Consider the following 144,179-nt stretch of genomic DNA (forward strand, 5'->3'; position numbering starts at 1 on the left):
AATGCAAAATAAAAACATGGTTCAGGTACGGATCTCCATGCTTTTGACAGAACAGGTACAGCGTCTCCTTTCGGTGCACTCCTATCGCCCCAATCAACTTTACGGTGACCGTAGATCTGCGATTAGTGACGCAGTTATTTTACGGTGGAAGACGAGCGTCCTTTTTAATAAACTACTGTTCTTATATTATTTTATGATACAGGAACCGTATAATCTGTTTTACGAAAATCACACACCGATATATATTGAAGTCACAACAACGATTAATGTTTTTCTTTTACGTTAGGAAAACGATTTGCCAAGTTCATAGCAAAATAATTACACGTCTAATTACAGATTTTATTTTCAATGTAATACGCAGAGAGACATGAGTCACATGAGTCACATGACATGAGTATTATCTATTATTAATATTTTTTCCAGAATGTGGTTCTTAATGGCATTGTTTAATTCTCATCTTTTCTCTATTATATGGTAACAAGACTCCCATTTAGCGTCAGAGTTTTTCGTTTGATTGACAAGGCCCATCCGGAAGATTACGCCTTCGTTCCTTGGTGGAAGTGACGTAGAGCTGTCAACATGTAAGATGGCGGCTCATCACAGGCAGAATGCTGCTGGGCGGAGAAAAGTGCAGGTAAAATCTGTTTTTTCATCGGATCTCAGTATGTGGAGTGAAGCGTACAGGTTTAATTTAGTACAGTGACCCTGGGTAAGGATGTGTAGAACATGCGAAACGAGATGAAAAGACGTTAGTATGAACAGTTGCATTGATGTGGCTGGAATAGGGCAGGTGGTGTTCACTTAGAGGATGAGTGTACTGTAGCTGCAACATTTAGAAACTGTACTGCATTGCAATGCTCGACTAATGGGGTTCAGCTTTATATTGAGCGTATGAGCCAGAAGGATCGCCAATCACCGCATAATCGATAAATCATTCAGGTCTCGTTTAAATCTGTGAGAAAAGGTAGATTGTGAAAGGCCCGGGTTCTTGGCGGTTCTATGCAACTAGCTGTTAATTCAATGGTTCTCACAGTACTAGTCGTTGAATCCGTGTTTAGATGTACAGTATTAATCGCGGAACACAGATCTGTTAAGATTTGTTGAATAGCGAAATATGATTTATATGATAACGAACTTTTTTTTTCTTTACATTTTTTGATGACCTTAACCTATTTAGATTAGGACAGTAATTTCGATCCAGGTGACACCAATTGAGTTATTCCCAAATGGTAAATTTGTTACATATCGTGGTATGTTTCGTTAAAATACCTGTCTCTGTAGGTGATCCGTGATGCGTATTTATACGTGTATGTGCAGTTATGAATATGAAAACAGTGTATATTATATTATACAGGTATTCACAGAAGGGTGGCATTAATTGAAGATGACGGTTTTAGGTTAATATTTCCCTGTCTTGTTCTAATTGAATGCTTCATTAGTTAAGCGTCGTTACTTCATTAGTACTGAAACCCTAATTGATGTATTTGTTTGATGTTTGAGTGTAAATTATTATCAGTCAATGTAAAGACACAAATGGGAAAGACAGGCACTCGTCTAAGATTAAATATTCTTAGCACTGTATAAACCCATTGGTTAAATTCCACCTTGAACCATTAAATCTAGATGACATGAATTCTGAAAGATGATTGCTTGCATAGAGCTGAGTTTTGAGTTTTTAGAAAGTCAACTAATTTCAGTGTTCAAAACAAGGTTTCTCTGGGACTAGGATTGGGAATTACTGTTTTTAGATCAGTATGTCCTGCTGTATGATCCAAATGTACTTCGTTATTTCAGATTCCATAATGGAAACGCATGTTTCTAGAGGCAGCATACTCCCCTGACTTTATCTCTTCAGAAACATTACTCACTACTAGTGTCTTTTGTGATACTGTAATTGATTTGCTTGAGTTTGACTTGATTGATGCAGGAGTCTATGTACAGATACTTAACAGTGACTGTAAAATATTTTTGTACTCATGTTAAGAAACACAATGTGAAACCGTAGTAAATACAAAAAAGTTGGTCTTTTAGTGATTTAGTGTCTGGTACACATTTCATTATTAAATTGTCCTTTAGTTTTAATGAAACCAAGACATTAACAGATTTTTTTTTCTTGATTTTGGACATGGACTTGATTTAAATGACAATCGTAAGACTGATTAAATTGCTTACTGTGGTAAAACGTAGCAATTCTCTTGCTTTAAAGTATTCAGATGTACTGTACATTTGTATGTGTTATACTCTACAAGTAAAGCTGCAATAGTCCAAATGTATCTTTTGTATATTAAAATGAGAGCATTAAAAGAAATGCACCAATCTATACATGTGTGTTTTTAGAAAACTGTGCTTTCTGTGTTCTTGACTGGTCGGATCAATCTCCTGACCTCAATGCACTGGAATGATTGTAGTTTAAATTCAAGAAAGCAGTTCACAAATATATACCAAAGGACGTAAAGGACCAAGAGCAATGCTGCCTGGGGGAATGGCCAAAATTCCATACCTGGAGGAAGTGCCAGAACCCTCATGGCACAATACTAGGAGACCTATCTTTACAATCCATGCAGAGGGAGGATATATGAAAGATTTTTTGGTTTCTGAATTAATGTGACTGGTGTGTTTTCTGGTCGTCTGATCAATTTGACTTTGCTTTGTGCAATGCTATCAACACTGCAATGTAACATTTTTAGGATTTTTTTAAGTCAGACACATTATTCATTCCATAAATCTTTTTGTTCTGTGTTCTATCTCTTATTTGATTAGGTGAAAGAATAAAGCTGGAGGCCTCTGTAAATTGTTGCGATTGCAAACGCCTAATAAGAGACTGTTTATAGCACTTCTCACCATATCAATACATTTTATCTCTTGAAGCCCTACATTGCGTGTGCTGACCACTAAGCCATTAACTCATTTTTTTCCACGGCCAGGACATGTTGCGGTTTTACCATTTGTGAACTCTACACCTTCTTTACAAAACCCCAGTAATAACTGGAAGAAATCTGAAAGAGAAGGCGATGAGGCTGGTTTCTGCGATACGTAATGTATCCCAGGATGTTGGAACCTGAACGTCCTTATCTGTCCAGATAAAGATATTATTAGTTACGCTTCCACAGTACACACATGTACAGGTATCTGCCAAAATAAAGGAAACGTGAGTAAATGGGGGATAGAAAGTACAGGTGCTTTCACAGAGGTGTGGTCCCCGAGTTAATTAAGCAGTTAACATCCCAGCATGATTAGGTTAAGGGGAAAAAATGCTGGGAAGGCCCCACGGCCCATTGTTTTGGCTATCATGGCTTAAAGAAGAGGTGTCAGTGATTTTGAGAGAGGGGTGGTTGTTGGGGCACATTCGGCAGGAGCTTCAGTGATAGAGACTGCTCAACATGCTGAACGCAAGGCGACACAGACCAGCAGCTCTGAATCAGTTGACTGCAAATGTCAGTTTCAGGCATGAGCAGGCAGTTTCATCAAGTACAGTTCACTTTTGCGAGTAAAGTGCTACAAAGTACGCAGGCAGTGGTCTACTGATCAGCGGAAAAATGTCATATGGTTAAATGAGTCATCCTTCATCCTGTTGTCAACAAATGGACAAGTACATGGCACTAATTTTGGAATGCACAGAGTGTGAGTCATGCAAACACTTCCACACCAGAAGAAGGCTAGAGGCTCGAGTGATTGTTTCCCAGTTTCTGGCAGTTCTGTTAGAGAGTGGGGTGGTTTCCTGGCATGGTTTAGGTACTCTGAAGCCCTTAGAGGTCAAAGTAAATGCAAATAAATACAAGGCCATTGTGAGTGATCACTTTCATCCTATGGAAATCCTATCCTCATCTTCCAGGATGTCAATGCCCCTATCCACAAGTGGAGAAGTACATGGCACTTATGTATATGCCCCACAGGGCTCGAGTGGTCAGTGCACTGTAAACTGAATGGCTGTCCCAGTCACCGGGTCTCACCTCAGTTTAATACTTTCGGGAGATTCTGGAGTTTCACCACCATCAACCAACATCAAATGATGCAATTTCTCTTGGAAGAATGGTGTTGCTGTTGGGTTCCAGACACATGTAGAATCTATGCCAAGGCACATTAAAGCTGTACTGGCGGCTCATTGTGGACTCGTGCTCTATTAAGACACTTCATGTTGGTGTTTCCTTTATTTTGAGTTACCGGTGTTTATCAGCACAGTGCTCTGGGGAGCTGATAATAGTTGCACATGTAGGCTGCAAGACAGCCAATTAGGTACACACACACACTGCTTGTTTATATAAGGTCTTTTTATTCTTTGAGTAGAGTGAAATTGTTATCCACCCGTCCGTTTTCTATCCAATTCATCCAATTCAGGGTCACGAGGGAGCTGGAGCCTATCCTGGCAAGCAACGTGCACAGGACAAGGTACACCCTGGATGGGACACCAGTCCATCGCAGGGCAGACAGAGACAAACACACTCACACACCAGTATGTCTTTGGACTGTGGGCGGAAACCAACGTACCCGGCCAAAACTCACGTCAACACGGGGAGAACATACAAACTCTACACAGATAGCACCTCAGGAATTGAACCGCGGGCCCCATTGTTGTGAGGAACCAATGCTAGCCACTGTGCCACTCCATTGTTATTCACTTTTTCTCCCTGTTCATTTATGGGAAATGGCCTTTATCACAATCAAGTTGTGCGTACTGTACAACAACTTTTTGTCTCTAACTGAAGATCCCGTCCCACGTAAGGTTTAATTTTCTTGTTTACAACATTGGCAACAGCTTTTCTTAGAAAGCAGGTAAAACTGGTCAATAAGCGCAAAATGTTTTCATCAGAAAAACAGAAGAGATGGGCCGTTGTTTGGTAGCAAGTGTGTATCATAACAGAAACTGGAGAATCATTTGACAAGGTGTACTAACAGTTGTTTCGGGTGTTTTATATTCATTTTTGCTCAGTATTTCAATTTGTAGGGGTATTTTTTCTTGAAAGAAATATCAGCACCCATTAATAAATGTGCACTACACTTCATTGGATGTCTCTGCCTCAGACCATTATGGAGAAATGGGCTTCACTGCACAGGGCCTCTCTCCCCAAACTGATTAAGAGCTACAATGTCACAGACAGTTTGACTGGGAAGAAGTAATGGAAATGTAATTAAAACCTTTTAGAGCAAAGTAATAGTGTGAATGGACCCTGGAGCTCTGTTTTAAGAGTTTGGAAAAGAGCATGTGAATTTATTATTAAATTGGCTCACAGATGCATGCACAGCGCTCTCCAAAAATTATGAGACAGCAAAGTCAACACTAATATTTTTGCCTTAGGGTCCAGCAATTTGTAATTGACAACATGCCATTAAAATGAAGAGAATATATGTTTTATATTTAGATAACCACACACACATTTGATCTTATTAGAACAAAAGAATACTGTGTGTTTAACCCAGTGAATTCAGAGTAAATATCAGTATTTAGTTTCATATCATATCAAGGCAATAACGACATTTTATCAGTGAGACATTAAGCACACCAAACTCAGTGCAGTCATTTGAGATGCGTTGCCGTAGCCACTTTTGTGCTTATGTGTATCCCTTCAATTTGTTCTTCAGCCTGTGAACTGTACGCTCCAGTGGCCGGTCTAAGGTTTTCGATGGTTTTTCCTGATGTTCTCTTTGGTTGCGTTGGTGATATGTTTTAGGTCATCATCATGTTGCATGCTGAAGATTTAATACTTATTGATTCATCTTCTACACTAGCGTTAAAAATCCTATCTGTAAACGTCAGAATTAATTTTGTTGCTGTTATCAATGGCTGTATTTACATCAGTACAGGTGAGTCTGCTGTTTCCAGAGGCAGCCATGTATGACGTTACCTCTGCCACAGAGGAGGTGGTGTTCCTTGGTGTTGGGGAATCTGAAGTTCCTTTCTTTAACCTTTTCATGAGTACATTCAACTTTGTTTCATAACTTTGCTGGCTCATCAAGCAGCGATTCGTACAGCTTCTTGGGTGTCAGCAGTTTTGTGGTGACACCAGTTAGAAGCATGCCACTCTTCCAGTCAACAGTAACTCTCCTGTAAATTGTTGTGTAGCTTGTAGCTCAGTTAGCGTGTTCTTCTTGATCTCCCTTTTTAGGTATGTGAGTCATTGCTGAGAGTCATGACACAAATAACTGATGCTTCCGTATTGAAAGTATATATAAGAAACAAATTGGCAGCTCTATACAAAAAGGAAATGTAGGGATGAAACTTTTATTGGAAGGAGAGAGATCTTAAGATGCTTTGTGGGCCTCATATTATGCAAGTAACATTAAGTGGTTCTCAGTAGTGTTGGACGAAATATATTTGTTCTCCTTTTATATAGAACTTATTTTTAATGTATCTTTGTATTAATAGTACTACTGTATGTGATAATTAAGGATTGTTCTGTGCTAATCTAAACCTTTGTGTCTGATGTCTATTATGCTTTTCATAATAATAAATAAAGCACAATAAAATGACTGTTAATAGTACTTTGTGATGAGGTTCTGGAATATTTATGTACATAAGGTATTTTACAAGAATGGAAATTGTGAACATGAGGTCATATGCATTTGAGATGATGTTTTCAAATTGTATGCACCTGTCCTCATGAATATTAGACTTGCTTATCACACCTGTGCGAGTATTATTCAGTCATTCAGTTATTCAGTCAAATTTTCGGATTCATGATCTTCTGCACCATTGAATCAAGCAGATGAGCTTGACTGAGTTGTAAGGATAGTGATTTGTAGAGACGGTATTAGCATGAACTGTATTAATGATATAGCTTCTGCTGTTAATCCTGATTGGACAAATATATATGCGTTGATGAGGTGGATTTTGATGGTCACAGTTGTGACGGTAGGGAAATGAAGACGGACATAGTGAACAAACTCTTCCAAATTAGTTACCACCCAAAAAGATGTAGGTACCATTTCATCCAGGTGTATTTAAAAACAAAGTTGTAAGTAATAAGAAAGCAACAGGTTGATATACTGTACTGCTCCTTGCCACCTTCTTCAAGGCAGCAGTCTAAGCACCTTGTAGACTTATCTCCACAGATCACAGAAACTAAAGAAGGCAGAGCATTACACTAGGTTTGTGGTGTAAGTGAGCCAGTATGTGGCAGTCTTTCCTCTGGACACTTTTTCCTATACCAGTATGAATAGTATGGTGACCAGGGACACTGAGCAGTAGGAGATACCATTGTTTAGAATGGTTCCTTTTAAAACATGTTCTAATTTTTATTCTTAATTCACTCACTGTAATTTCCCTCTTAATTCTGCTGGTGAAGTAATTTCTTAATTGGAGTTCTACCGATGATGAGGCATGTTGATATAGACGATAGTCAACACATAGACGTGAAAGAATGATTGTTCAGATTGATAATACTTTTTCTTATTAAGTCCTTATGGCTTTTTGGCAGGTTTCCTATGTAATAAGAGATGAGGTGGAGAAATACAATCGCAATGGGGTAAATGCTCTACAGTTGGACCCGGCTCTGAATCGGCTATTCACGGCAGGAAGGGACTCCATCATTAGGATATGGAGTGTCAACCAGCACAAAGTAAGTGGTCATTCATTGAAAAAATATTGAGGAGAAGCCATAGCCTTTGGATTTTGAAAATAATGTAAAGTGGGCCTTAATTACCCCCTTTTAAGTAAAGTCTGTCTTGTCTCTTATTGTTATTGCCATTTCCATGTGTGTAGCAGTACTACAGTTAAATAAGAAGTTGACTTATGAATACAGAATTATGTAAACTGTATTTTGAGTATCTTATGTTTTGTAATTCCTAGAAGCCAAATGCAGATTCTTATTTACTGGGCAACTTCGTTATCCTTGCTTTGATAAGGAAAATGTGGTTTAACCTGGATGACACAGATTATTACAGGTGTAATCTATGTCATCTAATCATCTCATCTTAAAAGAAATTCAAGGATCCTTTTACTGGTGTGTTAATGTAAAATGTGTCCTAACACATTTTTCTTGTTTAAATTGCAGCAAGATCCCTACATAGCATCCATGGAGCATCATACAGATTGGGTGAATGACATTGTGTTGTGTTGCAATGGAAAAACCTGTGAGTATTTTATTCACTGTTGAATATTTTAAATTGTGCTATTTTTTCCTCATATCAATTTATTTCCATCAATTTGTATATCATTGAATTATAAACTGAGGTTAATCAAAGCATGAATTCCTCTTACAAATTTATCTAGTTAAATACTAAGATAAACATAAGAAATGAGCAATAATGTTTTTATTATTTTAGTAATATCAGCTTCTTCGGACACCACAGTGAAAGTCTGGAATGCACATAAAGGCTTTTGCATGTCTACGTTGCGGACTCACAAGGTAAAGTAAACATAACTCGCATTTGAAATAAAGAATTGTTGAGACAGCTCATTTGTTGTGGTCACAGTGAAGAACAAGGCTATCGCCTAAATGTGAAGAACACTGCTGTAACAGGCTCGAGAAAAAATGATTACACAAGCATGTGCCAGAAACAAATAGCACAAAAGTGCTCTTTATTGCTCACAAAGAAAGGAAAAAAAGAAAACTTTCTTTCTGCGGCTTTTCTCCAAACAAGCTGCTGCACTTTATCTCATTAGTTCAGGTGGGTAGCTGCGTCAGCATGTGTAGGCTGCAAAGGAACAAGTAATAGGTTTATTCCATGCTGAAAAGAGAAGAAAGAAAACGCAATGTTTTGGCCGTGGAGCCTTCTTCAGGTGTGAGGAACCTGAAGAAGGCTCCATGGCCGAAACGTTGTATTTTCTTTCTTCTCTTTTCAGCATGGAATAAACCTATTACTTGCTCCTTTATCTCATTAGTCTTACAGCACTCAAGCTTGTTGGGGCTTCTCCTGCAGTCATCATGTTCAAGCTATCAAGGCTCCCACTAGTGTGCCTTTTGATTCCAGCTCTATCCTCATACCTATTAAGGAGAGCCCTAAGTTTTTATAGGGATGACTAGTTGCTGCTGCAGGCAGCAGCTGTGCTTTCCCAGGCGAGCAGAAGCTTACTTGTAAGAAGCATATAGATACATTTTGCAAACCGTTATCAGTTGAGCCAGATCTGTTCCTGTTACTTCCATCTGCCATTTGGAAGTGATCTTTGCAGTTGCAAATTCAATTTCATGATGCTTATAATAAACTTTGTTTTTTTAATTTAAGCAGATATATTGCTATACATTGTGTCTTTAGAATACATTATAAAAAAAGAAATGTCTACCTCAGATATAGATGTGCATTTCCACAGCATCTGGTTTGAAATATACTCAGACAGTTCTTGATGTATAATTCTCAGAAATGCATTTTTCAACATGGCTGAATGCTTATATTCTGCATTGTGTAACTCCGTACTGTTCACAGAACAGTACATTAAAATATATGCTTGTAATATAATGCTTGTACATTAAAATATATGCTTGTATCATTTATCAGAAAATTACTTAATTCTTAATGGTTTTGCTAGATGGGCCAAATGGCCTTCTGTCGTTTGCAAACTTTCTTTTGTTCTTGTATAGTTTTTATATTATTTCCTTGTGTAGGACTACGTAAAAGCTTTAGCATATGCAAAAGACAAGGAATTGGTGGCATCTGCAGGACTGGATAGACAGATTTTCCTTTGGGATGTAAATACATTAACAGCACTGACTGCCTCAAACAACACAGTTACAAGTAAGTATGCCATAAGAAACGTACTGTATGTTCTGCAAACTTTAGTATGTTGTAGAAAAGTGTGGCAGTAGTTGATAAGAAACAACTACTTCAGTTTTTAAACCTTTTGAATACTTAGCACAGTATCTGATTCTAATTCTGATTTTGTTTAAGTTACATGAAATTAAAATTCAGTTACAGATAAGTGAGATATTGTTATTTTCAATATACCCTAGCTTTTACAGCATTGCAAAGGTTGCATGATCTCCTTTGCAAAATCACAGACTATAGATATGGGTTAATTTTATCTCCATTTTAAAATCCTTTTCTTATGTGGTATTATGTATTTTTACCTAGTGGTTGGTGGTACAGTAAGTGCTGCTGTCTTATACAGTAGCTCTTAGATCCATTCTGAGGAACCTTCTGTGTACAGTTTGCATGTTCCTTTCATGTCTGTGTGGGTATTCTTCAGGTGCTAGGTTACATTGTTCCTATACTGGAACAGGTAACGGGTTTATTCCAAGCTGAAAAGAAATTAAACCCAACGTTTCGGCTGTGGAGCCTTCTTCAGGTGTGAGAAAGACAGGGAAGACTGCAAAGATTAAATAGCATAGGATAACAAAATCTAGAAAAGTGGAGGAGAGGGGAGAGGCCACTCAGGAAGTGCAAAGTGGAGAGGGGTGGAGAAAGGTGTGAAGTCAAAACCTGCATGAGAATAGAGAAGATTACTCGAAAATAAGTCGGTCATTGAGCGAAGGGGGAAGGTGTGAACCTAGTTTCAGGATGAGTTGCGTTTCTGTTGTTTTCCTGCTATGGGAGTTGAGAAACCCTTCTTTAAGAACAGAGACAGAGAGATCAGTGTGATCATGGCCATCTGAGGTGAAATGAGAAACTATGGGCTTGGAGAAATCTTTAATTTTCACAGCCCTAACATGTTCTCTGAAGTGGTCTCCTAGTCTCTAATGTCCCTCCTTGTCCCTGTATTGTACTGTATGTGTGTGTATCCTGTGATGGACAGGTGTCCCATCTAGTGTCTGGTCTTGCCTTATACCCTACACTGTGATAGGCTCCACATTGTCATAACTCTCAGCAGGAATAGGTGGCTTTGTTTTGCATTGTTTTAAAATTAATCAGTGGATACTGCAGTTTTCTTTGGAATATATTGATTGGAAAAACTCAGAAGGCATATTAACAGTATCATTCAATCCCGTTTTTCACTGTCAGTGCCTTGCTTATCAGTCTTCAAAAGCTTCAGTGTCAGAAAATAATTGTATTGTTCCTCTTTTCTGTTCTGAAACAGCTTCCTCCTTGAGTGGGAACAAGGACTCAATCTACAGTCTTGCCATGAATCAGATGGGAACAGTAATTGTTTCTGGGTCCACTGAAAAGGTTTATTTTGTTGTTTTTTTTGCCCACTAGAGTACAAAATTAATTGGTCCACATCTGCAATACTGACTTCAAAGTTTGCCATAGAGAAATGAAATGGGGCCTGTCTCTGATGGTGAAACACTGCAATCACAATGAGCTTTAACTGTAACATTAAACTGGCTGACTTGGAACCCATGTATATGTCTTCAAACTCAACTTTATGTAATAAAAATGAATGTTCTTCCTCAGCTGTATTTTAAAGATTTATTTCTTTATCCTGTTAGGCTATCGGAATAGAGGGTATAATAACATTTATAAATTTATATAGAAAGGAAAGTCACCAGACATTACATTTGTATTTTTACAGTGTGTGACTTAAGTAACTCTGTATTTGCTAGAAAGTCTCACAAAGTCACAGAAAAGGTGGCATTCCCACTTTTCTGTGTTTCATAGTAAATTCAAGTAATTCCCTTTTCTCTTTTTCTTGTTGCCAGATTGGTTCATTAGATAAGCTGGAATGTGTTTAGTCTTGATTTAGAGTTTGATAAACTATGCATGCTTAGATCTGATGCCTTTTTCGTAAAAGGAAGATGATGCCTAGCACTGCTAGATGTCTTACTCTGTACAGTATGTTTGTCTTGGCTTGTTTAGTATTTTCTGAAAACGTGTTTGTTTTGACAGTTGTGAATGAATTGAATTAAATGATCAAATGTCACCTTAGGTATGCACTGTGTGCAATTCATTGTTCAGAAAATATTTGGAGAGATCATTTAGCATCTTGTATTGTGTTCATCTGTCTGCTGTTTACTTTATTCTCTAATAGGTGCTGAGAGTCTGGGACCCTCGGACCTGTGCGAAACTAATGAAACTGAAAGGACACACAGACAATGTGAAATCATTACTATTAAACAGAGATGGAACACAGGTAACAAAGAAACTACATCTACATGTACAGTCACATCTATTATTCTAGAATACTATGTTTTCAAGTGGTTTGGTGGTTGGTGAAGAAACTTGGTCATCTAAGGTTTTGGCAGCCTCATTAATAAAGGTTAATAAAATGTTTGTGTTAATAATAGACTAGGTTCTTTTAAATAAATGTGATTTAATGAAGTCTTTATCTGCCTGTGTTTTGTAGCACAATGTGTATTATTTATTCTGATTTGAAGAGGAAGAAATGAAAATAAATTAAACCGCTTAGGTCATGTGGCTTGTCAGAGGTCATGCAAATCCTGAAACATAGGTAATTTTACAAATTGCCACGCTTGAAACATAAATATCACTTTATCATTTGAGTTGAAGGACAACATCAGTAAAGACATGGTTTTGTTCTCAAGTCACATTGTAGATTAAGATGCTGAAAATTATCACCTGATGGAACATTTAAACCTGTTTGATGTTTTAAGGAAATTTCTGAAATGGTTCACTGTGCTGCAAGAGGTGCTTTCTTTCATATGAGCCATTAAGCCAAGTTTCTGACTGTTAAAGATTCCCAGGCACACTTTGCAAGAGTAAGGGTCATTAACCCCTGAGACCTGGCTGAATTCTGCTTTGTGCTAACACAATCTGGTTTACATAAATGTCCTTCGTCATCCAATCAGTGAAATTATTTCTCACTTCTCCTGCTTCTCACATTTAGCTCCTGGTGCTAAATGTGTGCCATGCATCAGAAAGATGGCTGCTGCATTGCAGTGATGGATTGAAATGCATCCCATCCTATTTGCAGGACTCTTTATGATCCTTGTGGCTAAATCTGCAAGGAAATAATTCCGTTTTATTAATATTGTACATTAATGGTTTTCACAAAATCGTTGTGCTTTTCTAAGAACTCCAAATAAGAAGTAGAAAGAATAAATTTTACAGATATCATCACAACCACTCGTGATACGCAGTTGATAACATTGTTTCTGAAAAGCACACAAGTTTCTGCAAAAGATGTGAAGGTATGGCTCCATATGAGCAAGTGACAGTTTCTGAATCAATAACTTTATCAAAAAACACAATTCCTGCACTGAAATGACAGTGAATGAGCCTCTATATATTTTTGGACTAGCAGTAGGCATTGATTGAAAATTGAATTTCTCTCTGGAACAGTGTTTATCTGGCAGCTCTGATGGGACAATCCGCCTGTGGTCCTTGGGTCAGCAGAGGTGTATAGCCACGTACCGAGTACATGATGAAGGAGTCTGGGCTCTCCAGGTTAATGAAGCCTTCACCCACGTTTACTCCGGGGGACGGGACAGAAAAATCTACTGTACAGACCTCCGGAGTCCCGACATCAGGGTTCTCATCTGTGAGGAAAAAGCCCCAGTTCTGAAGGTGAGGAGTGCTACCTTCGTTTAAACTGTGAGCCATATCAGGCTATGCAGTCCTGAAGAAATGGGTTATAGTTTTTTTTGGAAAGTTATGTAGAACAAATGTGTTTAACAAGTCTCTCCAGCACATCACTTAAAGTATTGCACTAAATGCAGCACAGTCATACATACACACTGTATTTAGTTTTATTTTGTTTCCCCTCATTGCAAATGTTGCAGTCCAACATTATAAAAATGTATGAGAAGAAAACACCAGCCCCCATAGTTCACAACAGTAACAGAATGTGCAGAGTCTTTTCTTGATTATTTATTCCTTTAATTGTGTTTAGATGGAACTGGACAGATCAGCAGATCCTCCTCCAGCTATCTGGGTGTCCACCACTAAATCCTCAGTGAACAAATGGGTATGTACAGCAAGTAAAGAATGATTTATTCTGGGTGTGAAAAGCAAAATTACCACCTGCCTACATGGTTTAGAGATCTGAAGATTGCAGTGGCATTTATGGAAGTCTTAGCTTATCGTCACTTTCCTTACTGTCCTGCATGTCAATTAATTTAGAAATGTTTTCAGTAATCTGGAGAATTATTTTAAATAAAATGTATCTAAAGATTTTTTATTTTATTACTTAGCTCTAGCTACATTCAGGAGCAGAGCAGAAATGCCGTATGTAATTTTATTAACAAAAGATCTTGCATCTGGTAGGAATGTAAAATGACTTGCAGAACCTGGTTGTGCAATATTCCTGATTCCTAACCTTTTTGTCGATGCCTAATGGGATAATGGGTTTAATGATGAAAAATATAGCCCCATTACTTAAATATGATTCTGTTTTGTGTCATAAATTTGTATCATAATGGAATTTCATTTCCTCGGTGTTGGTTTACTTTATTTTTATTGCAGTCCCTAAAGGGTATCCACAATTTCAGAGCATCTGGTGATTATGACAATGACTGTAGCACTCCCTTGACACCTCTTTGCACACAACCAGAACAGGTCATCAAAGGTAAAGGCTTTTAATTAGTTGTGAAAAAGAAATATGTTGTACAGTATGTGCACCTCATTTATTCTCAAGTGGTGTCAAACAACAACAACATTAAAAAAGTATTGCTTAAGCCTTTGGAAGAGGCACCTGAGCATTGATTTTCATATTTTTAGGGACATGCAGTGATGGATGCACTTGGCAGTATTATCCCAGCAGCTGTTTTTTTTGCCTAATTAGCTATGCGGTAGCAGACAGTTCATTTCTAGGAACTCCCTTTGAATTCCCATTGGATTCAATCAATGGGAAGCCTGATTATGGCAAAGCCCTCTTAAGGTAGCATCTCTGGCTTTCACATCAATGACTTAAGCTGATTGCATAAAAAGTCATGCTTTTATCATTTCATTTTAGTTTGAATACTTAAGATTATGCTAGTACAGTTGTTCTGAAATAGGTCTTGTTGTTTCTTTCTGCATAAACTGTGGTATAATCATAGTCAGATAGAAAAGAGATTGGAGGTGGGAGCTGTGCCAGTATGTGAGCTGCAAAATTATAGTTAATTTCATGCAGAAAAGAAAAGGAAGAGTTTTCAATTAATATCACTTGTTCCTCTTGCATGCACATCACGTCCGTGTATTACCTTCATTTTAGACTTAAATTAAAAGCTTTGATTTTATTTATTTTTTGTTTTATTGAACACAATTTCAGAGTGGTCTCTCCTTGTTATGATCAATGATAAAATTAAGAATTGTATGTTACAAGTTAGGAAGCAATCAAGAAATTTCTAAATCCATTAATGTAGCAGTCAGTTTATTACAATAGAAAACATTGCTGTATAAGATGTTTTAGAAGCAGGGCTACAACTCATACTTATGGAAGCTAAATATGGATGCTAACCTTGAGCATACTTGTGGGAATTCAAAACAATAAACTCATTACAAAACAAGCCAAAAATAACAAAATCCTAAAAGCATTTGCCTTTCAAGTTCCTTTCATTATGAACATAATTATGGTGTATTGTGATGCTTAGATCCATTTTTGTACCAGTAAAGGGGTAAAAAGTAAATGAACACACTAGAAATGCTTTCATAATCAGGCGATATGCAGTATGCTTTCACATTAATTAACTCTAAAAATGCTAGAAATAAGGGTTAAGATTTGTTCTGCAATATTCTTTTAATTCCTTGCTTGTATGATACCCCAAAACAAGTTTTATTTTGTCCTCTAGGGGGAGCTAGCATAATTCAGTGCCACATACTGAATGATAAGAGACACATACTTACCAAAGACACAAACAACAATGTGGCTTACTGGGATGTACTGAAGGTGAGTAGTGTACCTTCATCGTATTTGAATATAGGATTTCTAAAGCACTTTTTGACTAATTGCTATTTTGCACTTTTTTTCCCAGGCATGTAAAGTGGAAGACCTCGGGAAGGTAGAATTTGATGAAGAAATCAAAAAGAGATTCAAGATGGTATACGTGCCAAACTGGTTCTCTGTAGATTTGAAAACTGGGGTAAGATTGGTAAACGTAGTTTTGTTAAAGTAGGAGGTCCCCTAACTTACTATACTCTAAATTAGGCATTCAGTACAGTGGAGATACTTTGTTGTTCCACCAACTTAATACTGGATAACATATCACTTAGCATACAGTACAGTGCCCTGCAAAAGTATCTTTACCCATTCTTTAATGTCACATCTTGTGACACAATCAGAAAATGATGCATACCACTGTTTTTTTAATCTTGGTAATTCAAAAAAAAAAGCTCAATGTTCTAACTGAAGACTAAGGTTAAGATAGGTTACAGTAAATGATAACAAAGACTAAAGAGAAAAACTGAAATGTGTTGATTGCAGAAGTATTTAGACCTATGAATTCAGTGCTGGGTTAAAGAACCTTTGGCAGCAATTATAGCAGCAAGTCTTTTTGCTTCAGGTCTCTTTCAGGGTGCTTGGGGATCTTATAGACCACAGTGTTCATGTCTTTCCACATCAGATCGAATGAATTTACGAGAGCACTTTGGCTGGGCTACTCAAGGACACTCACTTTCTTAATCTCAAGCCAGTCCGGTGTAACTTTGACTTTGTGCTTTTGTTCATTGTCCTGCAGAAAAGTGTATTTTTGTCACATTTGCCAGTACCAATCTGTGTTCCTGTGTCTTGACAAGATTCCCAGTCCCAACTGATGAGATACAGAACTGTGATAAAATGCTGACACCATCATGCATTACAGTGGGAAGGTGCTGACTAAGTGATGCACTATGGTGGATTTGCTTCAGACCCTTTGCATTTAAGCCAAAATTTCAGTTTTCTCTTGCCTGATCACAAAACATTAAGTCATGTTTGCAGCATCACTTAGAAACCATGAAGGTTTTCAGATGTTTTTCTTTCAGTTCCATTCAAGCCCCCCATTGTGCAGTGATCTGAATATTTTTAACCCAAGGACATCTTCTTCCGTTCCAATTTAGTCATTGCCCATCTGAATAATATAGGACAGCCTGACCTAGGTAGTGTTTGGGTATATTGCAGTATTTAATGATCAACCTCACCATTTTCAGAGATGATAATGGGCTTTGAAGGGTTTTTATACCCTTCTTCCTTTTCTATGCCTTCAAACTTTGACTCTGGGTTGTTTTTGAAGATGTTACTTTCGCGAAAATATTTTTTTGCACCTAAGTAAATTTAGGCATGCCACAGCAAAGGGCTTGAATACTTATGCAATCATGTCTTTTCCATTTTCTTCAATATTATCAATGTGTGTTTTGTTTTTTTGTTTGCTTTGAATGTGCAGTACTGGATGTGGATATAACAAATATCAATTGTTACTTCCAAGTGTTATGACTGCGAACTGTAAAGGAACAAGTAGTGACAATTATGCAAGAGTCTGAAAAACATTTTGCAAGGCACCTTATATTGCAGTTTAAGATAAAGAAACTGGTGTAGTTGTTTTTAACACAATGGTGAAGATATCTGTTTTAGATTCAAATCATTTTTAGTATGTGTTTGAGACTGCATTGTTCATATTACGATAGGGAAGTCCCAGAGTTGTGTTTTGGGTTCTGTGAAATTGCTGGAAGTCTATGTCCTGCCTTGTTTTCTTTGTACATAGAGTGAGTGGTGTGTGAGTGAGTGCTGAATTGCTATTGCATTGCATAGTAAAAGGGGGTTGTACTGAGTGTGTGCTGCAGACATGTCCCTTAATTAGCAGAAATGTACAGCATAATGGATTTCATGAGTCAGATAAAAATGATGCTGTACGTAATAGAAATATCAGTTCTCAAAATAGTTTTTTCTTTATTCTCCAATATTTTGGACTTTATTTTTGGAGGGATTTTACTTAATTAAAGAAGAAACAGTGCTTATTGAAACTCCACAAGATTGTGATTTTATTGATTCGCCCCCCCCCCCCCCCCCAGATGTTGACAATCACTTTGGATGAGAGTGACTGTTTTGCTGCCTGGGTCTCTGCCAAGGATGCTGGATTCAGTAGTCCCGATGGATCTGACCCAAAACGTAAGTGGAGCTGTAAAGTACATCTTTGTAGCATTATGTTCTATATCGTAAAGTGAATGAATGTAACTGTTAAGAAATTAACTAGACAGACTGATCAATTAATATTCTAATTTGCTGCAGCCAGCACATGTGAAATTACGGTACATATCTGAAACTATTCCGTGCATAATGAAAGGCATCACTCCAAGGAAATTTGGATTGGTGATGAAGTAAAAATAAAACCTGATATGCCTGGCCAGCTCTTGGTCAAGGAATAGAGCAGTGTTTATTGGGTACAGCATCTACTGAATGTAAAAGAGAAGTGTGTTTCATCTTTCATCTTGCTAGCATTTGGGCATATTAAATGTTAATATATTACTATGTAAACAGGTTTTGATTCAGACAGGTACTGAGGTGCCATATTCAAGTCAACATGAGCACATGGAAGGTTTGCTGATAACTAGTGTAACATCTTGTGTCCTGATGCACGAAGTGAGGGTCTGTTTATAAGGCTTTTGCTGTTGAAAAAACACGTGCTCCTTCTCTCCTTTTGTTCAGCATCTCTCCTTACTGGGCTAGGATTGGCTCAAAGACTAAGACATGTTCGTCAGAAGAAGTTAAAAGAGTTGCATGAGCATCAGTTGACTCAAAGAAAAATTAAACTTATCATTTAGGAATCTTTAATGCACACTACTTGTTTCTCATCACTAATATCATTTGTTCCTTTCCATGCAAACATCACGCCAAAACATTGTTTTGTACTACAAAATCTAGATTTCTCAAATTGAACCTTTAAAAAATGTATAAGATTGCCAAAGAATTGTTTCTGTATAGAAAATAAAAAATAATGAAAGGATTAAACAATTTAGAATAATAATAATAAATTGCTTACACTTATATAGCGTTTTTCTGGACACTCCACTCAAAGCGCTTTACAGGTAATGGGGACTCCCCTCCACCACCACCAATGCGCAGCATCCACCTGGATGATGCGACGGCAGCCATAGTGCGCCAGAACGCTCACCACACACCAGCTATCAGTGGGGAGGAGAGCAGAGTAATGAAGCCAATTTATAGAGGGGAATTGTTAGGAGGCCGTGATTGATAAAGGCCGATGGGAAATTTGGTCAGGATGCCAGGGTACACCCCTACTCTTTTCGAGAAACACCCTGGGATTTTTAATGACCACAGTCAGGACCTCGGTTTTTACGTCTCATCCGAAGGACGGCGCCTGTTTACAGTATAGTGTCCCCGTCACTACACTAGGGCATTAGGACCCACATGAGCCACAGGGTGAGCACCCCCTGCTGGCCCCACTAACACCTCTTCCAGCAGCAACCTTACTTTTTTCCAAGGAGGTCTACCATCCAGGTACTGACCAGGCTCACACCTGCTTAGCTTCTGTGGGTGGGTTGCCAGTTGTGAGTTGCAGGGTGATATGGCTGCCGGCCATAATGTAACTGAAACTTTAGTAAATTGTATAAATTATGAGGATCAATCTTTCACTGACTGACACTTCATGAAGTTGGTGCTCTGATGTGCTCATTGCAGAAATAGTATGGACAAAATATTTTTCGGCACGCCACGAGCAAAAGAATGGTCTCTTCTGAGAGAAGGCTATTTGGCCCATTGCTAGTTTGTACATAGTATATCTAAGGATCTCATCCAGCCATTTATTGAAAGAAGTCAGGGTACCAGTTTCAACAACATCACTGTGTAGCTAGGTCCATACTGCCACAACTGTTTGTTCAAGGACTGCCTTGTTCTTGGTTATTAATGCACTACCTTGTAGTTTTTACTTGTGTTTCAGGAATTATTTTCCATACATATTAACAGGAGGTTTGACCGAAGAATATATTGCTTGTTTTATTACCTCTGCTTTGAATTCCAAATGAAATTATATCCATTGTGAATGCATTGAAAGCCCTGTAAAGTTAATTTTCCTTTTTGTTGCCAGTAAATCTCGGTGGACTGCTTCTTCAAGCTTTGTTGGAGTACTGGCCAAGAACGCACATCAACCCAATGGATGAAGAGGAAAATGAAATTAACCATGGTAGGTATTTTGTGCTTGTGTAGCCTTCTATAGGTAGATCCTATGCTATGCGTGAAGTTCATCTTTGTTTTTGTTTCTTTCTTTCATGATTATTACATTTATTTTCTTTTGTTGTTGCCTTTTTATATCTATATTTAATTCTTTTTTGAAAACCTTGTAGGTTATTGTACAATCATTAACATATGCCAAGTATTATTAGTATGACATAAAGTAAACCCAGTGTTCATGTAGGAAAACATAAAAAACAGAGAAGATGGCTGAAAAAGCCAACTTAACAATCCCAGTTGTTTGTTTTAAATGTTAATTGTGAATTATTTTCCAGTTCTCATTTTTATGTAATACTCTACTGGATTCAGACATTGTCCTGTGTGTAATTTCCTTTCTTTTCTAGTTAACGGGGAACAGGAAAACAGGATACAGAAAGGAAATGGGTATTTTCAGGTTCCACCACACACTCCAGTCATTTTTGGGGAAGCAGGAGGAAGGACTCTCTTCAGGTAAGTGTCCTGGTAGTTCCACTTTCATTTTGGATTCTTTATCAGTGCTGCTAATAGTATCAGACATGCAGTATTCATAAAGTACTACTAGCATTTGTTAAATACTGTTGGTTGTAATTACTGTATATTTGAGGTTTAATTATAAACATTTTTATTATCCCTTTGAAAGATTTTGCAGCATCAAAGAAACAATTCAAACATGTCATTTCCTTTTAAAGATGTCAAATGTGTTTCTCTAGCCTACAGTGATTGCCCGCAAACAGAGCTCTTTGTCATCTCTGTTATTTTCATTACAGGTTACTGTGTCGAGATTCAGGTGGTGAAACAGAGTCCATGCTGCTAAATGAGACTGTTCCACAATGGGTTATTGATATCACTGTGGATGTACGTAGAGCTGTACTCAATCTGTACATTAGATTCCTGAGAGGGATGGACTTTTTTCCATAAATGAGTTACTAGCGTGCTCACAAAAGTACCACTCTTGTTAATTTGAAGTGATGGAAAGTATTTGTAAACAAAACAAAAGAAAGCCAAGTTGGTTGCATTTCTTGAACAACAGAGTGAAAGTTTGACAATCTCAGTTACTGTTATAACATCACTTAAGGCAGCTGTTAACATGAATCAGAGCACATACAAAAATGAACAAGTGTCATTTCACAGTGATGCTCATGTGGCAGGATTAGCTTTAGCTGGTGGTAAAAACAATGTGCGTAGCAGATGGTAGAATGCTAGCTAGTGGCCCATTGCTTACAACTAGCATTTTTTTTCTATTTTGCAGAAAAATATGCCTAAATTCAACAAAATCCCATTCTACCTCCAGCCTCACTCCTCTTCTGGTGCAAAGACTCTAAAGAAGTAAGTTTACTCATTTGTGATTGCATTACACCAAGACAGATGTTTACATCTTGTCATACACAAATTAAACTTGAATTATAAGCCATATCAGATTGTAGGATGGAGTTCCTACACATTGCCAAGAGAGGTGTAATAAGCTAACCAAACTGAGAACTGATTATCTTGTAAAGTACTGCAGTAGGATAGGTGACTTCTTTTGAAATTGGTAGCATAAAATTATCAATATTTAAGCATTTCAAATTCCATCCATATTTCCCTTTTGTTCATTTGTCCATAACTGGGTACTGTGAAGCAAATGAATTGTTTATGTGTTGTATAAACTGGGAAGAATGAGTCAGAAAAGGGCAGTATGGTGGCACAGTGAGTAGCATTGCTGCCTTGCATTGCTGGGGTCCTGGATTCATTTCTGGACCTGGGGTACTATCTGTATGGAGTTTAGTTCACGTGGGTTTTCTCCCCCAGTCCAGAGACATAGGGGTATGTTAACTGGCTTCTGGTAAAAATGGCCTTGGTGTGTATGTATGCCCCATGATTGATAGATGTCCCATCCAAATTGGCCTTGGTGTGTATGTATGCCCCATGATTCACAGATGTCCCATCCAGGGTATAACCCACCTTGTGCCCGTTGCTTGCTGGGACAGGCTTCGGCTTCTCTCATGAATTGGATAAAGCGGTAAGAAAATGGATAGATGGATGAGTTAGAAGAAGAGCATCATTTGTTATGCCAATGCTTTTTTTTTTAGGGATCGACTCTCTGCCAGTGACATGCTGCAGGTGAGAAAAGTCATGGAGCACGTGTACGAGAAGATTATAAACCTAGACAATGAGTCGCAGACCACCAGCTCCTCCAACAATGAGAAGCCAGGAGAGCAGGAGAAAGAGGAAGATATAGCTGTGCTGGCAGAGGAGAAGATTGAACTGCTCTGTCAGGATCAGGTGTGCCATCCTAAATACTTATCAGAGCAGCTCTTGTCTTAGAAAAACTTAACTGGAACTCTTGTCAGAAATTGGTGTGTGTCTCATCTCTAGTTAAGGATAACTGCCATTAGGATAACTGTACTTATTTCCCACCTTAATGGGGGAAAAAGTAAAACTTTTTATAATGATTTTTCTGATCACCTACATGTTGTTTTTTTAATTTTATGTATGTCTATTTTTATTATTCTTATTGAGTTCCACAAAATATAAAGAATTCTGGTCAAGGTTCACAAAAGCACTATGACCAAGCGTGGTTCACGTTTCTTTGTGTCATATAGTGTGGGAACATGTTCCCATGTTGTTGAATCCGATTCCCTGTTTTCATTTAAGAAACTGCTGATGGATATTCTTGCATTAACTGCTAAACAGGATAGATGGCATTCTCTGGTTTTTTAACATTTCTTCCGTTATAAAATAACTACCTGAGCACTGATTGTTAACTAGATTCTTGATTAGAATACAACTCTAAAGAGCTAAATGGCAAAAGTAGCTTATAATGGTCATTTTGATAACATTTTTAATTTTATATTTCCTCTATGTAAATAATGACATGAAAAAATGTATAAATTGAGACTAAATAATGAATATTTTTTACTACAGGTTTTGGATCCAAATATGGACCTGCGAACAGTAAAGCATTTTATCTGGAAGAGTGGTGGTGACCTCACCCTCCATTACAGACAGAAATCTACGTGAACCAAAGGCATGGGAGTCTGAAAATCTGCCAGCCACCGCCAGACTGTACTTTTAATCACTGTACCAATCTCAAGAGTAGTACTGTAGAAGCCCCACTCGACCCTGTGTTAGATACTGTCTTTCAGTGATCAGGCCACACGACAATTTCTAATTATTGCAAGAAGCTGTTTCATAATGTAATATAGATAAACTATAGAATATACAATGAATCACTGTTGTCTGAATTACTTTGTCCATGAGAAAGAACACAATATGGTATGGGGTACATTATGCCGTGTACAGTGAATGGATTAAAAAAATAATTCCCAGGACATTATTATTACTACTTTTTATTTTTATTTTCTTTGCTTTCTAGTTGTACTTTTGGTTTGTACATATTTTGAGGGGGCATGCCCATTTTGGAACACACCACGTTGGTTGTTTGTGCACATCAGTGTTCTCTTTGTGATGTGTTGGGTAAATTGCACGCTTTTTGTGTTTTTTTTTCAGTACATTCCAGGAACATGCTTTGTTTCCAACATCGTTACCACCCTTTTGTCTTTCCATACTAGTGAGAAGTCCAAATGAAGAATGTGGACATGCAAGCTACAGTATGAAACAATCATAAACGTTCAATCAAGTGTGAGTTAGTAAGGGTAATGACCTGACCTGGCATGTTTCATTTCATGGGCTTTTGATGCCTCATCGTTCTTCCTCGTAATAAATGCATCAGAACAAATCCTTTGATTCTGCGAATATACAGCACTAAGATACATAAATACGTAGGGGTTTTAAGCATAAGCATCAATTTATACGTCAATCGGAATCCCATGGATTTAATTTCACCTCAATGTTTCATGCATAGAAGTTCCATTTTCTCTTATGCATATTCTAGGTGGGCTGCACTGCCTTTCATTAGTAGAGGGTATCTGTTTTTTTCCTTTTCTGTAAATTATGTGTATTTTAAAACTTATTTTATAGGTAAAGTGAAATACATGATTCCCTTTATTTTTAGGAAGCCAGTTTGGACTTGTTTTTATGTAGCAATTCTTTTCTGAATTCAGTAGATTTTCTCCTAAAAAAAACAGAAGTAAAGCTACAGCGCTATCTTTATAGCCTTGTGGAGAACACCGTGTCAATGTCCATACAGTAGGATTTCTCATGTAGGAATAATACAGGGATGATGTCCTTGTTGTTACCCATGCCTGCCTGCAAAATATCAACTTAGCCGTTGATACATACAGAAAAACTAAGGGTTTGCAACAAATGTTATTTTGAAGAAAGTTGAGTATTTTCCAAATGAGACAGTGAAGCTCAGTCCAATTTTTTTATATAGTACAATTTAAGCTGTGCTCCACGAATTTGACTTTTATTGGTGGTAATTTCACTGCACAGTGTAACAGATTATAGAAAATATATTTCAGCATAAAAAGGATCATATTTTCATTTTGGCCAGTCCAAAAATAAAATTGAAAACAGATCTCTTAAGTATAGTTGTTGTACAAGCTGTATATGAAGTTAAAATCTATGGGGAATGTGTAAAGCTGCCATATTCATGACCCCTGTATTATTTATGCTCCCCGTGTTGATTGTAACTATGTATGTAGTATATTTTGGTTTAATATCTGCTAAATAAATTGACCAATATAAAATTCCAGGTTTGGATCATTTTGTAATATTTATACACCCCTCCCCTTTCCACTGCAGAAGAAAATTAGTTGTACATTGTCAGCTGATGTCTGTCAATTGTGCTGAAGTCATGTTATAACTAAACAGTAGTTTGCAAATTAGTTGTTAAAATGTCTGTGGATTACTGTATTACTCATATAATTACAGGCAACCAAGTCTGTCTGCCATTTTATACATAATAAGCACGCTGGGTGGTTGTTTGCTTAACCTCTTACTGCTTAAGCCCTCCAGCCCTCCAGAGGCCAGTTCTGGGTCTGGGTCAGGTCTTGAATTCAAGGTAATTATGGCATGAACCACACTTGTGTCAAAGCTCTTGCTTTCAATATATGTGGTGTCCCTCATTTACCCGTGTTCAGGTGTCTGTGAAGCAGAAGTCTCTTTATTTCATATGCATATGGAAGTCCGGCTTGCAACCACAAATAAGTAGCTGAAGATTGTCCTTTATACCTTAAAACAAACCAGTTACTATGACACATTCTAAACAAGTGATAAGACAGCAACACTTGACAAATTATATATAAGTTGCAGACTAGACAACAGTTCTTTTCACGTTCTGGGCGTACAGCCAGCAGCTTTACCAAATACAGTACATGCCCTTTATCTTACTGACCAAGGACAGGCAGCATCTTTATATATTTGGGTGGAAAGCCAACTTCAAGCCACTAGTCTGCATAGTTTGCAAAAATACAAAAACAAGAAATGATATTATCTCACTTCCCAGGTGTCTCTCTTATTTCTTTACCCAGTTATTCTAATCTTTTGTCTGCACCGTTGTTACTGATAATATTTCTGTATGATGTTTAGAATGTGAGGAGCCGAGTCTATATCTTATTTCCATTCTAAAAGGTTCAGTTCATGCAATTTGTTGGATTAATTAAAGAGGGAAGTGTGATATCTCTCTTTATAACAAATTGTGTTAGGCTTCCTTTTGAGGGAGGAATTTTAGTGATAAATGAAGAACTACATTTAATGAAGTCATTAAATGGTAAACAGTTCCGTTAATAGTCTACACAGAGTCCTTATATAGGTACCTCATTCTCAAACCTGAAAATTCAGGGAAATTTTCTCAGTATTACATAGGCCCCTCAAGAACTAAACTTCAGTCTTATCTGGAGGCCAGACGCCAAACCAGTTCTCCAGGACATAAAATCCAGGTCCTTTCACCTTTGAAAATGTAGGGAAGTTTTAAACTTTTGGATTCCCACATCTGCCCATCAGGAGCCTGTTCAGGAGAGAGAGACAGATGGAACAGTTGTAGCCAATCAGAGAGAGGGGAAGCACAGTGGAGCCCAAGATGGAGTCCATCCAGAAGTGAGTTCTGGAAAGTGGAGCAACATTGAGAACTCTAGAACTAGAACTCTAGCTCAGCTCATTTCAGTTTATTAGCAAATCACTTCAGATTCTTCAGGCACATATACTTATCGTATAGTACATTTTTAAAAATAACTACTTGTAAAGGTATTTTGGCACACAATTGAAGGAAATTGAACATAACAGGTGTATCATATTTTCTACCCCGTCTTCTGAGTGCCAGAGAATACAGTGCCCGGTTTGCTGTTGAACGTGATTCGTGTGTAGGAATGTTTACATTCAATTTCATCCCATTGTTTTGCATTTAGTCAGGAACAGATTTTAACACACACCTATTTCTTATAAGGACTCTACTAGCATTCATTTAAAGAAACCATGTGAATATATGCCAAGTATATTTCTATGATAATATAATTTATTTATCCAAATGATACAATAGCAATTCAATATATTATTTTTAATGTTTTCCCAGAACTGAAATTCCACTAACAGAGCAGAAGAATCCTACTTAGCAGTGTTGTATACCAACAGAGAACTGACATCCGCAAAGAAACTCTTTCAGTTCTTTTCAATTCTCTATCAATGCAAAATACCAAGTGAAGACGTTCATATAACAGCAATATTTAAACTGTCCATAACTGCTTCACCTTATTTCTCTAGTGGGACTTAAATGAGTCACACAATGTAGTGTTTGTTTGCTTTTCTTTTACTCATATCCTGTTTGGATTAATATTGCTCAGACTGCTCACATTTTAACAGGCCCCACCTGTGTGATTTCTGTTTATCTTTTCTGTACGATGTGTTGTGGTGAAGTTCCTTCTGTGTGTGATTTTCACAGAAGGGAAATGCATGTAAATTTGCCAGGGACCTCCTGCTGCCTTCTGGGGGAAGATAATGTGCCTTGAGAGCAGTCTGTGTGACCGACAATCCAAGTCTTCAGTCAGCCAAGCATTTAACAGAAATGCTGCAACTTGGAAATGCAAAAAGCCAAAGATGTTTTAAATTTGTTTTCCTGAGTGTATGTTATAGTACACATTCTGAGGGCATTCTGATCTTGCCATCCACTCCTTCATAAAAAGTTTTGTGGAATGCATTGTAATACTAGAATTTACCCTATTCTTATACCTGTATTTATCCACCTATGTTTAGAAGACCTTAAAGTGTCCGTTTTGGAGCATTAGAATACCTTTTAATGTGCCTTTATTCAGAAACAATTTGGAGAAAACTAATTTTGATTTTGCCAGTAAGACCACACTTTTATAGTTTGTTTATAGTTATAGTTTGTAGTTTATAGTTTATAGTTTGGTGGTGGTGGAGGGGAGTCCCCATTACCTGTAAAGCGCTTTGAGTGGAGTGTCCAGAAAAAGCGCTATATAAGTGTAAGCAATTATTATTATTATTATTATTATTATTATTATTATTATTATTTATAAAAATCTTCATGGCCCATATTAATATTAAGACAGTGAAAATATTCTAGTTAAATCTTAAATATTGTTAAAGTTGCAGACACTAATTAAATGCCTGACCATTTTGTCATTGCAATGAAACATTTTCTATTACAATTACTTTCTATGAACTGATCTCCATATTTCTTCATTAGGAGAGAGCTCAGGAAGTCCATCTGAACCACTTCACCAATGCGATCTCAGATGTAAGTGTCAGTTCCGACGTCGGTGTGATCATTAAGGCAGATGTGAGGTTTTCCTGCTACGTGCAATCATCTTGAAAAGACTCAGGCTTCACTGAGACTGAATTTCCTTTTTTAATGATCATCAGATGAGTACCTGAGGTATACAGTATTGAGACAACAGCCTATCATTAATAAAAGCAGAGATTGTCAGATATTTTTAATTGGGTTTACACAGTTTGAACTTTTTTTTTTAAAAGTTATTTTGATTCTGATAATAAAGAGCAGATAGTATAAGCAGCATTTCAAAAATAGGAAAGAAGGAAAAAATATTCAACTGTGATTGATCATGCTATATCCATATAAAACAATGTGTTGAACTTGTGTTAATTTTTTCCACACTTAGAAATGTAATTAGCTTTGTTTCAAATTGACATGAAGAGCTTAGCAAAGAAATTTTTGGTTTGTTTGACTTGTTTTGTTGACTAGCATTCTCTAGTCGTCCTCAGATCTGGTCCCAAATAATCTTACAGGAAGACTATTTGGGACCAGATCTGAGGATGACTAGAAAATGTTAATTTCTTTGTGGTTGTGGTCTGTTTGTTTGCTTGTGCGGGAGTAGCTGTGAACTGACTGTGTTTTTTAATGTGTGTTTTTTAGTGTTTTATTGTGTATTGAAGGCTTCCCCGAGTCACAGGCCATGTCACTGGGATGCAGTTGGAGACCTTATCACATCTTTACATAAAGTCTCTTCTCATCTGCATGCTTTCAAAGCTCAGACATCCTAAACTGTCAAAAGTCAGTCCTTGTCAAGAGGAAAGATTGTAGAAGCCTTTTTTTCCAAGTTCTGGAATGTGAAAGGTGTGAATCTTTAAAGATTTGAAATTTAAATAACATCTCTGCTTGTTCCTATCACTTCAAAGTGTGAGATGTCCAATTTTATGGCACAGATGCCAAAGGATATGTGCTGTCTGTTGGGCTTTTTTATTTCTTACACAATAAACATCTTACTAGTTACCAACCCTTTTGGGGATAGTATACAGTATGTTTATTTCTCAGGTGAGGTTCACATTTTGTTAGTTTAACACTTATTTCAGAAGCACAAATTGTAGGAAAACATTTCATTCCAGGTATTTGTTCATTTAGGCATTTATTTTTTAAGAACTTGGGAGCAATAAAAGTGAAAAGACACTTAATCCTTCACTTTACAGATATGTTCTGGTGACTCACCTAGCCAAACAGGTTCATCAAGAATCTTTCTGCTTGCTAATCCAAGCTGGTTTGAAGTATTTATCTTTAGAGAGAACAGCCCTTCTACAGAGGACATACAGCAGTATGCACAGGGTAAGACAATATGGTTCAGTAAAGCACCAGAGTTCAAATTAAATTGGGATTCATACAAGGAGATTATAAAATATCTGAGCAGTGAAAATGAATACCATATGACTGCAAGGATCTAGAGCTGCCCATAAAGGCAATTAATTAAAAATTAACTATTAATAACAAGATATACAAATAGTTTAAGATGTCACTACGATACGATTTCACTTAGTACCAAATTTAATATTTTTTTGTTTGGATGCAATACTCAAATAGCACAAGGTGTACAACAGTATTCGAAGACTTTCAAAGTATTCATCATCATTATCATCACAGAAATGTAAACATTTTCTCACCACACAAAAAAAGACACCTTGTGTGACATACTGTAAGAGATACCTGCAGAACATACACACAAATCTGCAGCGTGTCCTACAGATGCTGTTCATGGTTTTCTAGTTCCAATTTCCCTTCACATTTTGGAGAGGAACATTTGCTCAATGACTTGCTGATGTACAGTAGATGTTTTATTTGCCTTTTAGTTCGAATTCTGAAACACAGGCAAACCTAAAATAGTTTCCACTTCAAATTGCCTTGAAAAACAACTGTCTGGGATTTTTGTCACCCCATGAGACTGTTTGTGTGCACTGATGGTAAAACAAAAGTCTGGCAAAAATTACAATGTGTTATTTCTCCCTCAGACCAAAGCTCAAATTGCCTGCCTGTTGGCATATTAAAATATGTGGTATCTTGGAAAACTGAATTTAAATAAATTGAAAAAAAACCAACAACAGTGACAGAAAATGAAACCGGTTATTTTGAAAAGGTTTCCCCCCCGATGTGCAAAACTCTAGCATTAAGTCAATTATTATTGCTAAACACAAACACAACTATGACTTAAATCACATTTATGCCATTACCAGTTTTTCCACACAAAATGAATAAATCAATAAATAAAACAAGACATTTACTTCGTATTAGGATTCCTTAATTTACCTTGTTTTACCGAAATGGTCTAAATCTTATCTGTTCAAATAAAAAACAACAGGATCTACTGGAAAAGGGAATAATTAGTTTGTAATGCAGTACCCCTTTTTAGACTTCATGGGCTGAGCAACATCAGATCAAAGAGGGATGATTCCTTTGCTGGTGCTCTTGATAACATACAAATCAGACTCAGAGCCAATCTTGGTAAAAACAAAATCACTGATCTAGTGGGAGGATTTCAAAACAAGCTAACTCGCAGTATAGTATGTTTTCATAGATACAAAGCCTCTGTTGGTCGTTTGGAAATGTGATTCATTATTTCACTGAATGATTGGCACAAGTAGTTTTAAGTGCTTTAGTTCAATATTCTTTACAAGTAGCTGACACATAATCAACCTAGATGTTTTATTCAAAAAGTGTTGCTGCAATATGTATATTAAGTTTTACATATGAAAGCCTTTAAATCTCAGTACAGTCTGTCATTCATATAAGATAGTGTCCCACTGTCCAAATACTGTGTGCACTAGCAAATATAACATGAAAAAAAACTAGTTCCTGATTTCTTTTGAAATGGTGTTTCTCAGCTTTGCAACAAAAGGTCCTGTTACCCAGAGTGTAAGAATATTTACTGTAACACACAGTAAGGTAGGATCAGCTGAGAGAAAATTGAGCTGGAGAGGAGTGAACAGATAACATATCAGCTAGATACTGAGGAGCCATAACATGTAGAGTGTGTTTTAACAAATTTATTTTAAAATGTAAACAATAAGTATAAAACTTTATTTCTGTGCAATTCCATGCGTATGTTTTATCATATTAAAACAGTGTTCAACCTAGTGATTTCAAGTGACCACAAGCATTAGTACACATTCATTTTAAATTTCAGAATGTAAAACATAGTATTAACAGAATCGCTATCAAGCATTGAGTTAGAACAACACAGTTGCGTAGAGGAACAAGGTTCTGGCTTTTGTTTGGTCAAACGAGTTTAAGGGTGAAAACTTCAAATACAGCGGAAACTGAATTATTGGAGCACTAAGATACACTGTCAAATCCTTTTAACAATTCTTTACTTACAGTATATCAAGTTAGTCTGACTTTGATTATTGATGTCTATTGTGCAACACTATGTACTACAATAATCAAAAAGGGATTAGATATAAAGACAAAATGCAACAGTTGTAATGTTTTTATTTTGATTTTATAAATATACATTATCAAAGTTCCAGTGCTTATTTTTGTTTTGGCTTCAAAAGCTGTAAAAGAAACTATACCCATCATCCAACATTACCTTTTGCATTTTGCTTTGAATCCACATTCAGTGTTACTAAGATATCATTGCTTGACTTTTAAAGACAACCCCACATTCTTTTTTCTAAAATGTGTTCATTCTTTTGTCTAACAGTAACAATATGAAAAAAAGTTCCAGAAAAGATTAATCATAATTCAAATTAGAATAAAACCAAAATATACACCAAATAATCGAATTATACAAAAGAAATATATCAATTAGTTTCTGGGAAAGTATTGTAAAGTGTATTGTTGAGAAGGCTACAAGTCCAACTGATTACATTGCATAGTGCATAAAAACAGTTTTAATATAATTTCCCAAATTAATACACAAAGAATGTCCAATAATATGTAATTTACCAATACTTGCCCAGGCTCAAGGAACTTCATCTGATATTTGTGTAATCTGACATAATTTTATGTAAACAATGTAAAATAGTTACCATTTAAAACATACCAGGAAACGATGAAACAGTTTGTGTCTTATGAAAACACTGTTGATATACTCTTAATATTAGATATGACACATATATATTACTTTCAATATAATAGCAAAGCATTTTAGCTTTATTTCAAGCTAATTTATTTAATATCACTAAAGTAAATAAAATACCAGGTCGAATTCTTGTCTTATGGTTTAGTTCACCACAAAATACACTTGAATAAAAACATTTCTCCTACGGTCCACTCAAAAACACACTTCCCATTTGTGCATACCAAAAACCACAGACCAAAAATTGTTTCATTTTATCTGCCTGTTTGCAATGAGACCTGCGTTCTTTAGACTTGAATTCATTAAAACAATTTCTCCACTTTTTTGGGGAACCATTCCATAAAGTAAAGCATATATTTGGGGTTTGGGGATCAAGAAATATCACTAACAGTGATAAATGCATAAAGCAACAGCAACTGTACATCAATACCACTTTAAGCTGTGACTGGCTTTAAAGTTGCCTTTAAGGGTAGCAGATGGTTAAAGAGCTGGTACAGAAAAAGACAATTTCCTTGTGTCAAATATGGCTAATTTCATTTAGCTTTTCTCCTTAAACACAGAAGATACAATTTAAAAACCTGCTTTCAAACAGAATTGTTTTTGAAAACATTATTTTATCATTCATTGTTCTACTGTATGTACAAATCACTATATTTACATACATATCACTTTTAAAAGGTGGCAGTAAAAATTAATTGCAGTGGTCATAAGGTAGGTAGGTTAGGTCCCCTTTTCAGGCCATAAAGGCACATGGGGAATGGGGGGCAAGGGCCACCATTTTTTTGACCACCCAACACTGGAGGTGGAGGTGATGTGGGTAGCATCACGCTCCGGCAGGCCTATTACCCCCGGAAGGATTAACCTCCCTACTCTTACTCATTTGGAAAACAGGATGACAGGACCTGGGAGCCATCTGGAAGGAATAAGAGCAAACTCCATCACTTGCCCCTACCTGGGATTGAACCCGGGACCTTAAGGTCAGGAGCTAGACGCCCTTGCCGTCTGAGCTACCACAGCTCGCAGCAATCATAATGTGAACAAAATATGGTCATTCTGAACTATTACACTTTAGATTTTGAATGCAAATCTGCAATATTAACTTGTCATAGGTGTTTTTAACTGAACTATTCAAAATGGTAAGGAGTTTTGAAACTCGGCCTAAGAAGACGAAAATGAAGTAAACATGAAGTAAAAATACGTTAGCTTGGTTGTCTTATGCATATTCTTGCCTCACCACTTCCTATTTCTCACATACAAAAATTATCAGTAAAGAGTCCTATCAATCATCATTTTGTAGTGAAAAGAAACATCCTTATAATAAAAGAAACACAGTCTTATAATAAATTAGAGTTTTCCTTGTAGAAAGTTATGCTCATCTGTGTGCAAAACAAGATTTTAAAACAAAGATAAATATAAATATTTGACTTCCGTGCAAGATTGAAGTAACAGCAATGTTTTGGTGTATTAATTTACTGCACTTTAAAAAGTATTTTGTGAAGGATTTCATGTTATCAAAAAGTAAAAACAATGATTAATTCAGTTTGATCTTGACAAAAAAAAAGATGTAATCCCCAGATTTTACCAATTTAAAAAGAAAAGGAAAGTTTAGCATTAGAGAAAGAGGTTAGCCTACAAAACCACTCCATCGTTCAAACGAGATGACCCTATAAAGCACTCTGTGCTTGGAAATAACTTTAAAAAAATCTCCCCCTGAAGTTCCAATCCTAAAAGAAAAGGATAGAAAATGCAAATACAGAATGTTTCGGCATTAAAACTTCACTTATTATCAGAGAGCCTTATTCCAGGTAAGAGTCATGACAACCCAGAGCCCACTCCAGAAGCAGAAGGCGGGACAACTCCCTGGACAGGACATGAGTTTATCACAGGGCATGAGCACAAGCACACATGGACAATTTAGAGACACCAATTACTGTAGCCTGTCAGAATCTTTGGAAGGTGGGAAGAAACTGCTGCTCCTACCAAACAAGCACATGAACATGGGAAGAACATGCAAGCCTTCCACGGAAGTATCCAATGTGGAATCAAACGATTATTCCACTTGCTCCGAATTAAACCTTGCACTCAATGTCAGTAGGTCTCTTATTAGTGTTAAGAGTTTGGCTAGTGCGAGGTATTGGAAGCAGAACTAGTAGGGAAACTCTATCATTAGTTCAATGAAGCTTAAAATAATGCATTCACCTGCAGCCTTCTGTTTATACCAAAAAACACAATGCCATATACACCTGGAAAACATCAGTGCTTCGATTAATGGTGTAATGCCAAACTTATACTTTTTTTAGCATCCCCAATTCTCATGGATCTTCCCAGATCAATATGACTCAGATCATATTGTGGGCCTGCCTTCCTGCCTTTTTATAAAGTGATCACAAAATTTTGAGGAATCATAAAGGTGACATATAGTAATAAAAGAGTTCTGTGAAAGATTTCAGAAAAAAACCTTTGATTAAATTAATTTTGCAGATTTGTTAGATTCTATGGTCTTTTGTGTAGGCCTATAGTGACAAGACAGTTTCTTAACATTATCTCCAGATGTTTGAAAAGGTGAGGTCCAACACCTTAGAACACATTGCAGCAGATTTAGAGATCCAACTTATCACCAGTCCTAGATTTAATTTTAAGTAAGCAGATCCATGATTTGCTTACTTACTGTGGATCAAGGGATGCAAAACTGCATGTTTGTGTGAAATTAAACCTCTCTATATTTGGTAAAATATTAATCCAAACTACAGTATGCATCATTATAGAAATGTTCATCGTGATAGGTTCATTTTTAGCCTAGGGTCCTATGTAAAAGAGAGCACTCTTTAAAAGATACATTTCTAATAGAGCTTTGTGCTCCACTGAAAACTGTGTTTCTGGTCTTATTTGGTATAACAGGAGGCATCTTAAATGGACGAGAATCTCAGCAGCTAAAAAACCCTTTGTCAAGGCCCAGAGACCTATTACTGTGGTAAAGATTCTAGGCGTTCACTCTCAGTAGTTTCTGGGGATATAAAGTCTTGCTGAAGAGAATCCTCTGACTTCACAGGTAGGCTCTGGACATCAGGGAATTCTGTACCTGTAACCTCAGCGGTTACAGTGTCCCCTGTGAACGAGTCAGGTGGCTGAAGAGAAGAGGAATCCCAGCTAGGCTCCTGGTCCGATTCCAACACTTCTACAGGTGAAGGCAGCAACTCAGAAACTGCAGAAACATAAAAATGCACACGGTTTAACAGCAGCGAAAATAAACATGTACTAGCAGTAATGTACTAACAGGGAATAAACCAGATATCTTATTAATCCTTTATAACTTAGATGTTCAGAAATTTAAAACAAAATGTCTGTAGGTCTTCCGAACTGGCTACAAAATGTCACATAAATGGAACAGAACTTCATAGTTTCAAATTTTTTCATTCCTTAACTTACCAAGACCAGGTGCACTTTCATTATGAACGGTTGCTGTATACTCCGTTAACAGGGAAGTCTTTGAAGCATCAATGACCGGGAGAGACAAATCCAGTATCTGGCTCAGATCTGTGAGCTCCGATACAGAGGCTTCAGGCAGATTTGTAAAACCTAAGTTATAGAAAAAGAGAAAATCCTTATTCCAACAGTTTTTCTCACGGGCTTAGGAAAAATTAATCAGTTTCCCTAAATAATAAATCATCAATTCTTTATTCTTTTCAAGTGTCTTGCTTTCTTCTGAAACTGTGGTCTTTTATATACTGAAAAATGGTTTGAGATGATTGCTTTTAAAGGTTTGATAAAAAATAAATTTAGTGTTATCTCTATTTATCTTTTGGTGAGATCATAATCACTGGTGTCTCTAACCTACAAGATCACAGAATATGCTTTATTTTATACCAAACGCTTATCAGAAATGTTTTTGCTACAACGCAGTTTTTGAGTAGTGTCTGAATGCACATGATTGTACCTGGATCCATGACCCGCTGAATAGGGGGAGGCAGTGGAGAGTCCTCTATGGGTCGGCCGAAGGCCTGCTGACCCAGGCTCTGGGCCTCCTCAGTGTTGTCCTGAACTGAAGGAGCCACTAGTGGAACCTGGTGTGAATTGAACAATGGAATATTCAAAGTCATATTCAAGCACTATGTACATGTTCATGGGCATATATTAATACAAAGTTATGATTGTTATGATACAGGGGAGTGCTGTCTTAATATGAAAATAAAAATCTTGATGCCAATTTACAAGACAAAATGCCCCCTACAGTCACACCCACATATTTATAAATACTATTTTTTCAAAAAGTGATGATTTCACACTTCAGCTTGCTCTCCATGAGACACACAGACAGGGAGGGAGAGAGAAGCTTGGGGTAAGAGCACAGGGTCAGCCATTTACACAGCACCCCTGGAGCAGTTGGGGTTAAGGGCCTTGCTCAGTGCACCAGAATAGGATTCCTCTGCCGGTCACGGAATTTGAACCGGCAACCTTCCAGCCACAGGCACAGATCCTTAGCCACAGAGCCACCATATAAGTGTCCAGTGCAACAAAATCAAGATTAGTTCTCCACACTACCAGCCAGTATTCAACTACTCAATACTGTGTCGCACATGCCAAAGAAGAGAAATCAGCAACAGCCTTATTATTTTAAGTCATGTCATGTTGACCGGCTAAAATGATTACAACAAACAAAATTTGAAGTGCTCATAGCAACAGAAAAGGAGTGGCAGTGTCTATCAAATAATTAGCTTACTTATCACTCAACACACAGAGCAGGACCAGGAGACATGAGCAGAAATCCAAACTAAATTCAAAAGAGTAACATCAGGCATGACTTCATTACACTTAGAGTTGTGGCTCTATGTAAATTTGATTCTCTACAATGCCTAAAAAAACTTTCTGCAATCTAAAATGAGGCAACAAAACGTCCGGTGCTGTGTGCGGCACTATGACACTGTAAACAAGTATACACAAGCCTCCGTCTCTTTTAGTCCAATAGAAATATTGTTTTCGTTTCAAGGCGGTTTGGATCTAAAAATACTACTTACTTCTTAACTCTGCAGGCAGGTCATGCTAGAACATTTCTGCTGTGAAATGTCTGCTGCACACCCTGTATTTATTCTCTCGCACACGTTATTACATTAGTCATTGTGTAGATTAGTGAGCAGAAAGGGCCACATCATGTTGCAAGTCTTGGGAACTCAAATGCAAGTTTGCGACAACTTGGGGACTCAACAGTACTTTCACAAAGTTCACAATTTTGTACTTAATTTGAAATTTGTCGTTTTTTTCTATAACATCAGTGAATTTATTTTGTTACCAAGACTTAATAACCAGTCTGAGAAATTGGTACTGGAATTCCCATTTAAATTGAAAATTACCGGCTACATAAATACACATGAAACATTCAGCTACTCAGTAACCCAATGGTAATAAGCCTCTGTCATAATAAAAAGATAACTTGGAAAGGCTCTCTACTCTACCTCAGTGTAGCCGTTACTTGGTACTTCTGAAGTGGGATTTGTTTCAGGCAGTGGAGATGGTTGCATAATGTCAGTTTTCTTTGGCACGACAAGATGACAAGGGATCCGATGCAGGTAACCATAACCTATACCACAGCCTAGACTGCAAAGAGGACAAAATATTACACCTTAAACACAAGACTCAAAGGGACAATTATATCTGTACCAGAATAAAACGGTACATATTACTGTTGTTTATATACTATATACATTATTAGTTTCACTGTGCATTAAGGATGAATTTACATTGATTAGTGCACAAAATGAGACTCATTAGGTTAGTTTTGATAATAGTGCTAAATTACCTTCCTTCTCCACCCCAGGCTCCATTGGGGATGACCACCACCTCTCTGCACCTGTCAGTCTCGGTGTTGTAAACCAGCAGCTTCAGGGGCTTTCCCTCGTGGGACTCGATCAGAGAAAATAAATCTTCTGACTGAAACACAAAATAAACTCATTCAACACACCTCCAACAGTTTGATTCAATGCCTGAGTTGTTTGAAGCCACAGAAAAATCTGGTGTTTATTTGCTTCGTGATTTTAATGGCCTTATATAGTGTTATTACTATGTTTTATTACTTTGACATTCTTTCATATAAATGGTCTTTTTGAATTATTGTTTGGGGGGGGGGGGGGGACAGTACAGCATAACAGCATAACACAGAACAACAATCCCATTTTCAGACATGCCCCCCCACCCTCAATCCCCCAAAACCCTCCCTATTGGGTAAATAGTCCCCTATCTCCTCTCCTTAATTCATCATCCCTGCCCTGGTGGCAATTCCATCCCAAACCAGCCACAGAGGATCCCCAAAACCCCATCAAATAATGCCATTTAAGGGCAGATTCAACAGCACGTTGATGGCGTCCTCTGCTGGTCCCCAACCTTCGATAACTGTGGACACGTGCACTAGTGAGCTTTGTACTTAGGGAATTTAAAAAAAGAAAAGGCTCACTGACACCAGGAAAGGTACTGGGGAATCATGCTTTTAGCAGTAGTAACGACAGCCAGCCAAGTCTGCCCTGAGACTGCCTGCAATGTGAACATTTCTTAAATTAATACTTACATCCTGTAAGACTTGGTCCGCTCCAACTATGAAGTCTGTATGTGCTCTGAGACCAGCCAGTGCTGCCGGTGAATTAGGTTCAATATCCTAAAATGAAGAAATATGCTTTATTCAGTTCTGTAATTTCAAGGAGAGGCCACCACAATATCTAGTCCTTTCTCCACTACCTACATCTTTGCACACAAACTCACATCAAAATGACATTATTATAGGAAAAGGGTCAAGAAATCTTGTGTGGAACAAAGGAATTTCACTTAAAACAGAAAAAAACATTGTGAATGCTGTACTAAAACAATAGAAGCTGCCAACACTAATTTTTTTTACATTTATTTTAATCTTCGCTTGTGTATGAGAACTGCAGATGGCATTAGGGGTAAAAGATTCATTAATTGTATTCAACATTTTTTTTTCAAAAACAGAACATACCTTCCATTTCTACACCCTATAGATAGCTACTTAAAAGTCATTCAAATGTATAACTTAAAATGCACTGTACTTTCCATATCTCTCTAAGCATTTAAAGCAGGGGTGTCCAACGCAGTTCCTGTAGGGCCTAGTGACCTCTGCTTTTTGTTGAAACCTGACCTCTCGGTCTATGAATTTAATGAAATGCATAAGAAAAAACTAAGAAGTACACATAACTGTACCTTTAAAGAAGTGTTTTGAGTAATCAACTGTAGAACACCATAAGTAACATCCCATATACGTCTAAGAAAATAATTAGGTTAATTGTTCAATTGTCTGCTCGAGTTAAGAAATAAAAAACAACAGAGATTATGCCCTTTGAGATCCCTGATTTAAATGATATATTAATAGATAACAATATAACAATAATAATCTACATTTCTTTAAGCAATTCAGCTGATAGACCTTTTAATGAACAAAACACCACTAATTGCACAACTCTGCTCACCAGAACATGCCAAACATTTTCATTAGCTCCTTGGAAGCTGCAAAACCTGACACTGGCCCCGAGCAGTCCCTGTCCACCCCACATGTTACTGGGCACAACTTCGATCTCTCGCATTTTCATGGCTTTAATGCTGAACACTTCAAGCTTCACTGGCTTTTCAACGTTTGCTTTCAGCAGATCTTTCAGCATGTCATTCTCCTTGTTCTAAAGGCAAAACAGTAAAAACAAGACTTAAACAAGAGAAAACATTGTTAAGCCTAAACACATTTATGAATAATAATCATAAATAAACCTTACATTTCTATAGTGCTTTCTAGACACTCCACTCGAAGCGCTTTACAGGTAATGGGGACTCCCCTCCACCAACACCAATGTGTAGCACCTACCTAGATAATGCAACACCAGCCAAAGTGCACATAATACACTCACCACACTTCAGCTATCAGAGTGGAATAGAGCAGAGTAGTAAAGCCACTTGATAGATGGGAAGTATTAGGAGGCCATGATTTGTAAAAGTGAGGGTTAAATTTGGCCACGACACTGGGGTCAAGACCCCTACTCTTTTTGAAAAACACCCTGGGATTTTTAATGACCACAGAGAGTTAGGACCTGGGTTTTACGTCTCATCCGAAGGGCGGTGACTTTTTTTTACAGTATAGTGTCTCTGTCACTATACTGGGGCATTAGGACCCACATAGACCGCAGGGTGAGCGCCCTCTACTAGTGCCACTAACACCTCTTCCACCAGCAACCTTAGGTTTTCCCAGGAACCCATCCAAGTACAGACCAGACTCACACCTGCTGAGCTTCAGTGGGTTGCCTGTTGTGAGTTGAAGGGTGATAGAGCTGCTGGCTATATCATCGTTATAAACACTTCTCATAGAAACCTTAACAGTTCTGCTGCTCTTCTGCACTGTCCTGCTCTTCTGCAATGTTTTACTTAAACCAAACCAATTGAGTTACATTTGCTAAATTGCCTCTTATCATCTGTAAATGTCCTTATGCTCATAAACAGGTGCACAAATCTGATTCAAGCATGTTTTGAAGATCCAAATTCCAATTCTATTAAATATATTTCTGTACATTCTTAAACTTTTATGTTCATCCTCTTTCCGGCAGGTCATTCTTTATGCTAAATAGCTCACTGAAAATTTCCACCAATTACAAAACTCCAATAAAGCATAAAATAACTTTTGAAAGACTACCTATTTGTGAAGAGAGTACTAGTGGTATAGCTAATTCAGTACACTATAGTTTCTGACTACCTGGGTCCTACACAGTATTACATCATACACCTGCTTCCATCTAAAGTGAAAAGTGTGCAAAAATAAGAGGAATAGCACAGGAATACTAACACACATCTATTTACTTGATCTGGAGTCATTGAAGGTGTCACTGTCATGTCAAACCTTAGCAAGTCTGCATACTTACCAGTCTTGTATTTCCTATTGAAACGATAAAATCAAAAAACGGTTCCAGCCCTGCTTTCTCTGATGGCGAATTTTCCTGAACCTAACAATGCAAAAAGATATCACTGAGTTAATTTTACATATACAGAAACCCAAAACGAAGACGAAAAATGTTTTCTGACTTTTAAGCAAAGCAAAAATATTTGTATTTAAATGTAAAGCTCCACAAAGTGTTTTAATTGCTCCTGTATCATAAATTGGGAAGCATTTCACATATACGAAATCACCAATCACACTATGTACGGTTCATCTAATAAGATGCGTTTTAACTGTACATGTGCATGTATGATATCTTCCGACACTTAAAAGTTTTAAACTATGTAATTTGGAATTCGGATAATAACATAATATATTGTACGTTCTATGTACCACTTCCATTAGATAAAGGCACTCTCTATCGTAAATGTATATTAATTCATTGTACCAAATTGCAGATTACTGTACAAACATGGAAGAGACTGTAAGAATTGAATGTATGTGGTGTGAATTAATTAAAATGCAGAGAAACTAATGAATTCTACATGAACGAATAATCCACGAGATCGATTGCTAAAACAGAATTTTCCACTGCACTGTCTGCTTTGAATGCATGATTAATTTGCTGAGGGCCAAAACGCGTTTTAAGAATTTGCGAAAATGAAAAATGAAAATGAAATGATAAAATGAATTTTTATTTGCTGTATTTCATTTTCACTGTCATAAATGCCGTGGTTATGACAATAACATAATACGAAATTATGGTATTATGAAAGCAAGTGCCACCTCATCAAATGATTGTGAGTGGGCAGGCCTAAACAAGACGCCACTATACTCGGAAAAGAGTCCGAAGTTAATTGTGCTGAATGAAACAATTCTGTTTGCAAAGAGCAATTCTGTACCCCATGTACGTGATAGCCTTCTGTTCCTCCCTCAGGCACATCCGAGCTTTGCGATAACCCCATATCTTTATATTATTGTTTTAAAGTATATATTTATGTCGGGAAAGAGATAAGACCGACAGATCCTTCACTCCGTTGCCATACTGGTTTAAACTGATTCCGGCAGGCTTCTGCAAAGAAAAGACGATAACATCGAACTACCATCAAAGTACTTTTTTAAAATTACTTACAAGCGGGCCGCCTCACATTACAAATTACAAGCGGGCCGCCTCACATATAAATGCTCTGTTTGACATATTTTACTGTCTTCGTCTAGTAAAAATGGCCTCACTATATCCATTTAACTTTGTCGTGAACGTAAATAGGTATGTTGTGACTTTAATATTATTATTCGCAACTTAATACGATTATACAAAAAGCCTTTTTATTTAAATAGCCTGAATTTATAAAACAATTAAATGACAGATCACATTTTGTTTCTTTACAGATCCGGTGTTGTTGTTTATTGTTTTCTTAATGTGCAGATAAGAAAATACCCAGCTAATACACAGAAATCGATTGTTTTTGCCTTGGTTGTTGCCTGGCGCAACGGGGTTGTGTAGCAACAAGAGACGCCGAAGCCACTGACAGCGCAGCGGAGCAATAAAGTGTCTCGCTGAACCCTTGTGCAAAAAGAGAAATCAAAGCTGAAAATTCACAGATAATCTGCGGTGCTACGATACATTAAGAACTGAAGTTTTCAGTGAAAATGGCCGAATCAGATCCAACATGTTTGGTATGTTTTAAAGAAAACTTGCAGACCGGTAGTGCTGATTTTATTCGTAAAAGACACACGTGTCCAATTTGAAGAAAGTCAGGTTTCTGTAAGAATACAAATAACGAAACGGCAATAGCAATAACGATAACGATTATACTTTCCATATCTGAAATTTCAGTATTTACACAGTAAAGTGTACAAAATTGCCGGGTGTATTATATGGATAACTCAGACACTTCCTTTCGTTTATAGAAAATGTAGCTTTCGTTATTATAGTAATATTGTAATATCGTAAAATTTCGTAATTATTATTACTCGAGAACGTTGTTTAAATTGTTTCGATCTGCTCTGTATTTTTTCAGGCATCCTTAACTTACTATTCCCGGGAGAAGTATTACCATCACGTTATTCAAGTCGCAAGCGAATATTTAAAAACCTACAACAACGACCCATTACTCCTGTTTTTCAAAGGCTATGGAATCTTAATGGAAGGTAACTGTAAACAATGTAACACTGTTTCCATTGTGATAGTATTAAAACCCATAAAATTACACTGTAAGAAAAATGTGTATGACTGTCATCATCACTCTTAGAGTAGGCAAAGACTAAAATGTCTATTGCAGAACATCCCAAATGATTACATAGAGTTTGAAGAGCTCAATGAATCACTGACGTCGTGTAGTTATTGATTCAAATGTATATGCACCCAAGTATTTACATTACATATTTGCAGTCTGAAATTTACTTTAAGTGATTGTGTCCCAAAACTTAATCATTAAAATCAGTTTTTGAACACAAAATGTATTTTTTATACTAATGTGTTAAATGTATGATTACCCCAAAATAAATATATACAGCATATAATATACTGTATCTACCATTCATAATTATCTGATGATCACACATACAAAATGCTTAACTGTACAGCAAAGACAAATTTGCTATCTCAATACATTTGGATGACACCATAGCTAGTCTGTAACATCAAGAACTGCCAAAATATTAGTGGAGGATTACCCATTTTATACATGCAAAAACAGTTTTATAAACCTCTTCTCGGTTTTTACCAATGTGCCACGAGTTCCTGCTTTTCAAATTCCAGATGATTTTGTGTACAAATTATAGCTCTAAAAAGCATGTGCTTAAATCTAGATTGCTTAGTGGATTTAAGTTATCTTTTCCCGGTATAAACTCTCTGTATTAGAACACTGAAATGAATGATTAGGTTACTCTGAAAAAACAAAGTCCCAGATTAGTATATTTAATAAACTACTGTGTTTTGTACCATATCAAATTGCACAATTGCAAAATTAATGTCCTTAATTTTATAAAAGAAACTGTTTGTATCCAGAAATTCTATCCAATATTTAGATAAATTGATGCATGCAATAGAAAAATAGGTAAATAAGAATTAGTGCATGTTCAAAAGTAAGTGAACGACAAGGTTTATTAGCACAGTCAAAGAGGTAGGTTTAAGCTGGTGTTAAATAATTGGGTACCAAGTTAACCACTCAAAGGGCCAATCACCAGGACAAAGTTTGGGACGTCCTCTTATTATATAAAGGTAAAAATGTAGAATGTGGTCTTATCCATACAAGTTCAGTTCAGTTCAATTCAATTGCCATATGCACAAGTGCAATTAAATGCTTATTTTGCATGTATGCTCCAATACAAAGACATTAAGGAAACGCCAAACTTAAACACAGAAAAGCAGCAGCAACAACAACAAAGTTAAATAACATACAACTTAAATATAAAGTCAGCACAGGCATGAGCAAAAAAAAAACACATCGCTGTGAACAGAATAAGGTTAGTTTTAATGCACCTCATTAACATGATGACATGATGGTGTTCTTATCAACCATGCATAAAACATACATAGCAAAGGATGGTTTTTGATCCATCAACCTCTGGGTTATGGGCCCAGCATGTTTCCTCTGTGCCACTCCGCTGTCCTACACTAACCTTATTCTGTCAGTGAATAGATAGTAGGTCAGGTAAGTGTATTACACCATGCTACGATCTAAAGAGACCTCAGTCAACCTCAGAAAGATTGTTGTAAGTTCTCATCAGTCTTGGGAGAGTCATAAAACCATAGCAAAACAATTTTGGAATTCATCAGTCTACTGTAAAACTATTTTACAACGGAGAAACTTTAAGACCACATTCACTTTAGCTAGATCTCACTGAGCAACAAGAAAACTTATACAGGATGTCCAAAAGAATCCCAGAACCACATCCAAGGATCTCCGGGCCTATCTTGCTGATCCATGTTCATACCTCAACAATACAATACCAGCTGAATAGCAATGGTATTCATGGGAGGGTAGCCAGGAGAAGACCTTTGCTCTCAAAAAAGGACATTGGTGCTCATCTTTAATTTCCAAAAGACCATGTCGAAGATCCTGTAGATTTTCGTAGAGTACCATCATAGAGGGAACTATGAATTCAGAGTCATACCAACATATTCTGGAGGACAGTATACGGCGCTATGTTCATGAGTTGAAGCTGAGACAAAAATGGGACCTCCAACATGAAAATTCCAAGGAATCTACCAAAGAATGGTTTAACAGGGATAATTATATAATTATATATATTTTACAATTATAATTATAGATATATAAAAATATAATTGTAATTATATAATTTCTGTGAAACACATACTTTCAAGCAGCACTGTATGTATTTTAGAATATTGACATGTTGAAATCTTTGCACCTACCTGACTGCAGGTCGTGTTCAAGAAGCAATCAGGGATCTCGAGCAAGTGAAAGACAAACAGGATGTTTCCCTTTGTTGTATTATGGCACTTATCTATGCACATAAACAAAGCAAAACTGTTGGTAAGTACCTCAACATCCTTTAGATATTTTTATATTTGAGTGAAATGTCAGTTACAGTTTTAAAATAAAATTATGACATATCTATTCTCAAGTATACATAATGATTTTTTTGTAGTGTATTCTTTTCAAGGGGACTTATAGTCCTGGAAGTTTCATTCCAACTCAGCTGTTATTGAACTTATTATTGGCTTAACTGGAGCAGTTTAACAGTTATCCCCAGCTGTTCAAATGCTGCTGATTTAAAGTTATCTATAAACACTGCAGGATTAGTGTTGGGAAGATCTGGCATGAAACAACAATTTGTATATTGATAATTAATGTCCTATTTTAGACATCTCACATGATCTTGTTTTTGTTTAGCTTTTTATCCATCATACTACAGAAATTCGTCAATGTGAATGGTTTCTACAAATGTGATTTTAAAAAATGGGGTTATGTGTGTCGTGTTTTTGAGAAACCTAAAAATAGTTATGAGAATCATAGAAGTCCATATAACTGGCATCAAAGCAGAAACAGAAAGTGTACTTGAACACATATATCCTTTCTTGTATATACAATATATGAAATTCTTCAGTTGCCCAATACCAGCAATTCAACTTAAGTATTAGCCAAGTCTACTCTTAAATGGAATTCAGACCTTATTTTAGTATGGTACTATACACAGAATAAGTTTTGGTTTTCTTTAGTTTGAAAAACCATCGAGGCTACTTTTATCATGTTTATATGAATAAACTGCATCTGAGCTGAATAAAAAACATTAGAAAATTTACAAAGTGAAATGAGAAGCTTATCTAGCTTGTATGGTTTCTAGTAGTGATCCAAGGATCCAAGTGATCCAAGGAATAAAATTCAGACTAGAATTTGCTTTACTCTAAAGGTAAAAGTTGGCATTTTAGCTACTGAAGCGATAGCAGCAAGGTTACATGTCAGTTGTCAGTGATATTAGAGCTATGTTCTTTTGTGAATAGAGTTAAGGGTTTAATTGAATTGTAGACCACCATTTTGGCTATTCCAGAAACCGTTTGGAAACAAATTTAGTTTGTAGATTGTGCTAGTGCTAGCAGCAGAATTTAAAACATACATTAACATTTATGTGAGATTTACTTTGAAATTGTTATGTTGCCCTGGTTTGGGAATAATTCTGGAAGATTTACAAAACCTGAATGTTAAATGAAATCCCTATTAAAGTTTTTAATTGATACTAAACTCAAAGGCTCACTTAAGATAGTTACAACAACTTATATACTGTACATATGTATCTTAAAGAAAGCTCACTTCTTAAAATTTCACTAGAAGGATATTCAAAGCATTGTGAATTAATGGTAGAAACTAAAGCTTTGATATCTTACTACTGTGTAAAGATCGAGAGGCTCTTGTGGAGTTGGAGACCAAACTGAAAACAGACCGAAAATCAGCAGGAGAAAAAGCCCTTTATTATGCTGGAATGTTTCTGTGGGTTCTTGGGCGCGGTCACAAGGCTAAAGACTACATCGACAGAATGCTTAAGATATCTGGTTCTACAAAAGAGGTTTGTACATTACATATAATGTAAAGTGATATCTCTAACAGCAGAGAAATTGATTGTAGTTTCCAAAAAGACCCTAACTATTTAAACATACAGATCACATACAGATGCCAGATGTTAAGTTACATAATAATCAATTGACTCAAACCTCGTGGTATTAACAACATTGAATCATTTGTTAATTAGCTAGACTGTGTTTTAAAAGAAAATCAAAATATCACTAAAATCTTTGGTTCTCCGACTCTTTTACATTTTGTTTTTTGAATATTGAATATTTTGTTTTTTCCTTTATTCTGACCAGGGTCTGATACTTAAAGGCTGGATAGAACTAAGTTCTGATAAGGAATATAACAGAAATATATCTATCAAATATTTTGATGAAGGAGTCCAGGAATCGAAAAATGTGCTAGGCTTAATGGGAAAGGTAGTGTATGATAATCATGTGATGTGGTGTTTGTTTTCATTCACTCATGAATATTTTTATATAAGACTGGTATCCTATCTAAGGTCTGTTCTGCCCTACTCACATTATCTGTTGGGTTGGACTAGTGAGTTTTTACACTAGTGACATGGGATACAAGAGATACAGATGTACAGATATATATTTCAGTAAATGGCACCCCAGTAATAAATCAACATGGTTTTAGAATAAGATCCTTTGCTCATTTTACTTTCTAAACAATTTGCTTTCTTAGAAATTATATTTACAAGCGTATTCTTCTCCCTATCTGTGTTTATCACATACAAACCTTTTATCTCTCTTTACTAAACACAGTATTTTAGGTCTCCTCATTTTCTTCTTGATACTGTAATAATACATTTATGTTTCTATAGGATGAACAGTGAGCATTTTCTTTTGCAGGTAAATTATTTTGTAAGAAAACAGAATTTTACAGTAGCCATTGAAAATGTGAACCAAATAATTGTATCCCACCCTGATTTTTTGCCTGCACTGATCATCAAGATGACTCTGTTCCTAGCTCAACAGGACTGGGATCAAGCGATGGAAACAGCACATAGGTTAGTTAAATATTGCAGAACACAAATCTAATGATTAGGTGATCTGAGACATACAATTCTTTTAATTATTCATTAACCAGTTCCTGTGTATTGTAACTACAGATTTAAAGAACATCTAAGTTAATGTATTAGTTCACAGCTGAAACGTTGTGTTTCCTTTCTTTTCTTTTCAGCATGGAATAAACCCATTATCTGTTCCTAAATTAATGTATTGCTACTTTAATACTACAATATAAAAGCCAAAGTCCTTATACAAACAGCTTGACTTCTTTTGAGCATTAGTTCATCCGAAGGGTTTATATGTAATTGTGACAAACTCTCAGTATAGTTTGACAACAGTATATTTACGCCTTACAATTTAAATCAGTTTTCAGTATTAAAAAAACACTTTATATGTGAACTTGTTGACCAACACTGCCTGGACAAAAACATAATTTCTTTCACAGTGTGTTGGACTGCTCAGTTCATAGCAAGGGGTTGTCACATGAATTCCATTAGATGACAGTGGACATGCTTTTGTGTTTGTAAATGTTAGGTGCTAAATTATTTCTGATAGCACAGTGAATTGGCAATCTGTTAATTTTGACAACAGGAAACCAAGTATTAAATTTCCAAGGTGTAATATTGAGCTATAATATTTCTCTGTAATCACTTATTTCCAATTGCATTTGTACAGAATTCTTCAGAGAGACAAAAGTAATGTGAAAGCTCTTCAGATAATGACAATGCATGCTTTAGCCAAGGAAGGAGATGTAACAAAGGTAATTTTTTTTAGATTTCATTAAACCAAAGAACCCAAGTAAATAAGTATAAGCATAATTATTACCTTACTACCACTATGGCTATGACACATGAGGAACTACATTTAAATTTGTGCAGTGGACCACTTTGTACATAAAGATTAATAGGATTATAGAACAAGCTATTCAGCCATGTTATTGAACTCTATATCCAGGCTTCATTATAGAAATAACAAGACAAGATGACTGGATGAATCTTTGCATCAGTTATCTACTAGCAACCAAATGTGTTAGATGGGCCAAATGACTACTTTGTATCCTTTCTTTCAATAATATAGCAAACATTCAAAGATTACATATTAAAATATATCTCAACAATAGCTGTGCCCTTTCTTTTTAACATCATACAGAACATTCTAATATGTACTATGGCAATTTGGTAAAATATACAGTAGTAGCATACATATTGAGTATTATGATGGACATTTTTGACTCTTCAACTCTGGCTCCTTCTTTTGAATGTTCCAGGCAACGGAATATGTGCAACTTCTTATGAGGGCAGTAGAAACCACTGAACCCTGCAATCCAAGTCTTCGCCTCAATATAATAATACCCATTAGCAGGGTGGTAAGCATCCCCTATTTATTTTTATACTTCAATAAACAGTTCCAGTTTCAGAAATGTGTGCATGTTAATCATGTGCTAAATAATTAAGATTATCACATGCAATGATTTACTCTGAAGTGAAAAATACATGAAATAACATTTTAATGTGTCAGGACTAATAATTTAAGTCAGGCTGGCATCTTTTAGCAGCTACAATACTGTTGCAAAGATAGAATTGTTACAAATCATCAGATATGACTTTTCTTTATGACAGCTAAATCGTTTTAAAAAAGTAAAAAAGATAATGTGTGAATTCTCAAAGAAAAAGGTGAGATAGTTATTTTTTATTTTTATACCTTTCTAATTGTGATTTGTAAATTGTTGACCAATTCAGTTCTCCTTTGAAGCCCTATGCCATTACTTTGTGAAGGCTGTGCCCTGTGCTGAGATGCTGAGAAAGAGCCCAATATAGAGCAATAAACTCCACATTTGGACTCAACACCTATCATAGGGATGCAAAATTTTATAACAAACATATACTGTAGCAGAGCATACAATGTTTTTTTTTTTTTTTTGGTTTTGCTGTAGTGTGGAAACAACAAAGAAATTCTCCAGAATCTCTGTGAATTAGCTGAACGTAGCTTCAGGATGGCACCTGTTGATGCTGATGCTGCCACTGAAATCGGTCACCTGCTGGTCCTACAGGATAACGTTCGTGGGGCTGCTAAGTGGTACTCACAAGCAATGAGCCTGGATGGAAGCAGTGTTCCTGCTCTGACAGGTAATATGTTAAAAAAATAATTTACAGACGTTACTTCATAATTAGGTAAACATCCGTTTTCATCTATATAAATAATTAGAACATGATTTCTGGAGTTTCCAATGTACTCTGACTTGGAGATATTGTTTCATTCTATAAATGAAAACTACATTTGTCTTAGGAACTTAAAATCACTATACATTTTTATACAAAGTAATAATATCTCCATAATATAAACAGTTGATACTTGTACGTTTTGTTTTCCATCACACATCCTTTATATTTGTTTTGCAATGTCTGTTAATACTTTTAGTGTTGTCATTTTTCTGAGAAATCAGGGATGGCAAAATTGACTTTTATGTAGTTTTTAAACTTAAAGACCAAATGACTGAGAAAAAAAAACATGTAATTCTAATCCAATGAGGATTTTCTGATAACTTTATAACCTGTTTATGATTGTTAAAAATTACAATTACAATAATAATCCTAAAATATTCTCATAGGTGTGATTAAATGCCAGCTTTTAGAAGGACAACTCGGTGAAGCAGAGCAGCAGTTGGAATTTCTAAGGGAAGTACAGCAATCGATTGGAAAATCAGGGGTAATTTACCATCATCTTTCATCTGGCCTAAGAAATTGTTTCGTTTCCACGCACAGATACACAAGTGCACATTATTATATTACATAAGAATTTTTGAATAATTTAATATAATTTATAATCCTCTGGCCTTAGTATAATATGACAAAGAACAACGGAAAACCTACACAGATGTAATGTAATGGCAAGCAATAGTTTTGACACTCCGCTTCCAGATATTGAGTTAATTCGGTCTGATATTGACTGTTAGGAAGTGGCACTCCTCGAAGCAATACTGGCATCCAAGAAAGGTGAAGGACAAGAGGCAGTGAGCGCCCTCCTGAAGGAGGCCACAGAACTTCACTTCTCTGCCATTGAAGGCCTGCCCCTGGGAGTGGAGTACTTCGAAAAGCTGAACCCTGCATTCCTCTTCGACATTGTGAAAACTCACATGACCTTCTGTCCCAGCCAAGTAAGCTATTTTATTGAGAAGGTGAACTGATACTTCTGTTCTAAAACTCTATAAAAGGAGCAGCTCTTATCATTTTATGATGCTAGGATGCTGAACTGTCTCTAAAGTAACAAACATGTAATTCCGCATAATATGTATGTAGCAGCGAAATGAACATATAGATGTATTGTGACACATGAGAATGAAGTATCATAAGCGGATCTTTAAAATAGGCAGGTCTATTCAACACAGACACACAAATGCAGCTGTAATGTAAAAACAGTGTTCCTTTATTCACCATGGAGGGCAAATAATAAAAAACAATCAAACCAAAACCCTAAGCTCCTGGTTCAGTTCTTCAGTTAGCTCTCTATTACAGTACATATCTGGGCAGCTATTAAAGATTAAAGTTTTTTTAAAAAAGCTTTTCCAAAAAACTAGTCTCTATCTAAGACTCTTTCAAAAACTCACTCATGCCTCATGTCCTTGAGCTCAGTCGGTCACTTCCTTCTCTGTTACATTTTCCTCTGGTATAGCCAGCGGAAGTCAAAGGCCAACCTGAAATCGCAGCTTCCTGGTTTTAAATTGTTTTCTACAATTTTTGTAGAAAACGTAATTTTTTTTTAAAATGTTTTCTACAATACTTTCAATTTTTAAATTGGTTAGGCGATTCCTTTCACCTGAAGAATGTGATTTCTGACAAGAACTGCCTTCTTTCCCGAATTTACCACTCTCTTACAGTGTCTTAAAAGAAACATCTTTCAAGATTATTCTGTATTTTAAAGCAAGGAAGTTGCTATAAATTGTAGGAATACGAATATTAATAAGCTCTGTCCATTTTATTACATTAGGAGTCATGACCATCTAAGTAGACAACTACAATTTTGCATATACAGTATAAAGTATAATAATAATAATAATAATAAACTTTATTTTATATAGCGCCTTTAAAGGTGGCTTCTCAAAGCGCTTTACAGGATGACAATAACAATAAATAAGAAGACTACAACAATAAATAAGAAAATTTCACAAGACAGGACACAATTATAATTACAGCAATACAACAATAACAATAGAGGAGACCGTGGAAGATGGTATTAAGAAGAGCAGAGGGGTGAAGAATGGAACCAGTTAAGTAAAGGCTTTTCTGAAAAGGAGGGTTTTGAGTCTGGATTTGAAGGAGTTTAGAGAAGGTGACTCTCTAATATCCTTGGGCAAGGAGTTCCAGAGCTTGGGGGCATAGCAGGAGAAGGCCCTGTCGCCCATACAATGTAGACGGGCTTGGGGGACAGTAAGGAGGGCAGAATTTGAAGAGCGGAGGTTGCGAGGTGGGGAGTAGGGCGATAAAAGTTCAGACAGGTATTGAGGTGCCAAGCCATGTAAAGTCTTGTAGGTGAGCATGAGGATTTTAAAGTCTACGTGGAATTTGACCGGAAGCCAGTGCAAGGACTCCAGGATAGGAGTAATGTGAACACTTGCACTAGATCTGGTCAGGATTCTGGCTGCTGAATTTTGGACATACTGCAGCTTGTTCAGAGTAGATTTAGATACCCCAGGGAGCAGAGCATTGCAGTAGTCAATTCGAGAGAATACAAATATGTTGATCAGCTTTTCAGCCACAGTTAATGATAGCATAGGGCGTAGTCTTGCGATATTTCTGAGGTGAAAAAAAGATGTTTTGACAGTATGCTGTACATGTGGGTCGAATGTTAAGCCAGAATCGAATATAACCCCAAGGTTTTTCAATTTTGATTGGAGCTCAAGTACAGAGCCATCTACAGACAGGGTTACAGGACTGGCTTTGCGAATTTGATGGGGGGTACCAATAAGCATGACTTCAGTCTTGTCACAGTTAAGATGAAGGAAGTTTTGAGTCATCCAAATTTTTATGTCAGAGATGCAATTAGATAGAATAGAGACAGCCACATCAGTGTCGGGTTTGGTATGGATGTATATTTGAGTATCGTCAGCGTAAAAATGAAAGCTGAGGCCATGTGATCTTAAAAGCTGACCAAGTGGGAACATGTAAATGCTGAAGAGCATTTACATGCTAATTTCTAATAATGTGTTAGAATGTTCTAATAATAAATGTTCTAATAATAAAGCTAGGTTCTAATAATGTGTTAGAACCATCAGTGTCTATAGCTAGTTAATAATACATTTATATAAATATGTTTTAACGTACAAAAATACCTCAGAGTCCTATGTTCCATAGGAGTGACCCATCCATCTGGTTAAAAGTAATGAGAAGGGGCCAGTTTATTTTATGCCCAGTGATTCCCAAAGACTGTGAAGCAGATCAGGCCTTTTGCAAAGGATGCTAAAGAATATGCGAAGATATTCATGTTAGTGGACTCACAAGGGGTATGAGTCTGGGTACACATGTGCCGGGTACAATGGTGAAGGTAACAACAGACTACGCTTATATGTTAATTCAGCCATAAGGGTCTGCAATTAGTTATTGGCAAATAAAACAAACACCTACAGGCGGCTCAGCTCAGTTATTTAACCACTGCCCACATCTTATATTGCTGAGGACTGTGTGGTCCTATAGCTAGATGGACTCTTTAACTAGTGTAATACAAGCTGCTGTCTGCTGGGGCGGAGATGTGGCTCTGTGGCTAAGGATCTGTGCCTGTGGCTGGAAGGTTGCTGGTTCAAATCCCATGGCTGGCAGAGGAATCTGGCCTCTGAGCAAGGCCCTTTACCCCCAACTGATCCAGGGGTGCTGTATAAATGGCTTACCCTGTGCTCTGACTTCTCCCTCCCCATCTGTGTGTGTCTCATGGAGAGCAAGTGGGGGTATGAGAAAAGAAATTCCTAATGCAAGAAATTGTATATGGCTAATAAAGTGATCTCCCTCTGTAATCACTGAGGTCTACTAACTTGGTATTAGTAGGATTTTCAAATGTTGTGATGGGACAGGATATATTGCATTTTTTTAGTATGTTCTGCTTAACAGAAGTAGTGAATTGATTTCATGATCGTTCACTTTGTCTTCTTGTTCCCTCACAGCCCCGGTCCCCGGGTCAGGCCCTGTCCTTTGTGTTGAAGCACTCGGCTATGATCTTAGATCCTGTGGTTAAAACTGCCCCCGGCATATTACCTGCTGTCTATCTCATGGCCAAAGTTAAGTTCTTCTCAGGTATGAAGACTGTGAGGTTTCTGTGCTTTTTGCACAGAATATCAGTTTTTGTATAGATAGTCATTGCTTATATTACGGATTTTTTCAAACCTACATTTTTGAGCTGCAGTTGTAATATAATATAAGTTGAAAAATAATTCAACAACTGGCAAGTAGTATGTGGTATGTTTGCCTTTAATCTATTTTGTTTTCAGCAGTTAAATACATTTTGATTTCTTATTGGTTACAAGTAAATTGCTCCTATTGGTATTAACTATTTAATTATTGAGCTACTCTTGATAGAAACTTGTGGTTATGTTCTCCATATAGTGCACTTAGGCAAAAGCAGATTTAAGTCAAAGGCAAAAGAGACCGCTGCCTAGGTCCTGCATGAAAGAGAGATTTAGGTACACAAAGATTATTATATTATAAATAAATATCTAAAAGTATGTTTGCCCTGGGAAGGACTGGCGTCCCATTCAGGGTATATCCTGCCTTATTTTTATTTCTTGCTGGGATAGGCTCCTGCTCCCCTGCAACCCTCTATTGGATAAGGCAGTTAGAAAATATATGGATGTTTTTTGTCTTTATATAAACTTATTTATTTATAATAATAACAATAATAAGATGTTGCTATTTGACAACTTGTCCCATTCCCATCTTAAATGGCTTCACTTACTACAGTAATTAAATGTACTGTACTGTATATAGGAAGACTGGAAGATAAGGAAATAAATCAATGCAAACAGAAGAGCTAAAATAGCATCTGAAAAAGTCATTTTTTTACAGGTGACTTGACTGCAGCCCATGGCTTCCTGACCCGCTGTCAGGAACTGGATCCCACGATTGCCGACGTGCATCTTCTGCAGGCTCAAGTTTACCTCTGTCTGGAGGATTACAAAAAGTGTTTCCAGTCCCTAGAGACTGGGCTCAGCCATAACTTTCAGGTAAAGAAAACATTTCCACTTCATCGTGGTACAAAGTACTACTGAGAAACTGTATCAAAAATAATAATCATTTTAATTTGGCACAATAAAATTTTCAAATACCCATCCGTTATTTGTGTATCTTATAAATATACTGATAAGTCTGATAAGTGTCTTTTCTATGAAATACACATTCAGGATTGTTGCAATTGTTGCAAAAGATATAATTTAGGCATGTTTTACAGTTCAAGATGCAGTCTAATAAGTCTAATCTTTACAAAAATATTGATGTTTTAGAAAGTGTATCTAAAATTGCCAAGCAGCTTTCATTTTAACATCATGGACATAGGAAATAAATATTAAGAATGAACAGTTTTATACGAGTCTAAAGTACACAAGCAATGGCAAATGAGTGAGGCTATTTCACATAGTCAATATGTCACGATTATAGTCCCCCCTCCTTAAGGGTGCTCCAGCCCTTCACTCTAGACTTAATTCTGTGCACCTGATCCCTTTTCCCAGCCCACCTTAAAAGCCAGGCGCTGACGCTAATCCTGGCTCTGCATCTGGTTTCCGCACCGTGCGAGTCCGGGACCTGGAAGCGCCTGGTCCCGTTCCCTGTCCGCCGGTTCCGACCCGGTTCATGGTTTTAATTCCCTGTTTGGATGGTTCTCCTGGCTATGGACTTCCTCTTGTGTTTTTGGATACCCTCTTTGGATTACTCTTTTGGATTGTTTGCCTCGGCCACACCTTCCCCGTGCACCAGCGCACTTTGGACACGCCCCCCTGTTTTCAGCCCCGTATTCCTGCATGACGTTTCCCTAGTGTTTCCCCACTTCTTCGGATTGTGTCGTCCGCATAGGGTCCGGAAAGAACTGTTCGTTACACAATACTTTAAAATCTGAAATTACTTCAGTATTGCACAATGCAAGCTCCCCTATAAAATGTGTGCTGCCCAGTCATCTACCTCTACCATCTTTCACACTAAAAGTCCCACAGAACTTGCAGCTAAGTTAGCAGCAATTGTAGTATGGATGGAGTTCTCATTTACAACACTGTAAATCAAGCATATTCTGTTTACTCAAAACCATTGTTAGGGAAGGAATGGTATGGAAATAAAGACTAATGAGCATTGTAAAGGAAGTTAGAGATAAAGTGATAAAAATGCATAGATTAGGAAAGGGGTATTGAACTGTTTAGATATACCAGTCACCACTACTGGTTAATTAATTGCTAAGTGTAAGTTACAGACAGTGCCTTGATAAGGTCGTTCCTCAAAACTCAGCATCAGAAAAGGAAGAAAACTTGTGAGGGAAGCCACTGAGAGGCCAAAAATCACTTTGAAAGTGTTCAGTGGCTGAGAGTGGAATGAAGGTGGATGAGTCAACTATCAAGAGCTCTGCAACTCTGGCCTATATCACAGGGTGAATGTTCTCGACTGGCCCAAACAAAGTCCCCTTACTTATGTCAGAATTATAAGTATTGAATTAAATCAAAGGGTGGACTCTATTAGAGGAAATGCACTGCTTTGCATACAGTAGTAACTGAACACAAATGCGACATAGATCACTGTAGCTGATTCATTTTCAAAATTAATTACCTCAGTCTTTCTGTTTATTTTTAAAATTAACCCTTTTCAAATTGTAACTTTGATGTATTTTAAAAGTAATTTTGTGTGCTTGGCCAGTTATGCACCACTGCTTAAAAACAGTCATCTAATGACAAACGCCAAGCTCAGACTAGCTATACGTGGGCATCAGAGATCAACTGGAGGGCTAAACTATTTTTTTTACTTTCTGAACCTATTGGGAGTCTAGTACCTCTTAGACAGATACAAGGAAATGGAATATTAGCCTGGCCAATTTTTGTTTTATTGACTAAAGAAAGCAGTTTGTGTTTTACTCTTTAGATGTGTTTTGATTTTAGTATTTCTAATCATTGAACTTAAACCCATTCCTGTAAGAGAGCCTTTAAGATGGCAGATTTATTTAAATCATTTTCAAAGATGGACTTTGAGTTCACCACATAGGTTTAATAAGGCCATTTGAACAAGCTTTGGGAGAAAGAATACTTAAGTCATAAAGTTGACCATGTCGTGGGTGTCTGGCTAGTAATGGCTGTGGCCCGAGAAGTTTTTATCAATGTACCTTAGTTTATTATCACTTAAAGATCTAATGTTCTTAGCAGTTTTAATGTGTTTACAAGCGTCTTTTGAATTTGTTATGAGTTTGTATTGATTACCTATGAGCAGCTGTATACCTTTCTGTTTGATAGGTTAGGGAGTTTCCTCTGTACCACCTTATCAAAGCCAGAGCCCTGAAGGAGACAGGCAACCTTCCAGAAGCCATCCAGTCCTTGAAGATGATAATGAGTCTGCCCGGGATCAGGAGAGGTACAAAGGAGAAAGACACCACCATCAGCATTGGTGATCGAGTATCTGTTTACCTGGAGCTGGTTGAAGCTCTGCGTTTGAATGGGGAGCAGGTATACAAAAGACCATACTTCTTTTCAAAATAAAACCTCCAGTTACATGATTCTCAGCCAGCACACCTTTAAATAAGAAACTGAGCACTGTTACCATCTTAGCTAGTTACTCATGGTGCCATCAATCTATCCTTTTTCTAACCTCTTGGTCCAATTCAGGGTCACGGGAGAGCCGGAGCCTGTCCTGGTAAGCAGCGGTCGGCAGGCTGCTCACATCCTGGATAGGATGCAGTCTAGCAAAGGGCAGACATGCACACACTCACATCAGGACCAATTTTCCGAGAAGCTAGTTAAACTACAAGTATAGCTCTGGACTGTGAGAGCAAAGAGGAACACCAGGAGGAAACCCATGTGAACTCAGGGAGAACATATTAACTCTACATACAGTAGATAGCACCTCAGGGCTGGAATTAAAACCAGGGTCCCACATCATGGTGCCACTCCACTAATGCTCGCTCATGGGGCCATTCCTTTTGATTTAAACAGGGACAAAATATGGTTTGAATTTATTCTGCATGCTGGTTACCTGAGAAGCTTAGGCACCAATTGTCTGAGCAAGTAAACATAAGAACATAAAAAAAGGTTATAAATCAATTGAAGCTATTCGGCCAATCTAAACTGTATGATAGTTAGTGGATAATTGATCCAAGGATCAAATATAAGCATTTCTTGAAAGAAACCAGGGCATTAACTTCAAGGTAGATTGTTCCATATTCACAACCCTCCGTGTAAAGAAGTGATTAAAACAGGGATGTTTAATTTCACTTCCATAAAGTTTTCAGTTTTGCTTCATGGTATGTCATGCCATCCAGGCTGAATAGCTACAGTACAGTACCTTTCAAGTTTAAAAGATTAAAAAAAAGATTGGATGAATACAGTGAAGGAAATGAAGTCTGTCACAGAAAGTTTTAACCATAGCAGCTGATACTTCATCTTTAGAAAGTTTACATGTAATGTGATTGTGACTATGAAAAAAGAAATTGCTGGGGTTTTTTTCAGTTTATGTTAGAAAATTGTATAATGTTTGCAGTGTTCACTTAAAATTTGGGTCCTTGAAACAATTGTTGTCATGCTCACAAAGAAATGTGGTTTTCTGTGTCATATGAATGTAAGAAAGGTTAAAAATGCCAGTAGGCCATTTGACCCATCTGGCCCAATTATTAGTTTGAGATAATTGATCCAAGGATCTTTTGAGATGTTTCCAAGGATGCCAACCAGCCATTTCATGTTTTTGGTGTCTTCTTTACATAGCATGAAGCTACAAAAATAATGCAAGATGCCATTGTGAATTTTACGGGAACGCCTGAGGAGATCCGGGTTACAATTGCAAATGTTGACTTTGCTTTGGCTAAAGATGATACAGAGGCTGCATTAACTCTGTTGCAAAACATTAAACCCAGTCAGCAGTATTACACTGAAGCCAAAGAGAAGATGGCCAAAGTTTACCTTCATAAGCGCAAAGATAAAAAACTGTACATTGCCTGTTACAGGTAGGTGAAGTGTTCCCCAGTAAATATGGATTTTGTATTTAATACATAATGATTTTTCTTATTTACTTTGTCAAGCGCAACTGAAGGGTAAAATATATTTCTGTGATTGCTAGATTTCCAACTGGTATTTTAAGAGTACCATACCAACACAAGAACAGGTACATATTTTTGGACAGAATTAGATGTGATATCAGTGTTTCTATAAATACATTCCTGCAACTTCAGCTTCAGTGTCAGAATGTTTTATCTTTGCTTTGTCAGTACAGATGATATTGCTTTATTATCTGTTTTGTATGCCTTATTATGGTCCCTTTTGACATGTTATAAACTGCTACATCCTCACAGAATTCTGTTAATTTTGGACAAGTAAGTTTCAACAATTATCATTAATTATCATTGTAGGGAACTGTGTGAGGAATTGCCTGGTCCCCACACCAGCCTTCTCCTTGGAGATGCTTATATGCACATACAAGAGGTAATATACCATGTGATACATGTTGTACATTGTGTGCTACTTATGCTATGTTGCTTACATTGTGTATTAAATTTAAAGATTTGTACTATGGAACAACATCACCTATACTTTTTAGCCAGGAAAAGCAATTGAAATATATCAAGATGCACTGCAGAAGAACACAAGAGATGCAACCTTGGCAAGCAGGATAGGACAAGCATTGGTGAAAACCCATCAATACAGTAAGGTAAACACCTTATCTCCTACATTTTTCCTGTGCAAGATCTGCAACCTCTGTTAATTCTGTGTTTTTGCAAAATACTGTAACTTTTCCAGTAGAACCAAATAAGGTTTGGCTGCATTTGTCTGGAGCTTTTCCTCAATAAAGATACCAAAGCACTTCAGACATAGAAGGGCATCCACTTAATTGTCCACTGAAGTAATGCAATCTCTAGTGTGATACAAGCAGCCATTATGCACAATCAGCCCCAGTATATAGCCCTAGTGGAGAAGTGAAAAAAATTAAACCAGTTGTATTTAGGGGGATATGTTGTGAAAGCACAAAGTCAAAATGGAGTTTACTCAGCACTTCAGGGTTCACATCCCTACTCTTATGAACAGTGTAGTTTGGACTTCTTTTTGACATCTTATACTGTACCAACGCAGCCACCCTGTAGAGCAAAGATCCACACGTTACCTGGGATTTGGAAATTCTGTTCCAGAAAAAAAGGTGTCAACTTCAGGTCCACCAGTAACACAGCGGCAACCTGGCTTTTCTTATAGACCTCCTATGTCAGCACTGACCAAACCTTAACCTTGCTTGATATCTGACAAGATCAGGCAACAGAGTGGTCATTCTACTACCATTCTGAATTGCTGAAAATATGTTTCAAACTTTATTGCCTTGCATACGAAAGAGAAGTCAAACGGTCTTCCACGAAGCTAAAAAGTATAATAAGCAAAGCGTTAAAACATTTATGTGTTTGAGTGGTTAATGGATTTTAGTTTCTTCTTAATTACAAATGGTGAAATATTGCTTAAGAAAAGAAATACTGCAATTTATCTGTATTGTTTACGATACAAAAAATCAGAAAATATTGTGTAATTCTGATATGTTATACAGATAGCAGTTTGCTTAAAGTAGCATACAGTGCTGGTTGTAGTCCTGGAGTGTAAACTGTGGAAAAAGCCTTTTACCATCACTGCTATACCACTTATCCTAGTCGAGAACTCTGGTGGGAGCTTTTTCTTTACAATTTTACAATGAAGTTATTTGTACTTTTAAAGTTTTAAATGTTTTACTGCAATGTTTCATTCTTAATCATTTTAAAAATAGCTCAGCATTTTCTGATAGAGTGTCATTTACCATACACACATCTAATTTTACTATACCTTAACATCAATTGTGTTTTTAAGGCTATTAAATATTATGAAACAGCATTGAAGAACAGCGGGCAGGATTTCCTGTGTTATGATTTGGCAGAGCTTCTCATGAAACTGAAGCAATATGATAAAGCTGACAAACTCCTCAGCCACACTGTGGACCATGACATTGGTAAAACTGAGTTTGATATTATTGGGAAGAGTTATGGAATGTTGACCTCTTATTAATGTACAGTATAATAAACATTGAAGAAATACAGGAACACATTTGACATTTGCACACTTTCATGATTTATGTTTAAGTTCTTACTGTATATTATTTACGATTATAGATAATTGAAAATATCTCTGAATTCTATATGCTTTCAGTTTAAATTCAATATTATTTACTAAAAATCGCATTTGATTTTTTTAGAATATTTTTACACTTGCATAATGTTTTGGTTTAAACATTTGTAATGTAACTGTTTTTTTACATTTAAAGTAAAAAATCAGCTGAACCAAGTAAATTTCATACAGTATGTGAGAAAATATTGGAAACTTAAAAGTGTATTATGTATCGTTTTAATTTATATGAACTGTAATATGTTTACACTGGTTCCAGTGTTATGCTGACAACACTCAGATGCAATCTAACTCTACTGTGATACTACTGCTATGATATACTGTATGCACTATAGCTACCTGTGTAATATTAAGCTCTGGATATAACAACAACAGCTCTTAAGATGAGCTGTAATAAGACTGAGGATATGCTTACTGACTGTGTAAAAACCCTGCACAATGTTGGGGAATAGCATGCATGCAAGTAGCAACAGCTTTACAATGTGTTTATTTACTTACTTTACTTTGTAATTCATTTTTACTTATGGGTTCTATCTGTGTACTATCATGTAGTGCTTCAAGTTTTTAAAAAACTAGTCTCATGATTAATTCTATTATCCTTACAGTGTTTGAATACAGGAAATATATTTATACTGTTTGCCAGGATTTGAGAAATGTTTGATAAAATAACAGATAGTGTTTTCTTCCTCAAATGTGGGAGCACTTAATATATTGAATTTAAAGCTCATCTTTCTAAGCATTTTCCTCAGGTGTACGCCTGGTGAACGTGCATGGTGAGATAGCTTGCTCTCTTATAGCTTTTGGATTCTGGATGTGATTTCAGACTGGGGTTTTTCTACATTTATTTCTACACTGAAATGTACTTAAACCCAAAGTGTCCCAGTACTTCTGATCATTTAGAATCACCAGGCTGAACACAAAGTATGGTTCTGTTCTAATATGATCAAAAATGTTATTACCCAAGAATAAAAATATATTGTGTATTGTCTGTTGATTGGTCAGTATTCGCCTACTTTTACAATAGCTTTCAGTAAATTTGGAACAAATTCTGCACTGGGGTGAAAAACGTTCAAAAAGCCTCAAAAATAAAGAATTAAGTCTCAAAACAATCTGACAAGCATTTTCTCTGCAAAGAAAAGTAATATATAATTGAATGGATACAGTATTTGATGATGGTTTGCAATCTGTGTTTCAGCAAATGACTTGCCTACAATGATCCATGATGTGAAGCATTTAAATTTACTGGCAAAAGTTTACACCATGTGTGGAAAACCTGCCATGGATACATTAAATAAGGTGAATTAATACACAACCCAGTGTTTTCCAAATATAACACAGCATCAGGATATGTCATTTATGAAGCTGTGCACAACAAATATTAATATTTTCAGAATGATGATTAAGAAAGACATTAAATAATAGCATGTTTGGCATTTGAAAGTCAGTAATAAATTAAAGATTTATTTAATTATTTTAATCACAGTTTTTTATTTATTTAATCTACATAGCAATCAATACCACAGAAATAATGCAGTTTTCTAATAACACTGCGCCCATTTCTTTGTTTAGGAAGATGGGCTTGTTTGAATAAAAAGATGTATTTAGAAAAATAGTTTTAATATGACTTTGAGGTTGTGCTCAAAATAAAAAAAGCACTTTATATACTGTAGTACTGTTTGAAAAACTACCCATAAATACTGAATTTAAATTGTTTTTAACAGCTGATATCTGCTGTAGTTCTATTTACACATATTCACTCTATAACCTTGAGTGATGTATACATATTTCTTCTAAAATGCTTACATTTATTCTACTATAGATGCGTGTAAATACATCAAGTTTATTTAAGCTTTAGGATATTTGAAATAAAAAGAAAAGAAAGTTATTGTATTTGATTTTTTTCCCATTAGGCCTATGATATTCAGACAAGAATACTGAGAAGACTTCCTCTAGAACAGCCAGAAATTATTCCTGCACAGAAACAAGTTGCATCATCAATCTGCTGTCACATAGCCCAGCAATTTTGGGAACAAAAAGATTTTGAAAAGGCAATGAAATTTTACAAGGAAGCTTTGACTTACTCTGAAGAAGACAGCAAAGTGAGTGCTTTATATTCAATGTTTATACTGTATCTTATGACCTATTTTATTTTTTGAAATAAATCCTTATGCTTTTTATTAGAGCAATTCATTCAATTATTAATTAAAATTTGTTATTTATGTAGTGTTGGAATATTATAAATGCTACAGTATTTTTAATGAGACAATATTTTTCAGGAGCTAAAAAGAGTTGTATTTGTGAACAATTTTACTTAATAGTTGCGTTTTTCTTTGTAACACAATTTAAGATACTGCTTGAGCTGGCACGTTTGTACCTGGTACAAGGAGATGTGGATTCATGCCGCCAACAGTGTCTAGTCTTGCTGAAAAATGAAGAGAACCATGAAGATGCCGTTATGGTATTTATTCTTGTGTTTTTCTCAATAGTAAAAAATTATGTCATACCACTCGGCTTTGATGTGTACTCTTTGTGCTCAATAATAGATTATAAAGGTGTTTGGTTATTTTTGTTTTTACAAAATTTGTCACATAAACAACCAACAAGACACCCAATTAGAACACAGCATAACAGAGCAATAGACAATACAGCAGTCATTTTATCTCTTATGTCATTAAAATGCTAAACTATGCATCATTTCTTTCTGGTACAAAATGTAAATTAAGTTCTATTAAATTTTGGCTTATTATTTAATTTGATAATTTAATAAAGAAATAAAATAATTCAGTTAATTTACTGCTATGTTACACCAAAAACAGGGAAAATTACAGTGAGAACTATTGGTTATTCTTCCTTCAAACATCCGTTTGTGAGGAGTACTTGCAAAAGCAGAGAAAATACTTGTACCTGACAATAATGCATATTGAAACCTTTCAGAAAAGAGTTTCCACTTAAAAGATTTAGCATAGAAATGACATCTGCTGGAACACTTTAAAACTGTTACATTTAATTTCACCTATAAATATTAATATTTTGTGCTATCCAATTATCTAGTTATCTTGTTTTTTTCTGAGGGGATATGACATGCATTAAAATATTAAGTGTAGCATGCCACATATTTGTGGTAGAAAATGTACACTTCTGAGCTTTCAAGGTGAGGCAAATTAATATGTCAGTTTTATCATACTGCAAAACTGGCATAATTTAGTGAAAAAGAGAAGAAGTTCAGTCTGGGAATTATGATGCTAGAACAATTATGGCCTGTCCATTCACAATCATGAGACACCAGTGACACTACCAACTGAAAGTAAGTATTGGGAAAGTGAAGTGAAATTTGTTATTTTTGCTGTGTGCTATTGAAATTTGTATTTCACATCAAAGTATTAATGTGATGTAAATGCATAGTTTTAAGCTTTGTTTCTGGGTATTATTTTGCATACAACTTTAGCCATGTTAGAGCAATCTCATTTGTTGTGTTCAATGTCCCCATTTCAGGTGAGCATAAGTATTGGGACAAATGGCTGACAGTTGTTGCTAATTGCTCAGGCGTTCTGTGTTGCATTAATTATGAAAAGATAAAGGCTTTGTTTCCAGCCTTTGGAGTTTACCTTTTGGGTCTACCTCTTGAGTTAGAAGACATAAGCCTAGATAAAGACTAGAGTTGTCTCTGATGGAAAAGCATCATGAACTCGTAATCAGAACTCGGGAGCAAATCAAACTCCAATTTCAACCATTGCTGAGAGGTTGGGTATCACAAAGTCAACAGTATGGAATGTCTTTAAAAAGAAGGAAACTGCTGGAGGAATAAGCAATCAACAAAGACAATGCTGTCAAAGGAACACGACATCAGTCGGTGAAATAAAAATAATTGAAGTTGTGAAAAATATTCCAATAATAACAGCCAAAGAGAGTGCAAAGGTGAAAGTATCGCAATTGACTGCGCACAGAAGAAGCTCCACTGCAAAATGTAAACCTCTCATTAGTACTAAAAACAGAAAGGCCAGATTAGAATTTACAAAGAAGTACAAAGACAAGCCACAAGGGTTCTGGAACAAAGTTTTATGGACATAAATTGATGGAAAGGCATGAGTCCTGAAAAAGAGAGGCACTACAAAATACCCTTAGTACACAATATCATCAGTGAAGCATGGTGGAGATAGTGCCATGGTTTGGGCATGCATATCTACCTCTGGAACTAGCTCACCGGTCATCATTGATGGGGTAATGGATGATGGCAGCAGCAGAATGAATTCTAAAGTGTACCGAAACATCTTGTCTGCCCATGTCTGAAAAAATGCCTCCAAACACAATCCTACTGAGCATGCAGTTTATGTTTTGAAGAGAAAACTAAAGTAAAAAAAAAAAGCCCACAAGGAAGCAACAGCATAAAGTAGCTGTAGATCTACAAATCTCATGGAGAAGCATACTTGTATTCCATACGCATTAGCTCTAGGAGTCTATGTCACTCCTTTCACGTACTTGTTTTAAAGCTAAAGGTAGACACACCAGGAACTGATCACTCACATACACGTACTTTTGGTACCTGGCTTCGATGATACATGTGACCACTACCTACTGTATATTATTGTGTCTTGTGATTTTTACAAACAATGCAAAAATACGTCAAAGCTAAAACATATAGCCTAACCCCACATTTTCTAGCCTTAATCTTGATTCCAAGCGTTCTATTTCTTAAGTGTTTAATATATATTTAAAGTTAAAATAGATTGGTAATATTTTGTGCTTTACATGGCAAACCTCATATAACATTTTATATGTATATTAATTAATAAATTGGTATTTAACCTGTTTTACTTGTATTCTAAGAAGTATTATTAATCCAATGAGCTCATCAACCTTTCTGAAGTATTGCTTCTGTAATCAGGTGAAGTAAATTGGCCAAAAGACCCAAAAGGCTTGCATGCCTTTATCTTCAAAAGTGTCTTTTGGCATTATTCATCTATCAAGCTTGATGAAACTATTTGGGTTGCTTTGTCCATTCCGTTATGAAATTTTTGAAAACAGAACACCCATGTAATATGCTCTGACCCATGGTGAAGAGATTTATAAAATCCAATATGTTATAAAATACACTTGTATATTTGATTTTGAATTTTCTAAGATTCACATGAAATCTCTCCTGTAGCTAATGGCAGATCTGCTGTTCAGAAGAGAAGAGTATGAAAAATCAATACTCCACTGCACGCAGTTGATTGAGCAATTCCCAGGTATTAAAATATTTCCATTATATGTTTACGAAACCAATGTCTCGATAATATTCTTAAAAAAGCTTTTTATTATGTAATATGTTGAAATGTGTTCAATGAAAATCTCAGAAATAAACTGTGTAAGTAAATGTGTAAGTAAAACATCTTAAAATACAATAAGTATAATATTTTATGAGAAAACATAAAACTAGTTTTAAATAGTAATTTGTGCAGGACATGATACCGTTGATTTGAATATTAACTTTTTGAAAAAGGGTAATGTGATGCAAAACACCGTAAGTCATTAAAGGTGAGTCAAAATACATTTACATAATGCTGCCTTCATAATGTAGCACTCCAGGGTTCACGTGGGCACCCTCGCCACCTCAGGTCAGCCCCCCACCATCAGGGACTCAAACCCGGGATCCAGTGTCACTCAACAGGGACCCAGTCGGTGGAGCTAAAGGGAGATTTCCCTTTGGTTCAAGAGGCTGGGTCTCTGTTGAGTGATGCCGGAGGCCTGGGTTCAAGTCCCTGATGGTGGGGGGCTGACCTGATGCGGCAGCAGCGAGGGCACCCACGTGAACCCTGAAGTGTTACATTGGTGTCAGAGTGGGATGGGATAGCCCTTTGCCGAGGGTGGCAAGTGAAGTGGGGGAGAGTGTAATGCATATGGCCTCCATTGCTTGTGAGAGCTGGCTTACCAGAGCGGTGATGTCACTGCCCTTCCCTGTGAATAGCAGGGACTGCAGCCGCTGGGCTGAAAGGAGATTTCCCTTTGGCTCAAGAGGCTGGGTCCCTGTTGAGTGATGCTGGAGGCCCAGGTTTGAGTCCCTGACAGTGGGGGGCTGACCTGATGCGGCAGCGGCGAGGGCGCCCACGTGAATCCCAAAGTGTTACAATAATATTCTTCATTTACAAAAAAGATTTAACATTTAGAAATAATTTTTTGAAAACTGTCATGTCCCAGGAGAAGAATTATATTTTAAGAAGCTCAACTTTCAATCCTATAGGACTGGAAAATTCCATGGAAATGGACAATGAAAAGTAATAAGAAGCAAAATAAAGGTTCAAAATTGTTTAACATATTGTTTAAATATACTTCTTTCCAAAGATATGTTTCTTTCCAAGCCATTTCCAAGGACAAATACAAAATGTTCTTGTTTTGACAGATAACTATTCTGTCTTGGCAAAACTTATTGACCTACTGAGAAGAACTGGTAGACTTGATGATGCCCCATCCTATTTGAAAATGTCAGAAAATCACTCTGTAAGGGCGGCTATGGAACCAGGTTATAATTACTGCAAAGGACTATATCTGTGGTTAGTACTATACATTTAGATTCTACCACTTTAAGTAATAAATCTTGTTGAAGTAAGTTACCTCTCATGAAACCTCAGCATTATATTCTAGAGGTAAAGAAAGAATATACATTTTTGCCAAAAGAGCACAATTATGCATTTACTGAATAACCATTTGAAATTAGTATCTGTTTCATCTAGATATGGCTTTAAATAGACATTAACAAGATTTTAAAAATGTCTTTACAATAGAGCTACCTATTCAATAGTCTTCCTATAATCCCAGAAACAGTTTACATGGATTAAGATCTGAAATGGCACCAACATTATAATGCAGATGATTTTACACTGTTTTGTGGTCTTTGTTAACAACACCTGAAAATATCTGCAATGTCTTAAAAACTGATCCCCTTTAGTTAGGGACTGAGTTGCAGTTTATCTTAATGGATTCTGCTGTTGTTAATATTAATTGCTTCACACTTTTTTAGTTTTTGTAGTGCTGTCTAAAGAACAAAGAACTGAAAATTACTCAAAAATAAAATGTTAGCATTGTTATTTTGATCAGTGTCAACTAATTTGTTGTTGAAATCAAAGTTATTTTTTTAAGGCCCAAGTTTTTTAAGTAATCTCCAGTCTCCTGAGTTGCCACATCATATGTACTGTATGCTTTTTCTCCAGGCACACTGGACAGCCAAATGAGGCTTTGAAACACTTTAATAAGGCTCGTAAAGATACAGACTGGGGTGAAAATGCTATTTATAATATGATTGAGATTTGCCTTAATCCTGACAATGAAACCATAGGTGGGGAAGTGTTTGAGGTTTCTCCTGAGGAGCCAAGGTATGACAGAATATAAATTAATATCTACATGCTTGGGAACAGTTAAACCCAAGTCTTAAAAAAGATTTATATTCTGAACATTAGATAACAGACCAGAAAAATTTGGAATCATCAGTTCATTGTTTTGGTGTTCTAATTATTATAACCATGTATCTGGAATATTTGAATGACAGAATAATTACATTTTCTCATATTTTTCTATCTGTATTTCTTAGTTCTGCATATTATAACGTTTCTGGGTGCTAAAACTAATACATAGTCTGTGAAGTAAAATGAATAGCCTGAACTGTACAAAACAGCCAGTAGCTATATTACCTTGCAACTCCCAACTGACAACCCACTGAAGCTCAGCAGATGTGAGTCTGGCCAGTACCTGAATGGGAGACCTCTTGGGAAAGCTAAGGTTGCTGCTAGAAGAGGTGTTAATGGGACCAATAGTGCTCACCCTGCAGACTATGTGGGTCCTAATGTCCCAGTATAGTGAGGGGATACTATAAAATTTTATAATGTATATTTATACTTTATAACATAAAACCAAGGTCCTGACTGTCAGTCAGGTAAATAAAAATCCCAGGGTGTTCCCTGAAAAGAGTAGAAGTGGCCATGGTGTCCTGGCCAAATTTACCCCTGGCCTTTAACAATCATGGCCTCCTAATCATCCTCATGTATGAACTGGCTTCATTACTCTCTTCACCTCCCCATTCTTAGCTGATGTCTGGGGAGCATACTGGCACACTCCAGATGGGTGCTACACATTAGTGGTGGTGTAGGAGAGTCCCCATTATCTGTAAAGCGATTTGAGTGGAGTATCCAGAAACCTAAACAAACTTTAACCTGAACAAAATGACTATGAACAATCCAGCACGAACGCAATGCAACCTCAGTGCTCAAAATCTCTCCGGACAAGAAATATATAGAACTCACAAACTGACAAATCCTGTCATAAAAATATTTCAGGGACTTGACTGCATGTCCAAACAAACTTAACAAAAAGAACTGTTTTTTTTTTTTTCGGTCCTCTGAATGCATTTATAATGTACTTTTCCTGTGAAATTGGTAATAGATTGATAAAAACAACTACACTCATTTTTGTGATTAGAACGTATTTATGCAAACCCTTTTTAATACCAAAAGAACAGAAACATGCTGATTTTTCTAAGTCTTTTTCATTCACGTGTTACAACAGCACCAATGAAAATGAAAGAAAGGAGTTGGAGCAATTGGCAGTAAAGACCGCAGAAAATCTGCTAAAGAAGCATCAACCTCGAACAAAACAAGCGCAGGAGAAGCTTCAACTCCTTCAAAATCGCTGCTTAATGGCTACCAAAGATGTTAAGCAAGTTGAAAAGGCACTTCTCGCATTCACTGAAATGGCTAAGGTACCTAAGCTGTTTTGATCCAATTATACAACTGCTTTTGCCTATTTGACATTAGTATGACACTAAGAACTAATCTGATACTGAAATTGTGTAGTGGAAGGAGTTAAACCATATTAAGTTTGAATCTTTCATTTTGGTGCATTAGTATCATGTATTTTCACTTCTGAAAATATTCCAAATATTCGTCGATCAGACTTCTTTTTTTTTTCTTTACAGAAGAACCTCGTCCCATCCCTGTTGGCCATGGCTCAGGCTTTCATGATCCTGAAACAAACTCCCAGGGCCAGAAACCAACTTAAGAGGCTTGGGAAAATGGAGTGGAACGAGGGAAATGCTGAAGAATTTGAACAAAGCTGGCTGCTCCTAGCTGACATCTATATCAGCTCTGGCAAATACGACATCGCAATAGACTTCCTGAAGCGTTGTTTGCTCTATAATAAGGCAAGACTTGTAGTTCTACTTGACAGCAAGGGTATTGTCAGGGGTGGGCAGCCAAGACAATTGTTTGAAGGGCCACCTGAATTTTATGTGAAAATATTTATTTTATTTTTATTAATAAAACCACCTGCCATTTTACGCTTTTGGAATATTTTTAATGAACACCGCATGGTTTTGCACTTGATACTTTTGAAGGCAAATACTGTTCATTTGTGCTAGTTGGACTGGTGGTGAGCTTCTCAAAGGACATGTCTTTTGATAAATCAGCCAGAAATATTCAGGTACGTGCCAGGAGCCAGGCGAACAGAGCTGGCTGGAGCCCTAGACAAATATTAAATAATCATGAAATAGTTAAATATTGTCTATACATGACCTCAGTTCAGACACTCAAGCTGGATTTTGAGAAGAGCAGATTTAAATAGAGATCTAAACACAATAATAATCGAAGTTAGCAAGAGGAACTATTAAATATGTTCTTAATTTTTTTGTAGTTTTATTCCATGATACTTCTTTTTAGTTGTGTAAAACTGATATATATATATAGGTTTATGTATGTTTTACCAAAAACAAGATCCTCAGGTTACAGTAGATGAAGCTACAGTATGTGAAGTGTGAAATTAGCATCTGTTTTTGAAGGGACCTGGGGTGGAAAGAAAGATGATTTATTAGTCTGAGCAGGTGTTGAGAGTGGCTGGTTAGAGTGCACTCAGGCCTTGGAGAGAAAAAAACATGGGATGAAACCACCTGATCCCTTTTTTAACGATGAGTCCAGTAGCCCGTGAATATGCATCTGTCAAAATGTATGTGAAAATAAGTCCACTTGGTTACCTAATTACACGTTTTAAACTTTTTTTTCCCCTGTAAAATGAATTATGTTAGGAATGTTACAATGTATACTACAATCTAATCGTGTTTTTTAGAAATTGGTGTTCATCTCTGCATTTCTGTTTTGGGTTTTCAGTCGTGCTGTAAAGCATTTGAATACCTAGGCTTCATCATGGAAATGGAACAGTCTTACAAGGACGCTGCAAACAACTATGAAATGGCCTGGAAATACAGCAACAGGATGAACCCTGCTGTTGGTGAGGAGCTGTGTTTGTAAATTACTAATTCAATTTAAAACATACCTCCAATTTCTCTGTTTGCGTAGTTTAAATTAGAACAGTACAGTTACTGTGAAACAATCAAATTTAGCCAATAAAGATAGCATCTGTTACTGACAACTGGATACAGCAACAAAGAGATTTGTGAAAAATCTAAACTGCACTGAAGTGTTGAATTCAAAAGTGGATTCTGATGCAGAACAAAAATCCAAAGTACTTTAGCGCAACCTTAACCTTAATATTTATCTCGATGCTCCTCTGCTTCAACACGTAATTGTGAAATGCAGAAGATTGGAAGTGCTGCAGTTTTAATAGCCCTGCAGCAGATAAAAAAGGGCTGTATGGGGATGAAGTCATGGAGTGTACAGTATGTCCCTACATAGGCAACATGTTTGACTAGTGCTCATACTGTAGATAAAGAGAGCCATTTGGCCTTATGGAAACTCTTTTAGCCAGTGATACAGCAGGATTTACACAAAGTGCCCATATTGCCTAAACAAATATGCATCAATATTTCTACGCTTGTGACATTCTTCCATTTTCGCCTTTGTTTTGTCTATAAGATCTGTTTCAGTACCTTTCTATAAAGGTTATACTAACACCTGGTCAGAAAGGTCCATGGGAGTCTTGTGAACCCATACAAGCACTGACCTATTTTAGTGAATGTAGAAGAAGCAAAGCATTTTGTTAGGAAATGTTATTTCTGCTCGATTTTTTAAAATCATTTTAGCAACACTTTTTATTTTTTACAGGTTTTAGGCTTGCCTTCAATTACCTAAAAGCCAAGAAATATACAGAAGCAATCGACGTTTGCCAAAAGGTCTGTATTTACACAGTCAACATTGCACTAAGATACAGAAAGGGGAAGCAGGTTCAGGTTCATCTCCTGTAATTTGTCCTTTACCATTGAAGGTGTAACAGTTACATTTTTGAATACTGACATGCAACAGAAGCCATAAAAGTGACATTTATTTTCATTAAATTCTGAATCATTTTTTTTTCTTTTTCAATTTGAATTGCCAGATATTGTTAAAGGCACTTGTGGAAATGACACCTGGACCAGCATGGCTGAAAATAAAAAAGCTGTGTACTTTCCACTCAGAAATATTCACTGTCATGCAGTTCATTTGCAGCAGTGCACGACTGAAGGCTCATAGGGATGTATTGAAATCCACTGACTGTGGAACCTTACAGGGATAGGTATATTTATTCTAAAATCATGAGAAAAACTATTATTGCACACTAAACAAATATTGTGACTCATGAAGTTGGTTTTGTACATCTAAATTAGTTTTGCCACAGCAAAAGATTTGAATACTAATGGATTTATGACTTTTCCCTTTTTCTTTCATCTGAATTATCTATTTACTTCTTTCTTGTTATTTTATGCTTTGAATGTGCAATGTATGTTGTGCTTATAAGATTTATTTAATATATTAATGTTACTACAAAGTGTTGTGACTGCATACTTCAATACAAAGTGAAAACTGTGCAAGGTTCTTTTGCATATTAAAAAAGATTTGGCAGACGCAGCACACAAATCTGTTAGGATGTCCTACAAATGGAAGAAATACAATAAAAAACATGCAAGAAGGAGAAATTCTCAATAAGGAATTTCCATGTATTAAAATGAATACATCCACAAACTCAAAGACTCCTTGCTGCATATGTATTGTGTTTCTTTCATTATTATTGTTTTATGTATTGTATTTACTTGTATGGGAAATGTGAGCAGTAAAACAATAGGGGTAATTGAAGTGGAAACAATTCTTATTCTTTAACTTGTCTGTTTTTCCCCAGAATTAGAGTACCCATTTTCTATGATTCTAATCATATTTTTGTTGTTCAATTTTGTAGGTCCTGACTGACTACCCTGGCTATCCAAGGATTCGAAAAGAAATCCTAGAAAGGGCCCAGTTCTCTCTCAGACCTTAATACAGAGGACTGGAAAATATTAACATTGATCTTTCAAAAGAATCCTTCAAATTAAAATAATTGTAAATGGCTGTGGTTAATAGTTGTTCTTTAAAAAAAAACTCAGTTCTGAAATAAAACAATGTTTCGCACTTCAGGAATAAAAAGACATGTTAATTCGGTCAGAACACATTTATTTAGGTTTCTGTAAATTTACAAAGATTCATAATTAAAGTTGCTGTATTTCACCACACTGCGACATTTGCCGTTAATTTCACTTTTAAACTCACGCGCTTCGGTGAAAAACAGGCCCACTCTCGCCACCTGCTGGCTGTGAGGCAAAACAGCGGACAGTTCGCAAAAAAAATGGATTTTGGCAGTGAAATGCAAAAATATAACATTGCACCACTGTATGTAAATTCTTTCCTGAATTTAAAAAGAATAAAGAAATTTCATTTTTTTTAAATCATTAAAATATTCTGCAATAGTTCCCTCTTCTCACACCTCTCATACTCTATATGAGACTACACACCTGTCTGCTATTGGTATAGCCTAGGAATACTCAGGTCCCCTCCGGGTGCTAACACCTCATCAGCCCTGTTACTTGGCAGCACACTTCATCTCCTTTGAGCCATCCTGCACTTGTGATGCCCCTCAGTACAGCCTATGCTATATTACATATCTCAAGCATTGGTTGCTCACTGAGTCCCACACGTCTGTAAGCCACATCAATCTGTTGCTGCTGAGCACTCTTGAATCCTAGACACAGACTAAAACCTTTTTCTTCCTGGCTGTTCTTAAATGCCTTCCCATTAGTCAAGGGGAATGATCAATTGCACACAAAGACAAATCAGATCTGCTCCTTTACCTCAGGTGGAATCTTCCACTGGGTGATAATTATGCAATTAGCCCAGTTGTGTACCATTTTACCCTGTGTTATTTTCTGGGTAGTTGTTTTCTCTTAACGCCACCTCTCACTACTTCAGAGATGCATTGACTAGGAAGTGGAACTACTACAATTGTATCTGGAGTTGTTAGTGCATTTAAAATACTTGTACATATGGATTTGTCTCAACATCTTACACAAAAGTATAAAGAACAAATGATGAAGAAGATAGGAAGAAGTAAGCTTTACAAAAAATCTTAAAATGTCCTGTTACAGTGAGTTATTCTAAAGATGAAGGACTCCTCTCTAAGGGAACAGAATGTCTTACTACAATGAGTAATAGTTAATCTTACTAAAAATAATTTATCTGTAGTGTAATATAATAACTGATCTCTCTCACAACGGTCTAATCCCACCTTACATTCCTTATTATAAGCAACACTGAAGGATCAAAACATTTAATCACATGCGGGCCGGTAAATTGATACCGTCTTCAATATTACTCCTGCATATAGCAATACATGTTAAAAAATCCATTTTAATGAGACCATTAAAACAAGAGAAGTTTTATACAACTCATTTGATATAATAACAAGCATTATAGACAAATTATTATGGACATCGGCATTTTGTTAATTCGTTTAGAAAAATAATGAAAAGTGCAAATTCTTCGCCCTCTAACAATTCATCTATCCATCCATTTTGGAACTGCTTCTTCTAATTCTGCCTGGAAGTCAACCGGGACTATGGGAGGAAACTGGAGACCCCAGAGGAAACCTGTGCAAACACAGAGAGAACAGAAACTGCAAAGATAACACTCCACGTCTGGAAATAAACCCAGGACTTCAGCGCTGTGCACACTAATTCCTCACCACTGAGTCACCTTGCTGCTCATCTATGGTTTTTTTCTTTTTTTAAATTTCAATGGCCCCAATGCACATAAAAAAGAATCTAGAATCTATTTAATTGATATATAGCTAGGAAATGTTTTCAATTTTAAAAATGAAAAATAAATATGCAATTCAAATTATTTTGCCATATGCTATGGTTTAAAAGAATAGCTTCCACTAATGTTAATAAAAACATGAAAGTAAACATGATAGTAACTGTCAAATACCTGGCAATACAGTGTGAAGATTAAAATTTAATCTTGGTGAGAAGTACACAGCTGAACTAATGTCCAGGTTTGCTTGTGAAAGGCAAATGTGTTGTTTGGTAATCAGCTACACCAAATATACTTTAATTAAAAAAAAGAGAAAATTATTGATATTATACTCAAAATTACCATGAACAGTAACATTTTCACTCTTACCTTTCCGAATCTCTACTGCAGCTGAATTTCCTTTGATATTTGGGCAGAAAAAAGTTTTTTTTTTCCAAAAACTGTTATATCTGTGGTTAGTTTCACATTTATATAGAACGTATTACATATTTTCATGCAGTGTGTTCATATTTAATGTATTTATAAATTCTATATCTATACTGAATCCCAACCTATTGTTACAAAACTAGTAAACCCCTCTCAAATTGTAATCACTGCACAAGACACACAATAATTTGGAAAAACAGTGCTAGTGGGGCTCTTCTGTATCAGTCTAGCTTACTTTCTTATACAATGTATGTAGACAGCTGTGATTCAAGTTGTTAGGCTGACAGGTGTCTGCAACATGCTGCTTAGCCAGGCTGTTAAAATTCATTCCATGTCACTTCAAGAATTGCCTTGAGTACTAGTAACAAGTGAACCTGCTCATCACTTCTCATTTGTAATCTTTTTTATGTACCTATATCAACAGGAACATGTTGCCTGTCTGCCTGCAAAAGTGCATTTTAAGCACAAAAATTATAAAATTATAAAATGCATACAACCAAATAAGAGTGTAATAAAAATGATAAACATTGTCGTATGAGAGGAGGCCTGTATATCCTCACTCTACTCTACTGGGATTCTCTTCAAAAACACTTTGAACCACTACTCCAGAAAAGGTTAGATAATTGTTTCAGTTACAACTGGCAAAGTTCAATGCCAAAAATTAAGAACAAATTATGGTTTGTTGTTTACTGTAAATGTCTTGTATGCCATCCCATTCTTTTGAACTCAAACACTGCATAATATATGTATTTTAGTAGATCTGGTTATCTCTTAGCTAAAATAAAGAGATAATGGGAAAAGAACTGGCAGTCATTTAGCAACAGGATAAAAAACCATCTGCGGGGATCCCATTACAATTTGCTTAAATTGCGTTTTTTGGCACAACCTTGAACAAAGCTCTGTGTGCTCTTTTCCTAGGACAATATGTGCAAGGACAGACATACTGGAGAAAGGCAATTCATTTCCATATATATTTGATATAAATAACATCAGCTTTTACTAACTGCATAATAAATCTATGTATGTTCACAAATAAGCCTCTAAAGACCTATTTTTCACCACAATGCACACCATGTATAAAGCTATATTAACCGGTTGCAACTACAGTATTTCAACTTTCAAAGGAATAAAATGTGAATCATTCAAGAATATAATTTATTTTGTGTCAAGTGGTCAAAATAAACTGTTTTAAAATGTCCTTAGATAATCTAAAAAAAACTGCCAGGTTTTGTAAATATATGATAAAGACAAAGGCAGATAAAGTCAGTTTCCACTGGAGTAAATCCTACTTTCCAATCCAGGAAACATATATATATTGAACCGTTATGCTATGAAGTCCTACATTTCTGAATGAAGATGATGCGGCTCTTGGTATTATTGTCCTGCCTTGGTAACTATAATGCTATAGAAATGTTAGCCCTCTATTTTGCTTTGTTTTCTTTTTCCTATTCAGATGAAAATTTGGTTAAATTATGAGAACAAATATTTCTCATTTAACATAACATAACTGCAACATCTTTCAATATCATCATTAAAACTCCAAAGAATAAGAGAATTAAAATTTTCATTTGAGGGATGCGGCAAAAGCAGTTTTATTTTTGCTAATTGATAGTTATTTGATTTGCTAGCTGCTATTATATGAATAATATAATACTAATCATTTATTTCTTAACAATCAAAATACATCATATCTCATAACTTGCAACAAAAATATGAAATCCTAAGCACATCTGTTAAGAAAGCAGCTCTAACTAAGAGCATGGAGGCCAGATTGAGCAGGAAGTGAATATAATACTCTTGAGATTTGTATTTTTAGCAGCAAGGGATAAACTCATTCTCAGTCATACATATTAAAAGATTTGTGCCAGATTTACAATGCTGTGTACAGCCAACTCTGTTCACCCTTTCATTTGAAAGTGTAATGAAGTGGCAATTTGAGTGACTGCAACTTCTATCTATGTGACTCTCCGTTCACGACACCTGGGTGCATATTAAAAAAAACCTACCAGCAGGTAGTTATGTGAAAAAATAGAAACTGGATTTAGTGTTATGCAGCAGGTAAGAGCCTTCAGCTCCTACAAGTTACTGCTTGTAGTTCGTAAAGGTTGCATATTGTGAAAGTACCAGCCTACCTCTATCCTGTGCATCTGCCATGCACTGTAAAAAGAGTCTCGACTATCAGGCAAACTGTGAAAGCTTGTAATGAAACATTTATCAGTTGTTAGCATTTCTGCTTCGCTGTGCTGGGGCCCTGAGTTCCATTTCTGGGGTGTATGGAGTTTGTATATTCTCCCTATTTTTGTATGGGTTTCTTCCAGGGAGGCTCTGGTTTTCTCCTACAGTACAAAGCCATATTGGCAGGATAATTGGATTCTGGGAAAACTGGCTCTGGTGTGTCTGTATGTCTGTGTGTGCCCTGTGATTGACTGGCATCCTGTCCATGGTGTATCCTGCCTTGTGGCCTTTGCTTGCTGGGATAGGCTTCATTGCGACCCTAAATCAGATGAAACAGCTAGAAAACAGATGGGTGGATAATTGGAATGTGATGTTTTAAGACACGTTGGTTAACTCTCCACTGTTGGGTGGGGGCTGTTGTGTTCCATAAGGGGTAATATATGGGAGCCATTCCCCATTAAGAGATGCTGTATCCAGCCAGGGGACAGAACGGGTGGTGGGAGGAACAGATGCTCCCCCAAACTACTGGAGATGGCAGGTGAGGTCATTCTGGAATGCAACAGGATACGATGAGATGCTTTGTCTTACAAATGCTATTTAAAAACTCAGAAAAGCTTTCCCCGAATTCTCCTCCTCATAAGTCTTTCAACTAGGATCCTTCTGAAAGGGGCTCCTCTGTACACACTGTACATAAAGACAGTCACAACCAGATTACTCTGTACAATAACTCATAAACATTGTAATCAAGTTGCTTTTTGGATTGGCGTATATAAAGTATTTTATATATAAAAGTTGATTTATACCTCATTATTTACCAGTTCTAATGATGAGAGATGATGTCGTTCTCGTGTATACTATCTTCTCCTGTCTTCTGTACATTGTTTTTTGCACAGGTCTCTTTGCAATATGGTGAACCATACGATGAGACTAGCTTCTATCACATCTGTGGAGGCACACTAATTTCTATCAATTTTGTCATGACCGCTGGTCACTGCATTCTCAGGTAAGAACACAACATTTAGTTTTACATTCCTCAGAACCTATGTTGCTTATTAACACAGAGAAATGAAAACATTGATCTGCTTGGTGTTTTTAGAACACTCCTGATCATTGCTGGTCATCTGTTAATATTCCTGGATTTGTGAGCTATGAACAAATTGTCTGTTAAGTCGTGTTGATGTTCGTGTCATCATGATGCATCTGAGATGGTGTAGCAGCCAATCCAGTGTACTGGAAAAATGAGAATGAAATTGTTAATGACTATCTTGGTCAAACCCTGTTGGTGCAGAGCCAACGTTCCTTCCCTCAACAGTTTTGACACTATGATGATTGAAGGCTTAGCAATGTCTCTTAAATATATTTACATACTGCATACATGACTTAAGATGTGTGTGATTTTAAGCATCTTTAGGCAAATCCTAATATTCCTAGGCAGTTTCATGTTGGGTAGATTCTGTAAAGACTGGAGATCTTTTGAGCCCAGAAAAATGTTCTGCACACAATACTTGAAATGTCCCTTCAAACATTGTGTACTTCACTATAAACTGTGTACAGTTTGGAAAGTGTATTGCGTAAGGGACAACTCAAAGAGTTATGACAGTAAGTTCATTAGGTGTCATACCTTTGATTTATCCTTTCTTTTTACAGCCCTCAAAGCACAAACTTCCGGGTTGTTCTGGGAGAATACAACCTTTACATACAAGAAGGCACAGAGATTGTCCTTCCTGTGGAAAGGATTTTTCTGCACCCCCAGTGGACTGGCGATCTTGGCAATGGGTAAGGGCTGTGACCAACTTCCAAAACTACTCTTATATCATCGTGAGCATCCGGGTGCAAGGGTTTTTTTTCCCCCCACTAAGGCTGGTTTGCCGATCCAAAACTATGTTGTAGTTTTGAAAATGATTAAATGGCTAAAAAATGGAAAAACAAAATTATGAAATTAAAAAGAAAATGGCAACAGAAATCCATGTTGTCCAGTGTCTGGATTTTGAAAGTTTCATAGTATTACACTAAAGTCTTATTGTTGAATTCAAATAAGCTTTATTGCCCTTAAGGGAATTTGTCTTGCGCATCAAGAGCTCATGAACAAATAACATATACCACAGTAATACAATACAACCACAGTATAACACCAACATTCAACAAGCAGAACTCTTCCAGCACCACAAGATTAAAAAACAAATAATCAGCCTGTATAGACTTTAAAAACAACAATAATAATAAGATAACTTCCTCCAAACAATTATTTTCATGGTTCAAAAATTATATTTTAGGTATAAATGAAGAAAATGGCTCTCTCAGTTTTTATACAGAGGATCTGGTGCCTCTGATCAGAGGGTAGGAGAGTCTATTCTAAAAAGAGTGGATGAGAGGGTTCATCTAAGATTTTATGTGCAAGGTTATCATTAGGATTATAATATACTGTATTATATTATTTTTCAGAAATGATATCGCCCTACTGAAGCTTGCTTCTCCTATCTATGATAACGGTTTTATTGAAATTGCTCAGCTACCAGAGTATGAGCAGTTCCTTCCGAATGGGTATACTTGCTACATCACCGGATGGGGTCTGACTCAGTGTAAGTTTAAAAAAAAAACAAGGAGTCTATCCAATTACCTAATCGTACCCCACACTATGAATTGAAACAAATTGTCCAAGATTGTCTTTGCATTGTTGCTTAAGAAGAACCAAAGAACCTTCAAAAACCATTGAAATCCTAGATTCATTGCAAGAACATCCCCTCTTAATCAACTTTCCAAAAACGAAGTGGTGTAACATGAAGACATTTCATCTCTGCTGTCCTGCACGAATCTCAGCATTAAGAACTTTTAGGATTTTGAAAATCACCAAGATGAGACCTTCAGCTCAGGCTGCACAGCCTTTTTACTAGTTTTGCACGTTTCATTGTCTCAGATTCTGTTTCTCCCTCTCAGCTGGAGGCAGCTCCCCTGCTATTCTGCAGGAAGCCCCTCTCCCCATTGTGGAGCACTCCATCTGCTCCAGGAGCGACTGGTGGGGTAGCCTAGCTAAGAAAACCATGCTGTGTGCAGGAGGAGATGGAAATATTGCTGGCTGCCAGGTAGACCCAACCTAGCTTTCCACGTTTAATGTGCAGAGCCCAGTATTTTCAGTTCTTTGTCTCTGTGCTTGCTGGCCACAACCTCCATATTTTTAAAACCAGTTACCAGTACTCTAAAACCTACATCCCCCTTGAAAATATTAGACTTGTCTCTAGTGGGTCAGATTCATGAGAAGGTGACATTGGTCTGATTTTCACCCCCCTGGTACAGGGTGATTCAGGTGGGCCCCTGAACTGCTACATGAACGGGTACTGGCAGGTTCATGGCGTCGTTAGTTATGGACCCTCTGGGATGTGCAACGCCTACAAGAAGCCCACCGTCTTCACTCGCGTTTCCTCATACCTTGGATGGATCTCCAGTGTAAGCGTTGATTCACTGAAACAGTGCTCATTTTTTTTTATACAAATTCCTTGCCATGTGTGGAAGTTTTATTGGGTAGCATGGCCAGGGGGTTTCCACATGAACCGTAACCTTATCTTTCCATAACTGCTAACAGTCTCAACCCAGATCACAGTGGCAAGTACCTCTCTCAATCGATTTCAGTAGGCCAGGTGCGCTCATTTAGCCTCTTCTTACTTACCGGCATTCCGACCTGGAAATCGACCGAGGCTGCTATCATAACCTAATCCCGCTATGCTCACTGCTTCATAATCTTGAGGGCTCTGTGAAAAGGGCAATCTTCACTATCTCAGGAACCGCTTTTATAAGGAGTGGAAGTCACCAGGTGCAGCCAATTCTGTGATTTCCTTGTGAGAATCTGAAGAATGTGGCTTTCCTGAATACAATGACTCCACCCCTTGATGACTCACCCGTGCTTCAACCACAGCTTCGCTACACAGTGTCATTGTACACGGAAGTGCACTTTTTTTAGCATAATGTTTATACTATCCATAATATAATACTTTATAACTAAAGGTCAACGTGAAGGAAAAACGGTTATAGACCTCTGCCAGTCTCCGAAAAAAAGGGGCTTTTAAAGTCACAAAAAGTTAAAGATAATTCATTGATTTAATTTTTTACTGGGCTAGAGAGCTTGCAATTTACATGTAAAATCTTGGCAATCATTTTAATCTATTTTTTCTCATTTGCAGATCATTAGATACACTTAGAAAAGAAGAGAAGCCGTCCTTCGTTATGAAACAAAATAATTAAATGTCATTAATTATAAAAAAACTCATTTGAGATTCATGTGTTTTGTTGCCTTTTTATGTTTCTGTTCTTTGCAAATATAGTGTTAGATGAAAGGCATGGCTCAGGGTAGGGTAATTCACAACCAAAAGATAAACATATCAATTAAAAAGTGGTGTGAAACAAAATCTGAAATTCTTTTGGGAATGTTACTTATCAACTGGTACATGAAGCCCTTAACACTGCCCGCACTCTGAGTCAACTGAAGGTATTTTCCATTTCTTTGAACAAGAAATTTAAATTAAATATAATAAGAAAAGAAAATTACTCTGGGGTTTAAATTGGAAGATCCTATGAGAAAAGTGTACCTTTCTTTGTCATCTCTCATAAAACCAGAAAATAAATATGCTACATTAACATTAAAGACTAATATTTAACTGCTGCCATCCTAAGGAATACAATAAAATGCTTACCTGCAGTGTTTTTGTCCCCAAATCATGGTATTTGTACTGTAATATTACATCAAGTACATTGTTTTGACTTGTAGTTTGTGTTACATCACACATAGATCAACAAATTACTAAAAAATGGAAGTATGAACTGCTCTAAAAACATCATTACCTGCAGTCACAGCTGAAGATGTGCTAAAACTCCTCTGGGTGTTTTCCTCTCCTTCAAATTCACAAGTTTAGTGGTTTTATTGTTAAATACAATACAGATCTGTAAAGAAATCTTTGGCAAACTCTTGTGAAGTGGACTATAGCAAATAAAAGATTGATTGAAACACAGGTAGTGATAGTACTTTGAGCTGCAAGGAGTGATATAGAGATATAGAAATGTTCCCAGAACTGTGTTTTTTCCACTTTTAATTTAACAAAATTCAGTGGAAGTGAAGTGGGACTACGGTACATGGTATTGATTTTCTTTTCCTAGAAAAACTACAGACATGTGTAATACATTTTTTTCTTGATATTGCTTTTAGTTGTGCCTGCATGTTGTCAAGGTGATCATACTTCCAAGAAATGAAGCTGTGAGGGGTTTATTAAAATGAAATGAGTGCATAACATAAGAAAACACATAAATAATCTGGTCCTAACAGGTTTCATTTGTTAATCTTGTGGGAATTCAAGTGTTGCAGTGAAAGAGGTGAGGACAAATAACTGCACAAGGAATGGTTCCGTGATAGTTTGTAAGTGTAAGTAAGAATGATTTGTTCCAGTAAGTATGTTGTGAAGAGTAGAAAAAACAGGGGTTTAAATGTCATTTCCAACAGTGTGCTGCTCTGCGCTATCATGAGTTTATGCTTTTTCAAAAGAAACTTAAACACTAGTGACACACCACTGAAGTTCCTTTCAGAACACTGGAGATCATTCTCCGATTGACTGTTATTTGCTGTATATACATATCACATTTCGTTTATCTTGAGATATTTAAAGACTGCTCTTTCATGACAAGAACTCCGGTCAAGGTTATGTTCACGCTGAAGTCAGCCTCATGGCACATCGCCACAAATCACTAACTATATAATGGAAACCACAAGCGAAATGTTACACTCAAAAATAAAAAAATGTGGTGCCTTCTGCCTCTGCTACTTCTCGGTAAGTCACCTGAAGAACTCTTTATGACATCAGAAAGATTTGTAAAACATCACAATTGATTGTGTATGTCCATGTCCATTTCTATATAAAATGAAGTCTGGTTGAAGAGCAGACTTCATTTTATATAGGTAAAGATTGTAGCGCTCACACGGAGCAATTCGTATAGACTTTTCTAAATATAATGACTCTGTAATCTCCTCCAGGTTCTGTAGGTGCAGATCCACCTCATAATGACTTTACTATCATCAACAAGCCAAAAACAGAGAGAGTCGTTGGAGGTGATGTAGCCAGACCTAACAGCTGGCCTTGGCAGGTAATTTGCAATACCTTCATACAGTTGCTTACTATTTTATTGCCTGTTGATTTCTGGTAAGACGATCCTTACCTATCCTCCTTCATAGCAGGAGATTTTTGCATCTGTGGATACCATCTTTAGGGAACCATATTCATAGCACATATCATTTTTATGCACCTAAACATGTCAGGTTTAATTTACGCGAAGGTCATGCCAAAGCAGTCCAAATAAACATACAAGGGAAATTTCCTCCTTCAAAAAAAAAGGAAATAATACAGAATAGAAAGGCTAAATGCCATGCAAACATTAAAGCTGTTCTTACAGGATTCTCATTTCCTCACTCGAACGTTTTTTGGAAAGACGTGCCACAATCGGACATTTTATTGTTTCCTTTCCAGATCTCCCTGCAGTACACCTACCCGAATGCAGGAGGCTGGGGTGTTACATGTGGAGGCACCCTGATCACTCTCCGCTGGGTCATGACAGCGGCACACTGTGTGGATTTGTAAGTTTAAACAAGCATTGCATTGATGAAGTGGAGTGGACAGTTCGCCCAACTACACTGCTGTACTCTACCGTGGTACTAGTTCACTGTCAAAGACAAAAGGACCTCTTACAATATTCCTTCATGTTCGGTACGACTGAGAAGCTTGTGACATGATTCTCCTCTATCTCTATTAATGTGGCTATGTTTTCCAGTGATGACGGGTCCATCTACAGAGTAGCTCTGGGAGAGCACAATCTCTATGAGGAGGAAGGGACTGAGTATTACAGAGATGTTGATCAAATCATCATACATGAGAAATGGGATGGCTCTCTAGCTAGAGGGTAGGTGTTAATGAATAATGCAGGTTTCATACCATTGGAAATGTAATCACATTTCAGGTATTGTATTTGTGACTACGAAATCTAAGTCAATTTTAACTTTATGCATTTTATGAAATGTATCACAGAAATTATTTTACATAATTCTTCTAGAATGATATGATTGTAAAACATCAATTCTAAACAAAAAATTCCATTATAATATTATACTCAAAGGTAATTTTTTTATTGTGTCTCTATCTGCATTTTTTGCAAGTTTGATTTTTCCACATATGATCATCATCATCATCAGAGGTTCCCTGTGACCCTCAAATGGATAAAGTGATTAGAAAATGGATGGTTAGATAACCTGCAATAGCCATCCATTCTAAATTTTATTTCCATCTCAAGCAGAGTTATATTGCCTTACCACATACAAAATGGGCCATTACAATGTAATCTAAAGTGGACACAGCTGGCAGTACTCCTGTTTCCTTGTTTTGTTTTTCATATAGGTATGACATCGCCCTGCTTCACTTGGCTGTACCTGCCTATGTCAGTGCCTATGTAAAGACTGCAACTCTGCCTCCTGCTGAAGCAATCCTCCCCAGTGGATACCCCTGCTACATCACAGGCTGGGGCCTGACTGAAGGTGCCTCCATTAAACCAGCATTACTGCTCCACCTGTCATTTCAAACGTGCATGTCAAAATCCTAAATATTGTTACAAATTCTTGCTTTAACATCCCTAAATACTGAAAGCGAATATCATTGATAATTTCATATTAAAAAGGAAATTGCGAGAATACTATGTGAAGAGGGCATCACAGTTTTGGAGGTGTTTCTAAAAAACTACTTAAGAGTCTTGTGCAAACATATAGTCAAAGTCCTCAGCAGTCACACTGCAAGTGACACTCCAGCTTCAGACCAGCTGAATGATACAGCCCTGCTCCATACAATTTATAATTAAAAAAGTATAGTTTTTGTAGTTTTTAAAACTGTAAGGTATTGCGCCCTTAACACTCAAACAAAAACTAACACAAACTGAGTGAGTGAGCTGTACATTTTCTGTCACAAGCAAGATCTGTCATCCCTTTGCTTCTGTATGTTACACAGACAGAGGAAGTCCTTCTCCCGTTTTGCTCCAGGCTCTTCTCCCAGTCGTTGACATCCCTACGTGTGCTACCCGGGAATACTGGGATTACTACGCCCAGAATAACATGATCTGTGCAGGAGGAGATGGAAATCTGGCTGGATGCCAAGTAAGGAAGCGCAGACTTTCACAATAGCCTAGCTTCTAAATGTCTTGAAAACTTGTTCTTCCAAGCGTGCATTTACGATGTCAAATTAAATTAGGAATAAAGGACACTATTTAAGGTGCTCCTTACTTGTGTTAGGAACTTAATGCACATCTGACTTTATAACCACGAAAGATGAACTGCGACTTTTCTCACCCAGGGCGACTCTGGGGGACCACTGAATTGTCAGGTGAACGGAGTCTGGCAGGTTCACGGTATTGTGAGTTTTGGGCCTTATATCTGTAATCTCTACAAGAAACCGACAGTCTTCAGCAGAGTTTCCGATTACACCGAATGGATCCGAAATGTGAGTCTAGTGTGGTGCTTTCATTGCATTTCAGTAACAGTAGCACCTTATTCATTTAAATTTTGTCAATAATCTGAGAAAATGATTTTGGAAATGTGCAATGTTTTAGTTATTTATTTTTATTGTATCAATATTTTTTACCACGATATCCTATTGTGGTTTTCACTCTTAATTGTTCTCTGTGTTTGCTCCAGTGTTTGCTTTCTTGCTACATTTATTGCGTCATAGCCCTTTTGTCATTTACGTTTTATTGTAAGGTAGACATGCCCTGAGTTAAGGTGCATCAATTTTTGTGAGCACTCAATAGTTATTAGAAATATATTCAAGCCATGAAAATAAAGATTATACCATATTTGACCATTCACTAATGTAGAAAGTCATACAAAACAAACATAATTATAAAATTCCAACTCATCAGTGCTCTAGGTAAAGAAAATCTTGGTACAACAAATGTGTGCACTGTGGAATAGCACATTGAGCTAAGTACAGTAGCCATTGTTAGCGTTCCCATTGCGTTAAGTATGTTACGGTCTATCATGAAAACTGCTAAACTGGGTCTAGTGACTCAAATATAACATATTGTAACGCAACGGGGGCTCAGGCGGGCGCCCTTGCCGCATCTGGTCGGCCCCTGCACCGTCCGGGGCTCGAACCCGGGACTTCCGCGTCTCTCTGCAGCGACCTAGCCCCGTGAGCCAAAGAGAGATCTCTCTTTAGCTCATGGGGCTAGGTCGCTGCAGAGAGACGCGGAAGTCCCGGGTTCGAGCCCCGGAGGGTGCAGGGGCCGACCAGATGCGGCAAGGGCGCCCGCCTGAGCCCCCGTTGCGTTACATTGGTGTCAGAAGTGGGATGGGATAGCCCTTCGCCGGGGACGGCGATTTAAGCGGGGGAGAGTGTAACGCTTACGGCCGACAAGCAGTGTGTGTAAGAGCCGGCGTACCAGAGCGGGTGACGTCACCGCCCTTCCCTGTGATAGCAGGACTACAGCTACTGGGCTGTGGAGAGATCTCTCTTTGGCTCACGGGGCTAGGTCGCTGCAGAGAGACGCGGAAGTCCCGGGTTCGAGCCCCGGACGGTGCAGGGGCCGACCTAATGTGGCAAGGGCGCCCGCAGAGCCCCGTTGCGTTACATTGGTGTCAGAAGCGGGGCGGGATAGCCCTTCGCCGGGGACGGCGATTTAAGCGGGGGAGAGTGTAACGCTTACGGCCGACAGGGCGCTGTGTAAGAGCCGGCGTACCAGAGCGGGTGACGTCACCGCCCTTCCCTGTGATAGCAGGACCACAGCTACTGGGCTGTAGAGAGATCTCTCTTTAGCTCATGGGGCTAGGTCGCTGCAGAGAGACGCGGAAGTCCCGGGTTCGAGCCCCGGAGGGTGCAGGGGCCGACCAGATGCGGCAAGGGCGCCCGCCTGAGCCCCCGTTGCGTTACAATATGTAATTCATGCCTAATCTTTTACACTTACCAGGATTTTGTTTTTCTATTTACAGACAATGGAAATGAATGGAGGTGCCTAACTGTTTTGTGACTGAAGTTGAATAAAAAAAAACAATAAACATTCTTCATTAAACTCCTGTGTAATGGTCAATCTAATGAATACAGAATATTTGTGAGGAAAATATGTTATATGTATTGCTAAATGCGTTGTCGAAACTTATTTTTCCATTAGCAAAAACAGAATCATACTGTTGAATTTTCAAAGAAACAAAGTTAATCCTTGCGTTCTAAAATTCAAGCCTTTAGTTTGTGCAAATGTCGTGTAATTACGATCTTTATCATCAAGTAGTTCGTTTAAAACAGTTTTTATTAGATATTATTCCGTAAAAGAAAGTTGTGCAATCTGATTTTTACGTTGAAACTCTTTATTTTACAAAACATTCGAATCTTTCTGATTTTAATATTCCTCATATATATCTCTGATAATACCACTAGAGGGAGACTTTTCCACATATAATGCATAACTCAAGTTTTGGCAGATGTAGCCTCGTCTCTGGTTTAGTTAGTTTGAGGGACGTTTATTTCAGGATTAATGGTTTTAGGTATTCGAATAATCATATTTATATCATATGACTGATACAGTTTTCATTATCAGTTCAAGAATGAATCTCAATGAGAATATTTTTTCTACAGTTGTTTTCTTTGAAAAATATTACAGCTGTTGAAAAGATTATGGGCAAGATTACGGGCAAAATACATAAATAGACTGATGTCATTAGCAGTCTCAAAATGTATAATATACTGAAATGGACAGGTACAATTAGATCATTGTTCAGGATGTTCATTATTGGAAAACTACAGGAAAAAATAAATGAAAAATACCACAGCCCAGTCTAAATTGAAACTTTCATTCACAGACTAACTGCAAATTAAACACTCAATGTAGGGTTACTTTTTGGAAACAGCCCCTTGCAAAAGCCGTCATCAAATACTAGGTTTACAGTTAGGCAGATGAGTCAAAGTCTAATTTGGTTTATACCTATTTTTTCCATATCTTTCCACAGTTAGCACCCGTCTCTGAACATGTCCACATTAAGTATTTAATATTAGTCTAGGATACAATGTTAGAAGCATCAGAAATCCTGAAACAAGATGCTACAGAAAATGGATTCTGTAAGATTATAAATGCAAGACTGTCTTTGTGATAGGACGATGCATTAAACAGAACAGGGGGCGGTGCCGACTGTGATCCGGGCGCAAGGGGGGAGCGCAGGCGAACGAGTCCAAAAGGGGAAGTCCAAAGCGGGAAACTAGGGTGCAGTCCAGGGTCCGGGTACTGGGAGATCCATCCAAAGAGCAAGGTTAAAACCAGGGACAGGGACAGGAACCAGAGATTAAAAACAGGCCATTACGAGGCCAGACGCTCTGAGCCCTGGACTCAGCTGGTCAGGACGCCGTGGTGAAGCCTATACCGTCTGGTCTCTCCTGGACCCGCTGGTAGGTGGGCATCTGGGCATCCATCTTCCAATTTAAAGTCCTGAGCTCCTTGAGCACCAAGTTTAAATAATAACCAGGAATTATGTCTGTGTGTTCCCTGTGATGGACTGGCATCCTGTCCAGGGTGCATCTTGCTTTGCTCATGTTGCTCCAAACGTATTCTCCCTCAATGTTGTACTGGATAAAGTGCTTTAGAAAAAAGATGGATGGAAAAAGATTATTCCTTATTCTCAGAAAAACAATGATGACTAAATACATTAGAAAACAGATTCTTAATTAGGTAAAATTAAAAGATACCAGGCATTGCTTTAGATTTCAAAACACTGAAATCAATGGAGACTACCTGTCTTACTGTCCCATATCTTACTGTCAACTCTTACATATTATAAAGTGAATAAACATCTAAAACATTAATGCTAAGCACACATACTACCATAGCCTACCTCCCAAAACCACATGAACACAATGAGTACAAGGGACATAGGAAAGAAATTAGGTTAAAGCTCTTCATTCTTTACAAAAGGGAATATTCATAACTTCGTGACTCACTTCTTCTCTAGCAACGTCTTATGAGCTTTGTGGAAAGTTCAAGTTCATGTTGTATTGCCATGGAAACCATGCTTATCTGTTTTGTCACCACCACTCTAGTTTGTGTTTCTCACAGTCAGACCGCAGGGGCGGTGTACTCAGATTTCTTTTCAATTATGTAGTTTGGAAAGTAGAATAGTTTGTAGTGGGCTACCATAAATTACCAGAATAATAGAGTGTAATAAAACACTGTCTTATTACGTCCATAATACATCATTTTCTGTTCCAGCCATTAGTCAGTGTTGTATGTTGTTTACTTTGCAACACAGGTTTGTATTGGATTTTACATGGTATCTTCAAAAGGAGGAGATACTTTATGCAAATTCATATTGTTTTTTTAAATTAAAAACTGAAAGAAGAACAGTTTATTAAGAAATGTTTTTCAAAGGTTAGTATCTTACAGAATCAATGTTTTAAGCAAAAAATAATACTGAAAAGCTCCTCTCACTTGTTCTGTCAAACTGTAATAATGGCAAAATGAGACAACAAATATAAAGGTATAGCATGCTTAGTATTTAGGTTTATAACTCTGTTGGCTGAGGAAATGACAGTGCTGCTCAAAGATCACTGCTGTCTCCTCACTCCAAAAGCATATCCAAAACACCAAAGGAGATTTTGAACAAATTGGTCTGCCTGTGGTTTCACCAGGACTGAGCAGAACTTCTGTGTAGCATAGAACAAATGAAAAAGTGTATTATGCAGGCTTGAGCTTGTTTGATCAAGTTGATTTGGATACGCAGTACAGGAGGAGCACATACTGTACACAGTGGGTGACAGAACACAGGTCAGTGAACAGGTGGCAGCACTAGCAGCTAGCAGAGGCAGCAGGACCGACTAGCTTGATATTGGAACTCTGTGGTGGGCAATGGCAGATGCAGCGGTGTCCCCAGAGAAAGTGGCCTGACGTGAAACCAGGAAAAGAGCTACCACTTGCTTATGTTTGCTAGGGGGGATGGATGAGAATGTATTTTAGTAGCAACACTAAAAGAAGAAGGAATATCAGCTATGTATACAGCTGGAAACGTTTGGAGAGGGAAGGGCCAAGGGCTGGACCGCATCCGTTGGACACCAGCCAAGGGCGGTGGTAAATGCAGAGAGAATTTGTTGCTGTAGTTGTCAAGGCATGAGCACTGGGGACAGCTTGTGCTGTGAACCTGGTGGCCTGGATCTGGTGCAAACTGATGCTGTGCCCTCACACCTACAGGTTAGAGTAGGGGTCAGCAGCTGAGGGCTCATGCGGGGATGGCCAAAGCAAGGATCTGGGAGAGGTGTAAGATGAAACAACAGATATATGCTGGGTCCATAGGTGCTGTGAGTTGGATACTTGACCAGAAATGCAGAGGAAAGGGGGAAGGAAGGAGGATGGGAGGGTAAAAGGTGGGACAGAAGCACTTCAGCTGTGGCATAAGAGGCACAAAAACGACTCTAGTACTGGAGAAACACAATGAAGGTAAAGTACTAACAATGCCAAGTATGAAGCACACCCATCTGTGACAAACCTGAGTGCGAAATGAATATGAAATCCTTCATGTGAAAACTTCACAAATATGGAAAATCTGATTTTAAGAAACATTTCATTGAACCAAGTTCTTGTCAACAATTTGCAGACTAAACATTCCATTACTGTGAACAAAGATATTACCTCTGTTGACAAAGTCAAATTCAAAAGCAGGTGAATATAACACCAAAAACTTCCCCACTTAATTTACTGTAACATTTAAAATCTTTGTAAAGGGAGATGTCTTAACACCAAGGGAAACTTCTGTGTAAATCATAACTGATAAAAACATTTGGCGAGTATAAAATAAACTCAGATGTAGGCACTTCTTAATAAATCCAAAGGATTTCATTGTCAAAAATGCAACTTTCTTTCATTGTGCATCTTAAAAAACTGCAATGAGGATTGTAATAATTTGAGAAGCTAATGGTTATCAATTTAGTTTGCAAATCCACATAGATCTTGTTTTAGTGTACATGACTGAGAGAGAGAATAGCAGTGCATATGGTGCAGATTTAAAATAGTGTAATCTATTAGCAAGAGCTGCGTTGATAAGATAACATTGTCTTCCTGTTAAGATTTATACAGTACACTATAACAGATGAGATTTGCTTAATATAGAGAATGGAGAGGCAAAATTTCCTGTTTATGGAAATCTAAGCATTTAAAGTTGTTCCCAGCATATGTACTTGTACTGGGAACAAATTACAAAGTAATATGAGAAAATCTCAGAGTACAGTCATTATTATTATTATTACCATTATGAAGGTAATACACCAAAAAATATATTTAAACAAGTAGAGCGTACTATACTAAGAAAGTACTGAAAATTAAACCTTCTTATAAATGAGTATACTGGACTCACTGTTTTTACACTCAGCCAGGATGGTTTATGAAACAAAACTGAAAACAATTTTAGAACTGAATTCTGAAAGAGAGGAAGAATAATAAGTTTAATATAATCGAAACCTTCAATTATGTAAAGATGTTTGCTTTGGCCACAAACTTCTACAAGTGTTAGCCCCCTACGATTTCAAAGAAATTGGCAAAAATGGTCCGGACTGTAGATGAGTACTGCCCCTTGCTATTCAGTAGATTGGTCAAATCCTAATGACAACAAAACAAGCCAACTAATATAACTGGAGAGTGTACTTCCTAATTTGGCTTTAATTTGTTTGGCTGAGGAAATGACTGCACTGGCCGAAAGATTGGCAGGGTCACAACCCCTACTAATTTTCTTGCTTGTCAATATTTTGTATCATGTTTGTAGTATTGTGGTAAACACCCGAAGAATTGAATTGAAACCTGATACTAAATAAGTTCGAATATAAAATTGTTCAATCTTGTTAATTCAGCTTGGGCAAGGTCACAGGATTCCAACTTGCATCCAACATACAGTACACCTAACATTGTTTTTTTTTGTTTTTGTTTAAAAATGTGTTTTTATGCATCTCTCCAATTTAATATATTGTATAGAGGTGATAATAAGTAATTATCTGAATCCATGCCTGATCACAGATTCTGTTTTTTCACAGAACACAAAATCAGAGAAAGTCCTAGATTTTTACAGTTTGGCTTTAGTATTGAGTTAGATGACACAATTCAAACAGAATGTATTTTTCTCATCCCTGTTGTTATTCCCATGGATACAAACAAGTAAAATGGATCTTATTTTAAAAGATGAAAAATCAAGTCAAATAGTCTTACAGTTCAGTAGAGCAGTACATCTTTACATAATGTATGATGTTAGTACTGTGTGAAACTCAAAGACATCATATATTGTTTCGAAACTGTGCCGCGTTAACAAAAATTGCAATCCAAGTTTTATGATCTCTTCTTCCAGGAGACATATTAACTGCTTTGCTTTAATTCATTAGCATTTAAAAATGCTTTGGAAAGCCTCAGTTGCCATGGGAACAGACAGCTGCTCTAGAAATAGTACTGAATTTATCTTAATACCACTGACCATCCCTATTTGAGATACAAATTTGCAAGGTAAAAAGGAAGGCTGCTTTTCTTTTATTTATTGCACCTCGATAAAGAATCTATATACTATCCCCAGCATGTCATGAAAAGGGGCTGCTGGCAAATAATGGCTGCCCTGCATCATCCCCCATGGAAGGATAACTTCATTGGCGGTTGAAGCAGGTGACATCCTGTTTGTGAAGTTCCTGGGATCTTCTGGGATGAAAAGCATTATACCAATGCAGGGAATTATTAACATTATCCCACTTGATTTCGGGTAGGACTACCTGGCCACAGGGTTTAAGACTTGGGAACCCCTTTAATAAGCCAATGGCTGCTATAGTAGAATGGTGAGAAATACTGGGAAATACCTATCTGAAGCCTATTTTGTATACCCAAGGGAGCTGACAACTGGTGGAAATTAGGTTTCTCCCACTCTTTCTCTCAAAACTCTCCCAAAACATGAACATTTCCGTGTACATCTATTTCAACTTCATTATGTCCCCCACCATGGCTTAAAAATAATGAAGACTAAAAGACTAAATTGCAATCTGTACTTAATTGTAAGCAAAACCTTTCAGCTGAATCTTTATGGACAGCCATTTGTATAAACAGGTACCTAATATATTTTAATAATGTTTTGTGCTTTCCATTCCATTTATACCCATCCAATTTGGAATTACCAGCTCTGCCATTTGAGCACACAGCCACGACACCTGTACCAGATGGAGAATGAAGAAGTAAAGACAGGCTCCTCCAACTTACCTATGCTTTGAACTATTCACTTTTTGACATGCTTACAGGATCTGCAGTGACATAGCCAAAGGTTTAACATAGATTGTGAAAAAGATGCATCCCTAGTGTTACCTTGAGCCTGTAAGCACCCAGGATGTTCTAGTGGTGCTTGGCTTTCAGGGAAAAGATAGCTAACAAATCCTAACCTATATGTTGGTACTCTGAGCCTGTTGTGTGCCAACACTTAGGGAATGTAAGTCACAGCTAACTCGTGAAATGATCCCAGAGTCAGCTATTATATATTCTGAAAAGAATGAATTGAAAGATCAGAGTTCAGGCTTACAGACCTGATGAGCTCAAAGACTTTTATCAGGAGTTGAAAACACTAAGCTTAAGTGAATTAGAAGATACAGGATTTCCCGTTTGAGTGGTGGTGCAGTTTCTGGCTGTCCTATAGCATTAACCAATGGAACAGTTTTACATTATAACTCGCAGTACTCAGGACAGAGCAGGGGTCACCTGACCCCTGGAAAGTGCCAGAAAACACCTGACACTGGGAGCTGGAAGAGGTTAGCTAAGCCTGTGAAGTCAGGGAGGTCACGTGATGGTGTGACTCAACAGTGGTCAACTGTTCACAGGATCTAGTTAACTGAATCAGACACAACGTTGACTTCACCTGACAGACATGACAGAAGTCACTTGACCCTGGGGAAGTGGCAGGGGTAACCTGACCCCAGGACCAGGCGGTTTACCCCAAAATACGGCAGATGTAGCCTAACTGCAAAACGCATGAGACCAAAGTGCACAACGGAGGTTACCTGACCCCAGTATGCAACAGACCCCAGGTGTGGGAGAGTTCACTTGACTCAGGGACAGGGCAGCGGTCACAGAACTTAAGAGACCCCAGTGCCCGACAGTGCCCGACAGGTGTCACCTGACTCCAGGATGCAGCACAGGTCATTTCAGCCCCAGGACACAAGAATGATCCACTGACCCCAGTACATGACATTCCTTGTCCCTGGAAAGTGGCAGAGGTTAACTGAACCAGGGTTTCTACAAAAGTAATCTAACCCCAGAATGCAGCTGAGGTCACCTGATCTGAGCTCAAGGGGGGAGATGTCCACTGCTTCATTCTGGGGTCAGGAGACCTCTGTCACCTGCCACCTAAGATTAAGATTTTTTCATTCGATATAAAGAGAGTTATTAGTTACAAATAATCCAGTGATACAGAAATTTATAATATCTTTCAACAGAAGTTAAAATCATACCAGATATTCTTTAGTTAATCCACATTAAAACTAGATATTTTGAAACCCATTTTTGTCTAATTTGTAATCAAATATGATGTTCTCACAGCATTACAAAAACCTAAACTTTACCATAAATGAATTATTTGTCCCAACTTCCAAGGAATTTATCATACTTTTTCCAACATCTAATATGTGGCACACTTCTTTTTAAAAGTGTTTTACCAGCAATGCACAAACTTCTATCAGCCTGTGACAAACTTACTAACACGCTCACTGCCAAAATAACTCCTTTGGGAGTTTTTAACTTTGTCCACAGTTAAAATTAGGTGTAATCCAACCATAAAATGAAGACTCAAATCAGGAACTGCAAAGAAAAAAGCAGAAGTTAGTTCCATGCTGAGAAGTAGAAACTATTAACTTTTCAGCATGGAATTAAACTCTACTTGTTTCCAAGACCGAGACTTCTTCAAAAAACTGTCACTTAACTGAACAAAAAAATCACAGTCATTAAGCAAACTTTTAACATTTATTTAAAGTGATAGAAACATTGTCATATTGCTTGGATGAAATGAAAATAGTTTTTATAAACAGAACATTTCTTGCCATGAAAATGTAAAAAATAAAGCAGCATTCTTTGCTCTGCAGTACCTTTTAAGCAAAAAAAAATCAAAATATATACAACATAAAAGGCAAAAGAACATTTTGAAGCAAAGCCTCAGATCAATACATACATTAGATTACATTAATAAATACCCAGAATTGTATTTCTTCATAACAAGCAATTTTTTTTTATACACTAAAAAGAAATTTACAAATATAGTGCCTTCATGTTGGCACAAAAATCAAATAAATTATAAAGAAAGCATATGAAGGCAAAGCAAACATACTTCCAATGGTTCATTTTGCACTTTTTGTGTAGAAGCTATATGCAGAGAAACCTAGGAATGTGTAAATAAATATCACGTTTAAGGGCCTGCATACACATAATGCCTAGAATATATAAACAGCATTTCAAACCAGTTTCACTGTCGACAGGATATGTAGTATCAACTGTAGTGACCTTAAATGCTCTCAATGCAGGGAATATTTTAATGCACATACTGCCTATTTTGACAGAGTATTGGGAAAACTTGTTTTTTCAGAACTGAAAGAAACAGGTAAGGTGAACAGCATTAAGAAACAAACTAGTGAAAGTTTTTTTTTTAGTGAAAGTAAATGATTTAGAAATTCTAACTGATACCTATAAATGAAAATGAATTATTTAGAGCCATTATTCATAAAGATTATGAATCCCTTCTATCAACATAAGAACTTCAAACATGGATTAATGCTTGATAGCAACAGCCTTCATCATCATATACAGGCCCATAGGTAGGCTTCATTATATTACAAAATTTGCAAAAGTATATAAGGTTCCTTTTCCTTCTAAAATAATTTCTTTTCGCAGTACAGATTAGAATTTTCTTAATATACATAATTTAGTTACAAAAATTTGAATCTATGATATACATATATTATGCAAAAATGCATCAGACCCGATTTTTTTGCAATTAGAAGGTAGTTGAAATTAGCACACAGTTCACAGACCAACAGCTAAATAAGGCCCTCTGTTTTGAATGGACCATTAAAAATGGTTCCTCTGCATAACAGGCACATCGTTAGGTCACTCTGAACCAAATGACCAACTTTCTCACTTAATTAAATAAATAAAAATAAGGAAATAACAATGAAAATAATTTAAGTTGAAATGACTTATTTAAAGAGAAAATATAATAGGTTCTTAAATATTCTCCGATTCGGTTCAAAACTATCCGATAACCCCAGCATTTCCTATATGCCACACATTTCGGCACATTATTTACTCCCAAGAAGCTTAACTCCTGTTAGTTTAATGGGTAAACACTTGTGGAGGAAACAGAGTTCAGTCTCAGGAGAGCGCTAGTAAAGAGAGAATTGCACTTCCAATCAAAACCACAGTGCTTCTTGAAACCTTATTAGTACGATGTTCGAAAAATAAATATGGATGAAGAAAATAAATTAGAAATTATACATGTAATACTTTTCAGGTATTACAGAGTTATATTAGTTTTTTTTATTTCACCTTGAGTTTCAGGAAAAAAGTAACATCGTAGCTCACAATAAATAAAATGTTCAGAATAGTGTAGTATGTAAACGGTTTGTAATGTTGCCCCAACACAAGCAGTATTGCCAAACAAGCAACACAACTCTAAAGGGAGGAAAAAAACTAAATACTTCTTTCTGCAGCGGTTCACTCAGTTCTAAATATTTCACAGTGCTGCCTGGGGATCACTTCCAACACAACACACTACAAAAGAAATGTGTGTCCCATACAAGACAGTGGGCTCCAAGTGTGGAATACTGGTGTGCATCTGAATTCAAGCATCTTCCAGTTATGGCTTAAATTCAAGGATGGGTCGAAGGGTCACAGATTTGTTTGAATCAATGGAAACATTGCCTTATTATGTGGTTACACTTTAAAAACACTCAGATTTAAATCACAGCTATGGTCACAATACATTTCTCTGAAGAGTTCTTAAAGTCCCTGAGGCACACTTGTATAATAATTGATGACGACCCAAAAGGTTCTGAAACAAAGTGGCAGCTCTACATGGTGCAATTCAAGGAGGAAAAATATTTTTCCCAGCTTCTCATGATAGGATGACAGAAGCCAAGGGTTAGAGAAAAGACCACCAGACTGTTTTGAGTCAGACTGACTTCGAAGATCTTTTTAAGAATGATAGCTGCCGACTTGTACTGTAATGACTGAATTTTTAATTATTAACATTTAAAGGCCAATAAGTCTCAATAAAGAAAAAAATATCACAGCTTCCTTTAAAATCAAAATGGTTTTGCCTTAAAAGTGATACTGTAAAAAATATATATATGTACAGTCCTCATTCTATGTTTATATTGTCCGTTTTACAAAGATTGTTTTTCAAACCTTCACAGATTCCATCATAGAGGATTTAATGGCTTCTTCCAAAAGCTGATTGTCTGTGAATGTAGGAGGGGGCTCTGGGACGGATTCAGACAGGCCAATCAGCGACTCCAGAAAACAGGTGCCAGAGTCACTGGCTTGGGGGAAGCTGGGATAGCTGGGCAACTGAAACTGATAGAAATTGTCCAGATTCTCGTAATCTTTCAAAGAGTTGTAAAGAGGGCTTGGGCTATAGTCTGGGAAGCCATCAAAGAACTCTAAATCAGAGTCTGAAGACAGGCTGAGGTCCATGTAACTCGTTGAAGTGTGATCAATCAAAGGTGTAGAGTTGCTAGGAAAAGGTTGAACTGAGTTGCTGCTCTGAAACAATGTAGTGTCTTGGTTAGCATTGTCATCTAAACACTCTGAGATGTTGGAGATGTGGTTGTCAGTGTGGCTGCAACTTCTGCCTTCACTGCTCACTTTAGACAGAGACCCTTCCACAACGTTATCATTAAACAGATCAGATGTGCTGGCAAACCCAAAGCCACCTTCTCGCTGTTGGTTGCAGTTAGTGTCATGGCTGCTACAACAGTCTTCATTATCAGAGTCATTGAAGCTGAGGATTCTTGCCAGACCATTGTCATCCACATCTGACTGGGGTTTGTCACACTGCAGACTGCTTCCTCCACAAGGTCCTTCAGAATCCTCACTTTGGCCGGAGGAGCTGGAGGAGTCGGTCATGTCGCTGCTGCAGCTGTTCTCTCCAATGGGATCCAGCTCTGTGCTGAAGTGGAAGGTGGGGCTGGCAGGAACGGTCCGGTCCTCCTGTGAGGAGGGGAAGATGAAATTGTCTTCCGCTTGCGGCTGCTGCTGGCGAGGCGGGAAGCCTTCTGTGTGGTCCTCGGCATCAGAGTTCTCCTCTAGCCTCTTCTCTAACTCCAGCTTCATGATGGTGTGGATGTAATGAGTCTGGACCCTGCTGGAGTTGAACTCAATCCGGCCTTCCGTGTTGCCACATCCATCTTTGGTGCAGCCGCAGGGGAAGGAAGAGTGGTCCATCTAGAGGAGGAATGAAACGTTCAAAGAAATGAGAAAAGGTACAAAAACAAAATATGTGAAACTATGGATGTCTTATGTTGTTTCCCCCCCAAAGACAATTTAAGAGTGAGAGCTTTCAAATTCTGCATAAGGGACTTCACAAAGAAACAACAAGCTTTCGGTTGAGATTAATAAGATCACTTTATTAGTCATATATAATTTCTTGTATTAGGAATGTGTCTTTTTCGCATACCACAGCTTGCTCTCCATGAGACACACAGACAGGGAGAAGCTTGGGGTCAGAGCACAGGGTCAGCCATTGTACAGCACCCCTGGAGCAGCTGGGGTTAAGGGTCTTGCTCAGGAGCCCAACGGAGTAGGCTCAGATCTTTAGCCACAGAGCCACCGCTCCGCCCCTGGAGCCGAAGCAGGAATGGGAGCAGGGCCACCAAATTCTGGGGCTGGGTTAGAATCTCGGCAAGGGAGGAAGAATGTGGAAATACTGACACTCGCCTGCTTTTCCAATGATTCTTCTGGAGTGCTTTAAAATAGCTTGAACGTTTTGGGGGAAACGTTTGGGAGAAACCTACAGCCTGTCCTCGAACGCCCCTCGCGTACCTGACACTTGATGCCAGCCAGGCTGCAGCTGCAGGTCTCAGGCTCACAAAAGCCCTGGCAGTCACAGCCACAGTCTTCTCGGGAGAGCCGGATGGAGTGCAGCTCACGCTTCTCCTCTTTGTCGATCTTCTTCACGCCGGCGGCCTTGAGTATCACGTGCCGCCTCTTGGATGGGTAGGGGTGGAGAAAGAAGCCGTCCTCCAGATCCACTCCGCTGATGTCAATGTCGGCTTCAGGTATGTCATCTATGGTGAGTTGATTGGCCTCCTCGGACTCCCTTGTACCATTCTTGGTCAGCTGTTGAAAGATTATCAAAGGAACTTTTCCGTTAGTAGGAAAGATTGGGCAAAAAGCCTCAGAAACTTTGTAAAGGGGTACAAATGAGTCATTTCTTCTTGATAAATAATTTCGAGCTCTTTTGGATTTGTCTAATCTGCATGCTCAGTTTTTCTCATTGATGTTTACTTGAAATCCATATTACAAAATTGCGGGTTTTTTTCCTGCTATGAAAGCACAATTTGGAGAAAGAACAGCTTGTTATTGCTCTATTCAGGCGGTTCGCCTTAGAGAATTTGCAGTGCACATTCAAGCACCGACTACTTGTGCGCCATTCAAAGCTGCAGCTGTCGGGAGTTCTCCAAGCGGAGAAGTGCGTTTTGAAGAGGCGCCGCGCCAACAATGCCCCAAAAACACGACTTGTTTTTTTTATTTCCCTGGCTATTTGTGCGCGCAGGTGCCCTCTTGACAGCGGCAGGGGTGGCCTCACCTTCTGCTTCAAGGCTTCCAGTTTCTCCTCCTTCAGGCGGTTCTTGAGTTTCTCCCGGCGGAGCTGCTGCTGCTCCAGAGCGAACTCTGCCAGGGTGTACCGCCGGCACATGCTGTGCTGCTTCACCATGCCCAGGGTGCAGCCCCCGCGGCTGGGCACGCTGGTGAAGCCCTGGCATCGCGGGAAGAAGAACACCGTCACCTGGTCAAACTGCACTGTGCTTTTCCGTGCCCGCTTTGCTCTCTTCAGTATGGACGTGACTGCAAAAGAGAAGAGGGGGTTCGACAGATCAGTCAACACAATCATCAAAAGGAAGGGAGGGGGACAGACAAAGTAGACCACAAATCGGGGCCAATGACCACGGGTTATTTTCTTGGTGACATTTTTAAAGGACCAGCTGAAATTCTCCTATCATTGCGGAGAATGTGACATACTTGAGGTTTGCAAATTGGGGGATTTACAATCAGATCAATCTATTCTGACATTCCATACAGGAGATATTAATTACCTAAGGGAAAAAAAAACGGATCGTTAAATGTTCTAGTGTGTGAACAAAATCATACATTCAATGGAAAAAAATTACCAGATGCAGTCTTCTTTAAAAAGAACTCCCAATGAGCTATATTATGACTATTGAACTGCGGAATGTTTGACTGGGCAATGTTCCAAAAGCAATAGGAATGTTTCAGTGGAAGGAGTCTAAAGCTGCTCAGCAACACTCACATTTCCAGATAGGAGACTGTAAATACAGCCAACCTTGGAGCCAAACAGCTGCCGCTTTGGCACTTCCACAAGATCACCGCTAGAGGGAGTACAGCACGCACTGCCAACTTCAACTAGCAGTTCTTTTCAATGAAACATGAAGTGCATTGTACAAATTTCTACTCATTGCTAAGTCCCCTAAAACCTTAGAAAGGATTGTATCTAATCACGCCCTGTTTTCCTTAGTTTCCCTCATATACAAATCACTGGTTGGCATCCATGTCACTACACCACTTAGAAACCTGTCTCGTGTTTGCAATTGCCAATTGGCATGCCTATTTATATAAACAGCGAATTTCATCTCAATAAAACATGCAGCTTACATACTCCTCCTGCATGATAAACAGCAATAAAACAAAGTTTTCCACTTTTTCACTTGCATACAACACTCTTTACAAATTCTCTATGTTCATGTAAAACATATATCAAACAGAACAATAAAGTATCACAATATTGCAACAAATGTAAAAAAATGCCTGGGTATTTTAACACCCCTCATCCTATACCTGAGAAGCAGAGATTATCTGAAACAAGCTATAAAAGCATGCATGTTGTAGTAACAACCAAAATAGCAACTCAAAGGTGTGGCTTTCACCTCCACCTATATCATTAAGTATGACAACTTCTTGTTCTTTGATTACAAAAAAATGTAATCTATACATTGTATGGCATCTTGTCAAAAATGGACAAAGCATACAGGAAAAAGGAAAAAAAAACAACTGCATGTTGATTGACAGATCTTTAGTATCATATTGGTTACCTTGATCTTAACATTTTATCTGCTAAGAGGCTTTCTGAAAAGACTTTGCATGCTTATTTGTTTAAAACATAAGATACCAGAAATGTCATGCATTTGTCACCAGTTAAACTGAAAACCTAATTCTAAATGGCAAGACAAGACCTTTTCTCTCAAGAATCGTTTTTTTTTATCTCAAAACCATATGGAAGAGCAAAATGAGCTTAGCAAACTGCAACATTCTCTGAATATTCTAACAATATACAGTACATCAAAACTTTCACAATTTTCCTCAGGAAGGGAAAATATTGGAATCCCCCCGATATAACTCTTGGGGATTTCATGGAATATATACTTCTACCTTGAGAATGTCCACTCATTGATGCTTATCTTTACTATTTTACATTTTGTTGGCATCTGTTTTCCCTTTAGTTTCTTCATTCCTAGTTGTGGCTATGCAGAAGCAGGAAGATAATAATAATGATCAACTTTATTTTATATAATGCCTTTAAAAGTAGGTTTAAAAAAGTGAAAAAGAAAATAGTCACAAGGATCGCAAGATACAATAAGGATAGCAAGATGACTTCAATAGCTAGGTCACCATCTCTGCTGAGCTGGCCACATCTGAGACCTATTGTCCACCTATACGATCCAAAATCATGATCCAAGATACATCAAACATTTTCACATAAATTTAGAATCCAAGTACCATTTCACTCACAGAAAAAAACACAAAAGCACAGAAAACAGCTCTTTACAGTTTTTGCATTTGAGAAAGAAAACTTCAAAATACAGTATGAGGGCACAAAAGCCAATGGGAGCAGCAAGCCCAGTGGTCAAGGAAAAAGAAAGGAGGAAACATCAACCACAAGATTGTTTGTTCAGAGCATAAACAAGGGGCCTTGCTTTTCCTGTCTCAGGTTTGCCTCAACAGTTATCACTGAAAACCTCAAAGATGGCTCCTAACAGTTGAAATCTACCAACCTAAAAGTCACCTTATTTACAGACATGCCTGCTAAACAAGCATGGCAATCTTATAACTGTTGGACACCTCTCAGAAATGCTTTATTCCCTCACTCTCTTTAAAAATAAAGCCTTTTACACTAAAACCTACGAGGTTTCTCTAATCATTCTGATGCAGTCAAACGTCAACAAGAATGCAATGTACCCTGCATATGGCTCTGCATTCCTCTTCTTTGATCGGAACTCCAAAGAGAGTTATTCCTAAAATAAATGAGCACAGCTTGCTGTGCCAAGTGGAGGCTTACGCACTCCCTCCTCAGCAGCACCTGTACTGGGTGTGCGCCAAGCAGCCACACAGAAGTACACTCTGTTCTCTTTGCCAGAGCGTGGAGTTCACGTCACTAGAAGGCCTGCCCTTAGATCTTTAGAGCCTTTCTTACAACTGTTTGTCCCTGTACTGCCGGTCCTTTCTGGTGCTTAGAACAGGACGGACCAGCGCAAGAGCCTTTTTGTAATTATACATTCCATTCATTATAAAAGATGCCAGATAATCTTGCTTGTTTTTGCCTTTCTAGGATAAAACTTGGATTGTGTTAATATATGGAACAGCATATTCTTTAACTGTAAACAGCTTTTGCTTATTGCTTAAACGTTCCATTTGCTTCACTGTAGCTCTTATTTGGTAACACTGTTCAGTTTTAATCGTGCTGAAGCTCCAGCATGGAGAAGTGTTTCCTGTGAATGGTTAAAAGAGGAGCAGAGTCAGATGATTCTTGGAGGAGTCTGTCTACCCTTCCTCATTTTCTCTCCTGCGAGATCATAGCTGTGACCCACAAAGTGACCAACACAGGGCTGGAACGTCTACAAATCCGGTGGGCATAAAATAATAACTGGTGGGGTTTTTTTTAACAGAAGAAGCTTTAAAGCAATAGTTAGGTGCTGCTTACACTTACCAGTTAGGCACTGGAATAGAGAAATGGATAGGCATATGTCAAAATTATATAAGGAACGGGGCAAACTGAACTCACTTTGTCTTATTCCTTAGGCAAAGCTTTGCAGGCTCTGAAGGACTAAAGGAAGTGTGAAAAAGGCTTACCAGGATAAGACGTTTCTGGAGAGCTAGGATTGCTAGGCCTTGAATCCAGGGTGTCTGAGTAGTAACTCTCCCCATCTGAATCCCACCCTGAAGAGGCTGAAGAGCAGAGGGAGGAAGGCGATGAAGAGGAGTAGCAAGGGTCCTCATTAACCTCGTCGAACTTTCTCTTCAGTACCCCACTCATGGTTTACTTGTGGCGTGCAGACAACCTGCCGGACAAGAAAGAAACAAAAGATAATTACAAAAATGTCATCAGTGAGCCTAACCACAGGTTGACTGAAATCTACTCTTTTTTTTACAGGGCAGTGGGGAATTCTCTTTAACATCAATGCAAATGAAAACGACCATCTGCTTCACTTCTCACAGGCCATGCATGCTAACAAAAAAAAAACTGCACTTACTGGAAACATCTTGAACTGATAAGGAACTACCAACAGTAAACTGATTGTTCAGATTTTTGCCCTTTTAACAAATGTAACTGTGTAAACACATTGATATACAGTGGCAGTAGGCAAAACTGTACCAGACAAAGACATATTTAGCCCTCTGCTTTCACAATCCATCTCAAGTCTTTGGCAGAAGGCAGTTACAAGAAAACCTTGATAAGATTAATGCTCTCTTACTGAAGCTAAAGGAAAATGATTTTTTTTCTGCCGTCTACAGAATCCTGCATGCATTTGTTCTGCCTAAATAAGCTAAAGAAAGACAAGGTTTGTCTTGAGGGGATATAAAATTTAGTTTATACATTTTTAAAGAGGCTTCCTGAGTGGCTCAACCAGTAAATATGCTCGCCTCAGTATCTTTGATCAGAGCTCTTTGATCACGGGTTCGAGCCTGGGTCATGTCACAAGCTGACTGTGATCAGGATCGCCCAAGCGGTGCAGAATAGGCTTAGTGCTGCCAAGGCTGGGGAGGTCTTCCAGGGCTCTCGTGGCTCTTAGAGACAGACTTCTCCTTCTGCCTCCCAGGTACTATGCGAAAGAGGTATCTCTCCTCCATTTATGGCTGGTACCAGGCTGGTATTAAGTGCTCTAAAGGCAAGTGGCTTGAAAGAGGGGCAGGTCAGAGGAATCAGTCTACTGTTCCAGACTCTCCTGGGTGCGGTCAGAGGGATGAGATGAGGTATGAAAATTCCACAATTATAATTTCTAAAGTCACCAATTATATATATATATTTAATTTAAAAAACTTAAAAATCAAGAGGGATAAAAATGAAATAGTTTCTTCTCACGTGGCTGGTAATCTGTATGTTGAATGGATGAAATTGCCTAATCTTTCACAGTGTTTCTGATCAGTGCAGGGATTGAGAGGACTGCTTTCACACACAGGTGGGAAAATTATAGTCTCTTACTAAAACCCTAAAGGTATTTCATTTACACTGACAAAACACTTACACGGTCAAGACTTCACTCAAATAGCCTGTCATCTTGTTATTTGTGTGGATTAAAGCTGTCAGTCAGGATGTCTGAAACCTTAACAATTTCCCCATGGGATGTGTGCTTGGGTGCCCAAGCACGGCCCACTGACCAAGGGTTTCACCTCACTTATCCTCTTATATACATTAAATAATTTACTTTCACACCACTTATTTTAATATTAGAATTTGAAAGAAACAGGCATACATATGCACACGGGTTCTACATTGCAAGAATAGTGCAAAAAAGCACGCAAGCAAAAAGAATAGATGAATGAACAAAGGCTTTAAGATCTCATTATAACCATCAGTGGACCGAATTCTTGTCTTCATCAATCTTTTTGTAAAACATGTTTAAATGATCATCCTAATTGAGCAATCGGAAAAATGCTAAAAACGCACTCCTCCCCCTTCAAAAAAATTGAATCTGGTGCTCCAATCCCTTTTTAAGAGATAGTAACATTAATCATGTTGATTAATCTCCTTAACTGCAGTGTTGGCATTCTCTCATCAAGTGGCTCTATCTCTGGAACCTACAATTGTTAGCCGTTTTGCAGCTTCCTAATCAGCTGTAGCCAGTCCCGCTCATTAATTAACAAAGAAGACCACTTCCACGATGAGCGGGCTGCTGGCGTCAATTACAGGCCGGACTCTGGAGGGAACAGCAGTCTGCGCCTGTTATTAAATGAAGCATCAAATGCACAGACATCGACTTCAACAGCACTGTCTGGAGGGAGGGCTGTCAATTAGGAGTTCATTTCCCCAGCCCACAGCTCAGGCTACGGGAGGGACTTGAGTGGATTCATAAACTTCCTCCTGAACTCTGTGTAACTCTGTCCCACACCACATGTAGCACTGAGAGCCAGACAAAAAATCAGGTGTGGATGCACGAAATGCCAATAAAAAGTATCCTTCTATTCACTTTCTAACCTCTTCATCCAGTCCAGGGTTGTGGGGGAGCCTGAGCTTCTCCCTGAAAGCAACAGGCCCAAGGCAGGGTACACGCTGGATGGGATGCCAGTCCATCACAGGTCAGATCCAAAAATAGACACACTCCTACCAGGGCAAATTTTCTCAGAAGCCAATTAACCCACCATTAAGTCTCTGGAATGTGGAAGGAAACCAGAGCACCCAGAGGAAACCCACGTGAACACAGGGTAAACATACAAACTCCAGGCAGATAGCACCCCAGGAACTGAACCAAGGACTCTGGGTCTCCAAACACTGCACCACTTTGCTCCCCTACAGTGAAAACCATGCCTTTTCAAAAATGAATACTTCCTCATCTTGCTCTGAATATATATTACAGTTTGTTAAACACAGTTAAATGTCATATCCTCACTTCCTGTCATCTACTGTGAACTGCTCTGTGGGTTGGTGGGGGTCACAACCTCTAAAGGTCTTGACTAAAAATAAAACCAAAACATCTGTAAAAAGAAACACATCACACCTAAAGTCTATACAACAAAACTAAGTGGGGGGAAAACACATGCTCAGATTAACAGAAGCATTTAGCAAAATCCATAATTGACAAAAGATAACTTGATTTCCAATACTCATCAAACACATAAGATGGCAAGGCCTGTGCATTGCTGTTTTGTTTTTTTTACCTGAAGGAGAATGAATGTCATGCTCCAGCTACTGCACACACTGCAAAACATATACTGGTCCTGTTTGGTTAAATCCACAGAAATATGTTGAAAACTTCTGAGCATAGCAGACCGTTATTTTGATAGATTGCAAAACTGCACCATAACACACCTCTATCTAAAAAAAAAACGCTTTTATTAAACGAATCCTGGGTGCGTTGTCATGGTAAATAGCTATTGCTACACTGTTATGTTTTAAGAAAAAGTGTTACTCATAATTCCAAGTTCGGTGAAACATCAGCATTTCGCATCACCGCTGATGTAGGGCGAGCTGGGTGATTCAGCATGACTCAGAGCATGACTGACCACTTTTTTTTTTACTGCACGACATTACAGCCTAAAGATTCCAGACTATGGGCGCATGATCTAACGTCAGCTGCAGCTTGTTTGGCAAAGTAGTGTAGGAGTGCACAAGCACAGTGATCTTCAGCCAAACAGCCAACCCAACAGCTTCAGTAGGAGTGTATTGGGCGATTGAGCTCATCATAAGCCATGATACCCTGATGAAATAATCTGCTAAAACTAAAAGGCTATGGAAGTGATGCAAAGACAGACACATTGTGATGGAGCAGACTACACTAACTTGATCATGTATTATAACAATATATAAATGAAATATAATAACACGGAGAAACCAGTATTAGATTTCTTTTCACAGCTTATTTTTCCGGACAAGCAGGCAGGTAAGTGGCTTATATTGTAGTTTTTAAAAAAGCCCCCAAAATTAGAATTCAACAGCAAAATTCCAGAGGAATATAATACCCACAAGATACGAGATACCGAAAAGTATCTGCCACTCCTCCTTCAGCATATCAATTTACAGATAATCCCTTGAGGGAAACAGCACAGAGGAAAAACATGGAATACAATTTAAAACACAATCCTAAAATATTCCTAGGTAACACGATGCAAGTACAGAATGACATTTTTAATGTTGTCAGACAGCGAAAACCTGAAGGGGTAACAGCGGTGCATGCATTCAGCTTTGCCTCAGATTAGATGAACTGAGGCTCTGGGAACGCATTTCAACGAGACATTCCCGTTTCTAAAAAGCACAAATGCCATTCCACTTGGCAAATGTGACATTCGTTTCGTGCCCCTTGCGAACGAGAAGTATTCTGGAGGAATTTTCTGCCTACAACTTGCAGCAAAGCAAGGACTGAGCAGACGTCACAGTATCCGAGGAAATTGTTTGGCACATAACAGCGAAGTACACACCAGTTAAATTGGCCCTGGTGTGACCTTAGCTGCACCTTCTTAAGGTGGGCCTCTGCAGCCCTTTCACTTCATAAAATGTTGACTGGGTTTCAGCTGACAAACATGAGGGAGAACTGCTTGACAATTAGTCAAAGCTGAAATGTTCACCATATTAAAATGAAACTAACTTTGCTACATAGAATAAGGGTAGGGAATCCAACAAGCATAGCATTTTGCAAGAGTTTGCAAAAGTTTGTGCTCATGGATCAGGGTAAAAGTATAAGCGCTTTATGGGAAAAGGAAAAGCACTAACACAAACCATTTTGCCTTTAAGCAATTATATTTACTAAGATAATCTGACACCATTATTGGTACCTTAATAGTAGTATAACTTTCAAGTGTTAATAAAAGTGTTTCAAATGTATTATTGGTTTTATTAACTTTCAAATGTTCCTTTAATGAATGTTCTTTCAAATAATTTTTAGCATACATCAAATTTCAAACATAACAATATTCAACCTTGTTGTGATTTAGAGTTTTCTAAATACTTTACAGTGAGGTTTAAACAATCAGTTTTCCAAGCTGTCAATTCTTATCAGCAGAAACTTTGAAGGGACTCATTTCTAATCAAGTACACATAGAAACATTCATATCACGCCACATCCAGACAGCTAATAGGCCTATTTTTTTTAAAAAAACAGTACAGTACTCAGAGATGTAATGGACCAATTACACTAAATATTTCTATTAAAGGATGAATGCAGAGGAACAAATTGTCCATAATTTTGAAACTAGGCCAGTGTTTCATCAACTATCAGACAAAACAAGCTGTATAAAATCATTCACATTACAGAAATAGCAGAGAATACTATTAAGCAAATAAAGCAGTATCTGAACACATGGGAACAGCTCATCTAAAATTAGAAAAAACGTTTTTTTTTCCGCTGTGTAGCACTGACATAAGAGCCAGGGAGAAGAACTATAGCAGAGTAGTGCCAGTTTTTCTGATTCTTAACATAATCCTTAACAGGTTGAGAGATAGCAAGCTTGGCACCTCTCCCATCAGCTCATCTACCCTGCAGATATTCTCACCCTCAAATAATCACTTGCACTTCCTTCCATGGATTCGGATTGCAAGGGACTGGATGAGAGTTGTTTTATACATTATGTATTGTATCAGACCACCAGCTTTAAGGTAAAGGGGATTTGGAAAGCATCTTGTAAAGCATTATGTAATGTATGCGAATGTAATTTATTTGATAAAGTTCTCCATGCTGTTCTTTTACTTTCACAGAATTTTAAATGGAAAGAAGGGAATCCACCAACTAAACTGCCCACGGAGCACTTATTGAACATGTAACATACTGTATCACTAGAACTGTATGAGGCAGCCAGCAGCAATTTAAATGTGTGTGAAAACCACAGCAATGAAGTAAGATAAACACGAACTCTGCCAGGTATTCCAGCTCCAGCAGTGAACGGCTTTTCAAAGCAGTAAATCACTACAACCATTAGATTATAAAGACGTCAGTGGAAAAAAAGATCAACTAATACAGTACCCAGAAGACGGGACAAAGAGACTCAACACAGTGTACCTATGAATAAATTCAGAGTTGACCATTAACAATCTTGAATTTCAAATTTCACGTTTTATCATCAATTAGCTGAAAGCACCAGAAAAACAAAATGAAACGGGGCTCGGAGGGTCTCAGCCTCTGTTCTTGCACTGAAAACTTCTCATGGAGAGCCAAATGATTTGAGCCCTCAGACCAGTTCCTCTCTTACAGGAAAGACTAACAAAGGATCTGGATTACTGGAGAAAACCGATAATTTTACAGTGCAATAAAAGACCAAAGAGATTAAATGTTTATTCAGTAACCTGAAACATGAAGCTGCAAAACAAAAGCATCTCATGCTACTAAAATTTCCTGTAAAATGTTTACTCACACAGAGTATGAAACTTTTTTTTTATGCCTGGTACTTCACTTCCCTGGATCGAAAAGCATTTCATTCGCACCGCCAGAGCTTCACCTTCTGAACAGAGCTCAAGAAACCTTGGACTGAATCGATCCGTGGCGACAAGAGATCTAATCAAGATGACGCCGAAGTATTCCTTTCCAGACACGGCATCCTGTCACTACTGCTTCAGTCTGCCCTCATGAAGACAGCAGTCAAAAGGGTAAACCCACTGCATGCAGATGACTTTGTCCTTTGAATTGTTCAGCCGGCAGCTTGCTCTGATAACGAGCCCTCATGTCATGCAAACTAGTATGAACTGCCGGAATGGATTTGCAAGGTAAACACAGTGCGGGACTGTGTGATTGCTGCACTTTAACTACCACCCATTCTAATTGTTCCATATTCTGTTTTTGACTGATGGCATAATCAAATCACAATGTTTGTGCATTTTCTCTTCTGCTTTATTTTTACCGAACCGAGGGAGAAAACTCGCAACTTTCAGGAATATTACTCAGGGAACAGCCTTGGAAGAAAAAACGTAATAAAAAAATTAATTCTGTCTTGTTCTAAGGGTATGTCTTACATGGGCCCATCGAACTTTTCATTAAAAGTATCATTTTAATTATTTCTCTAAAATATCATTGCCTTACTAATCTGGGTTTAACAGATAGAATATCGGAGCACATTGAACATTTGTTCCACTATAGAATAGTCTACCACAGCTAAAACGAGAGATTCGAACCTACTGTATATGTTAAAGATGCAAGAACAGAAAATATCTCCCACAAATTGAAATAAAACAGTAGGAGACAATTTATTTTTAGTTTATGTGGAGAAACAAAAAGAAATGAGAAAATAGTGCCACCTTGTGGTGCCTCAATAGGAACTACCAGTTCTATGCTTTATTTTTTTTTGTTTCTACGAAACGTAATTCTTCCACTGTACATTTCGCCAAGGAGACATTCTGTTCCTTGGCTCCATCTCCTTTGCTCATTCATTCCAAAGTGGGAAAAAAAAACTTTCAAAACAAACAAATAATGTGATGGATCAAACCCGCAGGAATTCCACTCTGGCACCACAACTCCCACTGTCCTGGAGATATCATGACAAATATTTAACCCAGATGTGCTCTTCTCTCTTTCTTCCTTTGTACTAACTGTTACTGAAAAACTGAAAAAAAATGTTTTTTTTTCCATAATAAAAGGTTATCCATTCTCTTCTGTGAGTTAAACTACAAAACATAAAGAATATTCACATATAAAAAAAGCTAAAGTACACATTGCTTGACTCTTTGGATGATACAGAGGAATGATAAATTAGTCACATCTCCAAACACCATTTAGGCCACCACTAATTTAACCTGTTATTATACGCAACTACCTACAGAGCTCTGCCACCCCATGTACTTCTCCTTTCCCTTGTCAAAGAAACCAGGCTTGCATTGCTATTCATAGTATTTCTAATTATATTTATGTACAACCAATTTTATGTTGTTAAGGCCATGCATTACTGCAGAAGAAAAACATCCTAAAGGTCTATTTTCACCTCATGTTTCATAAATGAAACGGAAACTAGGAATTACCCTTCTTGAGTGTTTCATGAGAAACTAAGTGTTAAACTTCCAAAAAGCCCTGAAGCCAAGTACAATCCAAATCTATGAAGAACAAATCCCACTGCCATTTTTACAAGGTCAGATTCATTAAAAATGAAATGAATATTCAAGTTAAAGATGTTTATTCAGGTGTAAGCTGACAGCTCAAGTAACGATGCGACTCTTTTTGAGGAACGTCAGGGCCTAACTGTCCTTTACACACGCACATTTTGTGTTTCAAAAGAAGGCCAGTCCATCTTCAAGCAGGACTTGGGGGGGGGGGGCAGAGGAAAGAGGTGGAATATGAAGAGTGAAAATCTGCCTGAGGCACAGGGGTCACCATTTCTACGCTGCTCTGACAAGCTCTAAGGCATGTTGGAGGGTCACAAAGCAGATGGGACCTCAGCACTAGAACTTTTCAGAAGGAGTAGGCCTCCAGCAGCACAAAAGAAACGCCATTCTTTCAACAAAGTAACGACTGCCACCCCACCAGGCACAGAGCTAAACATGGGTGATTTACAACGCTCTTTCCCAGGGCTTTGAAAAGTCAAAGGGCCTTGATTGGTAAGTGTGTAACAAAATATAGCAGCTTCCTGCCCTTACAAAACGTGCACTCCAATACACAAAACATCTTAAGAAAACTCCCTTTACAACATTTCAGCCTTGTGTCTTAAGATAACCGTCTCAATGTCCAAAGAGAAACGGGAACCTAGCAAGACAGGGGAGGATAAGCGTTTTAAAATTGAAGAAAACTGGAAACAGGGGAGGATAAAACTCATTGTGCTGAGTGAAGTCTCCTTTCTCTGTCCAGGCAAATAATTCACCGCAGCCTCTCATAGTTCAGACTCGTGAAAGGCTTGTGAATTTCAAAACATTCCTATGTGCACCCACATGCCTGCCTGCACAGAAGAGGAGGCTTTGTTGATGGCTAAACACAAACTGACAATGATTCAGACAAAACCTTATGAATAAAAGAGGCGGAGCGTGTAGTGTACAGGAAATGTTACAAGGTAATGGACAAATCAATCTAATCTAGGCTCCTCTTCATTACAAGAGCTACTAGCTTACACTGAGAATTTTCCACTGTTGGTACAGTATGAAGTACTCCTTCCTACCTCACTAAGCTGGCACCTGCACTTGACTGTACAGACTGCTGAGACTTACCATGTGTTCCAAGTCACCTTCTAATTGTTGTTGCACTCTTTACAAAGAAGTCTGATCATTCAATTGCCTTGTGGCTTGAACTATACTGCCTATAAGGCATATAGTTTATAGGTAATATAGGCTTTCCATTTTTCCACAGAGATTAAGGTGACAAGGCTGGACAGTATTGATGAATCTCATCACGTCATATTAATATGGTAAATGTAGTTGACCAGACTGCTTTTGCAAGAACACCATGCTCTACAGTAAAAGCTATTAGGATACAGCTGTGTGAAGTCAACAAAATAATAAAAAGAAAAAATGTAATGAAAGAAATGAGGAGCTCTACAAAGTTTTGTTTTGTTTCTTACCCCAGCCAAAACATTTTAGCCCATGCTTACACAATTCATTGCAAACTAATAAAAGAACCAAAATTATTGTCTGACCTCTGACACTTGTCGAGTGTGTGGTATGCAAGGAGGGGAGTCGACAACAGAAAAGAAAACACAAGTTTCGTTTCCACAGTTGCCAAAACAATGCTGGGAAGTCACTCTACTGACATTCCAGAGAGAGAAAGCTTCCCTGTACTTCTGGGGTCTATACCCTGCGAGGGACTGTGGTCCCCATCTCCTCAGTCTCTGGGCAGTGATTACTCAGCAGGAAGCCCCTTACTTAGAAAGCAGAGATCGTTCTGTTCTGCAGCTTTAAGACCCCAGCAGCTTAATTAACTTCTTTTGAATAGTCCTCTTAACGATTGCACGGCTCTTCCAAGACATTGTACGTTTTTCTGAGTACTTCATTTATTAAAGATAGGCCAGAGGGTTTAAGCACTTCTTTAAATTAACTCATTTGCTTAAAATACTTGTTCAGTAGATCAAAAACATTTTTGCTACCACTTATCTGGGCTGCAGCATTCTAGGTGATAATATTCCATATATAGTTGCATGCACGTCTAGAATAGTTATTATAAGAGATCTGTTTCAGCGTTTAAGGATAGAAACATTATGAAGATTAAATACGAACCAACCATGGTTTTGCTTGCATAAAAAAATATGTACTGCTATTCTCAACACGGTGTATTCAACGTGATGATAGTTGTAGGCAAAGTCTGACCCCCTCACCCTTAGCGATTACTGCTAATTACAATTACAACAGAGTATTCTCTTCAACACCGCGTGACCTCGATCAGCTGTAGTTCCTTAAGGAGTCGCTCGTGTAACAAGCAACTGGGACTTACCGTGAACAAGAGGAATCAATTTTGAATACTGTATATACAGACACTGGCTAATCAGCGTAGTATAAATCAACACTGTCGACTGTCACCGTGCATAACACCTCAAATTAGAGTACCAAAACGCCTCACGATTTATTGTGTGATGTGCATAAGCAGTCTGTTAAGAGCACTCGTGGCTAATTAATTACACAGAAAACTCTTTCTTAGCTTCAGTACCTGCGGGCATGTAGCTTTAGACAATACTCTACAGGATTTTAAATTAATCATTTTTCGCATTGACCTTTTTCAGTAATGATAATTAGAAGCGTATTGGCAAGTTTCATTCATTTTTAAGTGACTACCAATGGCATTCATAGTGTAACTAAAATCTAATAATTACAACAAAAAATCACTACTATAGAAATGAAAGCTTATATATTTCAAATAAGATAACGTTTAGGTCTAAGCGTAGAGTGATACAACAATGTAAAACATTTGTTGCTAGCATCTATCCCAAAAATATTTTCAAACTGCACTTCGGATTTTTTAAAGTAAAGCCGACCTGCACCTCAGTCTCCAATCCCTGCCTTTCCTCAAATCCAAACTTCTCTCCAGAAAAAAAATAATTACCTCAACCGCTTTTTAGGTCCGAGTTACATACGGCAGAGAACATTCAAACTATTTGGCTGGTGTCCAGTCTCACGGTCTTTAAACATACATTTCATGTCCATTTTTAAAATAACTGGCACACTTAAACAGTTACTTACCAAGAGATTGTCTACCAGTTCACCATCAGTAGAAAAAGAAAATTCCGTAAATGAAATAATGTATATTAATCCACAGAATCGCGCTTATCCTTGCATAGTCTAGACTGCTGGGTTTTTTGTTTGACTCGGTCTGGACGAGAACTACACCAGCTGAAGCTCCCCCTTGTCTGATCCAACCTTCTCGGCAGCACAGCCTTTTTCGTCAGTGGAAAACTCCCTCCTGTGTGTCTGACGCAGGCTGTGACACAGAGAGACAGACTGCCCACACGGTTTCCTGCCTTACGATCACTGGCTCTGGTTTCATTATCTCCCCTACCTTGCCCTGGGGCCATGTAAACACTGGCTGAATGGGTAAAAAGAAAGTAATGCAAAAAAAATCGAGAACTATAAAGGCAGAATAAAATAAACATCACAGCTGGCCAATGAATTCGCACCTTTTTAAAACAGAGAAACTTGGTGCTGCTAAAGCAATACTACCTTTTAAAATATTATGTGAAATATTTTTACAGTACCTTAGGGAATTAATGAAGATATTAATTCACAATTATCAACACAAGTTGATACATTTTATGTAAACTAGCTGCGTTATTACATAATCTGTTGCATCAAAATTCCTTATGGTCTATGCTTTACTCATTTCTGATTACAGAAGATCTCTCACTAGCAAATCACTTCATATATCCACCTAACATACTAATATCACAAACCAAAATCTCATTTTTTTTTTTACTAAATCCAGTCTAAACGTGCTTTTCTAAAATTACCTTACTTTCTGATCTGTATTTCCCTGAGAAAAAGAACCCATTTCTTGTAGGCTACAGCAGTCTGGTTTAGAAAAGTTTGGCTTCTTTTTACAGCATTATCTAAATGCTTGAACATTAAAGTACTCTTTTCTTCACATATACCTTGTGTACTTTTAAATTGTAAACCTCTGCTTTTCTTGATTGCACTTTCAGCACTCTCTGTCTCATTGTCACATGACTTATTGTAAGTCTATCTGGTGCTCAGTTTGTTTCCCATTAACTAAACTGGGGAGGATTAGCTGTTGTCAGCGGCCTCCACCCTCTAAGAGAGGTGATGTTCAGCCAGCCTGTCTCCTCTGTGCCTCATTTCCCACCCACCACAGTTTTAACATCCTTTCTTGGCACTTCATTTTTGCTCTTTCTGCTGAAAGACTAATAGTGCAGTGGGATCAGGGTGCAGCTCTGTAATTGAGAATGCACTTTGAAAGATGTAAGTCAGCTGTTACGCTGGGCAGCTACAGATATTTCAACCAAAAAATATAAACCAAACCAACCAAATATACTACCAAAGCTGCTTTATTGACCTGTCTACCCTATGTTTACTGCCATTTTTAACACAACAATATTCCTGCCAAAACTTTCTTCTTTTTGTTCTTCTTCTTTTTATTATTATTAAAGCTAGTTTATCTTAAAAATAAACACCAAATTGCAACTGTATTACTGGCAAGTGCATGTAATACATTTCATACATACGTAAGATTAAATCAAAGACACATAACTTCTGCATTGAAGTATGCTTTATAATAAGTGATTTTTCAAGTATCATGTAATGTAGCTGTATGTTCCACATACTGTCCAGATGCACAGATACATTTACAATCATATCAACTAAGCCAAAATATCACAAATCTTTTTCATAGCAGAAGGACTTAAAAATGTGGAGTAGGACAGATGTACTCCAGATTAATTTGTAACTACAGAGATGGTTACAGTGGATACTTACTGAATAATCCTATCACGATCAGTCCGAGGTATATTTATTAATCAAAAAACAAAAACAGTTGTGTTCTCATTTTCTTTCTCATTACTTTCAAAAACTGTGTAGCAATCATTGATGCATTATATAAGACTAAAACTTTTAGTTAGACATACAGCAAAGGAGTTAAGCATAGTTTTTCTTTACAAAATAGAAAAAAAAAATTTAAAGTTTGAACTCTAGGCTTTTGGGCTTAAACTGCATTACAAGACAAGAGCACCACCAGTTGCTTTTCCAGCTTGGTCATGCATTCTCACATAATTTTTTACGAAGGAGGAAAGATGTTGCAGCTTGTGAGAACAGGACTTGAAAGCTAAGAATAATATTTAATTTTTAAGCAGCAGATTTATTAGCTGGAACAGCCAGCTTTCTGCTTTGTTGACCATATTTTCTTCTGAGTGAAGTATATTTTTGTCGTAATTCATCCATTGGCTTTATCCTCTAAGAGAGGGAAGAATCTTCAGAAATGAGAAACAAACTTGTTCTGTTTTCCTAAGAAATGAGCAAGGCCAGTGTACCGGCTATGTAAATACAGGTGCCACATTCAGCAAAGCTAGAAGGCATTGCTTCAAGCTGATATGTGCATATGCTAATACAGATTTGCAAATGGACCCTTTTAGCAGAAGCCTGTTAGTTATTCAGGGAGTTCACTTTTTAACACCATAGCCGCCTGCTCAACTGGACAGTCGACAGTCTGTTTTTTAGAAAATGATTAAGAATGGTAAGGGCCCTGATCAAGCCTTTTCTGCAAGTTATTTCTTGTTTCTGTTATAACACTCCAAACACTGCATCTGTATCTCTTATATTAAATACCAATCTTCAGGGCTTTAGTAATAATATTACTAACCCATACCAATGATTTTCATAGTTTTATGCTGAATTGGAAATGTGTGTTCTCCAACCAAGCAAAACCTCACACTAATAAAAGGAAAAAGAATGAAAATTGTGGAAAATGGATAGCTACAGATATTGTCAGACCCATGTTTTTTTTTGTGTGTGATTTGTTTAAAGGAAGAAAAATGTTGAATGTTGGCAGTGTACTTTGAAAGTGTTTATTAATTTGCTGCTGTATTTGTTCATGTTGGGTTTTTTTCACTGCTTGTGAATTTTTAAACAAAAGAACTAAATCCATTTGTTATCCACAGATGGAAACAAGATGTGCAATTTAATTTTTTATATTGTTTTTGTCATTAATTAGTCCCCCAGTGAGAGTATTAATCTAAGTTATTTTAAACTGTATTTAAAAATGCATTGTCATATTGGAATTAAATGTTCAATTTCATATTGTTTCCAGACATAGAAATAAAGAAATTGTGTTTATTCCCTTAGGTGTGAATGTAATATCTACTTCTGGATGTTCATTCATGACTTAGATAGCCCCTAAGTATCTAGGGAAAAAAACACGTGGTCTCCTTCGTAATTAGATATTTAAATATTAAAACAAATTCAGAAAAATTCTCACTGTGAACTGGCTTTCCATGAAAATATCGTGCTAAGTATTAAAACCTTTCCTAAGAATTAAAAGCTTCTACGAGACAAAGTCTACCTATAGTGAGATATCAGTTTTAAAATATACATTTAGAACAACAGTAAACATTCTGGTCTAGTTTATCAGTTTGTTGTCTTGGCCTAAAAACAAAGACCTGGGTATCCTGAGGGGCTCTGTACAGAGCTTCAGAGCTTCTGGGCCTATGTTCCTGTCTCTTCAGGAACCAGAGAATTCGTTTTGCTTATTGAGCTTGGAGGCCCAGGACTATTTGCCTATGACCTGCAGAGCTCTCTGCGAGCTCCTGTCTGAGCTCAGGAACAATGTTGTTTCGTCTTCATACTGAGAGATTTTCAGGGTTTCCCCTGGCCATAGTAGACCATAAATGTCTGTGTCTTGCCTTACTGCCTCTGCAAGTGGGTCTGTAAACAGAATGTATATCACTGGGAATTGGGGGCCTCTCTGTCTCCTCCAGGTTCTACTTGTTAAACATCTTTAACCAGAAACCCGCACTGCCCCCAGGTCTCACACAGAAGCACATTTTCTGGGATGTCTTTTCTTCAAAGCAGTATGGGGGAGACTGGAACCCATAGTCTGTCTTTCGAACGTGAATACAGGGTTGATCTACCAGAGTATAATGATGGGAATGGCACTAACTCACGTGGATAAATGGATACAGTATTTGGCTACCAGTGTCTGTTACAACAGAAAGGGACTGTGCAAGGCAGGGAATTCTCTTATCCTACACACCTCAGAGTTGGGAGTTAGAGAGTTGGAGGGGGAATTCCTTGCAGAAGGGAAAAGATACAGAGTGATATTTGCAAGTGGGGATTCTCCACTGTGAAAGAGAGATGGAAAGGACTGCAGGTCTTGCACATAGGCTAAGGGCAAAGGTCAATAAGCCACCCTGCTCAACACGGCTCAGGTGAATGATCAGATATTGGCCGCAAATGGTGACACTAGGGGTTAAAAAGTGGACTATTGAGCCACAGCTAGAATTAAGAAACACCCAAAAAAGTCAGGGAGGACAGTTTTTCACACCTCCAAATGGCCTGAAATGCACTTTTGTGAAGTGACTGAAGAAGGACTGGAGAAAATGATTTCATTTACTACTCTGTAAATAGCTAAGAGCTGTAATAAAAATTACTTTTGCAAAAAAAAACCTTTATGCATTCCATGGGGCTCATTTTAAATGAAGGAAGTTAAAACACATTTTAAATGGGACTTTGAAGGTACATAAATCAACAATTGTTTTTTTTTTCTGATCTGAAATTACTGGATTTCAGATTTCTGAAAAAAATGGATTGATAACTCATAATGTTTTATAAACACAGACTTATTTTAGTGTGCTGTTATGGAAAAAAAAACATTTTGAGACTGAAAAAATAAAAATAGTAAAACATTTCCATTTGGGTTTTAGCAAAATTAGTTTAATTGGAGTCATGCTGTCTGGCTATGCTAACGTCTCTATGTACACGGTTTAATGTGGCATTGTGTGCTCTCCTTTCACCAGATGAAATGAATGCTCATGTCTTCAGGATATTCATAAAAAGATATCCAAAGGATCTGCAAAGAGCATTACCTCACAGATTACAGAAGCATTTAGTCACGGAAAAACGGAATATTCAGTATATCATAGCGTTTTCATCCGTAAATTGTCATATGCTGCAGATGTATACGGCATTATACATCAAATTGTTATATACATTGTACTAATACAGATCCCTGCAATACTCTGTTAATTTCCCTATATTTTAGCATTCACTCCTTATCTCTACACTCTGTTTTCTATCCACTAGAAAGTTCTCAATCCAAAGACAATTCAATGCATTACCTTGAACGCCTAACACAAGTACAGTCATTTTACAATTCATTTATTCTGAGGAACAAAATTCTTCTGGATAACTACATATGCCATGCAACATTCATTGTGTGTATTCATTACTTCTGTTGTTAGTTCAAAGAACTAGGACAAGTTAGTTAAGTTAGTTAAACACTTCAAATGTCATGGAGATGATCCCCCAGATCTAATCAGTTTCCCTAAACCTACACGAAATTTTACAAAAGTATGACTTTCTGGCCTATGATTACATGGTTCCGTTTTCTCATTATTTTTTATGGATGAACGCTATATTAGCATTTTTCCAGAAAATAGGTATTTACACCTGAGTGACTAGTGGAAGACTTTTGTTAATGGCCTATGAATAGCATCTATTGTTTAACTGGTAAGATTCCATGAGATATTTGCATGTGGCAGGCAGGATCTCTGAGAAAAAACAGGGTTCCTGCCTGATTTGGTCCTTCAGTTTGTTTCCAAGGACTCTGAGTATATTTCAAATGGAAACTACACTGTCCCAGTAATTACAACAAGGCCTTCACCTGACTTTTGCTAATAAGCTGTCTACTCTTAGGATGGTGTCAGCCATCTTGCCTCCAGGGAGACAGTATACTGTTGTTGATTTAGAATCCCTGAAGCATTTCACGCTTTAAGTTTTTAGTGGCACAGGCATTGATAGAAGATGCTGTCTTCCATGAAAGTGCTGTCCCGGGAGCTAATTCCTTGATTTTTCTCATTTTTATATAATGGCATAAAATAATAGCAATAAAATGTTTACGAGCAAGAGGAGTCCATGCATTCCCTGAATTTATAGCATTTAAGTCTGTTTAAGTTTTGTGATCTAAGGATCCAAGGATCTCATTTAGAGGTAAGAATATGAATGGATATACTGTATAGCATTGAGCAATTTCTTGAAAGAAGCCAGGGTATCAGCTTTAACAACATGGCTTGGTAGCTTGTGATAAGTAAGGTGAGAAAAAAAAGCAAATTTACAATGATAGCCTGGAGACCACACTTTCAAAAAAGGCATTTACCAGAACAATTTGAGCACTCCCATTTCACCTGGACTCACAACCCTCCAGTCAGCACTTCATATTACTTCCCCCACCTTTTTCTGTATATTTGTCCTGAAGAGGAACACACTTGTTTTGTGATATAATATTAAGTGGGGCTGTATTTTGGTTACTGTTGTATTTTGCTTCTTGTGATGACCAGAGAGCAGCTCCTCATTGTTAGCTTCCTAGTGTTGTCGCTCTCACAATTTGTATGTAAAATTTCCTCAATTTCATAATGCTCTCTCAATTTCCTGCAGCTCTTGAAATTTGAAAACCTGTCACATTATAATAGAGCACTGCGTGTTGTCCCGCTGTGCTGTTTTGTAAATATAAAAATATAATGTTCTGCACTGCTATCATTAAGATTGTTCTGGTGAAAACTATATAAATGCAAGGCCTTAATTAAAACCGCAGTACGCTATGCCTTGGAACAAGTCATTCATCAGCAAATAATATATGGTAGAGCACACTGAGTGAATGATTCTTTTTAAATATAACAATGTTTATTTAGTCACTTATATTCATTTTTACTCTTGTATTATTACTTCTTCTCTTATAATTACTACTCCATGTTTTAATCTTAGAAACCTCGGAAGAGCTTCTTTGTGTCTTTAAGAGTTTAAAGTAGGTCCCTAGGCTGTTGGCGCTGCAGTGAAAAAATAAGTGCGTCTGCAGAGGGGTCAAACTAAAGGCACAGGAAGAAGGACCTTCCCTCCTGTTACGACCAACCATTCAACCAATTACTTTCCGGAGAGGCTGGTTGGAGTCCAAAGTACTTGTCTAGCACTGTGACATCATCAGCTGGCGATGAAAAGAGGAGCTTTTTTAATTGAAACAGACTGCGGAAATGTGATGCTGGTCTCTGGGAACTCTTTGTCACCGGAACATCGAGCGCTGTGGTTATGTTACCAAAACAGGTCATGATATAAAACAGCTTATGGGATTCTGTTCCCTAGAAACACAATTTACATCTCAGTACCCAGTGAACGCTTGTCTGTGTGTATGTGAGTCTGCTCTCAGTACCAGGACAGGAAATGGGCAAACAAGGCAAAGTCTGCCCCTTGACAGTATCTCAGAACATAGTATGGGGGGGAAGTCAAGTCAAAATTTATCAAAGATTCACCTTAAAATAAAGGATTAGACTATTTCACAATGAAGGATTGAATCAGAAGCTTTAGTTCAAATATGGCTTTTTTCAGTCAGAATCAGTAGTTCTGTGGGTAACCATTGTTTTTAAGTGTTTCTTAAATACATATTATAATACATTACTTATGTTGAACACATTGAAGGTCCTATGCAATGATCTTATCAAGCTGTTTCTAGTATCTCCTTCTGTGGGGCTGGTCAACTTGTTCCACACCCAAACAAACATTTGTGTAAAAAATGTGCTTTTAAATGTTTGCTGTAAAACCGTCATTATTCACAGATGGAGGACACATCACTGTGACACTCTGAAACACAGCAGTTTCAGGGTTAATTCCAAATTTATGAGGTTTTTAAAAATAGCATGTGGCTCATTTTTGCCATTTGACTCCCTTGTGCTCCCACCGATCTCCATGGTGACCTTCTTTCCAGACGACACATGCTGTTTTTAAAGGAGCATGTCATAACTGCTAATACTCACCTCTAAAACACAAACCAATGTGGATGTCCTCAAAATCAGAAAATGCTGTCTCATCCACACATCTCAGTGTTCTCCATCTGGGCATTAAGATTACTCAGTGTTTCCTCTACCCTGCCCTGTTACTGTTTTTTTTTGCTTTTTACAGATGACTATAAATCTCAATAACTACAGTCGGAAAAAGTGAACAGTAGACCATAAGCCTTCTTTAACCTCAGACTTGACTGAGTAATTGGTAATCTATTGTTAAGATTCTTATATCAACAATATTGAGTAATCATTTCCCTCAAAAAAGAAAAATTATTGACCCTACAGTGGGCCTGTTAAATGAAACGTCTAAGTCAACAGTGATTGATAAATTATTTTTGGCACTTACAATATAATTACACTTCTAGCTTTGCATTGTTTTCAAACACAATGTACCACCATTCTCTTTCTGATGTTGTCTCTTTTAAATGATTTTACATTAATCACGAGCTGTACAGTTACACAATGAGACCCCGTGTGTCACCTCTTGTGATACACAAGCCATGCCATTTCAGCTCTTTGTGATTTACAGTATTTGCTTCATGCATCAAGAAAATTGATGTCTACACAGGGATTTCGGGGACATTTTTAACCCGCTGGTTGTGTTTTTTTATTTCCTGCAGAAGATTTTTTAATTTCATGAGAGTAAAATGGAAGCATTGCCCGTTGAAATTCAAATATTGTTTTAGAATGTATTTAAACTTCATACTGCTCTGTTAAAATCATTCAGTTCTAATTGAATTAAGGGCTAATTAATACAATAAGATAAAACATGCAGATACACTGTAAAATCAATCGTTGTTTTGTAGCTATAAAGCACAATAGTCCAGGAAAACCTGATGACCGAGTAGAGTTTACCAGGAGCAAGGAGGAAAGTACCAGCCCTGAAGAATTTCCCGTTAGATTAAGTACTTCCTTATTTCTCAGTTTTCTCAGATTTACATTTTGTTACTAAAAATATTTTTTCCCTGCTTGGGCACTTCACTTAAAACAAACAAAAAAAGACATTCAAATGCTAAACACAAAATGCCCATATGATTCAAGCAAGGGGATGGGTGCTTGTCTGTTTACCACTGATCTGTCCAGGGGATTCCATTTCTGGCCATTTTACAAATACCCTTGAGAAAAATAAATATGTACTTTTCTAAATTACTTGCATTTTAGAACCATTTTCTTCACTACTTTTCAGGCATTTTGCACCTGATACCACCACACCACCCACCACCCCCACACAGATACCACCCTTTGTGAAACACGGGTGTTTTACATTATTTGTAAAGAACTTGGCATTTTAGTACAATCTAGGCATTTGCTGCATTGAAACAGCTGGTATTCTGTGGAAGAGGACTTTAAAGACAAATATATTACTTCTTTTGAGTTGTCTCCAAAGAAATGCTGGGCTATTTGCTTTTCTTCATAAAACTTAATGTTGTGTCTTTGTGTCCATTCACAGTTTTTTTAATTTGGAGAACGAAGCGCATGAAACAGTGACAGTTCACAGCTCAGTTCACGAAACTGTCAGTCCTCATCGCATATGGTGTGAGAACATCGAATAAAAACATCTAATAAACAGATATCGAATTTGTTTTGATGAACTGCTGGAAGGAAACGTGCAGTGGATTTCTGCCCATTCTATAGCTCTTTGCTAAGGAAATTGATACTGTATAAAATCCTACTAGGGATCGCCATTATGTTAGACAGGAAATGGAACACCCATTCTCACCTCCTAACACTTTACACCTACAGAAAAAAAGCCCTTCGGTGACAAAAAATGGAAATTTGGCTGAACAGTTGGAGCAGCCAGGGTTTTTTTTTACTGGTCAAATGTAATAAGGAAAACCGCACAGAATGGCATCCATTACTTGCTGATACTTACTCTTTTCTTTGTTATATGGGAAAATGGGATTTGATATAAAACTCAACCAAATGGTGTTGTATCTGGGGCACTGTTCATTCAACCATTTTTTTAAACCTGTGCTGTACTGTAAGGTCTGGAAGAGAAAGACCTGAGATTATAGATAGATACAATATAAAATATAGTTTAAATGGTATTATCTCTAATTAGAAAGAGTTTTCCAATTTACAATAAGTCATTTTTAATAATTATTCATTTAAATCTAATTCAAGCTTAAATGCAAGATAGTCCTTAGGATTGTAGTGAACTAGTTTTGTGCTGCACTGTTATAATAAACAATCCAAGACCAAATACTGTACTATGCAGTAAAGACAACAAAATGAACTCATCTTTGAAAGTAGAACGAATGAACATGTCTTGCAGCTTGTAAACGAATGTTTCCAAGGCTACACAGATATGTAAACTAATCACAGGTACTATAATGTTAAAATTGATTTCCAATTTGGAATCTTGACTGTCAGGGACAAGAAGAGATAATTAAATCTGTCTGGAGGCTGTGATGAGTGAAATAAATGGTTCTATCGTCATTTATATTTAACAAAAGCCTGGTTAGAGTTTGTGAAAAACAAAATGAAAAGGGCACAAGGCTTGGCAAGAGATCTTATCATCTCACATATATCAGACTGTAGGAGTCCAATTCACTAGTAAAGTGAAAACATACTGTGTAGGTATTTAGGTTCTCTTTGCAAGAATGATTTATCAGAAGTGACAGTCCGTTGCTGACACAGAAAACCAAGCCTCTTTGAATATTTTCTAAGAACTAATTAAATGTGTCGACAATGTAAAACTGTACATTTTACATGTATATGTACTTTTAAGAATTATTTATTTTTTCAGAGGAATAATTTGTTTCTCAAAAACTCTGAAGAGAGAACAGATTTTTTCAAAATTTACACTATAAGAAGATATAGACAAAGCTCCAGGTCCAATACATATAGTGCTCATACACTCCATTCAAACTCACATTATATAATTCTGTTGAGACACAGCAGTATGAAAAACAAAGTAGCATGAGCATTAACAAAGAATAAATGAATAATGTATTTCATGGCATTTACAGAAAAACTGTACATAACTGTACACCTTTGAAATTAGAACTGACTCATTACAGGGAAAAACATGTATAAAGCTAAAGAAAGCAATATTTTACTCACTAGAGATCCTTTTCAGAAAACACTAAGACTTTCTCTTTCCAACCTTTAGAAGACTCTTTCTCTGAAACCAATGGTGTAGTAGTACACACTGGTAGTGGCCAAACCTTTCTCAACAATAAAGAGATCTCTCCTTGAAAGTGTATGTGTATATACTTTGAGTTACATTTCATAATTTGTTAAACTCATGCTTAGTAATATTTAGATCATTTAATGAATCTTTATTCATTTACTTTTAAATTGTGTTTTTTGCAATGGCATTCAAAGCAAGAGGAATTCCCCTTATGATGTTTATGTTTGCCACTGTCTACTGTATTTCGTGAAGAAAATTCGAGAAAAGTTTGAGGCAACAGCACAAACCCTTATGTGCTTCAGAAAAGGTAGAGGAAGGCACTTTTGAAACCACGGAAATTTGAATGAAAGTAATAATTTAAACTGGCAAATTGCCTTCTGCACACAGCACACAAAACTGCTTTTTTCTGCAGAATACCTAGACAAAACTCTGAGGCTAAAAAAGTATCCCACCACACCTCCTGTAGAATATCCCGCTGATTTTCCCTTCAGACTACGGAGGGAACTCTGTGTGATGAAAGCTGGTGTGCACATCTGCACACAATGGGACTATTGACATTAGGAGCAGGTTAAAGCCTGTTTTAACACAGCCCAGGAATAGCTGCTGGGACCCTTCGGGCACAAATGGAGCATACTGTGAGAGTGCAGAGGCAGAAGAAGAGGAGGACTGGCTTTTCTAAACACAGAGTCTGTTGTGTTTGCACTTTTTCAGACAATGCCTACCGAGCCAAAGCAGGGGAAGTTCTACTAACTTAATCAGAGCAGAGAGACTCAATTCTTACTCACCCTGTGAATGACAGCCCATCAGGGAAAACCGCCAGAGTGAAAAGCGACTTCCGAGGAGGCTGCAGTATGTGGCCCCATTTATGTCTGAAAGCCGAGTTTCATTAATCACCAGCCTAGGTTCTTTCAGTGCCGGACCAAAGAGCACTCTCTCTAAAGAGAAGACACTGTCTGACCTAGAGCAGGAGAGATTTCATAACCATGGTGTGAGCACCTGGGCCTGTCAAGTGTCCACAAACATCATGTCTGTTTTCTGTTCTGCACTTATTCCTCATCCTTAGGCATTAAAGAAACAGTGCAGCCACAAAATAATAATTATCGTAAATATGGACGACTGCAGTAACCTGTTGTGAACACATTTGCCAGGAAGGCTTTAAAAAACCATGCAGGATGGGGACAGTAAATTTATATATTTACAACATGCACTTCCGAAGCATTTGTGATATTATGTTATGGCAGAAATAAATTTCACTGCAGCTTCCTGAAGTAAGATTTTCCATTGCACAAAAAAAAATGATCATCCAACTCACATAATTTTAGTTGTTTCTAATTTATAGCAAGGATCTATTGACAATGTTTTGTGAAAAAAAAACACTAAAATAATTAAATGGAATGGGAAAATACTGATTTGTACAAAATGATAAGTAAAATAATGAGAAACTTTATCAGACAGAATACTGCAAATTGGTAAACAATTACACCAAATGCTATCAAAAATTGATTTCAAGCAATAAATAATGGGTTCTTTGAGCTTCTTTTCACTCTGAGATCCATCTATAAGCTCTTTATAATCATGCTAGAAGAGTTTGAAGAAGAATCCAAGTAAATGGTAAATTTAAAAAATAAATTGCGTTGTATAAAAAACATGCAAGTGAAAACACTTTCAGAGAGGTGAAAACAAGTTATTTACAATAACGTTTTGCCTAAAAATGCCTAACACAAAACAGATAGGTGTGATGTAGTCAGCCAACTAGAAAAATGTGCCAATTAGAAAGTTATTTGTAAGAAGCTGGCATTAAAAGAAAGAAATAAAGTATCCTTTGTGTACATCTCAACAAAAAGAAGGTAGAGATCTCTTTTGAAGTAACAAGTGTGAAAGGAGTCAAGAGAGTTCCCGAGAGACTGCAGGACAGCTGAAAGACCATCCCCCACATGTACATCTGTTAACATTAGGAGTCATGACCAGGCCACAGAGAGTTCCTGTTACTGTGTGATAGTATATATCTGTTTCTCCTGCAGACTTAAAGAACTTAACCTTTTGAACATCATGATATTTTTGTGTTCGGTAAAGTACATGCATATTATTGCATTTTCAGGACTGTACTGCACTGCCTGTTACCCCTCAAACTCTCTAGTGTTTCATGGAACAAGCTCTACCTGCAGAACAAGTAGGGCAGCAAATAGAACATAGCCCCAGGGCTTCAAAATCAGCCCCGCAGCTATCAGTAAACTGAAAGAGAACTGGACTCTGGCAAATACTGTAGAGTGGGAAAATACTGCGAGGAAGACTAAATCTTTTGTCACAGGCCAAAAGTAGGAAAAAGACAAAATCTTCTACAATTCAAATAATGCTGATTGATACAGTAATAAAGTATTTGTCTGATTATTGTGGAGTAGTTAATTGCATAGGTATAGCAAACAGTTAAGGCATAAGAAAACTTCAGCTGTTTTATTACACAGACTGCTCCACTAGATTCTTAGACCTTTGACTTCACTCTTAAAGGTTCCTGTTCACTCAAAGTACCTTGCCTCACACGTGTGCCCAGTGTACGAACTAGTCACAACGTAGTGTAGCTGCCTTTGCCCTTTAGATTAAGCCACAAAGCAAGCGAAGGTTTGAGAGGGGGAGACAAATTCTTACATACAGCATGTCAGCTGTGTGACATTTAAAAAATCTCTCTCTATTCACATGTTAACATGTTATCAAGAGGGTTGTTAGGTACAGAAGCTGATAAGATTTGTGCAGCATTAGGTTAGCTGAGCTGAAGTGCACCTACAGTAGATATGCTTTGAGGTGTTTCTTAAACTGTGGGTTGAGAATGACGTTACTTTGCCTAATCTCTCCAGACAGTACATGCGTGGACATGTCGGCTTGCTATACTCATGTTCATATAAAACTAGATTCACTTCAAATATGAAGCAAGTCATCTCCATCTGTCTCCAGCTAATGATACAGTATATGAAAGTGGTACTAATGTCATTTTTTTATGTTTCGTGTTAGATTGACAAAATATTATGCTGGCTGATATATTATTTTTAAAGGCATTTGTGTATGAATGGAAGTGCGAGTTTCCCCTCTGCGTAAAATTGTGTGTTAAGATGGCGTGTTACAGGTTGTACAATATTGCCCGCATTCTTGGTCTGAAGTAGTATTCCACACAACGGAAGACAGCGTTCAAATGCTTAAGAGCTGGCTGGTGAGAAAATTATTACCCCGGAGTCACACTTTTGGATCAAAAGATCAAGTGTTAAAAAAATGGAAAAGTATAAATGCCTCTATGGCACTGCTCTGTGATAAAGACGTGAGGCTAGCTGCAGAAACCAAAGCTAACTTTTGAAAACTTGTACATGTGTAAATATGCCGTCAACTACCGTTTGTATCTATTCAGTTTTGCAAAGTGTTATTTTGTGTAAAAAAGGGAAATATGGTATGATGCAGCATGTAGAGGAAATTATTTCGGCCTGAGCGACTTTATGCGGGATATGCGTGCTCTCTTCTGTCTGCGTGGTTTTCGTGCCAGAACTATGCAAATTAGCTTAGTACAGGAAGACATTTTTTGCGCGACATTGAGAAATTACAATACATTAACCCCTTTAATGTAGTCTAGAGTTCTAAATGCACCTTGCAGCAAAAAAAAAATGCATATCTAATACGCGTGTACAGGGACAGTAAATGACCTTATTTTTAATGTGCAGTGGGAACTCACAAAACCTCCCTAATGTCTTTCAACTGCAATGCATAACAATTTATAAACTGCCAAACGGCCTTTCGAGCACATTTAAAATCCAGAGCACTGGCAGTGGGATTGTCCTGCATTCCTCCGGATGAAACCTTTAGTAAAAAAAAGGCTTTACATGAGGTATCCTCTGTAACCATTTCAGGTGTTACATACAGTAGCTCGTGATCTTCCCCTGCAGGTAAGAAGAATCCAGAGACTGTTTTGCCGTTACGTCTATCTTATTGTCCAGCAGCATAAAGGTACAGCCACTCTGACTAACTATAAGCATAAAATAGAAAGTCAGTATTTGTACGGTATGAATTAAAGTCTGCTTATACTCCAACTCTGTAAACTGTTACGCATGCCAAATGGGAAAAAAAATACAAAGTTAGTGAATATAGGGACTACCATCCCACGTAAAACAAAATGCTCATGTACTGTAATTTGGAGAAGTGCAGTACCGGACGATGCGCGGGAGTAGTCTTTTAAAATCATCACAGGCCAACGAGAGAAAATATTTTCTGTGGTTTGGTGTGCTATTTTGTTAAGGTTCTTTTGTGGACATACTCTAGGTAATTGTTAATCTCCCTCAGGTTCAATTGTTAAGCAGCATTTCGTAGATTAGGCTCACGGAATGCACTGATGATCTGCCCCTACAGGAAAATTGATAAGGGCATTTATCTAGATTCGGTACTCATCGCCTGTATGCGTTGTGTATGGGAAGATTTTAAAATCTGTATCAAGGAGTTAACAAAAATGAAAATGTAAATTGGAATAAAAATACATTTTAAAAAATAGATACGATACTATGAATTATTCATCTTTGCTAACTTTGCCAGTTACGGTGCTCTATCAGATTTGTCACAGTTATATGAAACAATGGAAACGACAAACATCATCTCATAAGATGTTCTGTAAAAACAAAACAAAAAATTATTTGATTTGTGCTTCTAAGGAAGCCGCATATCGCCGTAGATATTCATGACAAGTAGAATACATGAATGCACAGCAGTGGTTTCTGAATGAGCTTCATTAAACTTAATAGAGTGTACACTGCTCCAATGAGGACATTACTGGCTATCAACATAAACTGAAGTTTATTTATGATAATAATAACAACATACTGTCCATAAAACAAATCACTGAATTCATATTAAATGTGAAAAAAACAAACACTGTTTTCAAAGAACTGTCCATTTTATTTAAATAAATGCATCTGTTGGTGTTCTCTTCCACTGTGGCAAATTGTGCCACAGATAATTATTTTTCCTAATGTATTCTGAAGAAGCAATGACTGTAATGTTCTGAAATAGAAAATGGATTTAATTTGTCTTCCCTTTACTTATCCCCGAGGAAGGGTCTGTTTTATTTCATTGTTGTCAAATAAATAAATTTTAATTAAAAAAAATGGGATTCAACTAGATATGATTAGATTTGCTACATTCATATAACAAAGCACACTTAATCAAAAATGGGCTATAAGCTGATTTGTCTGTTGACCGCATTTGTAATCTGCGCAGTGTTTGTTTCTGAGCAGCAATTTCATAATTAAAAGTGCTGATGTGTAAAAGCAATACTTCAGCGTGTATTATCAAAAACTGTTGAATCCCAATAAGATCTCTAAATGAAGATGTAGCCTTTGATATACAAAACAAAAATGAATGGGTTTTGTTTTCCATATATGTATGTTAAGATGAGCTGATGTTTAATGTTAAAAAAACTGTGAACAAGAGTTATGTGCGTGCTCGTTGCAATTGTAATTGTTTTCTTTTCAGCATTTTTAAGAAACTGTCATGATAAAAAAAACGCATAAGAGAAAGTTGAAATGGTCTTTCTTTCAGAAACTCTTTGGGCACCCTTTAAATCAAGGAGAAACATGAAAAATTAAGAAAACAGCGAAGGAAGCAGTAGACATATTTTTTTTTGGAACAGCACAGCTTTACATCGCTTGGCTGACTGATCTCAACTTGTAAACTATGAATTGCAAGTGATAGCTAAGTTGACAATCATGATAAAACAGGTAATCTGCAGACACATATCAGTTAACTTCATTAAACTCATCGTCTTTTGATGAGTCCAGCACCACAGCACTAATAAATAAGCCAAAGACTTTGGCTTTAAATGTAGATACTGTTGGTGTAGATACAATTGATCCATTGTATGTCAACCTGTTATTGAATTAGTATCTATTGAAAATGCAAATAAATCCTAACCTTAGCAAGACATATCTATTCAAATGCCTGTAGTGACAAGACAAAAAGAAAGAGATGATGGTTGATAATGTGAAACAAGTGATTTATATATAGTTGTAAGCAAAAGTCAATAATAAATTATTGTTGAAGCCAAGAAAAATCAATTCCACTAGTTGTTCTTAGTTTATAATGTATGGCTTTCATATTGTATATTTGAGATTTTATTGAGCATTACCAATGCAAAAAGCATAATTGTTTTACGGTTATGAGGATATACATAAGCATCTACCAATTGCCTCCTTTAGGAACTAAAGATTAAACCTAGCAACTAGAAGTTCATCCTTAAAACGCAATCAACAAAATGATAAAGCAATGACTAAAGATCATGTTTTCTTTTATGTATATATGAATGAAATGGATACAGATGTTCATAAGCATGAACCTGTCTTCGGTTGCACAATTCTCAGTTTTATTATTTGGAAATGAAATCTAGTGTGCTTTCTGGATTGAATGATTTATTTTGCATTAGGAAGGTGAAAAGGATCAGTATATTTCATCTTAACAAATAACAGCCTGCAATATTAGAAGACTGGATTATGCTAGTCAGAATACCTGACACACACCAACAACACTGTAACAAGCACCTACTGAAAGTCACTGTCATGAAGCTGCATAAATAAATTATATATTCATTGACTTAATTAAGCAATGCATCTACATTCAGTACAATGTTCTGAGGTTATAAGCCACTTTTTCTTTACTTCCTTAAAGTACCTCTTGCAATATGTCTGCAATGTTATCATTTTATGTTGAATCCAATGAATATATAGGTCAGGTATGAAATCTACCTTTATCCCATGTGGTTCAGTGTTTTAGCTGGCTTCACACTTGGTCTCCACAACCTCACATGTGGTGTTTCAGGTTTTGTGACTATTAAAATTAAAAGTACACTGGAGATGGGCTCATTATCCACACAGATCAGAAATACCAACTGTGAGAAAGACACAAATTGGGCATACAGTACATTCCAGCGTTTTCTGTATGATTCTGTATGATATTTGATGAAAAGATATTTATTTTAATCAAAATACTACTTCTTTATAATCTACCACTTCTAAGCTGTTCTTTGATGTAACAACAACCTACAGTACTTTACAGCTCACCCAGTTCATACAAAGTCAGCCTTGTGCCTCTTAGTTTAAATTCCAAATGACTTCCAAATAAATTCCAATTCCAAATGCACCAATTGTGTTGGTGCAATTGTCTTCATTGAACTTGTTGGCTGTAAATATATAATCCACGATAGAAAGAATTTAACCAAGAGGTAATATTATAATACGTAAAACTTGCATATCATAATAGCAACAGTATATCTGTCATGTTTCTACACTCATTTGCTTTTGTCTAGGGCTGCTCTTTAGTATAATGCACAGCATGTATTCCTAAGGTTTCTAAATGCACTAGAAATTCCAACTCATTTTAGAATAATTTTAGTGGCTTTTAAAGCATTATAGTCTTAGAATGTATTTTTATTTCTGGAATTGGATATATCCTTTTCTCTCTGAGCAATTCAAAAATAAATTGAAATTTGATTTGCAAATATTATAAAAGACAATACAGCCTTTATAAAGTTAATGAAGAGTTATTTCTTGAAAGACACACAACTCTATTATTAGCATCTTTATGCTGTTAAATAAAAGATTTGTTAAGAAACCGAACACATAAAATGGCAATGTATTTATGATTGTGAAATGTTTGACAATATTAAGTTCTTCTTTCCTTTCTTGCAACTGGCTCATAACATCTTTCAGGGCCTTACAAAGTCATGATGCACAGATGCTTTTTAATCCGATCTGTGTGAAAATCAAAATCCTAAGAAAACAAAGAAATGTGAGATAAAAGAAGACACTTTAAGTTAAACTTAAACTTAACTCTTTGGCTATCATGCCTTCTGACCCAAATTACGGCCAAAGTCAGTCGTGTTCAGTTTCCTGATAGAGAGTGAATCACAAAGGGTAATAATTATATAAATTAAGCAGATATTTTGTATAAGAAGTAAAAAATAATGGAAATCAAATGCCCTCATAAGTTTCTGACCTTGGCTTTTATATGTTCTGCTGGAAGTTCCATAATGAGTTATATAGAAGCAATTGATAAATCTATAATTCCTATGGACTATCCTAGGGAAGTTTTTTTCTCTTTTTCAGGTACCTGCTTTACCTGCAGTTTCTACAAAGTAAGAATTGTTAGGCCATGAAATTTGAATGGCAAATTCCATAAGCACAGTATACATTAAAAAGACACAAGTCAAATTTAAAACTTCAGAAGTTCAGTTATATCTGATCCTGAGTAATCAATAATAATAATAATAATAAACTTTATTTTATAAAGCGCCTTTAAAGGTGGCTTCTCAAAGCGCTTTACAGGATGACATTAACAATAAATAAGAAGACTACAACAATAAATAAGAAAAATTTCACAAGACAGGACACAATTATAATTACAGCAATACAACAATAACAATAGAGGAGACCGTGGAAGATGGTATTAAGAAGAGCAGAGGGGTGAAGAATGGAACCAGTTAAGTAAAGGCTTTTCTGAAAAGGAGGGTTTTGAGTCTGGATTTGAAGGAGTTTAGAGAAGGTGACTCTCTAATATCCTTGGGCAAGGAGTTCCAGAGCTTGGGGGCATAGCAGGAGAAGGCCCTGTCGCCCATACAATGTAGACGGGCTTGGGGGACAGTAAGGAGGGCAGAATTTGAAGAGCGGAGGTTGCGAGGTGGGGAGTAGGGCGATAAAAGTTCAGACAGGTATTGAGGTGCCAAGCCATGTAAAGCCTTGTAGGTGAGCATGAGGATTTTAAAGTCTACGCGGAATTTGACCGGAAGCCAGTGCAAGGACTCCAGGATAGGAGTAATGTGAACACTTGCACTAGATCTGGTCAGGATTCTGGCTGCTGAATTTTGGACATACTGCAGCTTGTTCAGAGTAGATTTAGATACCCCAGGGAGCAGAGCATTGCAGTAGTCAATTCGAGAGAATACAAATATGTTGATCAGCTTTTCAGCCACAGTTAATGATAGCATAGGGCGTAGTCTTGCGATATTTCTAAGGTGAAAAAAAGATGTTTTGACAGTATGCTGTACATGTGGGTCGAATGCCTGACAGGCATTGTTGCTTTGCTTTGCCTTAAAGAGAAGGGCTAAATAATTTGTGCATTGAGTCAGCATACTACAGGATGAAAGTTAAAACTAAATTTGGCTTGACTGTTTGATAAATGAAGATAATGTAGAAATGCAGATAATACATTAATTGAATTTGAATTTGTATTTTTTAATGAAAGTTCAGGAAAATGACAGACTCTACTTCTCACTAATCCTGTGTATAAACATAGGCCAGATTATAACAGAGTCTGGTACATTAAGAATTTCCTCCACCTCGTTCATCACCACAAATAAATGAAGCAGCACCTTCGTAATGTGGGATTCAGACTGTCTTGGCCTCCTGGTCAGGCTGTCACTTCTCTGCTCAAATGAGTTAGACTAAACACCTGATAATATATTGGAAATAATTCTGCATCAATCACAATCATGTTACTTCTGTTTCTTTTCCTACTATTGGGTTTATTTAATGTTTTATTTTGTTCTTTTCCGATTATAAATTTTCATGTTCTTAATCTCGTGTATCAATGTGACATGTGTAATCCTTACGTTTTTAAGTGGGGCTTGATGTTTTCCATCTCCTTCCTTGACGAGGAAGTCAAATGTAATCTAATCGATACTTACCCAGTTTCACCTGTTCTCTTCCTTTAAATTTGATTTGTTCTCTTTGAGACTACGAAAGGAAACTTTAGGTTTGTAGGAAAAAGGCAAAAAACAATAAAAAGAGAACAGCACATGAAAGTAATGCTGCTGTGTCTCAGAAGCACAAACATGTCAAAATACTCTGGTGCTTCAGTTCAGTGTTTATTGCACAGAACTGATCTGTAACAAATTACCCAGCGAAAGATAATCAAAACATAAAATGATTGCAGTTCACTTTTAAGAATAACAAGAACAACACTTATAATAATAACGTGGATTTATACAGAAGCAACTTACAGACATAAGGTGTGAATATATATATATACAGTATATGGAATATAGTAGAATATACTGTATAGACGCTTGTTTCCAGAGAGTCCCTTCAGGAGGGTATTGTGAGTTAATGCAATTAATTCGAATTCTTCTCTTGATAAAATCCCAGTGCAAGCTTCAATGTCCACAAAATGACTGAGAAATCTGGAATCTGTCTAGTCTAAAGTACAATATGTTGTTCAGTGGATCGGTCCAAACCTAATAGGTGTAACAAAAAGATGAAAATATATTAAAGTTCTGGTTGGTGGAACAGACAGAACCCCCTTTTGCTGTAAGGGTGAAGTTGGGATAGTGGCAGGGTTGTGAGACAGATTCACAAAGGGAAGGGAAGGGGGTGAAATGTTTAATAGTTTGAGACTGGGAGTGGGTGAGATTAGGATCTGACCTTCTCTGAACGTCTGTTCAAAACTGCATACAACATAAACAGAGATTTCAAATTTGTAATGAAATGAAGAAATGAACATGCATACAAGGAATCAAGGAGAGGAATCTATGGAGGAACCATAGGAACATCTTCATTGGGCAGAGGGCAAAGAAATGAGTTAATGATGAAGATGATAGACATGTTTCCATGCTCTAAAACTGACTTCATATGCCTTGTAATGTTCTATTAAATGTTCCCAAAATTGCTGAGCTTATAAGAATTCAAATTTTCTGTGCTGGTCTTCTTAAGATGAAGATTTTTCTTCTCCTTTTCTAATCAGCTAGAGATATTTGGAATTGATTGCTGTAAATACTATTTTATAACATCATAAATAAATACAATAAGAAAGAACTGCTTGTTATCTCAAGATAAACATCTGGAATTTTAATGACAGTTTTACATGTCTGCAAAGTATATTTGCTTTCCAATTGTTTTTTTCCTGTCTGTGAATATTTGTCTGTTGATTGTCATGAGCTCTGCTAGTTCTCAGTTCTATTATCCGCTGTCCATCACATTATTCAAATTAGCTCAAATACCTGAATTCTAACAAAATGATAATCTCATAGCAGTTATTGCAAACAAATATTAACCTTAAATAAACCATTCTAATTTGTGCACAGTATAAATCTTTTCTTGCATTATACAACAAATACATTTTATGCAGCTGTGTAACTCAAATGGCAAACAAAAAAGACACTGGGTGTCGGAAGGACAGGACACAATTTGCATTTTATTTTCTTCTTTTCTGTTTCTGTTCTTTGGTAAAACCAAAGAGAAGTCTTGGAAAACGAGGAGACAAACATTGTGTACATGTTTCTTTTTGTGCCATGAACTGTATCTTCATTCTCTTTCGTACCTACGAAGCCCATGGATCCATCCCACTTTTTATCCAACCCTCATCCCATTTGATAATATTAATGAGAAAAAGACATCCTCTCATCACAGATCTCTAAAAGCTTTAAGTGTGCTCAGGTTCCACAGACATTCAAAGAGCTGTGATCACATAAAGCAGAGCCACTTCCGGCTCCCTGAGCACAGGTCTCAGTTCCCAGTCAGAGATTAGGAGGGTCCAACCCTTTAAGACAGTTATGTACACCCTTGAAATAAGGTATAGTTCTGTCTTTGATCTTCTTTCAGAACTTTGATCAGTCCCTTTGAGAGCCCACTTTTATAATGTATTTATAATTAAATATGTGATGGGAATGGGCTGGGGGGCTCATTACCACAGATGCTGAAAATGCTCAAGAAACCACTAAAATGCTGTTCTGCTTCTTGACACAATACATTCCATCAAATTATGCGACAGCTTAATGGACGGTACACCAGTCCATCACAGGGTAATTTATTATTCAATTTTAAAATTATTGTGTGAAATATTACAGTCTCTTTCAATCTGTACCCCTTCCTGTCTTGACCCCTGTCATGTTCTCTTCTTATTTGGCATATACATTAATTTGCACAAAGTGTTAGTTACACCTTTTATATATATATGGTATAGGAATGCCTTTTCTCATGCAATGTTTTGCATTGTGGATAGTTCATTATTCTGGTAAATATAAACATGTTTCATGGTTAAATAGTTAGAATTTTCAGGAAAGGGTCAAAATTAGGCATCTGAAGTAGACAGCAATATTTCTTTCTTTGTTTCAGATGCGTAGACCTATAATATGCAGATCTAGATAATATGAGAGATACTGAGTTAATCACTGGCAAAATGAAAATAACCTTTTAATCTCATTCACCAAATGGTTGCATGGGATTTTCAGATCAATTAAATACTGAAACAGCAAAGGAACTAGTTGGGCTGAATGGTCTTGTTTGTAAACATTCTTGTGATATGTGATAACAGCAATTGCATCAGGAGATAAACAGTTTACTTATTAAGTTAACTTGTTAAACAGCTTATTATTATCAAGAAATGTAATAAGATAGTATCTTGCCAGAAATTAAGCAAGTTAAACTGTACAGCAGCAAGGACACATTAAAAGGAACTATGTGTGCAGTTAAAAAATTATGGTTCAGAGAAGTACTTCATCAAATCAATGAATATGAATTAGAAACTCCCTAGAGGCATCAATCTCCTACCTATTCATTATTCACCTATCTCAGCAAATATGGCACTAGCAAAAGAAAACAACTTAACTAATAATTAACATACAAATGTGGAATAATAATGACCGTAGCTTCACCAGATTCTGTACAGAATCACCAATATGTGATAACACAGAATCATAAAAGAATGCTGCTATAACATTTGTTCTTCAGTAGTCGAAGAACAAATTATAGGCCTAGCTAAATCATCCAGGTATATGATTTTGAGAGAACCAATAAGCTTGACAGAAACAGCCATAAGATATGGAAATGTTTAATATTGTCCTTGATATTTTGAGAAATATTAAACAAAAATATTGGTTATGCCTGCTGTTATCGGGACAAGCTAATATTGTAGAAACATTTTGTTTCCAAATGTGCCCCCATTTTGAAAAATCTCTTACTGGATTGTTTTATATGGACCTTCCTCTCTCTCTCTAAGCCCTTCTTTACAAACAATATTGGGTTATCTGTACAAAACAAAGTAGAACAGAAAACAAGCGGGAAGGGATATTCAGATAAACTTTCTTATGTCTTTTGAAGAGAGCTCTACGTATTGTTAACCAATATCAGGGGGAAAAAAATCTACAGGACAGTGACATTAGATGATCTGTTGGGGACAATAGTAAATTGGCAAAAGAGGATTTCTACAAAAGAACTGTCTTTTTGAAAAAAATTGTAAAATTCTGCAACTAAGGTTATTACTGTGTGCACATAAATGCTTGCATACATCATTTAAAACTGAAACCTAAGGTGTGACAATTTTAGCATATTTTATTATAATTACTTTTCTATATATTTGCAGTAGCCTATGTGGTAGAAATATTTATCTGAAATACTGGAGAGAAAACATAAGCAAATAGATGGAAACAAATATGGACTCCTTTATACCTGTAAAAATAATGCATAACTGGAACAATTAAGTCATGTTATTGCTTCTAAATCATGCCCGAACAGTTCAAATGGCTTACATAAATTAATGGGAGTCTCTGTAGAAAAATCTTTGCCAAGTGTTTTATTTATTTTGAAGTCCCTGTAAGGTTCCTGTCATAGCTGCTTGAAGCCCAATTGAACAGTGATATGCAGTACGCTTCTTCATCTACCTCTTTGTGTTGAAATTCAGCTTAACTAGTTCTCTAGAGATTTTAAAATGATTAATGCAGCTCTGTGAAGCTACATACACAGACTCACATACCACGTTACACCTTTTGTTGATGAGACAATAAAGGAACAAGATGAGGTTCTCAAGTAAAAGCATCTTTTTAGTGTTTTCTCCAAACTGGCAATTAACTCACAAGATATGAATGACCAAATGAATGATTGAACGAGACGCGGAAGACATTACTGCCGATGTACAGTATACATAAAGTCACATAATCCATGCCTCATGCATTGATGGGAACAATTAATATCAATTGATAAAAAAAATTGCAACGTCATTGACATTTGCAGAGCATTTTGCAATAAATTATTAACCTGCATAAGTGATTTGGCTCTTCTTTGCTTTGAAGATTGTTAGTGGTTCAGCAAGACAGATGCACATTGAAAGGTTTTGATTTGTTCTTGAAAAGCCTGGAAGTTTTCCAGTTGGCAATGATGAACACTTTATCCTACCAGTGCTGCACCCAGAAATATACTGTACAGCGTGTCAAGCAGTTATGTGTGTGGATACGTTTGCTACAGTTTTGGGATGTTACAGTTGCATATCTGTGTAAGCTTGGGATTGGCCTTTCTCTAGTTGTGAGACTTTGTTTTGGCTCTGTTTATCAGCATGGATAAGAACATCAACAGTTAAATGTAGCCTGGTTAAACTATGTGCTGGACGTGACCTCCTTTACTGTGCCTGAGTAAATGTAGCTGATCAGCTGCCTGAGTAGAAGAATTTTGGGAATGTCTATACATGAAGGAGGAATTGAACAGATTTTTAGGCCACAGAAACTAGTGTTTATCATTCACATATCCCTATATTTCAGCAATGTACAATTCAATGATGACTGACATCAATGTTAGCGCTTTCTCCCACAACAAAAATTCTGGTTCATCCAATGAACATTATTAATCTCTGCTCTTCTGGCAGGGCAGTAACACTATGAAGTCTCCTTTGGGAAAAACTGTAGAAATGAGACAACAGCTTTTTTTTAATTAACTTCATTTGTTTTTCTGTGGAGGTGGTCAAAAGCATTTCAAACATAAGTTGTCATGACAGACATACATTCATTACCCCAAGCATAACACTATTGATTGTATGGGACCATAGGAAGTAGATTAGTCCAGCAAACCGTGAAAGTGGGAGGTTTTGTTATGACCTAATATTTTTTATGATACTTTTGATGGCCTAGGATTCAGCTTTGATGAAAATCAAATAAAGGCTGGAGTGTGTATTATTACTGCCCTTTTTAGAAGAAAAATGCTGTGGGTAGTCAAAAAAGTATCCGGACTTTAATCAGAATTCTCTTTTTAGAATGATAATAAATTATGATTATGATATAATTATCTGTTATTTTACACAAAAATATTTATAGAATATGTAAAAAAGGGGGAACCCCCTTCTTTTTGTACTACACCTGTCCTGCAAGGTGGGGGTGGGGGATGGGGTGAGTAGGGAAGATGTTGTGTCACTGGGGTAGAGCTCATGGCAGTTAAGTTTGCAGAAAGAGTTTGTCATCCTTTCATGTCATTTAATTTAAAGTACAGGGAGACCACAATGTCACAAGATCATTCTGATTGAATGTGGTAAATGTCCTTACAGGCTGCGAATCAAGGTGGTACGTAGGAACTGTACCACATTTAAAATAAAGCCTGGCTTCCCCACTCTTGAATTATTGAGGATATTTAAACATTTTATTAACTTGAATTCAGCCACATAGATATTTTTCGTGGCTACTAAAGGAACTAAATCCAGGTCTCACATTTTATCATATATTTCTTTACCACAAAGTATATAGTTCCGTACTGTATAATATGGATAACAATTATATACTAATAATCAAATAACCAATCATGCAGAAAAAAAGGGGCTATTAAATAAGCCTATAGGAAAAAGGAAATTTTCAATTCCAACGATTAATAGAAACCCTAGATGACAGAAAATCTGTTACTGAGCCATGCATGTCACAATACAAATTGCCATTGACATTTTTTTCATTCCACGTTATTCCTTTTTTTTCCGATACCTGTTGTCTGAAATTGCATTCAGTTGTGATCAGCACTCCAAAATGTCCAACATGCACTTATTTCAAAAAGTCTATCAATTATGTAAGACATCTTAAATCCAATTGAAGACACTAATAAATAATTAAACACATGGCTTAAGATACCCTTTAATATTTCAAGACATCTTTTTAAAGACATTTAATAAATCTCCAACTCTATATATGATGCCTTAAAATGACACGGCAGAACTAAATTATGAAATGAGCTATCTTTAATATGAAGGAAAAATCAAAGTAATACATATATGAGATTATTGTGATTATTATATATTGTATGAGAGTCATTTCATATTTTATGCACAGCGCATTTATTTGAAATTGTGGAAGTAGCCAGTATATCTTATGATTAGGATTTTATGCTGAAACATAGCCAGAGGTGTACTTTGGATTCATGCTTCAGAACTTGTTAAAAACATCCATGGTGCAAAAATAGAAAGGGCGAATGGAGAATCTCAGATTTTAAGGCTTTTTATCTTTTCATTTGTGCTGATGAGACCTATGGGACACTGAAAAGTTTAATAAAACATCTGACATTGAATTTTACTTTTTATTGAACTCTGACAAGACCTTCAAACATTTTCACAAGTGTAAATGTTTTTTTCTGTTTGCTTATGGTCGATATGTCATATTTCTAAATAATGCAACAATACTTTTACAAATAACATCCAAGATTGAGATGTATTGGTATTCATTTAAAATACCTCCAGAAAACTGGTCATGATTTCCCTTAAAATTAAATTCTAGCAAAACCGCTTTTTTAATTAAAAAGAAAACTACAAAATATCCAGATTTGTTTCCTCTCAGCAAAGTTTCACATTTCATAACTAAATTTACAGAAGAAGAAAAAAAAGCTGTTGCTGCTTGTATAAAGACTGTGCATCCTCATTTTATGTTATATACTGCACTTTCCTTTCATGGAAATATTTCTAAGAAATGTATATAAGTTGAGCCTCTTTGATAAAGTTGAAATATGAGATGTGTGTGAACAATATATTGAAAATATCGAACAAATATATTGTGGGGAAGCAATTAAAAGGCAAACAAAATTCAAAGATATATAGTTAAAAGCATTTAAATACAGTGATGGTCTGTTAAAATTGTATAACACACTAGTTAGGACTCATTTAGAATATTATGTTGAATTTTTGTCACTACTTTATAGAAAAGGTATCTAGTCTAATCAAAAGATATCAAGAATCACTCCAGAGAAAAATAATCAGGTACATATATTAAAATACAAGTATTAAAAATCCATAAAGCTACCCATGCATGCTTATTGTTAATTTATCCAAGAATCTCATTCAGCCAATACCCCAGCATCTATCAGGAAGTGACTGGATGAGATCCTTGAATCAATTAAGTAACATTTATTGAGATCAGTGGCAAACAACATCCAAACTACTAACATCAGAACAAACTGGCCAGTGGGCTGAACGGCCTCCTCTTGTCTGAACCCTTTCTAATGTTCTTAACAGAACTATTTAGGCCAAAGTGAGTTAAACAGCCACTTCAAAGTCTTAGCTAAGCCACTCCCACAGATGTTACCTCTAAATTCAATGACTGAAATGCAGTCTCAGACAATGTGTGGAGAAAAGACTCCTGCTTCAGAAGAAGTCATAACCATGTAAATTAATAGGTTTTCACTGTGCTTGGGTGTGTGTAGAATTGTGTCCTTTTAACAATTTAATGAGTTTCTTAATATGCATAACCATAAACATTATTATCATGTAATTTTATTAACACTCTTCATCATACATTTTGCAAGGACTGTTAATTGCTGAGAACATCAAATCTGTTCATTATTTTCAAAGGTCTTTGACACTATTTGCCCTTGGCTGCATACTGACACACAAACAACTCTCCTGTGTTCTTCCCTTTTTATGTCTTGACTGCAGCATGTAATTGACATTCTGAGCTCTGCAATAAAGTGTCACAAACAGTAATTTTGATTCTGATATTGTGAACTTCGGCAGACATTACAATAGATCTCATGAAACATGCTTCAGAAAAAAAGGGTCCTATGCAACATTCTTAGGAGACTTTCCTGGGCAGAATAAAAACACAGAGATTTTTTTTAACTTCTTTGCAGTTTATTTATGAAGTTTAAATGGCTAGACTGACTAGATGACCAGGTAATTGTTCCTGTTCAGTTACTGCTTCCTTTTGTATTACATACATTAAAATAATAAAATGTAGATAGCATTTAAGATGCTGACCTATCAACGGCATTTTTGCTATTAAGCTAAATAAAAAAAAAGAACAGCACAGTTTTAAAAATATATATATATATTGTAACGAACAGTTCTTTCCGGACCCTATGCGGACGACACAATCCGAAGAAGTGGGGAAACACTAGGAAAATGTCATGCAGGAATACGGGACTGAAAACGGGGGGCATGTCCAAAGTGCTCTGGTGCACGGGGAAGGTGTGGCCGAGGCAAACAATCCAAAAGTAATCCATAGAGGAAATCCAAAAACACAAGAATAAGTCCATAGCCAGGTGATCCATCCAAACAAGGAATTAAAACCATGAACCGGGTCGGAACCGGCGGACAGGGAACGGGAACAGAGATTAAAACCTTAACGGGACCAGGCGCTTCCAGGTCCCGGACTCGCACGGTGTGGAAACCAGATGCAGACC

The 144,179-nt window shown here is 37.1% G+C and overlaps 6 protein-coding genes and 2 long non-coding RNA genes across 11 annotated transcripts; 4 read left to right on the forward strand and 4 right to left on the reverse strand.

The window, feature by feature from the left end:
• The first annotated feature begins 511 nt into the window (after positions 1 to 511).
• Positions 512 to 24,513, forward strand: wdr48a (WD repeat domain 48a). Its single transcript, XM_088642960.1, has 19 exons — positions 512 to 634; positions 7,413 to 7,553; positions 7,989 to 8,067; positions 8,260 to 8,342; positions 9,537 to 9,666; positions 10,946 to 11,034; positions 11,837 to 11,938; positions 13,108 to 13,332; positions 13,658 to 13,732; positions 14,230 to 14,332; positions 15,537 to 15,634; positions 15,720 to 15,827; positions 17,728 to 17,824; positions 19,761 to 19,856; positions 20,248 to 20,353; positions 20,650 to 20,737; positions 21,132 to 21,208; positions 21,952 to 22,144; positions 22,787 to 24,513. Exons 1-19 carry the CDS (start codon positions 587 to 589, stop codon positions 22,880 to 22,882), a joined length of 2,034 nt encoding a protein of 677 aa, XP_088499086.1. The 5' UTR covers positions 512 to 586; the 3' UTR covers positions 22,883 to 24,513.
• A 394-nt stretch (positions 24,514 to 24,907) lies between these two features.
• Positions 24,908 to 28,177, reverse strand: LOC148657113 (uncharacterized). Its single transcript, XR_015940878.1, has 2 exons — positions 27,431 to 28,177; positions 24,908 to 25,772 (listed from the first exon to the last, which is right to left on the reverse strand). It is a non-coding gene; the product is annotated as an uncharacterized LOC148657113 (long non-coding RNA).
• A 2,795-nt stretch (positions 28,178 to 30,972) lies between these two features.
• gorasp1b (golgi reassembly stacking protein 1b) lies at positions 30,973 to 41,566 on the reverse strand. The gene is made up of 9 exons (XM_088642961.1): positions 41,395 to 41,566; positions 40,479 to 40,559; positions 39,048 to 39,251; positions 38,135 to 38,221; positions 37,373 to 37,503; positions 37,029 to 37,170; positions 35,516 to 35,642; positions 35,008 to 35,157; positions 30,973 to 34,783 (listed from the first exon to the last, which is right to left on the reverse strand). The coding sequence occupies exons 1-9, from the start codon at positions 41,455 to 41,457 to the stop codon at positions 34,545 to 34,547; spliced, it is 1,224 nt and encodes a 407-aa protein (XP_088499087.1). The 5' UTR covers positions 41,458 to 41,566; the 3' UTR covers positions 30,973 to 34,544.
• A 354-nt stretch (positions 41,567 to 41,920) lies between these two features.
• Positions 41,921 to 73,310, forward strand: ttc21a (tetratricopeptide repeat domain 21A). Of its 3 annotated transcripts, none has more exons than XM_088642967.1 (29): positions 41,921 to 42,169; positions 42,514 to 42,643; positions 44,884 to 44,994; positions 46,356 to 46,522; positions 46,821 to 46,943; positions 47,484 to 47,539; positions 48,216 to 48,300; positions 48,808 to 48,906; positions 49,474 to 49,666; positions 50,149 to 50,246; positions 50,494 to 50,694; positions 53,689 to 53,818; positions 54,587 to 54,744; positions 56,998 to 57,207; positions 58,459 to 58,697; positions 59,100 to 59,172; positions 59,288 to 59,398; positions 60,568 to 60,706; positions 62,075 to 62,175; positions 62,790 to 62,978; positions 63,227 to 63,337; positions 66,023 to 66,104; positions 67,256 to 67,406; positions 68,064 to 68,225; positions 69,412 to 69,604; positions 69,821 to 70,045; positions 71,004 to 71,124; positions 71,898 to 71,965; positions 73,003 to 73,310. In XM_088642967.1, exons 1-29 carry the CDS (start codon positions 42,143 to 42,145, stop codon positions 73,078 to 73,080), a joined length of 3,831 nt encoding a protein of 1,276 aa, XP_088499093.1. In that variant the 5' UTR covers positions 41,921 to 42,142; the 3' UTR covers positions 73,081 to 73,310. The 3 variants fall into 3 exon arrangements, with proteins under 3 accessions (XP_088499093.1, XP_088499092.1, XP_088499094.1); XM_088642966.1 differs by having other exon boundaries at positions 41,922 to 42,169; positions 47,382 to 47,539; XM_088642968.1 differs by lacking the exons at positions 41,921 to 42,169; positions 42,514 to 42,643; positions 44,884 to 44,994; positions 46,356 to 46,522 and having other exon boundaries at positions 46,884 to 46,943; positions 47,500 to 47,539.
• A 3,275-nt stretch (positions 73,311 to 76,585) lies between these two features.
• LOC148657116 (elastase-1-like) lies at positions 76,586 to 81,743 on the forward strand. The gene is made up of 8 exons (XM_088642962.1): positions 76,586 to 76,704; positions 77,921 to 78,027; positions 78,383 to 78,492; positions 79,137 to 79,265; positions 79,932 to 80,068; positions 80,424 to 80,569; positions 80,781 to 80,930; positions 81,662 to 81,743. The coding sequence occupies exons 1-8, from the start codon at positions 76,665 to 76,667 to the stop codon at positions 81,677 to 81,679; spliced, it is 837 nt and encodes a 278-aa protein (XP_088499088.1). The 5' UTR covers positions 76,586 to 76,664; the 3' UTR covers positions 81,680 to 81,743.
• A 1,397-nt stretch (positions 81,744 to 83,140) lies between these two features.
• LOC148657117 (elastase-1-like) lies at positions 83,141 to 87,566 on the forward strand. Its single transcript, XM_088642963.1, has 8 exons — positions 83,141 to 83,296; positions 83,500 to 83,609; positions 83,990 to 84,096; positions 84,291 to 84,419; positions 84,911 to 85,047; positions 85,511 to 85,656; positions 85,853 to 85,999; positions 87,487 to 87,566. The coding sequence occupies exons 1-8, from the start codon at positions 83,266 to 83,268 to the stop codon at positions 87,511 to 87,513; spliced, it is 834 nt and encodes a 277-aa protein (XP_088499089.1). The 5' UTR covers positions 83,141 to 83,265; the 3' UTR covers positions 87,514 to 87,566.
• A 7,907-nt stretch (positions 87,567 to 95,473) lies between these two features.
• Positions 95,474 to 115,014, reverse strand: csrnp1b (cysteine-serine-rich nuclear protein 1b). Of its 2 annotated transcripts, none has more exons than XM_088642964.1 (5): positions 114,820 to 115,014; positions 103,887 to 104,095; positions 100,330 to 100,589; positions 99,564 to 99,860; positions 95,474 to 98,966 (listed from the first exon to the last, which is right to left on the reverse strand). In XM_088642964.1, the coding sequence occupies exons 2-5, from the start codon at positions 104,068 to 104,070 to the stop codon at positions 97,923 to 97,925; spliced, it is 1,785 nt and encodes a 594-aa protein (XP_088499090.1). In that variant the 5' UTR covers positions 104,071 to 104,095; positions 114,820 to 115,014; the 3' UTR covers positions 95,474 to 97,922. The 2 variants fall into 2 exon arrangements, with proteins under 2 accessions (XP_088499090.1, XP_088499091.1); XM_088642965.1 differs by lacking the exon at positions 114,820 to 115,014 and adding an exon at positions 110,094 to 110,335.
• Positions 102,255 to 103,874, reverse strand: LOC148657119 (uncharacterized). Its single transcript, XR_015940879.1, has 2 exons — positions 103,374 to 103,874; positions 102,255 to 103,342 (listed from the first exon to the last, which is right to left on the reverse strand). It is a non-coding gene; the product is annotated as an uncharacterized LOC148657119 (long non-coding RNA).
• Positions 115,015 to 144,179: the final 29,165 nt, after the last annotated feature.

The sequence above is a fragment of the Lepisosteus platostomus genome, chromosome 8, assembly GCF_059453375.1.
Source record: "Lepisosteus platostomus isolate fLepPlt1 chromosome 8, fLepPlt1.hap1, whole genome shotgun sequence".
Taxonomy (NCBI): Eukaryota; Metazoa; Chordata; class Actinopteri; order Semionotiformes; family Lepisosteidae; genus Lepisosteus; species Lepisosteus platostomus.

Bases quoted from the DNA above. Each gene is read 5' to 3' on its own strand.
- gorasp1b (XM_088642961.1), bottom strand. From the start codon at position 41,457: ATGGGGTTATCGCAAAGCTCGGATGTGCCTGAGGGAGGAACAGAAGGC. The intron at 37,171-37,372 runs GTAATTTAGCAC...TCCTCTTTGCAG, and splicing joins GCCTGGGGTGGAGAAGGAAG to TCTAGGCTGTGGTATAGGTT. The intron at 34,784-35,007 runs GTAAGTTAAGGA...ATGTTTCTGCAG, and splicing joins TGAAAGTGCACCTGGTCTTG to TTTCTGAGTTGCTGCCTTCA.
- csrnp1b (XM_088642964.1), bottom strand. From the start codon at position 104,070: ATGAGTGGGGTACTGAAGAGAAAGTTCGACGAGGTTAATGAGGACCCT. The intron at 100,590-103,886 runs GTAAGCCTTTTT...TCTCTTTTGCAG, and splicing joins TCCAGAAACGTCTTATCCTG to TCACGTCCATACTGAAGAGA. The intron at 99,861-100,329 runs GTGAGGCCACCC...ATCTTTCAACAG, and splicing joins TGGAAGCCTTGAAGCAGAAG to CTGACCAAGAATGGTACAAG.
- LOC148657117 (XM_088642963.1), top strand. From the start codon at position 83,266: ATGTGGTGCCTTCTGCCTCTGCTACTTCTCG. The intron at 84,420-84,910 runs GTAGGTGTTAAT...TTTTTCATATAG, and splicing joins GATGGCTCTCTAGCTAGAGG to GTATGACATCGCCCTGCTTC. The intron at 85,048-85,510 runs GTGCCTCCATTA...TATGTTACACAG, and splicing joins AGGCTGGGGCCTGACTGAAG to ACAGAGGAAGTCCTTCTCCC.
- ttc21a (XM_088642966.1), top strand. From the start codon at position 42,143: ATGGCCGAATCAGATCCAACATGTTTG. The intron at 48,301-48,807 runs GTAATTTTTTTT...TGAATGTTCCAG, and splicing joins AGGAAGGAGATGTAACAAAG to GCAACGGAATATGTGCAACT. The intron at 53,819-54,586 runs GTATGAAGACTG...ATTTTTTTACAG, and splicing joins CAAAGTTAAGTTCTTCTCAG to GTGACTTGACTGCAGCCCAT.
- wdr48a (XM_088642960.1), top strand. From the start codon at position 587: ATGGCGGCTCATCACAGGCAGAATGCTGCTGGGCGGAGAAAAGTGCAG. The intron at 13,733-14,229 runs GTATGTACAGCA...TTTTTATTGCAG, and splicing joins AATCCTCAGTGAACAAATGG to TCCCTAAAGGGTATCCACAA. The intron at 20,738-21,131 runs GTACGTAGAGCT...TCTATTTTGCAG, and splicing joins TTATTGATATCACTGTGGAT to AAAAATATGCCTAAATTCAA.
- LOC148657116 (XM_088642962.1), top strand. From the start codon at position 76,665: ATGAAGATGATGCGGCTCTTGGTATTATTGTCCTGCCTTG. The intron at 78,028-78,382 runs GTGAGGTCATTC...TTTTTTGCACAG, and splicing joins CAAACTACTGGAGATGGCAG to GTCTCTTTGCAATATGGTGA. The intron at 80,069-80,423 runs GTAAGTTTAAAA...TCTCCCTCTCAG, and splicing joins CGGATGGGGTCTGACTCAGT to CTGGAGGCAGCTCCCCTGCT.